Source organism: Pongo pygmaeus, chromosome 1, assembly GCF_028885625.2.
Source record: "Pongo pygmaeus isolate AG05252 chromosome 1, NHGRI_mPonPyg2-v2.0_pri, whole genome shotgun sequence".
Classification (NCBI taxonomy): Eukaryota; Metazoa; Chordata; class Mammalia; order Primates; family Hominidae; genus Pongo; species Pongo pygmaeus.
Window position 1 is genome coordinate 12,610,812 of NC_072373.2, and position 126,451 is coordinate 12,737,262.

Here is a 126,451-nt window from a genome sequence, read left to right on the forward strand (position 1 = left end):
ATAATGCTAATATCTGATATTGCTAATATCTGATATCTGATAATGCTAATATACCCTGTTATATTTTTCCATTAAATGTTTCTCCGAAAATTTTTTAAAGGTATTCTAGTATACTTATCCTTTTATATATACTTTGGAATCATTTTGTCAAATTTAAAAAACCACTCTGGGATTTTTCTTGAGACTGAATTAAATATGTAAATTAACTTGGGGTTGGCAAATAAGCATTTTACACATTAGCTTTCCTATCCAGGAACATAACAATCCACCTTCTCCACTCACTCAAAAATCTTTTGTTTTAATTTTCCATAAGGTTTTATAGTTTTATTCATGAAGATCTTCTTATAAGTTTAATTTACTCTCAGGTACTCTGTGTGTGTGTGTGTGTGTGTGTGTGTGTGTGTGTGTTGCTATTGGAAATTGGATCTTTTTCTGGTCAGCTTATTTTCCTACAGTTGTAGATAAATGTTGACAGCACATTATATATGTATCTGTGTGTGTATACTTGCGCTGCCTAGTTTCCTATATTCCATGCTAATTCCAGCTGTTTATAGAATGGAATCCGGCTTTTCTAGGTATATAATCATGTAACTAGGAAATACTGTTATTTTTGTCTCTTTCTTCCAATAACCCACATAAAACTAGACTGGCTTACTGGGTCTCGAAACCAGCCACAGCATAGAATTTCACTATAAAAAATACTAGTGGCTGGGCACAGTGGCTCACACCTGTAATCCTAGCACTTTGGGAGTTTGAGGCAGGCAGATCACTTGAGGTCAGGAGTTTGAGACCAGCCTGGCCAACATGGTGAAACTCCGTCTTTACTAAAAATACAAAAATTAGCCCAGTGTGGTGGTGGGCGCCTGTAATCCCAGCTTCTTGGGAGGCTGAGGCAGGACCATCTCTTGAACCCAAGAGGTGGAGGTTGCAGTGAGCCGAGATCACACCACTGGGGGACAAGAGTGAAACTCCATCTCAAAAAAAAAAAGAAAAGAAAAAAAGAAAGAAAGAAATACTAGTCACTCTCAAATAGAACTAAAAATAAATTGAAATTTTCACATAAGTCTTTTAAGAATACCTTAGGAAGAATCCAAACATAAAACAAAAATCTTTTTTTCTATTTCCTGTCCATTTAGTATGTAATATTATCTCACACAGGGAGTTGCCCTTCTCTCCAACTTCCTCCCAAAACTCTTTCTGTCCCAAATTTCCCTTCAAAACCATCTCACATAGAACCAAGTCGTTTGTCCCTTATCTCCTCCCCAAAACTGTCCTGGATAATTCTTTGCTACCATATTTATATGATAAATATGCTTGTTTCACATGTTGGCTTTCCCAGTTCTCTACTTCATCATTGCCCTCATCAATAAGAAGTATCCCCAGTGGCAAATAGTCAATAGAAGCTAACTTAGAATGTGGTGAGGATGAGAGAAGAAAGGGATTCAGGCTACCCATACCTAAATTTAATGTATTTATTAAACAATGACTTTGAATGATTCTCATTAGCCAAGAATATCTAAATATTGTTAAGTCCTGTAGTTCTCTAAATAACCTTTGAAGGCATTATTTTATGGCATTTTTATGACACATGGAAGCTTTCATTAACCAATTTTTAGATAACTGCATATAATTTTCCATTTTAAAAAGTGTCAAAACTGATAATTCCATAAGGCAACTGGGGAAACCCCTGAATGCCCTCTGGGGTCAGGAAAATGCTTTGGTGCCACCTGCCGGTTTCCAAAGATGTTTCAGGAACTTGCTCCTGTTGACTTCCAAATCTTTTTTTTTTTTTTTTTTAATTCCTAGCTCCCTCCCAGCACATTTCAAAATAACCAGAAAAAATAATTATAAATTTTTTGGTAGCAAGAGCGCAAGTGCTCCAGCTTATAAAAATGCAAATAAATTTGTTTGGGATGCAATATGACGAAACACATACTTCTCAATCATTTAACTAGTCAAATTTTTTTTAGCATATTGCCAAAATGTAGATTTCATATGTTGACTTTACATTGCTAATTACATACTTCCTATTTCTTTTCTCATTATTTTTCTTTATTTATTTTTACTTTTTGAGACTCCCTCTGGTGCCCAGGCTGGAGTTCAGTGGTGCAATTTCAGCTCACTTCAACCTCCGCCTCCCAGGCTCAATTGATCCTCCCATTTTCAGCCTCCCAGGTAGGTGCGTGCTACCACGCCCGGCTAATTTTTGTGCTCATTGTAGAGGTGGAGTTTCCCCATGTTGCTCAGACTGGTCTTGAATTCCTGGGCTCAAGCGATATGCCAGCCTTGGCCTCTCAACCTGCTGGGTTTACAAGCGTGAGCCACTGAGCCCAGCAACAGATATATTTTCAAGTGGATGGTATCCCATCAGTTGTGATATATGATGTAAATACTCTACTAATAATAAAACTTTGAAGTTTCTGAAAATTTTACTTTTATTATAGTTAGAATAATTCCAAGTTATTCCTATAATAATTCTACACTTATTCACTTGCATTCTCATACATATTTCTTGAACAGGAAGGAGATACAGATACAGCTTATGCAAATTTACATTCATTCATTCATTCAGTCAATAAATATGTATTGTTAACCACGTTCCAGGTACTTTATTTGGTAGTTAGGATTTAGTAGTAAACACAAGAAAGTCTTCAACATCATCCTTAGATCGTGATCTCTGCAGATCACAAATCATACAAAATAAATTTGCTTAAAAATGTGGGAACCTGCCTTTCAAAACCTGCCATTTAGCACTACTGTGGCATAACCTATAAACCTAAACATAGACCCTCATGATTTATGCATTTAAGTTTGTGGGAAATAGGTCTCTTGTCCCATGTCCTGAAAGTAAAAGACAACCCTGTCTGAATACCCTGAATATCCGTGGATTGTACTGTTTCCAGACGCTGCTTAAGAGCATAGGGAGAATTTGTTTTTTTGTTCGTTTTTTGTTTCGTTTTATTTTTGAGATGGAGTTTCACTCTTGTTGCCCAGGCTGGAGTGCAAATGGCGCAATCTCAGCTCACTGCAACCTCCACCTCCCGGTTCAAGAGATTCTCCTGCCTCAGCCTCCGTAGTAGCTGGGATTACAGGCACGCGCCACCACGCCCGGCCAATTTTTTTTAGTAGAGTCAGGATTAGTATTATTAGTAGAGACAGGGTTTCACCATGTTGGCCAGGCTGGTCTCAAACTCCTGACATCAGGTGATCCGCCCGCCTCAGCCTCCAAAGTGCTGAATTACAGGCAAGAGCCACCGCACCTGGCCGGGACCCGACCAGGATGCTGAATACAGAAATGCTTAGGTAAGAGAAAAGAAAAGTTAATTTGTCACACTCTTCCTTTCAAACTACATGAACATATTTTTGCATTATAAAGTATTATATCTAAGTAGTTCCAAACATGTAATTTCTTATTTCCTTTTTTCCCCCCAATTTATGGTTCTGGATATACTCAGGAATTACTGTAGAATTCTCAACAATCAGATACGGTTGCTGAGGAACATTTAACAATATTAAACAATTCACATGACTCTGAAATTTGAAAATAGGTAGATACAGACATAACATGAACAAAGGGTGATACCAATTCTTTACACTGGCAACTAGGTGGACATTGAATGATATGCTTGTGAGTAATTTACTTTTATGAACAATTTCATTAAGTAATATTTACCAAAAAAACAAATACAACTTTAGACTTATTTAAATAATTTTACTTAAAATTTCATCACTAATTAAACCCCGTCTCTACTGAAAATACAAAAATTAGCTGGGTGTGGTGGTGGGCACCTGTAATCCCAGCTACTTGGGAAGTTGAGGCGGAGAATTGCTTGAAGTGGGAGGCAGAGGTTGCAGTGAACTGACATCGCACCACTACACTCCAGCCTGGGAGACAGAGCAAGACTCCATCTCAAAACAAAACAAAAATGTTGTCACTAATTATACTTCGTATCTTATAAGAAAGGTAAATCTTTTGAAAAAAGTGAAAAAGATTTAATGTATTGCTTTTAATTTAATTGTATTTTTATTAAAACATTCATACTTCATATGTTTTGAATATAATTAAATTTTATTTTTAATCCTTTTTGATTATTTCTGATAGAACACAATTACATGAAAATCTTGATTAAACAGCATACATGGTAATTTTGCTGAAATGAAGGTAAATTTTCATGGGCTAAATATATAGGAAATGTATTAACTGTAAGTGTCTTTATTACTCATCCAAAATAATAAGCCAATCAATAGGACACCCAGACAGGTATGATAATAATTAAATGCAATCAGATTTTGCTGATTTTCATCTATATAAAAACATTTTTATTTTGCCATTATAAATGTTTACTCACCAATATTGAGAGTTATAGCATATCCTAGTTAATAATGTGTTAAGTTAATTTATAACTTTTAAATATTTACACCTACAGCAGTGAGTCCATCTGTACTCTTTCTCAGGCTCCATAAATCTTAGGGATGGGCTTTATGCCAACGTGCTGAAGCCAGTATTATAGTGAGGGAATACAAGAAATAAATAGGTAAACAAACAGAGAAATCAGGTCATTTCAAGTAGTGATAATGGCTATGAAGAAAATACCAGCTTGGTACATCTGACGGACAGAAAGGATCCCTTGTGATTGGAGTGGAGTAAATGCCAAGATCAATCCTATCTGGGATGACCTCAATTTTTTCAAGACTTCTCATTCAGATCTCAGCTTAAATTCAAGTTTCACCTTAAAGTTAGGTCTCAAATTAAATTCAGGTCTCAGTTTAAAGGTCACCAAGAACTCAAACTAACGACACCTTCTAATCATTCCTATCATATGGCTTTGTATTATTGTCATCAAGCACTTATCACATTACCTGGTTGTTTTCGGTTTATCTGTTGGTGTCTTGCCTCTCTGCTGGAATGCAAGTTGCACAAGAGCAAAGACCTCAGTCTCTTTTTTTTTTTTTTTTTTTTTGAGACGGAGTCTCACTTTGTCGCCCATGCTGGAGTGCAGTGGCGCGATCTCGGCTCACTGCAAGCTCCGCCTCCCGAGTTCACGCCATTCTCCTGCCTCAGCCTCCCGAGTAGCCAGTAGCTGGGACTACAGGCGTCTTCCACCATGCCCGGCTAATTTTTTGGTATTTTTAGTAGAGACAGGGTTTCACCGAAAGACCTCGGTCTCTTGTTCACCCCCATACCCTCGGCCTGTCATAAGTACACATGGAATGAATCAAGGTATCTGTACTCTGCAGTAAAAGGGGCAGTGGCGTAGGAGAGGGAGAATATCCTTTTAAAAAACTCATTCAAATCATTCTTACAAATTTGCTTTTTTTAAGGTAGAGTCCGTGCCATAACAGTGATTGAAATGAGGAATAGAATTGACCACTCTACTGTGAGAACTCCCTCACCAGTCAGAACAAAAGAATGTATGGTTAAAATGTCCTCTCTGAAAACAATGTTTTTCCTTATATCAAGAAATACATGTCAATTATGGCTAAAATTATGGATTTAATAATTGTAAATAGCAAAAGCCATGAAAAGGATTATTAGGTAGGAGAATTGCAGAGCTACCTATGATCTATAACTGGTATTTTAAATTCAAAAACAAGAGAAATTAAGTTTGCTCTGGTCCTCAGTTGAATAATCTGTGAGACAGGCACATAATTAGAAAGTTCGAGGACATAATAATCAGAACAAATCCAAATAATTCTTTTAAACTGGATAAAAATATATAATTCAAGATTATTACATTTTTTAAAAACCAAAGCTTTTTTTAAAAAAAAAAATACATTTATGAACATCTGACTTGTTTTCCTTTTCACTTTCCAAAGTAAAATTCGGCATGGCACTATACACCATCACAGCTGACACAGAAAGGACTGAGTCAAATCTTTGTAGCACTTTTTAAAGTTTCAGTTTGATAAAGCTTTTAAAAAATATATAGGGTATTTTTTAAGCAAAAAAAGCAAATTATCTTATCGATAAAACAGACCTGGTGTTCATTTCTTATAAAGTACAGAAAGCTGATTGCTTCTGTAAAGGTAAAATTCCTGTGACACATTAGAAAGAAAAAAAAAATTCCTTTGAGAGATATGTTCGTAAGAATGAAATAGGTACTACTAGAATTTTCATGTTATTCTCTGCAAGGCACTCAACACACATGAAAAGAAGATTCTTAACGGTCAGTAGAAATACTAATAACTGAAGAAAATATTTGGTTGTTTTAAATGCTTTTAAAGCAAACCAACAACAAAAGACTATTTGTAAATGGGAGAGAATCTGCATGAAGTATAGAAAACCAGGGCCTCCAAATTTGTAGCTGTGTTTCCGACATTCTCCAGGGAAGACGGTTACAGAAAGACTTGACCCCCTGGCCCGGCAGAGCTCTTCAGAGAAATTAATGCATCCAGAAAAGACAGAGCAACCGATCTCACTCCTTTGTCTGGAAGACGTCAGTTCATCCTAGTTCTAGCGCATACCAGTGTTTTGGAAACAGATTAGGTATATTCATACATAAGGATACTCTTCCGCAACACTAGTTGCAGTGACTCCAAGAAGACCAGTGGTTGCGGGAATCTTCGCAAACCGGCAAGAGACAACTTTTAGGGGCGATGGAAACTGTGATTTTGACTGGGGAGGTCATTACACCTATACATGTATTTGCTAAAAGTCATCAAACTCTTCCACTGACGCAGGTGCAACCATTGTTTGTAAATTATACCTCAACAGGATTCGATTAATTTATTTATTGGGACAGTCTCGCTCTGTGGAGTGCAGTGGTGCGATCTTGGCTCACTGCAACCTCTGACTCCCGGGTTCCAGCGATTCTTCTGCCTCAGCTTTCCTAGTAGCTGGGATTACAGGCACCCGCCACCACGTCCGGCTAATTCTTTTATTTTTAGTAGAGACGGGGTTTCGCTATGTTGGCCAGGCTGGTCCTGAACTCCTGACCTCAGGTGATCAGCCCGCCTCAGCTTCCCAAAGTGCTGGGATTACAGACCGCGCCTGACTAGGATTCGTTTTGAAAGAAAAAAATATATATGCCATGTATCCCTCGGGAATAGAAACAAAGAGGAGTGACAAGATCTCTCCCCAGCTCTGGGGCGGTGGAGTCCAGCATTTATAGATCGGTTTGCACTAGGAGCAGAAGCTCATCTCATGACAAACTCGGCCTCTTCCCACTTTGTAAAGTAACAAGCTCAGAGAGATGAAATAATTTGGTGGCGTTAACCCGGCCGACAGGCGCCAGCGCCAGGATTTGAACCCAAACCACGTGACTTCACAACCCGTAGCTTTCAGCGCTACGCGGTGCTGCTGGCACCTAGTAAAGGCTGGATCACTATACACTGAATGAATGATTTCGGCTACGGATCCTTAAAGCCCACAGAAGGCCCATCCAGATACCGAAAGCTTCAGACACAAGCCGCAGGGCAGACCGCTAGACCTGAGCTACTGAGGCGAAGCTCAGCCTTGAGCCTGAGTCCGGCGGGCTGAGGGGCGGGCTTTCGTCTCAGGAGGCGGAGCTGTCTCGTCGCATTCCCGACAAGCTTGAACCTCTTCACTTGCCGTAGTGCCTGCAGCCGGAAGCTGCTCTACAGCATGCTTTAGGTTTCCGGGTGAGGGTTGGGCTCCTTGGTACCATGTGGGAACTGCTGTGAAGAGTTGTTGCCTTCCAAGATATACCCAAATTCCCAGTTCCGGGTAAGGAGGAGCACAGAGCCGCTTGCTGTGGCTGCGGATGGGGGCGGCATGTCGAGGGAGGGCAAGAATTTTCCGGATATCTGCGGAATCAGGGTTGAAGGAAAGCCTTGGCGCGGTCGCCGGTACTGTAATTAGTTGTTAACGCTGTTGCCATCGTCTTTGCATCTCCGGGGTCCACATATCTCAGGACAGCCGCGTTGTGTGTCCATGACGGCGCTGAGTGCAGAGGAAAATTGTTTGTTTACGAGGCGCCTTATAGTTTCGTAGAAACTTCTCAAAGTGGTTACGTTTTTTTAGCCCGTGTCATTAAAACTCCGCTGGCGTGAAAGATGACGTCCTTAGCCCAGCAGCTGCAACGACTCGCCCTCCCTCAAAGTGATGCCAGCCTCTTATCTAGAGATGAAGTTGCCTCTTTGTTGTTTGACCCTAAGGAAGCGGCCACAATCGACAGGGACACCGCCTTTGCCATTGGTGAGCCATCTTTTAACTTAGAAAAGCTCTTTGAAGCGTTTGTTTTCTGGATGTTACTGTTTTTTTTTTTTTTTCCTTGTTTTCTCTTTTGTCCCGTCCTCTTCCTTAGCAGTTTCTGCATGTTGATGTATGTTTTTAAGGGAAAGAGAACATAACAGCCAGGTGTTTGGTGCTTGAAATGTTTATGAGTAGAGGTGTCTGGATTTCACAGATGAAAACACAAAATTAGAGAGGTCAACTAATATGTCAAAAAGAAGAACAGCTAAAAGGGGGTTGGAGGCAGTGACTGGGGTGACGGAGAAGTCCTCTCAGAGGACTAGCCTAGTTACTGTAGGGGAGATCCAAAAAAAAAAATAAATAAGTTCCCTGCCACGAAGTAGTTTCTGTTCTAGTAGATGAGATAGGATTTACTCCATATGTTGAAAACTAGAAATCAGTGTTTGGGACTGTATTATAAATTATATGTACTTAAAGAATTCAGAGACTTCTTAGGGGTAAGTAAAACTGTAAAAGAGGGGTGGGATGAATTTGCTTACGAAGAATTGTTAAATAAACTGGCCTTTTTTGAAATTTAGGATGCACTGGCCTGGAAGAGTTGCTTGGAATTGATTCTTCCTTTGAGCAGTTTGAAGCACCGTTGTTCAGTCAGCTAGCAAAAACCTTGGAGCGAAGTGTTCAGACCAAAGCAGTAAACAAACAGTTGGATGAAAACATTTCATTATTCCTTATTCACTTGTCGCCTTACTTCCTACTTAAGCCGGCACAGAAGTGTCTGGAGTGGTTGATTCACAGGTAGCTAATAGAATTACAGAAATAACTATGGGCTAATCACTTTGGTCTTTTAAAAAATTAAGTAGTTGAGAACTTATCAAGTTAAAAGCTGAAAAATTAGGTATATTAAGAGATTGATACAATGTCCATTGTGTGAGATAAGCGTGCTCTTCTGCCTTTAAATTCTTTTTTGTTGATAGTGAAAAGTAGAACTACTGGTGATTTTGAGTAAATGGTCTAACCTCATTAGTTTTTTTTTTTTTTTTTTTTGAGATAGAGTCTTGCTGTGTCACTCAGGCTGGAGTGCAATATCGAAATCTTGGCTCACTGAAACCTCTGCCTCCCAGGTTCAAGCGATTCTCCCACCTCAGCCTCCCAAGTAGCTGAGATTACAGGCACCTGCCATAATGCCTGGATGAGTTTTGTGTTTTTGTAGAGATGGAGTTTCACCGTGTTAGCTAGGCTGGTCTTGAACCGCTGACCTCAGGTGATCCACCCGCCTCAGCCTCCCAAAGTACTGGGATTGCAGGCGTGAGCCACCTCGCCCAGCCTAACCTCGTTAGTTCTGAAGAGCCCATGTTACTTTGCCATTACAGCTTGTTCCTGCACACTTGAGGCAATGAGTACTAAGCTTCTTTCTTGGCAAAATAACAAGATGATTGGGGAAGCAGGCAATGTTATCCTCTGAAATACCATTACTTGAGAAAAACAATGATAGCTAATGTATTTTTGAGCATTTATACACCAGGCCCTGGTAAGCACTTTATCTGCATTATCTCATTTAATTCTCACAGCATTCCTCTGGTGAGATTATTTGTATTATCCTTGTTTTACAGTTGAGAAAACTGAGGCTTAGAGGGATTAAGTTTCTTGAGTCACACAGCTAGTAAGTGGCAGAGCTAGGATACAACTGAAGTTTATTTCCAAGGTCTGATCTTTTATCTGCTTTGGGAATTGTCTCAGTAAGTTTGCTTAGTTTATTTTCTCACATTTTGGTGTCACATCACAGCATACACATTTTTGTCTTATTTATTCTCCCAATATGTATGTCTTTTTTTTTTTTTTTTTTTTTGAGACAGTCTCACACTGTCGCCCAGGCTGGAGTACAGTGGCACGATCTCATCTCACTGCAACCTCCACCTCCCAGGTTCAAGCAATTCTCCTGCCTCAGCCTCCCAAGTAGCTGGGATTACAGGCGCATACCACCACGCCCAGCTAATTTTTTGTATTTTTTTTTAGTAAAGATGGGGTTTCACCACGTTGGCCAGGCTGGTCTCAAACTCCTGACCTCGTGATCCACCCGTCTTAGCCTCCCAAAGTGCTGGTGTGAGCCACCACAACAGCCACCACAGCCACCACACACGGCTGTCTTTTTTATTTTTATTTTGTTTTTTGAGTGTCAGGATTTCACTCACCCAGGCTGGAGTGCAGTGGTGTGATCGTGGCCCACTTGACATCCAGGGCTCAAATGATCCTCCGATCTCAGCCACCCAAGTAGCTGGGATTACAGGCATGCACCACCATGCCCAGCTAGTTTTTTTTTTTTTTTTTTTTTTTTTCATTTTTTGTAGAGACAGTGTCTCACTTTGTTGCCCAGGCTGGTCTGGAACTCCTGGCCTCAAGCGATCCTCCTGCCTCGTCGGCCTCCCAAAGTGCTGGGGTTACAGGCATGAGCCCCACCACATCCAGTCCAACTTACATGTTTTAAAAGTAGATTTCTATTCCATTAATTGGAGACATGGCTTCAAGGCCAGCCTGGCCAGCATGGTAAAACCTGTCTCTGTGAAAAATAGAAAAATTAGCTGGGTGCAGTGGCGAGCACTTGTAATTCTAGCTACTTGGGAGGCTGAGGCAGGAGAATTGCTTGAATCCAGGAGACAGATTTTGCAGTGAGCTGAGATCGCTGCAAAATCCAGCCTGGGTAACAGAGGGAGACTCAGTACCAAAAAAAAAAAACAAAAAATGGAGACATGGGGATAAACTAATTTTTTTTCAAGAAGCAAGTGAGTCATCAAGAAAACATAATTTTAACTTGGGTCTTCTGATTGTCAGAACATTAGGGCAGTCAGACAAAAAAGAATATTTAAAAGTCTGTAATATTTCCATCTGTTTTCTAGCACCTAATTTTACCCCCAAATAGATCATTAATGTAAGGAATACTTTTTGCATTTGATTTTTCATTTTATGTCTTCAGATAACTTATTTATTTATTCAGCAAATACTAAGTTCAGTACATAGATAAGTAGGTTGCCGTTGATTACTGTTTTGAAATAAATGCCATAATAAAGGATTAAGCACAGTTTTGTGGACATAGTTCTGCCTGGAATAGTTGAAGAAAGCTTCATGGAAAAAGTAACTGCTAAAACCGTATGTCAAACTAATAGGCTGGGTTCAGTGGCTCACGCCTGTAATCCCAGCACTTTGGGAGGCTGAGGCAGGCCAATCACTTGAGATCAGGAGTTTGAGACGAGCCTGACCAACATGGTAAATCCCTGTCTCTACTAGAAATACAAAAAAAATTAGCTGGGTGTGGTGGTGTGCACCTGTAATTCCAGCTACTTGGGAGGCTGGGGCATGAGAATCGCTTGAACTTGGGAGGTGAAGGTTGCAGTGAGCTGAGATCACACCACTGCACTCCGGCCTGGGTGACCAAGTAGACTCTGTCTGAAAAAAAAAAAAAAAAAATCTAATAAAAGGCAATGTATGGTACTGTTTAAAAAAAGTACATGATGTAAAAGGATAGGAGAGTTTTCACAGAAGAGGAATCAGTTGGCAGAATTAGAAAAAGCATCTTAACCAGGCGTGGTGGCTCACACCTGTAGTCCTAGCCCTTTGGGAGGCTGAGGCAGGTAGATTGCCTGAGCTCAGGAGTTGGAGACCAGCCTGGGCAACATGGTGAAACCCCATCTCTACTAAAGTAAAAAAAAACAATTAACCGGGCATAGTGGTATGCGCTTGTAGTCCCAGCTACTTGGGAGGCGGAGGCAGGAGAATCCCTTAAACTCGGAGGTGGAGGTTGCAGTGAGCCGAGATTGTGCCACTGCACTCCAGTCTGGGCAACAGCAAGACTCCCTCTCAAAAAAAAAAAAAAAAAAAAAAAAAGTTGACAGACCAGCCTGGGCAACATAGGGAGACCTAGTCTCTACATAGAAATAAAAAATTAGCCAGCTGTGATGGTGCTCACCTGTGGTCCCAGCTACTCAGGAGACCTAGGTGGGAGGATCATTTGAGCCTGGGAGGTCGAGGCTGCAGTGAGCCGTGATCGTGCCACTGCACTCCAGCCTGGGTGGCAGAGCAAGACTCTATTTCAAAAAATTACATAAAAATTTTAAAGCTGAGAGAAAGTTAATGGGATGTATATTTTGATGTGGAATATTCAAAGATATTGCATAGGAATTGGCTGGACCATGTTGAGGGATATGTGAATGCAAAATTGAGGACTTTTTAAATGCTCTGTATCTTGCTTATAATTATGTGATTTTTACTGCTACTCGTTCTAGATTGTTTTAGCTCATTAATAATACAGTTTGGGCATGTGAGGAAATAGGTGCTTATTATTAAGTTTTGTGTTCAGTTGGACTGTTTGCTTTTTTTCCCCAGGTTCCATATACATCTCTATAATCAAGATAGCCTCATTGCTTGTGTTCTGCCATACCACGAGACGAGAATATTTGTGCGAGTCATACAGCTTCTAAAAATTAATAATTCAAAGCACAAATGGTTCTGGTTGTTGCCGGTTAAGGTATAATTGCTGAATGACACATGTCTGTAATCATTACAGATCTTGATTAAGGGATTTAATTAGGAAAAAATAAGTCAGTGCTCCTGGGGATAGTCCAGATAACTACCTCCATCATTTTTATTTCCTGACTTCCAATTGAAACTATTATTAATGTTAATAATATTTTGCTTTTATTTAGTATCTGACATCAGGCTAGGCAATGTACATTATATTATCTTGGATTATCACAAAACTTCATTTTTACAGATGAGGACAAGGCTTACTTGCCAAAGTTCACATAACTATAAAGTGGCAGAGTTGAGATTTGAACCCAAATCTGATTCCAGAGTCTGTGCCTTTGTATCGTACCATGCCGTTTGGCATTTTAAATTTGGAACTGAGAACTTAAAGTTGAAGGTGAAGAAAGGCAGAAAATACTTACAAAAATTAAAAGGATAAGGATAACTTCAGGGGTTTCAAGAATTTATTAAAGTTGTGAGGAAGATGCTAGGAGTTAATTTACAGACTAATAAAAGGATGCTTGTAAAACAGGAAGGGTCTGGGTAAGAGAAGACAGCATGCTATTGTAGGAAAACCAACTGACTAACCATTAGCACTTTGTTTGCAACATATGGTGGAGGAAAGTAGATGTATGTTGTTAGCAGGAATTTGACTGCATGTTGAGCATGGTGATCCAGGGTAGGACAGGAGGCAAATGGGGATGAAAGTAAGCTAACAGATCACGGGGCTGTACGCATTAGGCTGATGATGGTAGTGGGGTCAGTGTTCAGAATTAGTAAGACAGGAGTAATGACGACTTTTTAATTAGAAGGAGAATTTAAGAATCTGAACGTAAAGCACTTGAACTAAAGAACGCTGGAGAAGGCCAGCCTTTGATAAAGCTCATAAACTGCTCTTCCCAACATTCACTCTGCCCATAGCATCAAAATTATTCTTCCTCTAATCTACCCTGGACCTTGCTGCTCCCTAGGCACTCTTATTCCAGGTAGCCAAACTCCACTCACCTACTAAAGTTCACTTAAAATTCTCCTTTCATTAATTTTATCAGTATGGAGCATCTATTACATACCATGTACAATGCTAGATGGTGGGAATAGTGGTATAAGTTGTGCGGGTTCCTAGTCTATTTCTGTTCTTAGTGTTATTGTAAAGCAATGATAGAAGCGTATCATATTGGCTTAGAAACCAAATCAAACCAGTAAAATTACTAAGAATCTAGAGAATCCAGATTTTGATAAATACCTTTCAAAATGTGACATATGATAAGCAAACATTTTTCACTAAATACCTCTGCCCTCATTGCTGACCTTCTCTTTTGAATTTCTAAGTTTACATGATTTGATGTGTTAATTTCATCACCACCACCAGTTATAAGGAGAGATTATATTTTTTATTTATGAATTGGAGCAGTATGAAGACATTACTAGGGTAAATGCTTTAAAATAAGGATCAGTTGATGAATGTCGCTAATGGTTTGTTCTTTCCATCAATAACAGCAATCTGGAGTGCCGTTAGCTAAAGGAACTTTGATTACCCACTGCTACAAAGATCTTGGATTCATGGATTTCATTTGCAGTTTGGTGACAAAATCTGTGAAGGTGAGCAGTCTGTTTTTTCATGAGTATATAATTTTATGAAAAGATTGCTTGCTTTGAATGAAGAAAACATACCAAAGCATTCCCTAATAACAATGGTACTTTGGATAAATTTATTTTGTTAAATGGTCTGGTGTTTTGAAGCAGGAGCAGTTTGAGAGTCTGTATTTTTTTTTTTTTTAAGAATCAGTCTTTTATCACCAAAGGTGTTTTTCTACAAAAATAAATGTCTATTCCTTGCCAGATTCTAGTTACAGTGACTATTCGAAGAGAGTGTCTAGAAATGTCAGGAATATTCAACCTGGGAAAGCTGTTTAAAAAATTTTAAGGCTAGGTGCGGTGGCTCACGCCTGTAATCCCAACACTTTGGGAGGCCAAGGCAGATGGATCACTTGAAGTCAGGAGTTTGAGACCAGCCTGGCCAACATGGTGAAACACCGTCTCTACTAAAAATACTAAAATAAACTGGGCATGGTGGGGCATGCCTGTAATTCCAGCTACTCGGGAGGCTGAGGCAGAAGAATTCCTTGAACCTGGGAGGCGGAGGTTGCAGTGACCCAAGATCGTGCCACTGTACTGCAACCTGGGCGACAGAGACTCCATCTCAAAAAAAAAAAAATAAATTTTAAAAAATAAAAACGTTAGGAATATCATTAGGCAGTTAATTCTTGTCACATTGTGTATTTATTCATTGTTGCATATGGTAATTCAGGAGAGCTGTAAATATTTATTTGGCCTTTCACTTTTTTTTTTTTTTTTTTTGGAGACATGGTCTTTCTCTGTTGCCCAGGCTAAAGTACAGTGGTGCCATCGTAGTTCACTGAAATCTCAGCCTTGAACTCCTGGCCTCAAGCAATCCTTCTACCTCCCTTTCACTGTTAAATGTGTTTTGTTTGTGTTCCTTGTTTCAGGTTTTTGCTGAGTACCCGGGCAGCTCAGCTCAGTTGAGGGTGCTCTTGGCTTTCTATGCTTCTACCATAGTGTCGGCGCTGGTAGCTGCAGAGGATGTATCAGACAATATCATCGCCAAACTATTTCCCTATATCCAGAAGGTTGGCACTGCTGATGTGTTAAGTAGATTATTTTGTACTTAAAGGAATTTTCTTGCTTTCAAAGTTTTTTTAGATTTAAGTGTTTTTAAATTGACGATTTATTTCAGATGATAGATGAGATTTAGCCCTTAGGTTGAAAATATGACACTTTTTTATTAGAAATTCACTGGACTGGGACCTTAATTAGGACTCTTAAGAATAAATATTGGCTGTCTGATCCTGCTGCCATCTCCTAGATTGATTTCCATAGCAGTCTTTGTACCTCACTGGAAGGAGGACGGAGCAGACAGTCTCTTCGAGGCGTAAGCAGCCTCAGTATTCTTTGTGCACTGGCTCCTGCCTCTCAGCGTTTCTCCTTCCCAAGTGCCTTGTTGCCTGCTGCCTTCCCAGGTGCCCTGTGGAGGTACTGCTTTCACTTCCCACCAGTGTCCCAACTTGTTACCTTTCATCAGACTTGTTTCTTCCATTAGTGATCTGATTGAGGTCTCCCTCCCATAAGTAGGATTTTATGTATAAAAGAAGAGCTTACTGGCTCCTGTTAGGACATGCAGTAGATGTTTGAGTTGGGAAATTTTCTGAGATCCTTTGTCTCGTCCAACAGACTTGTCTCATCTCTGTATCCATTCTGAAAAAGGGGTCAACTCCTTTATTGTTTATGTCTGAAGAGTGAGTAACTATGCATTAGGTTGTATTAATTTCTATGACATTTCTAATTTGTCAGATTAACATTTAAAGTAGCAGAAAATAATATGGTTTATCATTTTTCCTTATATTTAAAAAATATTTAGGGATTGAAATCATCTTTACCAGATTACAGAGCTGCAACATACATGATAGTATGTCAGATTTCTGTGAAAGTGACCATGGAAGATACCTTTGTGAATTCATTGGCATCACAGATCATCAAAACATTGACCAAGATTCCCTCTTTGATCAAGGATGGATTAAGTTGCTTGATAGTGCTCCTGCAGAGACAGAAGCCAGAGAGCCTTGGGAAAAAGTATGTACAATTGAGTTGAGAAATGGTGCTAGTCAGAGGTGAATAAAATTATTTTGAAAAATTTTTTTGTAAGATAAGTGATTATATATTTTTTTATATTGTCACTCATTGTCTAACTTGTAAAGTCAACGCGATATGTACTTTTGCTTCTTCAAAGGCCATTCCTTCACTTATGTAATGTTCCTGATCTTATTACAATACTTCATGGGATTTCTGAAACTTACGATGTCAGTCCTCTTCTGCGTTACATGCTTCCCCATCTGGTTGTCTCCATCATTCATCATGTTACAGGTATGTGGTTTTATGTTTTTGTCCAGAAATTTTCTAAGATTTGATCTTAAAATAATAACCGTATCCTGGTTAACAGCTTTAAAATATTTAAAATTTCTGTTTTCTAGTTGTTCTTCTGTAACTTGTCTGTTTCTTAAGTGAGAAACATCTGGGGTGGGGAGCAGGTTGGTTGAAGAGAGATCCTTGTTAATTGAGTAATTTCTTAGAATTCTACTTTTTTTAGATCTGTGTTCTTAAATACTTAAATAGTCTCTACATGAAAAAGACTGGAATAATTTTAAAATTTATTGCAGAGTAAACCTTCACCTTCTCATTTAGGTATTTAATGAACTTTAGTGATTCATTTACAATGAATATCTCATCCAGTTGCCAAAAAAGTTTTTTCCCTAGAGTAATTAAAAATATAAGACCGAGAAAATTTTTATACATAAAAATCCAAATTATGAAACAAAGCAAAAAGTAATAATTAGAGGGCCGGGTGGCTCAAACCTATAATCCTAGCACTTTGAGAAACTGAGATGGGCAGATCATGGCAAAACCCTATCTCTACAAAAATATACAAAAATTAACCGGGCATGGTGACATGCAACTGTGGTCCCAGCTGCTCAGGAGACTGAAGTGGGAGGATCACCTGAGCCAAGGGAGTTCGAGGCTGCAGGGAGCTATGTTTGCGCCACTGCAGTTCAGCCTGGGCGACAGAGTGAGACCCTATCTCAAAAATAATAATAATAATAATTAGAAAGTGATTGTTTGCATTATGTCTTTTAATAAATACAGAAAGACTAGGAAGAAACACTTGGTTCTGTTGCTACTTGGAGAATACTAAGAAAGACTTCTCTAAACTTACGTCAGTCTACTGGAAAATGAGGTTTTCATAACCAAATCTTGGTTTAAACATGCATTTTAGAAAAGTGACTAGCAAAATGAAAATGTATTCTTCCTGTTCTGAAGGTAATGAGTAATGTCCCAGTCTTTGAAAGCAAGAGCTAAGATCAGATTCATATGTTTATTATAAATCTGAAATAGATGACAGCTCTTGGTTCAGTAAGGGGGTAGGTACTGAGATAAAAGTTTAGCCTGTTTTCAGAGATAGTTGATTGGGACCATCACAATTAATTTGTAGTGTGACCTGGGGAAAGACTAATTTTGGACTTTTGTTTTATTATTATTATAAGCATGATAGTACTTGTTAAAAATAGAGAATTTTAGATAAAAGAAAAATGAAGGTAATCTATACAAAAAAGCTTTGAAAAATATAAATGACTAAATAAGTGGAATGCACTTCTGGAAATAGATAACAAGCTGGATATCAGTGTGTGTGTTTTATTCTGAGAAAGATTTTCTGCTATAAGTGAATTTAATAATGTTAGCTTACAAAATAAATTTTTCCCAACACAATTTTAATTTTTACATATTAAGGAGAAGAAACTGAAGGAATGGATGGTCAAATCTACAAGAGACACTTAGAAGCTATACTTACAAAAATATCACTGAAGAACAACTTAGACCATTTGTTGGCTAGGTAAGCTACTATTTTTGACATGCTTTTGATTTACGTTTTTGTGACTCAGTATAATTTTCAAGATTGGTTAGAAATTTCCCAGTATTCCTTTTTAATGTATATCTTGTTTTGTCTGTATCGTTTCATTAACTATAAGTACTTAATCCAGTGACTGGCAGCATTAAAAGCAAAAGTAATTTTTCTTGCATGTCTTTAGTGCTTATAGATGAAAATGGAAAGTTAGTGATTAAGCCAAATTTGGGTAATAACTAAATGCAGTTTGTGGCCGTTTGAAGTTTTCTCTTAGTAAATGGACCATAATATCTGAAATAACACATCACAATTAAAATGCAGTAAATGTCATTTAGAAACAATATTGAAGGTAAGCATAGAGTAAGGATTATTTCTTTAAAGATAATTCAGTCTTTTTTTTTTTTTTTTTCTCTTAATGGGCAACTCGATACAGTGAAAAGATGTAGTCACTGCAGTCAGACATAGGTGTAAATTCTGCCCTTACCACTTCCAGGACTATAGTAAGTTTTGGAGGTTAGACTGAATGTAGCTTTGCCATTTTGTAGCATCAAGAGAGTACCTATGTGTTGGTGTGCATCATTCATGCCTGTTTGCTCAGAGGGTTGGTTTGTGAATTAAAGGAGAGTATACACATGTAGTAATGTTGAGAACATAGGCTCTAGAATCAGACTGGGGCTTAAAATGTGAAACCCCACTCTGTGGCACAGAAGGGCTCACTGAATGTTGCCTTTTATTGCTGTTCTCATGAGCAAATTGGAAGACTTACACCCTAGTTTCTTTTCCTTTTTTTTTTTTTTTAAGATGGAGTTTCGCTCTTATTGCCCAGGCTGGAGTGCAATGGCACAATCTTGGCTCACTGCAACCTCTGCCTCCCAGGTTCAAGCGATTCTCCTGCCTCAGCCTCCCTAGTAGCTGGGATTACAGGCATGTGCCACCACGCCCAGATAATTTTGTGTTTTTAGTAGAGACGAGGTTTCTCCATGTTGGTCAGGCTGATCTCGAACTCCTGACCTCAGGTGATCCGCCCACCTCGGCCTCCCAAAGTGCTTGGATTACAGGCGTGAGCCACCACCGTTTTAAATAGCAATGTAGCCTTGCTATGTTGTTCAGACAGGTCTCGAACTCCTGACCTTAAGCAGTCCTCCCGCCCCAGCCTCCGAAAGTGCTGGGATTGTAATGCCAGTGGCGTGAACCACTACACCAGGCCCCTAGTTTCTTTATCTGTAAAATAAGTATTAAACTGTACCTTGTATAGGTATGACAATTAGAGATAATATTTCTGAAGCACTTAGAATATAGTAGGTACTCAATAAATAGTAACTCTTATGTATGCTGATATTTCTGTTTTTTTTACAGCCTTCTATTTGAAGAGTATATTTCATATAGTTCACAGGAAGAAATGGATTCTAATAAAGTGTCTTTGCTTAATGAACAATTTCTTCCACTCATTAGGCTTTTAGAAAGCAAGTAAGTTATGTGTGTATGTTTATGCTCTTCTAAAGTACTTCCTGTTCTATAAAGATATGATTCACAAGTCACATCTTAATATACTGAATTGTACAGAGACTGTCCTTTTTAAATTTTTTCTTCAAGAAGGGGCAAGTATCGGAATCAAAAATATTTGAAATATAAGAGGAAATAGTGGTTGTGTGGGGGCTATGGAGAGTATAATTTTTTATAGAGAGACTATTTTGTTATTGGAGTAGTCATAGTAACAAACTTGACCGATATCATTTGGTTTTACCTACAACATTTGTTAAAATTTAAGTCACAGTCTCAGTAATTTTTAAAATTCTTTCCTTTATATATGTATGGTGTATGAGATTAATAAATTTATTAAGAATAATGAATTCACTCTTTAATTGCTTCCCAGATACCCCAGAACATTAGATGTGGTATTAGAGGAACACTTAAAGGAAATTGCAGATCTGAAAAAACAAGAGCTTTTCCATCAGTTTGTTTCTCTTTCTACAAGTGGAGGAAAGTATCAGGTATGTTGTTCTCCAAAGGAATTATGACAATTTGGGGTACATTTGTATGGTTATGTGAAGAGCTCCAGAAGGAAATTTGCCACTTTTTTCCCTTGTGTGGAAAATTTTACAGAGATGACCTTATACAGTTTGCCTAGTTGCCTGAAGTACGGCTCTGAGGCAGGAATAGAATAATTGGAGAAAGGTACAATAAGTTGTACGTAACTATGAACGTGATACTTATTTCAGGAAAAGTATTGTTTGAGAATTTTGTATGGGATATTCATTAAGAATCATCAAAGGACGGCCTCATGTAGGTTTCTAGCGTTCTCTGTCTTTCATCTAGGTCTATGCTTTCCGGTGTACCAGCCACAAATGGCTGTTTATATTATTGATTAGCAAGGGGGCGATGGGTTCTATTTCATGATCACATTAAAACTTGAGAAATTTTCTGGTGATTCAAGCCTACAGCTTTATACTACAGGTTAGACATTTAAGCAGGAGTTCTTATATTTAGCCTTAAAAACAGATAATTATGAAGAGAAATATGATTGTTTTAGTATTTCTTTTCCATAATTAGACTTTCATTTTTAATGGTGTTGCATTTGTAAATCTTAGGTTGATAGATAGACTTCCTTTTTAGTCTAATTGCATAAGTGAACTAAGTTGTCACTAATTTGAGTGTCACTATTTGTTGTATCATGTAGATGAATTGCATTCTGTCTTCCAGAAGGTGCTAAAACAGTGATTTGTCTTAGGTGATTTACCAGATATGCATACAAAATACAAAATTACTTTGTAGAATTACTTGACTAAATTAAACCTACACATAGACACAAATATACATGAAATCATACCATTAACAATACAAATTTTTTTCATCTATTGCAACTCATATGATGTTCTAGAAACAAAGATTTTGCGTTTTTTTGTTTGTTTTCTGTAGTTAGATGGTTGTTACTGAAAACGTTGGGCAATTTGGGGTGGTTTTCTCTGGGTTTTATTCTTGATCATAGACTGTTCAGATTAAGTGAAATCATTTGATAATTATGTTGAACCCTGTAGTTTTTAGCAGATTCTGATACTTCTTTGATGCTCAGCCTGAATCATCCACTTGCTCCTGTGAGAATTCTGGCCATGAATCATTTGAAAAAGATCATGAAAACATCAAAGGTTTGTTTCAGATCGCTTTTGTGTATGATTTTTTTTTCTTACGATGAGCAGTGTAATTCTGAATAAGAAATTGAAGTTACCACCTAGAATTGATAGTGGATAATGATACAGATGAGTTGAATAAACCTCATGAGAGTACCTTAGACTAATATTTAGGACTGTATGCCAGTTGTCCCCATTTTAACAATAACCTAATAACAACTGCTTTTATGTTTCCACATTGACAGTTATTTGTTTATCTTTAGTGTTTTTCAAACTGGAATTTGTAGATTAATTCACATAGGTTCATTAATTATCTGAGAATTTTTTTAGTTTTGAAATTTGATTTTGGGCCGGTCACAGCAGCTCATGCCTATAATCCCAGCACTCTGTGAGAAGGATCACTTGAGCCCAAATGTTCGAGACCAACCTGGGCAACACAGGGAGACCCCCTTCTCTATAAAAAAGTTTAAAAAACAAAAAATTAACCAAGTTTGGTGGCACATGGTTTGGTCCCAGCTACTTGAGAGGCTGAGGTAGGAGGGATCTCTTGGGCGTGAGAGGTTGAGGCTGCAGCGAGCTATGATCACGCCACTGCTCTCCAGCCTGGGTGACAGGGCAAGACTCTGTTTCAAAAAAAAACCAATAAATTTGATTTTGATAGTCTTAATTTTAGATGAAGACATATTTTGGGACATTTGAATGATAACTTTTGGACACTGTTCCATGATTTTGGTGCCTGCAGTTTCATTTTGTCTTTAAAATGTTAGTGGCTTCAAATATGTATTGAGGCTGACTTTATTTGTAAATAATTTGGTCTAATTTGCATTTATACCAAAGGCATTGGTATGAAGACTTGGTAATGATGCGCATAGAATAGTAGTTTCCAAACTTTTGTCATTCAAGCAGTCCCTGTACAATTGTTGCTAAATTATAAATTACCACTGATAGTAGTATTATTTTCTCAAAATTTTTCTTTGTTTCAGATGGACTCATTATTTTTTTACATAGCCTTCAAATTGTGGGTGTGAGGTGCTAATTGTATATACATTTTACTATAGTTACTATAATTAAAATAGGAATGCTCCATCTGTGTCATATCTAAAATTATGCACCATGATTTGCATATTTCAGAAATTTCTGGAACAGAGTAAAGCGGTAATGGAGTTTAGTTGCCTTGTAGCACATGGCAGTGTAAACGTGCCAAACTCTAGAACTTGTGTCATAGCAATTAGAAGCAGATTCATATTACAAGTAAAATCATATGATCAGTAAAATTTAATTTCAGCTAATTACAACTAATCACACTAAATTCATCTTCATTTGAATTTTATTGGTTTTATAGAGTTTTTAGTATTTCCCTTGTAGATTTAAAAAAAAATTTTTGTTTTGTGTCATCTATATTTTAAGAAGGAGTTATACTTAATTTTAAGTTGATATATAAACAATAAACAACATTTAGATCTTTGAGAATGTTTCTTTAAAAGTGGCTGATGTAATATTCAGGTTTGAGAAATGTTGCTTTATTTGATCTGGCATGAATTCTGCTTTTGTAAACTGCCAATAGGTTTATTTTGTTGATGTGTTAAATAAATTCATTGAATAATAGTCTTTGCTGTGATAGGAGGATTTCAGTGATAAATTCTTCTAGAATAAAGGGGAGTCCTGGAATCTTCTGTTTCTGAAGTTATTCTCATCCTTCCTTCTTTTACTGCCTTTCTCTCCTGTTCTCTGGGTTTGGTTAGTTTTTCAGTGAAGGGCCGGCCCTACATACATTCAGCTTACAGGCTTGAGTATTGTAATTGCAGTTGATGTCCTCCTTTGCATACCATGTTTCATTTTCTTTTCTCCATTGATGACAGGACATAGGTTTTATTCTAAACTCCAGGTTCAGATATATGGCTGCTTATTAGCTCTTGAGGATTTTTTTAAATGATGGAGTCTTGCTATGTTATCCAGGCTGGCCTCAAACTCCTGGGCTTAAGCAATCCTCCCACCTCAGCCTCCAGAGTAGCTGGGATTATAGACATGCACCACTGTGCCTAACTTAATTTTTGTGAATTCTATGAATTTTCATTTTTCTCCCAAAGAGTGACCTATGTTTTTTATATTATTTAGTTGCCTGCCACATATAGATAGGGATATATTCAGGTTGATTAGCAGTCCTAGTTTTCTTTTTCTGTGAATGAATATACATTGTTTTCTTTTATTTGTTATATTTAAAAAATGATCTCTATTTTTGGCAGATTGGCTTTGTAGTACATGTCCTTATCCTTGTAAAAATTTAGATAATACTAGCTAGCTTTTAACAGTACTATGTGTAAAGCACTGTGCTACAGACTGACATGTATTTTTTAATCTTCTAACAACCCTTGGAGGTAGGTATTACTTATTAGCAAACCTGTTTTATAGGTGAGAATAGTGAGATCCAGAAAGGTTAAGTGACTTAAGTTACACAACTAATAAGTGGTAGAGCTAGGATTTAAATTAGACATTCTTATTCTTTAGTCTATACCCCGTCAATATCTGGGCTCTCACTTTAATAAGATGAACTCCTTAATTACAAAAACTATATTTGGAGTATACCATATTTACTATATTTACTATATTTTCACTGAAAACTTGGAAAGGATTTGTACCAAATAATTATTAATCTCAAAAGGCCCTTTAGCAATTATCTAGTTCTAGTGTGTTTCAGTCCTCATCCAGAGCAGAGCCTGTGTTAGACTGTTATTCTGGAGTGTTTTTCACAAAACCATACTTCCTTTCTAGTGCAAAGCCTTAAGAGATTTTTGGCAACAGCTAAATTAATGTTTTTCTTTTATTGCTCAGGAGGGTGTTGATGAATCTTTCATAAAAGAAGCTGTTTTAGCCCGATTAGGTGATGATAATATAGATGTTGTTTTGTCGGCTATAAGTGCTTTTGAGGTGAGTGAATTTGTCATTTGTTGAGGTATACAATTTTGTAAATTTTCTTGCCCTTCTCACTTGATTTCTCTGCTTGAGACTAGAATATTTTTGGAAATTATTTTTCCATGGGAAATTTGTTCTCTGGAGAGCACAGGCATAAGTCTGGTTAGGATAAACTCATAGGAATTCACAATTTGATATATTAAATATATATGGAAGTTGTTCAAACAGGAAAAATGTTTTGTGAATTTTTATATTGCTTTTAACATATTTTTATCAATAGCAAATGCCTTGGGACCCATGAAAATTGTCTTATGAATGCCACTTTTGAGAAATAGATCTTAAAACTTTTAAGTTGTACTAGGATTCCTGGGAGAAATTCCTTATAATTCATTCTTTTTAAAATTTGCATTTTAAAAGCACCATACATGTTTGAAGCAAGTACAAATCTACTCATGGATATTTTTTTCCCTTTAGATTTTCAAAGAACACTTCAGTTCAGAAGTGACGATTTCAAATCTTCTGAATCTCTTTCAAAGAGCAGAACTTTCAAAGAATAGAGAATGGTATGTATTCATTTCTCCTCATACTATTTTGAATTGATGAAGTTCTCATATCAAGTTCTTTCTATTTCTTCTTTTTTTTTAAAGGCTTTGATTACATGACCCTTTTGTTGTGGTAGTAGAACATATCTTAATGTAATACTCTCTTTCATTATACAGTTAATTAATTTGTGTTTGTGTGTGTTCATTATACTGTTCTCTGTGTTTGGAATTTCTCTTAATAAAATGCAAAAGGGAGTATATAATGTATGATACTGCATTCTGGGAAGTAAGATGGGAAGGACTTTCTAATTTGCTACTTTATGTAATTTTTACTTTATAATTAACAAATACCAATGTATTAAACAAATTAAAAAATAAGTTCAGAGACACATGATACCATCTGTGATAAGTTTTTAATGAGCTCTGTTTATTTCATTTTTGGCACCAAAGCTTTTTGCAAGGAAAAGTAAGTAAGCTCCATAGAGGATGAGAGTGTGTCTTACGTGTTTTTGTATCTACCGTATGGGTAGATATCTATCATGTAAGATGTACTTGGTTCATTTTTTTTGAGTGCCTGAGTGAACCTGATTTCCAGTAGAGTTGAGACATCTAGTGTGATATGTCTTATGTTATAGTTAACCTCTAGTGATTTATCTAAGAAAAATTATTATTATTTTTTTTTAAGATTAGACAGGATGAGCAGATTAAAAGTATTTTTGGCCAGGCACAGTGGCTCATGCCTGTAATCCCAGCACTTGTACAAAAAATAAATAAATAAAAATATTGTCACAGATAACTCTGTTATTGGCATGGATTTTAAGTGGTGTCTTAGTGTGTCTGAATAATAGTTTTGGTCAGGAGACCAGGATATTGTCAGTTAAGCTGGAGTAATGTAGTGATGAATTTTTGCCCAATTGAAGCCTTCCAATGTGTCTTTCAACCAAGTGTGCTTGCATGTCTTTTAGGTACAAGGTACTTAAGATAGCCACTGACATACTAATTAAAGAAGAGATACTGAGTGAAAATGATCAGTTGTCAAATCAGGTGGTTGTACGTTTGCTGCCATTTATGGTTATCAATAATGATGATATGGAATCTGCTGAGATGAAAATTGCTATATATTTATCAAAATCAGGAATCTGCTCTCTGCACCCTCTATTAAGAGGCTGGGAAGAAGGTAAAAAATTTAGTTGTTTTTTAGAAAAAGTGAACAGATAACACAAAAGAAAACAAGGAAAATTTAAAATTTATTGTTTGTCATGCTATATGCCAGTAAGGTCTTTTAAAATTTTTGCCAAGATAAAAAGTGTACAGTGAAAAGGAAGCCAACTCATAGATACACAAATTCAGAATTGGATACAAGGAAAAATAATAAGCAAACCTTCATAAACAATAGTAAAATGTTTGCCTGAATTCTTCATGTGATTCTTTGAGTGTTGGTGACATAAGAGCTCTCTGCATTCGATTTTACTTTACAGCTCTTGAAAATGTGATTAAAAGCACAAAGCCAGGAAAACTAATTGGTGTAGCAAATCAGAAGATGATTGAGTTGCTGGCTGATAATATAAATTTAGGAGATCCTTCTTCAATGTTAAAGATGGTAAGTATGCTTTGAAAGTCCACCTCCTGGATTTCCTTCTCATACTCTTATTAAATTCTCAGCTTTTGCTTTACTAGATTTTTCTTTAAAAAAATTTTTTTTTCATTCTTGAGTACTTGGTTTTACTTTAAACGTTACAGTGTTGTTTAATATATTCTGTGCAATGTTTGAAATCTTTAACATTTTATATATTTTTTCAATGTGGATCCATATCACACTCATAAGAATAATATATCCTTTTACCACCATTTTCTCTCATTCCCATTTAAAATATTAGTCTTTTTGTTGTTGTTGTTAAAATAGCAAAATATAATCACAAAGAGGAGAAAATTATCTTTGCCTTATTAAATAAACCTTTGTAAAGGATTAGATGTGTGATTTAAATACATTAACCAGTTGGCAAGTGCAATTATGTTCATTACAGTTTCTGAAATTATTCTTATAATTACTTAGAAATAAGTACTTAGTACTTTATAAAGGCTTTCTATTTGTCATCTCACTTTAAATGTAAAATAATACCTAGATAGATCTGAGTTGAAAAAATTGTTTTATGAAAATCAAGAGCAACTAGTAATAGAGTGTGTTTATTTTTCAAGGTGGAGGATTTAATAAGCATGGGTGAGGAGGAGTCCTTTAACCTGAAGCAGAAAGTAACGTTTCATGTGATCCTGTCTGTGCTCGTCTCCTGTTGTTCATCTTTAAAAGAAACCCACTTTCCATTTGCGATAAGAGTCTTCAGTTTGTTGCAGAAAAAAATAAAGAAGCTTGAAAGTGTCATTACTGCAGTGGTAAGGAAAGCAGAATCTCCAGAAAGTGGGATGTTGAATAAAACAACAGCCTGGCCTATTAGTCACAGCAAAACTGAAAATCAGAGGCGAGATGTTAAGTCTGCGGATACTAGCTGGATGAAGTGTGAAGCAGTCTTGGGTAGCAGTGAGATAGTCAACTAGGCACTCCCTTGCTTTTGCAGAAAGTTTAGTTGAATTATAAAATTTCAGGGTTGCAATATTTTGTATCTGATGCCTGACTCTCCTCTCTTTTATTGTCTTTATTGGATAATTACCCAAGCTACACCTAACTACCTCTAGTGATGAAGAATTCACTTGGTGTGTTAGTGCTTGAACAAAATACCATTTCATTTGTTTACTAAAAATAGATCTTTTAGGCTTTAAACAATTTTAATATTACATAGATGTGTATCCCTCCAGCCTACTAGTGTCTTTCATAGTATTACTAAGGGACATGTTTCAGCTGTTTACATTTGACATGTTTTGAGGTAGCAAGACTGTTTTTTTTAATATCTGCTATATGTAAGGATTTTGTTTTTATTTGTCCTCCAAATTTTAGAGGGCTTCTCATTATAGGATTTACTAAATGAATTATATCTTTTTCACATTTACGTGTACCCGCAGGATTTTATAAGTTCTGATGGTGGCCATTGTTAGCTAAAATGTGTAAACTTTAAAAAGAGTAAAATCTTCACATTTTGAAAAGTAGCCCAGATAGGCCCTTCTTAACTTCTATTTTTGGTGTCTTTTGTGAAATATGATGACCTGAACTATACTGATTCTCAGTGTTGAAAGTATGGACAAATAGAATGTTTTATTATACATATGTAGATAACAGGTTATTTTATATTGCTTTACTTTTAATGCCTTTCTCGAGGCCATGAGCATGTTTTTGCCTGTAGCAGCACATTGAGTTAATCAAATCCCTCACAGGAGACGTTACGTTGTAAATCTGGCTTTGGATTATTTTCCTTCGAAGTTATTACTCTGTACTGGTTGTACAGAGTCACATTTGTCATTTTCTTACACCTGTTCTGCATTCTTCTGGCATTTACAGTATAATTTCTAAACACCTAACATTTTGCTACTTGTTTAAAATCATCTGCAGGTTTGGAGATTTTTGCCATGTACCTTATTCAGATTAGTGGTAAAACGGTGAAATGAAAGAATTCCCTTTAACTATGTCTTGGCAGTCCAACTGTTTATCTTCCTGTTCTGAAATACACCTATTTTGGCCAGGCACGGTGGCTCACGCCTATAATCCCAGCACTTTGGGAGGCCGAGGTGGGCAGATCACCTGAGGACAGGAGTTCGAGACCAACCTGGCCAAAATGGTGAAACCTAATCTCTACTAAAGATACAAAAATTAGCCAGGCATGATGGCGGGCGCCTGTAATCCTTCCTACTCGGGAGGCTGAAGCAGGAGAATTGCTTGAACCTGGGAAGCGGAGGTTGCAGTGAGCTGAGATTGTGCCACTGCATTCCAGCCTGGGCGACACAGCAAGACTCCGTCTCAAAAAAAAAAAAAAAAAAGAAATATGCCTATTTATTCCTACCCTTTATTGGATAAACAGTTCATATGAATAAAGTTTGTTTTTAGAGATAATGTTTCAAAGTAAGACATAGATAAAATTTAACCTTGTGAATAGTGATAAACCTCTTTAAACATCCGACCAAAGCAGTTCTGTTAATCCTTTCCCCACCAAAATGCACACATAAACAAAACTTTTGCATATTATGGAGAGGAATTCATATAACCCATGTTCAGAACCCTTAGTTTGTACTAGTTTTTGTTTCCTTTAACATTTCAGGAAATTCCCTCAGAATGGCACATTGAACTGATGTTAGACAGAGGGATCCCAGTGGAGCTGTGGGCACATTATGTAGAAGAGCTCAACAGCACTCAGAGGGTGGCCGTGGAGGACTCGGTTTTTCTTGTATTTTCCTTGAAAAATTTTGTATATGCACTGAAAGCTCCTGAATCTTTTCCTAAAGGTAAGATACAAGCTGTGAATCTTTTAAATGTGATAGTCTGCAAAACTGAATGATTGACTCCACAATGACTGTTTGTCTTGAATAAAAAGCTCCCGGCATGTTCATGTAGGGTCTAGCATCATTTATCTTTCCATGTCCTTGTAGGTGATATATGGTGGAATCCTGAACAACTGAAAGAAGACAGCAGGGACTATCTGCACTTGCTCATTGGGCTGTTTGAGATGATGCTCAATGGTGCCGATGCTGTTCATTTCAGAGTTCTGATGAAACTTTTCATAAAGGTACAAGGCTTCTCCTTTTCAGGCGTACTCTACCCTTAAAGAAGATATGGCTGGCCTGCAATCCCAGCACTTTGGGAGGCCGAGGCGGGCGGATCACTTGAGGTCAGGAGTTTGACACCAGCCTGGCCAACATAGTGAAACTCCATTTCTACTGAAAATATAAAAATTAGCCAGGCATGGTGGCGGGGCCTGTAATCCCAGCCACTTGGGAGGCAGAGGCAGGAGAATTCGCTTGAACCCAGGAGGCAGAGGTTGCAGTGAGCCGAGATCACACCACCGCACTCCAGCTTGGGTGACAGAGTGAGACTCTGTCTCAAAAAAAAAAAGATGGGCTGGGCACGGTGGCTCACGCCTATAATCCCAGCACTTTGGGAGGCTGAGGTGGGCAGATCACGAGGTCAGGAGATCGAGACCATCCTGGCTAACATGGTGAAACCCCGTCTCTACGAAAAATACAAAAAAAAATTAGCCGGGTGTGGTGGCGGGCGCCTGAAGTCTCAGCTACTCGGGAGGCTGAGGCAGGAGAATGGCATAAACCTGGGAGGCGGAGCTTGCAGTGAGCAGAGATCGCTCCACTGCACTCCAGCCTGGGCAACAGAGCGAGATTCCGTCTCAAAAAAATAAATAAATAAATAAAAAGATACTGTGGGTTATTTGGGTTATGACAGTTTATAATGTAAACGAAAGTAGACTTGTAAACAGTGAAGAGTATATAATAGTAAGCACAGGCCCTGTAAAAGAATACAATCACAATACTCATCAGTAGGTTGAATAGAAACTAACATTGCTACACTCCTACTAATATGTTAGGCCCATTACTGTATTTAAAAATAACAACAGCCCAGTCTTTTTGATTGGTTAATACCATTTAAAAATGTGAATACTGATGTTCAGAGAGGTTATTTAGCACACGTGAAGTTACTCAGGAAATTTCATCCCCAGCACCAGTGACCTCCACGTTGCCAGGCCCAGTGGTCAGTTCCTGTTCTTGCCTGACTTGTTCTCTCTACAGCATTTGACATGGAGTTGGCATTGCTCAGCACATTGTTGAAGTATTTTCTTAATTAGGCGTCCCAGATACCGCTCCTGTCTTGGTTCTGTGTTTTCAAGTGCAAAGTTATAGTGAAGCTTCTGAATATCACTCTTCATTGACATCTTCCCAGTTCATTAAAACATGGAATATGGAATAATTTGAAATGATTAGACAAAGCAAAACTTTGCCTTAAATTATTTGTTTATTTATAATTGTACACTAATGAAAAGAGGATTTCGAACCAGCTTATTTGAGTAAGAATTAAAAGTTTGCTTTTTTTTTTTAATTAGGTACATCTAGAAGATGTTTTTCAGTTATTCAAGTTCTGTTCTGTTTTATGGACCTATGGTTCTAGCCTTTCAAACCCATTAAACTGCAATATGAAAACAGTGCTGCAGACTCAAGCTCTTTATGTGGGCTGTGCAATGCTCTCTTCTCAGAAGACACAGTGTAAACACCAACTGGCGTCCATATCTTCTCCAGGTATTAAAAGTAGCATTGTTATGTTTTGTCATGACCAACTGTTCATGCTTTCTCTATATGGTTTATGTAGTTTGGAAAATTATAACTTAAAAAAAAACAGCAGAGGGCAGGCGTGCTGGCTCACGCCTGTAATCCCAGCACTTTGGGAGGCCGAAGCAGGCAGATCATGAGGTCAGGAGATCGAGACCATCCTGGGCAACATGGTGAAGCCCTGTCTCTACTAAAAATACAAAAATTAGCTGGGCGTGGTAGCGTGTGCCTGTAATCCCGGCTACTTGGGAGGCTGAGGCTGGAGAATCGCTTGAACCAGGGAGTCAGAGATTGCAGTGAGCCGAGATCGTGCCACTGCACTCCAGCCTGGTGGCACAGTGAGACTCCACCTCAAAAAAAAAAAAAAAAAAAAAATCTATAAAGGCCAGGTGAGGTGGCTCACATCTATAGTCTCAGCACTTTGGGAGGCTAAGGCAGGAGGCTCACTTGAGGCCAAGAGTTCAAGACCAGCTTGGACAACGTGATGAAATCCTGCCTTTACAAAAAATTCAAAAATTAGCTGGGTGTGGTGGTGCTTGCCTGTAGTCCCAGCTACTCAGGTGCCTGAGGTAGGAAGATGGCTTGTGCCTGGGAGGTCAAGGCTGCAGTGAGCTGTGATTGCACCACCGCACTCCAAACTGGGCAACAGAGCCAGACCCTGTCTCAAAAAAAAAAAAAAAAAAAAAAACAAAAACTATACATCTATACATATTTCTGTTTACTTCTAATTTCTGGTTACATCTAAGTATTGCTTTTAAGTTACTGGCACTTGCAAAATCTCACCAAACAAAAAGTTTAATAATAGAAATGACAGGTGATTATATGAGTTCTTAATAATCAGCTATTCATTTTCTGAGCTGTAGCAGCAATGGGTTAGATGTAGAAGTCAGATCATCATAATACAATTTAATAATGAACTAACAAAAACAAAACTCTCATGCATTTATCTCTTTTATCAGGCATAAATCATATTCAGGTTCGGCATTCTCTAATGAAATAACTGAAAGTTAAGTTTTTTTATAATGTAGAATTGCAAATTTTGCAAAAGATGCAGAATTTCATGAAACAATGAATGCAATATTGAAAAGTGGTTTGACTTACAGAGCTATTGACATGAGGGGATGTGGCAGAATTAGAGAAGAGTGGTTGAAGATGAAAAAATTGATTAGCATAATGGACATGATTGATGCTTCAAACTGGAATGTTATTAATATCAGAGGCATAGGAGTGGCCCTGGGGAAATTTGAAGATGTCCTTTTTTTTGTTTTTTTGTTTTTTTAATTCCAAAATTACTCTTTGTAAATGTTCTATGAAAGCAAAGTGATGATCGTGTACTTTCCCCTGAACAATTCCTCAGTGTTTATTTTTTTAGTTCTTTGAAAGAGCACATAATTACATTTGTAACCAAATTTTGTTGCATATAAAGTAAAGTAGATATGTAATTTCAAGTTTTATATCTAAAATAAAATTTCCATAAAAGTAGTTTTTTATTCACTTACAAAATTTCAGTCTTTATTTTAGGTGAGTTTACTGTTAAGGTTTTTCTAGTTGTATTTGGATAAAAACAACTCCCTATACATTTTTTAACTTTAACTTTTCAATTAATATGGACATCTTTCCATATTAATAAATGGAAAAATTTATGTTTTTACAACTGCCTGCAGAGTATTCCATTGTATGGAGATAGCAATTTATTAAAATAGTTATTTTCTGCTAAACTGGTGGGTTTTCAAAAAGGTACATATATTTTATTTAGAGATAACTATTTCAGTTTTCCAATTTGGTATTAAATGTTTACTGTCCTTTGGCAATGGCCTCTGAGTCATATATGTCATTTTGACTGTAAATAGCAAGATGGAAGAACTTCACTTTTCCACTGGTATTGCCCTTTGTGGGATGCTTGTGTGGAAGAATTTGGGCTTTGTGAAAAAGATATATTGCAGCTGCAGGGGGCTGGGAGGGTCTTTTTTTCCGTGGGGACACTGAATAAACAGTTGTATGCCTGCATTTTCACTGCAGCCCATCACATGAAGTCAGGTGTGGAATTTTCCACTTGTGTCATCTTGGTGCTCCGAAAATTTGAGATTTTGGATTTTTTGGATCAAGGTTGCTCAACCTGTATGAACTTCTTAGGCAGGTTTGAAAGCTTGTCAAGCTTTATCTTAGTATTTCAGAAATGGAAAGTATAATGGATAATTTCTAGCAAAATATAAATGACTGTAGTTTGCTGTAGTAGATATGAAATAAAGCTTAAATAACGAATTACTGTAAAAGGAATTTAGATATCTCTTTGTTCCAAAGACATCTTTTTAAAAACCCTAGCGCAGTTGGTCTCACAGATGCATTCTTACTAGATCTTTGAAGCAGATTTTTTCAGTGTTGTTGAACTGGGCAGGGCATAGAGAAGGGAAGCTTCCAGAGTCTTTGTTTAAAACTGGCATAACACTGAAAATTGAGAAAGCCTACAGACAAAAACTATAGGCCATGTTGCTTTGAATAATAATATGTAAGAATCCTAAATAAAATATTTGCAAATAGGCTCTAGCAGCATATTTATAAAAATCGTTTACCTAGCTAGAGTTCATGCCCAGAATATAAAATTGGTTCAGTAAAAGGAACTATGTTAATATAATTGACTGTATCAGTGAAGGACAAAACCCATAAAATGTCCAAAGATTTGAAAAGGCATTAACCAAAAATCAGTAATCCTGATTGACAGCAGAATAGGAGTAACATGATCAAAAATTCCTCAAATCTAAAGCTAGCATTTTCACTTCATAATTGGGAAAACAAAGGCATTCCTGCTGAAATCATCACTCTCATTGAACATGATTCTAGAAGTGCTAGCCGGCAGAAATAGACAAGTTTCAAATACTTATGGAATGTATGAACATAATAAAGCCAAAATCAAAGATCTGTGAGATGGTTATGTGGATTGTTAAATGGGACATCTGGCTATCCATTTGGAAACATTAGAAAGTTTGACTCCAACCTCATTCCTTAGATAGAAATTTCATGTGAACTAAAGATTAAACATAAACTTAGCTCTGACATTAGAAGAAAGCATGAGGTACATATGATCTCTCCATCTAACTATAGAGATAGATACTTTCTAATTTCACTTAGAATGAGGAGGGCCTTTTTAAGCACCAGAAAAAAAGTAGAAGAAAAATTTGACTGTAACATTTCTCTATCAAAAAGTAAAATCAAAATACCAGTCTGGGACCAAATATTTGTAGAGTACGATGCACAGGTGGGTAATTTCCTGTGCACGCTTGTACAAGGCTGTATGCACAGCGGTGTTGGTTGCAGCATTGTTTTGATGACAAAAGAATAGAAACAACCTAAACTTTACCAGTAAGGTACCGGTTTTTAAAATATGGAAAATACATTGGAGTATACTTTACAATTAAAAAAGAGTGATTTGGCCGGGCACACCTATAATCCCAGCACTTTGGGAGGCCGAGGTGGGCGGATCACCTGAGGTTGGGAGTTCGAGACCAGCCTGACCAACATGGAGAAACCCCATCTCTACTAAAAATACAAAATTAGCTGGACATGGTGGCGCATGCCTGTAATCCCAGCTACTTTGGGAGGCTGAGGCAGGAGAATCGCTTGAATCCGGGAGGTAGAGGTTGCAGTGAGCTGAGATCATGCCATTGCACTCCAGCCTGGGCAACAAGAGGAAAACTCCATCTGAAAAAAAAAAAGAATGACGTAATTTGGATATGTATGTACTTATGGAAAACACTCCCAAGAGTTTAGATGTGCCTGTAATCCCAGCACTTTGGGAGGCCGAGGTGGGTGGATCACTTGAGGTCAGGAGTTCGAGACCAGCCTGGCCAACATGGTGAAACCCAGTCTCTACTAACAATACCAAAATTAGCCAGGCGTGTGGCATGCACCTGTAATCCCAGCTGCTCGAGAGGCTGAGGCAGGAGAATTGCTTGAACCCAGGAGACGGAGGTTGCAGTGAGCCGAGATTGCACCATTGCACAACGTCCAGCTCAGATGTGATAGTAGTTGGTGTAGAACAGGGTTTATAATATGCTCTTATTTGTGTATTTTCAAAAGAATGCACCAGGTAACATATGCCTAACCTTTCTCTGTAATGCTAAATATTCAAACAGTGAACAGTCTTCAGAGAAGGAGTTTGAATTCGAAGGGAAACTTTTTATCAAGTACCTTTGGTACTATGTAAATTTTGTACTGTTTCAGTTTTTAAAATTGTTTCTTAAATTTTTTTTTTCCTTTGATTTTAGTGGTGACATCTTTACTCATTAACCTGGGAAGCCCCATAAAAGAAGTTCGTAGGGCTGCCATTCAGTGTCTCCAGGCCCTCAGTGGAGTGGCGTCCCCGTTTTATCTGATAATAGATCATTTGATTTCTAAAGCGGAGGAGATCACTTCAGATGCTGCCTATGTTATTCAGGTAAGCTCGTTAGCAAAGAAGATTGAGTGTGTTCATGCCTGTGTGTACTCGAGCAGTTTTCTCCATTCTCAACATTTCACTGTGTAGGGATTTTGATGGACTAAGTCATTGGATTTAGGAACTGATAGGTCAATATCTGTACATCTGTCTCCCCCTACTTTTTAAAAGATAGCAATGTCATATTTCAATTTTGCTCTTTTCATTGGATAAAGGATTAGTGTATAGCTTTTCATAGTAAGCCAACTGTGTGTTTTTAATAACCTTTCTTATTAAGGTTTTAAGGAGAAATGCAAAATTATAAACAATGTCACATCATTTGGGTAAGAATCTTCCATAATTAATATATTTAGCCTTTGTAGTTTCTTAACCCTTTTTTGTCTAATTTTCTTTTTGGTATCTTAGGATTTGGCTACTTTATTTGAGGAACTACAGGGAGAAAAGAAACTGAAATCTCATCAGAAGTTGTCTGAAACTTTGAAAAACTTACTTAGTTGTGTATATAGTTGCCCATCTTATATAGCAAAATATTTGATGAAAGTACTTCAGGGAGTCAACGGTGAGGTATGTGCCATTTAAGTGGATTGTACATTCCTGCGATGTTACTAAAGAATTGTAACTGCTTGTGGGTAAGGAAGACAATTGTAAGAGTTGCATGTGTGCACTCAGAAGAGATAAATGTAATATTAATTTGAGAGGGGGATGAGTTGAGGTAGAGAAAAACGGATAAAAGATACAAAGACAAGTACCGGTGAGTTTCTTTTTATTTTAAAATTAAATGTGTTGTCCTTGTCTAATCATTAAGTTTATTTTAAATGAACTTAACAGTCTCGTGTCTCATGGGGCTGCACTGCTGAAAGCAGCTGTTGGTTCATCTCTGTTTTTCAAGTGAAAATTCTATACAAAGGAATATATTCGGACACAAGTCTGTGAGAATTCCAAAATCATTTGCTCGTTTATTATATATATTTAGAGCTTTCATTATGTTCTCAAAGAAGCTTGCGTTACAGAAGAAAGCAGTTGTGAAACACTTGTTGATGTGATGGCATGTGCTGACCAACAAAAAAAAGGTTCTTTCATCCCAGTGTTACAGAAATGTCTGTGTGCTTCATCAGTCCTATACTGACTGTAGGCTTAGAGAACTAAAATGAGTCAAATGGATTGAAGACCATTTGATTACACTTTCTTGGTAGAAACAAACAGGTTGCATTCAGCCCTTAGTTGTCCCTGGTATAGTTTAAATTAGTAATTGACAAATTTCTTGGGTAAAGGACCAGATAGGAAATATTTTATGCTTTCGGGGCCACACAGTCTCTGTTGCAGCTACTCATCTCTGCCACAGACAGGGTGTAAACAAATGAGCATGGCTGTGTTTCAGTAAATAAAATTTACAAGAACAGGTGGTCTGTTGAATTTGACCTGGAAGCCATAATTTGTTGGCCCCTAGTTTAGCAGTTAAAGATTCACATACATAATTTGAATTAATATTAATTATACCAAGTTGGAAACATTGAAGGACGCATACAGTGTTTTAGGGAATGTTAAACTTTATTTTTATTCTCTAAAGTTTTAGTTTGTGTTTTCTGTTCTCAAGTCTTGAGGGATGCTCACAGATTATCTTTCTGCTCGTCTCTGAAGGGTTTAGCACTTTTGAGCATTACACATGAACTATCAGAAAGGACCTGAGTGCCTTAGTGTGAATTAATAGCTGTCTCCATGTCTAAGAAGTTACCGTCATTGGGTTTTTTCCTCCAGGCTAAACTCCTATCTTACAGCAGGCTTTGAGTGTCTCTGTAGGGTGAGCAAAAACATGTAAATATACATAACTATTTACTAATAGTCTTTTGATCTTTAGATGGTGCTTTCTCAGCTATTGCCTATGGCTGAACAACTGCTAGAAAAGATCCAGAAGGAGCCCACAGCTGTGCTGAAAGATGAGGCCGTTGTTTTGCATCTCACTCTGGGAAAGTATAATGAATTTTCAGCTTCCCTTTTAAATAAGGATCCGAAGAGTCTAGATGTATTTATAAAAGCTGTGCACACAACAAAGGAACTTTACGCAGGAATGCCAACCATTCAGATCACAGCCCTTGAAAAGGTCAGTGATTTCTTTCAGAAACTAAGGCATAGCATGTTCAAGCATTTAAAGGTAGAAGGCAACAGGAACAGAGTTTAAAAAAAAAAATTTAATATTTTATTTGGAGAAGATAGTTACAGGTAGACTAGACATGTTTTAAAGGAATATGATGTATTTGACCCATTTTTGAAAACTGAATGTTGTACATGGGTCATTAAAAAGAATTGCATTTTAACTGACAAAATTAAATGGGAAACAATTTTGTATTTTGAGAGAGGTTGATATAAAAATTATTTGTGGAGTTTAAACTTGTTCACTGAACTCAGTTGCCTTTTTTCTGCCCCCTCTAGATTACAAAACCATTTTTTGCAGCCATATCAGATGAAAAAGTTCAGCAGAAGCTTTTAAGCATGTTGTTTGATTTATTGGTGAACTGTAAAAACTCACATTGTGCTCAGACTGTCAGCAGTGTTTTTAAAGGGGTAAGCTGCAAACTTCTTGTAATTTTTTTATCAATGTTTATAGTCTCTTCCAAGGGACACCATGTTTAAGAGTCCTGCATTTTATAGTGCTTATAAGAGGTCAGATGTTACCATTAACAAAAATGATGGAAAAGTAAATCATAGAGAGGCATAAAATAAAAAATTTTAAATCTTTACCATTATTTTATTTTATGAAGTATTTGTTGATAATTTTAACCAGATAGGATGTGTAGGAATATGTGTGTGTGTGATCTTACTCATATTAGACGGAATCTACCTATTCCTTTATGCAAGGAATAGGAATGAGTCAGTGGCTCAGTATTGAACTGGGTAACATTATTCTACTTAATTTAAATAGTTGTTTAATGACATATAATGGAATTGAAATTCTGCTTGTTGGTTTTTTATGTATATTGAAACCTAGTTATTCTGTTTTTTGAATATAGAATAAAGTTCTAGTATCTAGATTCAGCAGTTCTCGGAATTTTAACATATTTACTTAATCTTTTTTCCTTCTTTTTCTTTGCTGAAATATTTTAAAGTAAATCTCAAAATGTCATGTGCTTTCATCCCTCTGTACTTCAGTGTGCATCTTTTGAAAAGTGGATACGACTACAATGCCATTAGAAGTAAAATAATAATAATAATAATTCCTTGGTATTATCTAATACCTAGTTCATAATCATATTTCCATGGTTATTGCAAAAGTATTTTTTATAGTTGTTTTCTTTGAATCAGAATCCAAAGATGTAGTCGTGATGTTAGAACCTTATAAAAAGAGATATCTGGATCCCACCCCATATCTAAAGAATCTCTGGGGCAGCGAGTCTGTTTTTGTGCATGTGTGTATATGTCTTATTCCTTCCCAGCTGATTAGAATATACATATCTGATCCGGCACTTGGAAACAATTGGTATGGATGATTCTGTATTGCGTTACTGGTTTTCCACTCTAAGGGATGAACATGAAATTGAGTGACTGGACTGGAGAAGTGATACCGTATCCTAATCAAGACAAGTGCAGGGCTGTAACTTGAGACTCCCAAGATAAATTATATAGAAAGCAAGTGCATGGTAGTAGGAGAGCTTAGTTAAAATGAAAATCTGAAGTTGAATTTATGTTGGCTAGTGCTTTTGGTATATACTCTGCCCTACTTTGCTTTCTTCTCATTCTGGTTTTTCAACAACTCTGTAACAAGGTAGTAGCATCCAGTGCTGGGGGGGGTTCAGATGCATATCCAGTAAGTCATTCCTCCCTCTTAATTGAATAAATCCTTCCTAGGGGTTAACATTTATTGCTCTAATTTTATCCCAATGGATTATATCATCAACTCTTTTTCCTTCAATATTTCAGATTTCCGTTAATGCTGAACAAGTCCGAATAGAACTGGAGCCACCAGATAAAGCTAAACCCTTGGGCACAGTTCAGCAAAAAAGAAGGCAAAAAATGCAGCAGAAGTAAGAGCTACAAATGCATTGAGTACATGCTGTTGTTCCCCTGACTCTGAATGTTATGAAATCATTGGAACTTTTTGATACCCATCAATTTGCTATAATCAGGCACAATGGTTTTTACTTAGCACATGATAGAGTTTGCTTTTCCAACTTTTTGTCTTCTCCATTTTCCAGAAAATCACAAGATCTAGAATCTGTTCAGGAAGTTGGAGGTTCCTACTGGCAAAGAGTAACTCTCATCCTGGAATTACTGCAGCACAAAAAGAAGCTCAAAAGTCCTCAGATATTGGTGCCAACTCTTTTTAACTTGCTATCAAGGTAATGACACTTGGCTTTGATCTGTGAGAGAATAGGACTCTAATTCTTGCCCATCTTATCTAACATTCTCTTTTCAACATACTCTTCTCTTGTTTAGTTAGTCTGTAAAATAAGACAAGTACTACAAGTGAAATTAAAAGATTGGTTTTAGGTATCCATTGCCAGTGTCCCAAACTGACCTTAGTGTCCTGTGTCACGTAGTAAATGACCACTCACTCTACAGCCTACTTTCCTCTGAACTTTTCAGTAGCATGCCTGGGACATCATTACTTGTATTTCAAGATACAGTGTTGAATTTATATAGATATAGATATGTGTATATATAGTGTTTGCTATCTAAATATATTTTCATATATATAGATGTATATATTCTATATATGTAGATTTGTGTGTGTGTAAATTGAGTGTGAATTGTAGCGTGTGCTTTCTTGTGAAAGGCAAAGTAATTCTGAAGGTTGTCCTGTAAGATTCCAAATAGGTTAATGGAAAGTGCAATAGAGAGGAAGTGGAATTTGACATAGCGCCTGTCTATATGAGAGAAATTAGAGTTAGAAATCTTATGTCTTATTTCTCGACTTCATGTTTAATGATAGTATTTTAGTTATTCCTTATTGAATATGAGTTCTGGACAACGGCCATTAGTGTAACAATGAATTGTACAACTTTTACATTTCCCATCATTTCTCTTTTGGGTGTCCTGAAGGTGTTTAGAACCCTTGCCACAAGAGCAGGGAAATATGGAATACACCAAACAATTAATTCTTAGTTGTCTGCTCAACATCTGCCAAAAACTCTCTCCAGATGGTGGCAAAATACCCAAAGGTAGGTACTTTTTGGAAGGAAAGATTAGAAAAATTATCTACTTTGAGTGTGAGTGTACCTGCCACTTAGGGTTTTTGTCTTTCTCACCACTGTAGATATTTTAGATGAGGAGAAGTTCAATGTGGAGTTGATAGTTCAGTGCATCCGCCTTTCGGAGATGCCGCAGACCCATCACCATGCCCTTTTACTTTTGGGCACTGTTGCTGGAATATTTCCGGTAAGCGTTAATGATATAAGATTTTAGCAGATATTTCAGATATTTTTCTTCCACAGAAATGCATTGGCACCTATTGATTTTAAATTTAATCAATTAGGCTTTGGAATCTTCCAGCACTGGTGAGACTCTCAGCCCTGCCTCTTCATAGCTGGGACTGTATGAGCCAATTGATCTTGCTAAGCTTTGGTTTCCCTTTTTATCAAGTGGGAATAATAACCTTCTTCACTGGATTGTTGGGGGAATTCAGTTGGATAATTTGTGGTTAGTACTTAGCGTAATACCTGGCACACTATCTATCTAATAAAACAGTGGATATTGGTGTTAATTGGGAAAAGTTAATATCTCATTTATCCTCAAGTAATCCTCAAAATAACCTTTAACCAGTGACTTAAGAAAATTAATTTGATCATAAACTATATCATTTAAAGAAATCATGTCCCTTTTATGAAAAACATCATTTAAACATTTGTAAAGAGATTGAAGCTATTTTCATATTGAGGATTTGGGTCAGAGCTCCTTAACCTGGGGTTCTCATATATATATGGGATTTTTTTTTTCTTGTAAGAGAGTCTGTGCTTCTCAAAGGGGTTGATAATCCAGAAACAGTTAAGAATCATTAATATTTTTTCTGTTTTGATAGAAATATAGTTCAGATGCCATAAAATTCACCCATTTAAAGTATACAATTAAGTGATTTTAGTATATTCACGAAATTTGTGTGATCACCACCACGATCTACTTGAAGAGTATTTTCATCACCCCAGAAAAGAAACTCTACACCCATTAACAGTCACTCTTCCTCTCCCTCCTCCCTGTCACTGCCACTGTCACCACCAGCACCACCAGCACCACCATGACCACCAGCCTGCTCCTGGCCACTAGTAATCCATTTTCCGTCTCTATCAATCTGCCTATGCTGAACATGTCATATAAACTGAGTCATACAATATGTGGCCCTCTGTGTTTCTTTTGCTTAGCATAATGTTTTGTTGTTGTTGTTGTTGTTGTTTGAGACGGAGTCTTGCTCTGTTGCCCAGGCTGGAGTGCAGTGGCGCGATCTCAGCTCACTGCAAGCTCCGCCTCTCAGGTTCATGCCATTCTCCTGCCCCAGCCTCCCGAGTAGCTGGGACTACAGGCACCTACCACCACGCCCGGCTAATTTTTTTGTATTTTTAGTAGAGACGGGGTTTCACCGTGTTAGCCAGGATGGTCTCGATCTCCTGACCTCGTGATCCACCCGCCTTGGCCTCCCAAAGTGCTGGAATTACAGGCGTGAGCCACCGCACCCGGCTGCTTAGCATAATGTTTTTGAGGTTCATTCATGTTGAAGCTTGAATCCGTATTCCTTTTATGACTGAATAATATTGTCGTATGCGTATGCCACATTGTGTTTATCTGTTCATCGATTGATGGACATTTGGGTTGTTTCTACTTTGGGGCTATTATAAATTATGTTGCTATGAATATTCTAGACAGGGTTTTGTGTGGACATGTTTTCTTATCTCCTGGGTATATATACCTAGGAGTGGAATTGTTGGGTCACACGGAATTTTATGTTTAACTTTGGAGTAACTTGCAAGACTATTTTCCATAGTGGCCACACCATTTTGCTTCCACCAGTAGCCTGTAAAGATCTCAATTTCTTCACATCCTTGCCAGTACTTGTTACTGTCTTTTTTATCACCATTCTAGTGGGTGTGAAGTAGTATTTGTGCTTATATTCTTTTCGTATGAATTTTTTCTTTGAAGAAATGTCTTTTCAAATCCTTCGCCTGTTTTTTAATCAGGTTATTTCTCTTTTTGTCGGTGAGTTGTAATGAATCATTGAAATGGAAAATGTTAGCCTGAGCAGGAATATCACTTGTGGCCAGGAGTTCAAGACCAGCCTGAGTAACATAGCGAGACCCCATCCTTACAAAAAAGAAAAGGAAAAAAAATTAGCTGGGCAGGGTAGCATGCACCTGTAGTCCTAGCTACTCAGGAGGCTGAGGTGGAAGGATTGCTTGAGCTTAGGAGTCCAAGGTTTCAGTGAACTGTGATCACACAACTGCACTGCATCCCAGCCTGAATGACAGGGTGAGACTCTGTCTCTTAAAAAATAAATTAGTAGAAATTAATAGAAATAGAAAATGTTGATAGTTGTGTTTTCTTTCAGGATAAAGTTTTACACAATATCATGTCTATTTTTACATTTATGGGAGCCAATGTCATGCGCCTAGATGATACTTACAGTTTTCAAGTTATTAACAAGACAGTGAAAATGGTTATTCCCGCACTTATTCAGGTAAGCTCTCTTTATACCATCGTGGGGTTTCTTTTTTTAATTGAAAAATTTTGCATATAAATGACATTAAAAGCCCTTTTTTTTAGTTTTTTTGGTTTTTTTTTATATCCTCAACAATTGTATAAAAAGCCTTTCTGAAATGCTCAAGTACATTGCCCTTAAGTTTTAGAACATTGAAGCTAAGAAGCAGTCTTGGCAATGTCTTTCCCAATAATATAAACAAACGTGTTATAGCTGGTTCTGCTGTGCTGTGAGTGTGTAACTGTAAGTGTCTTAACATCATTCGGGTGGAGTAAATTTACATCCACCATCTATTTCAGGACATTGCATCAGTTTGATGATACCTTCTTACATGTTGATGAGGCTAGGAACTTTTAGAGCTACAGTGACAAACTTGTTAGCATGCAGTCTAGCAAATGTTTACCAAGCATTCTCTAAGAGCTAAACTTGGAGACAGGTGAGATGTTCCCAGTGAGGAATGAACAATTCAAAAGTTAAAAGTAGCCTCAAGAATAAAAGAGCTTGGTCATCTACTTGAGTTTTCTATGTACCCTTCACTTGTTAATTAATGTCTTTTCTCATGCTATTGACCATCTCAGGGATGACCATATTCAGCACCTTCTTTTAACCTTAGTATTAGATTGGTGTTCTCAGTGTCCACCAAGTTGGCAAGTATAGGATATATACCTAAAAAGAAAAATAATAATATGCATTCATATGATCAGTGCTGGTCGAATAAGTAAATGCTAAAGAGTTCAGAATAGGGGAAAGTCTATATGGGCCAGGATGACCAGAAAGTTCTATGAGAAATAGAATTTGTACCGGTATGAAAGAAGGATAGGATTTGTTCAGTGATGGCAGAGCCAATAGTATGAGAAAAGGCATGATCTAGGAATGTGCACAGCATGTTTGAAGAATGTAATGGTGATTGATTGATGGAGAGCAGAGAGTTGAGACAGGTAGATTGTTGGTTTATTCATTCATTCAAGTGTTTTCTGTCATTCTTTCTGTCATTTATTCAACAACTATATTTGGATCACCAGTACCTGGAGTAAAATGGTTCAAACTTTATTCTGAAAACAGCAGGAAGTTGTTGGCCTTTTCTGTGCTCTGCTTATCTTCATTCTTCTTGAGGCACAACCCAAATCCTGCGTGATTTGTGCAGCCTTCTCAGGCAGTCTAAGCAGACTTGCTGTCAGTGTCACGTATTTGGCATCTGCCATTACTGCCTGCTGTTATCTTTTCACATATGTATTCTGTTTCTTTTGTTTGTTTGAGACAGAGTTTTGCTCTTGTTGCCCAGGCTAGAGTGCAATGGCTTGATCTCGGGTCACTGCAACCTCCGCCTCCTGGTTTCAAGTGATTCTCCTGCCTCAGCCTCCTGAGTAGCTGGGACTACAGGCATGCACCACCACGCCCGGCTAATTTTGTATTTTTAGTAGAGATGGGTTTAACCATGTTGGCCTGGCTGGTCTTGAACTCCTGACCTTAGGTGATCTGCCCACCTTGGCCTCCCAAAGTGTTGGGATTACAGGTGTGAGCCACTGCACCCAGCCATGTATCCTGTTTCATACAGAAAATAAATCTCCTTTGGGACAGGGCTCACATCCTACGCTTTGTATTCCCCTCGGGGCTAAATAGCGCTTGGGACGTGACAGGTACTTACTGAACATTTATTATTAGGCCTTTGATTATTAAAACCCTTGTGGCTGAGTGTGGTGGCGTGCACCTGTAACACCAGCACTTTGGGAAGCTGAGGTGGGATTATTTGAGGCCAGGAGTTTGAGAACAGCCTGGTCAACATAGCAAAACCCCGTCTCTACAAAAATTTTTAAAAAGTACTGGTGGGGTCCTGGGATGTCCCAGCTTCTTCAGAGGCTGGGGCAGGAGGATCTCTTTGAGCTCAGGAGATCCAGGCTGCGGTGAGATATGATCACACCACTGCACTTCAGCCTGGGCCCCAGAGAAAGACCCTGTCTCTAAAAAAATAAATAAAATTCTTCCGGCAATTTCTGGGGGCCCATCTAAAAGCCTTATCTTGTTCACCTAAACTTGTTTTGTGGACAATTACTTGCACCTACTCATTGTCTCTGCTTGCTGTTTTGTAGTCTGATAGTGGAGATTCTATAGAAGTTTCAAGAAATGTTGAAGAGATCGTGGTAAAAGTCATTGGTGTATTTGTGGATGCACTGCCACACGTCCCGGAGCACAGGCGCCTGCCCATCCTTGTTCAACTTGTTGATACACTGGGTGCAGAGAAATTCCTCTGGATTCTCCTCATCTTGCTTTTTGAACAGTATGTCACAAAAACAGTGCTGGCGGCTGCCTATGGCGAAAAGGTCAGAACCTAGGGTGGGAAGATAAGGAAAATGGTGATTTCTCACAATTTTATGATATTGTCCAGTTTAAACATGGGGCTGATGATGCCTAATGTGTGTTGTTTAGAACCTTTTTGCTCAGAACCTTTTTCAAAAAGGTTTTTGGCATTTTAAAAAATTGCATTCAGAGCCCATAGCACTCTGAATATCCTCAGTTGCAGCAAAACATCTTCTGAGGGCGAATTAACTTTTCTGAGAAACAGATCTGGTGCCACACAAGTGGTCCTGTTTTAAGCCCAGCAGAGTATGGCTGAAGAGTAATGAAACAGTGTCTCTTCAAAGTGGTTTTGAAGGCAGTTTGTGGGGAAATAGAGGAGCGTCCGTGTCCCTGAAGTCAGTAAGACACAAACACAGGTGATTGTTTGGATAAAGCCCTGTTTTGATAAGTCAAGGACCGTTTTTAAATGACTTCTTAGACATGGAATCTGGGAGTAGATCTCGACCTACTCTAAATAAAGTAGTGTACTCTGTTCTGCTAGAAATCCTAACGCACATTATCTTGAAATTATGCCTTCACAATTCCTAAGTACAGATCTGTTACCTTTTTCTTTTTCTACACAGGATGCTATTTTAGAAGCAGACACTGAATTTTGGTTTTCAGTCTGTTGTGAGTTTAGTGTTCAGCATCAGATACAAAGCTTGATGAATATCCTCCAGTACTTACTAAAGCTGCCAGAGGAAAAAGAAGGTAAGCGTAGATTGAGTGTCACTTACTGTTCAATCTGAAAGCTAAAGAGAAACAGAAGAGAATGCAGGTTATCCTTAGTACATCTTCAGAAGGATTTTTAAAGTAAGCTAATCATTTTAATTTGATTGTGTAGTTTCTTGAATCCTTATGGAAAATAGTCGGGATTCCATTTGCCATTCCTCACACATTGTCTTTTATACCTCTGTGCCCTGCACTGACGTCTTGGCTGTGGAATGTTGCTGGTATCCAGGATGAGTTAGGTTCAAATGACAGTAAATGATCAGGACCTCATTAGCTGTCTCTCGGCTTCTCATTAAAATATCTGAAGACATTTACATGAAAAGAAAAAAAGTAGGTACCACAGGAGTGGCAGCAAAATATTAAAATTGTACCATACAGCAGAGCCTTGAAGAAAATCCCACTAACCGCAGGACCACTGAGGCTGGCTTGGGAAAGGGTTGATGAAGCCAGGTGTGATGGTGTCAGCCTGTGGTCCCAGCTACCCAGGAGAATGAGACAGGAGGATCACTTTAGCTTGGTTCAAGACCAGCCTGAGCAACATAGTAAGACCCCGTCTCTAAAAAAAACTTTTTTTCATTAAGAAAGGGTTGACGTGTTGATAGTTCTTATTAGTTCTCTACAGTTTGAAGCAGAACAACAAGGCACATTAGAAAGAAGGTACTCTAAGAGCTCCGCAGAGACTGTTTTCTGTGTGGCCAGCCATTGGCCCTGTCATCCCTGTTTGGCGAGGCAGTAACTTGTCCCATCCTGCAGTCAGCTCAGGTTTGACAGGGACAGACGAGGGAGGTCCCTGGAGAGTATGTGGTGTATGTGGTATATGTGGTGATGTGGGTAAGGAAGTGGCTTAGCAGTAAGTCATTCTGTAGGATAGTGGTTTTTAACACTGCACTGCCAACCCATTTACATTAGATACATTGAATAAAGAAATCTACATCTGCAGTTGGAAGTTCAAAGACTCCTTCCGTGATATGGTCTTCTTCCATATGATTGTCCAGTTTCCCTGTTTTGTTTTTTGTCTTAAACACTCGCTTCTCAGGGCCATTGGGTACTTTCTTGGCAAATACACTCACGTTTTTCACTAATTTAGAAGAGGAGAAACTGGATGTAATAGATGAACAGATTTCTCTGTGAAAATGTTATCCCATTAACCATCCTTTACTCGAAAGGTTATATCTGTTAATTCTGTATGAAGGATTCGGGTGAAAATGAGTAAGGTCACTTGTTTCGTTGCTTTTTCAGAAACCATTCCCAAAGCAGTGTCATTTAATAAGAGTGAATCACAAGAAGAAATGCTACAGGTTTTTAATGTAGAGACTCACACTAGCAAGCAACTGCGGCATTTTAAATTTTTGTCAGTGTCCTTCATGTCTCAGTTCCTGTCTTCCAATAATTTTCTGAAAAAGGTAATGTGTTCTTTAAATGTGTTTATAAAAAGGTATTCTGCTGTCTCCAAGGAACTGTTTTCAACCAGTAGAAGTAGCTTGGTAAATGGCTCATGAAAATGTGAGGCATGCCTTTAAAGATAATAGAAAAAGAAAATACGTTTCACCATGAAAAGCTGTTCGTCATGATCTACTGAGATTGAACATAATGTAAACTGTGTAACTCAGTGGTTTCATTCTTAAGTGTTGTGCACCCACCAGAAGTTTATGAACCTGTACACCAAAAAAATCTACAAGAATCTTTATAATATTCATAACATTCTTCACGGTAGCACAAAACTGGTAACAACTCCAGTGTCTACCAACAGAGTAGATAAATTGCCTGTATTTTATTTTATTTTTTGAGACAGGTCTCACTCTGTGTCCCAGGCTGAAGTGCAGTAGAGCGATCATGGCTCACTGCAACCTGGAACTCCTGGGCTCAAGCAATCCTCTTGCCTCAGCCTCCCAAGCAGCTGGGACTACAGGCGTGTACCACCTACGTCTGGCTAATTTTAAAACTTTTTTTGTAGAGACGGGGTCTCGCTATATTACCCAGGCTGATGTCAAATTCCTGGCCTCAAGCGATCCTCCCAACTCGAGTTCCCATAGTGCTGGGATTACAGGCATGGGCCACCATGCCCAGCCTTTCTTTACCTGGATATAGTGAGTTCTGCATGTATGATTTGTGTACCTCTCTGTTTGTGTATTAAACTTATTTAAACAATGAGAGAAAAGGAAGGAAAGAAAGGAATATGACCAGGAATGCAAAAATGGTTTGACATTAGAGTACTGTAAAGTTCATTGAGTCCTATAATGCGTTAACAGATGAAGAAGGGAAACCATATGATCATTTTACATTTTATAGTGAAATAATTCACCAGATTCAATACTCATTCACAACTTAAGAGAAAAAAATCCTCGCTCATGCCTGTAATCCCAGCACTTTGGGAGGCCGAGGCGGGTGGATCACGAGGTCAGGAGATTGAGACCATCCTGGCTAACATGGTCTCTACTAAAAAATACAAAAATTAGCCAGGAGTAGTGGCGGGCGCCTGTAGTCCCAGCTACTCGGGAGGCTGAGGAAGGAGAATGGCATGAACCCGGGATGTGGAGCTTGCAGTCAGCCAAGATCGAGCCACTGCACTCCAGCCAACCTGGGCGACAGAGTGAGACTCTGTCTCAAAAAATAAAAAAAGAAAAAAAAGGAAAAAATCCTCTCAGCAGTGCAGGATAGATGGGAATTACTTTGGCCTAATAAAGGTGACAATCTGAAGCTTGTGGTTTATATCATACCTAAAGATGAACTATTAATGGTGTGCCTGCTACAGTCAGGGACAAGAATCTTCTCTGTCATTGTTTCTATTCAGGAAAATAAATGAAGTGTAAGAATCAGGAAAGAAGAGAATCAGCAGTTAGAACTAATAATGAGTTCAGTAAGCTTGCTTAAGAGAGATCAGCGTAGACACTATCTGGAGATCAGTGTAGGTTGTGATCTGTATCAAGCAGGCTGGCTGAACTAATTAGTCTCGCACACTGTTATATAATATTATTATTCCTCAAATTAGAAAACAGAGTAAAAAAAAAGATTTCCTGTATAATAAAAACATAAACTTATAAGGTACCAAGAATAAGCCTGACAAAAATATGTGCACAAATATTATGGAAGAAATGTGCAAGATATGAAGGGACACAGAAGAAAACTTGGAAGAAATGGAAAGAGAGAGACTGTGTTTACACATAAGAAGCCTCACTATTTAAAGGTGGCAGATCTGCCCAGATTAGTCTAGAAACTCAGTGTGCTTTTTCAATTATATAATTTTAAGAAATGATATTGATACATTGATACCAAACTGTAAGGGGCAAGGACAGTGCTATGGTGCAGGAGTAATCAGATGGATCAATGTGACTGAACAGTAGGCCCAGAAACACATGCGGGCGTAGGTAACAGGTGCAGCAGGTGATTTTACAAAGCAGTTGGGGGAGAGAATGGTCCAAGTGCTGGCCTTGGCATGATTTGTTTTCCATTTGGGGAAAAGTCTGATGTCACACCTTGTAGAAAAGACATTAGTCAGAGTAAAACTTCATTGTAAAAAACAACAGTTCAAATGTTTAGAAGAAAATCAAGGAGAACATGATTGTGACTGGAGGATAGGAAAGAATTTCTTTAAAATTTTGATTCAATAGAAAGCCACAGCCTGAGAGAGAAGATTATTGCTCTGCATAAATCAAAAAGCCTCAGTTTCCATTAGAACAACTGGCAAAGAATATGAATTCACTGAAGAGGAATTACAGATGGCCAGTTAATGTACAATGTCATTTAGCCTCCAATAAGCAAGAAATGTGATTAAATGTGATACCCATCAAATTGGCAAAACTGTTGAAGTTGTTAGTACTAGGGATTGGGTATGTAGTGGCAGACAGTGTGATTGTTCCAACCACCTTAGAAAGCAATTGGCAGGATTCCATGAGGTTGAAAGTTCCAGTAATTCCTGTGATCTGGTCATTCCCTTCCTTAGGCATATATGCTGTAAAAACTTGCCAAGATGCTCAAAGGGACATAAAAATGTTCTTCTCTAGCATTATTAGTAAAAGGGGAAAAAATGGACATAAACTAAACATCTAACAACAGAGGCAAATGGATAGATAAGTTGTATTTATAGAGGAATATCATATGCAGTTAAAATGAAGGAACTAGAACATAAGTCACCATGCATAGATCTCAAAAATATGTTTCCAGAAAAACATGTTGTTCCATGATACGTACTGTTTGAAACATTTGGAAGCAGATTTGGGATGATGGTTGTGTTTGTGGGGCTTGGGGTAGAGGGAGAATAGGACCAAGGAGCAGTACTTGGGGGATTCCAGCTGAATCTGTAATGTTTAACTTCTCAACAAAGGATATGTGAGCTCACCAGATCAGCACGTCATAGAATTCGGTAGTGGTAATTGAGTGTTGATTGCTGTATTTTTCTGAACCATTGTAGTACTTTTTAGATACTACCAGTAGAATGTAATTAAAATAAATTAAGAGAAATAGAGTTACTACAGTATAATGAGGATGATATGAACCTGATTAAATTGTAATGTCAGAAAACAGTTGCTGTGGAAGGTTTGAGTGAATGGTCCGAGTTTCATTGAACTGACTTGAAATGACTTTTATTATTGACTTCCATACTGTTCTAATGACATCTTCTTTAAAAATTAGGTAGTTGAGAGTGGTGGTCCTGAGATTTTAAAAGGCTTTGAAGAGAGGTATGTTTCCTTTTCTTTTTTTACTTTTTATTTGGAAATGACTTCAAACTTATAGAAAACCTGGAAAAATAGTACAGAAAATTCATATACTCTTTACAACCAGGTTCACCATTTGATAATGCTTTCTGCCACATTTGCCTTAGCATTCTCCCTATGTAGGGTTTTTTCTCTGAGCCATTTGAAAGTAAATCATAAGAATAAGAGATGTTCTTATAAAACCACAGTACATTGATCAAATTCTGAAAATTTAACATTGATCCAATCCAGTGATGTAATCTACAGTTCATACTCCAGTCTCCCTAATTATCCCAACACTGTCCTTTACACCGCATGTGTTTCTGCATCATGATTCATGTCAAGTTTGTGTATCGTATTGAGTTGCCATATCTGTTTAGTGTCTTAATCTGGCTCTGATTTCTATGGGCTCATGAATTCTTTATTCCGTGGATTCTAATCCATATGCTGCCATTATATATTTGGGTAAGGAATTTTCCTTTCTCTCCACGTCCTCGGGGGTTGCCTCCTGGCCTTGCTGTGTACCTCCTTTTCAAATGCATGGCGTTCCCAGGGCCACTGTCCTGCCCCGTCCACTGGAAAGTGCCTGCCCTGCAGCCGGGATTGTGAGCTGCTGAGTTCCAGTCCTGTGGGCCAACTTGTAGCGCTATGTGTAGGGCTTTCGTTTTTGGAGCTGATTTTGTCTGAGCCCCCTTCTCCCCTCCTCTGCTGTGCGGTGTCAACTTCTATCTCCACTCTTCCCTCTAGCTCCCCCCTCAGGCTGGCAGCAGTGGGGGGATCTCCAGTGGCAGTTGTGTTGGATTTGGTGTGTTTTTCTAATTACAGGTTATTTGAAGTTTGTAGTCTTTTTTTTTGTCTCCTAATAATGTGAAAGAAGTGGGTTCTATGTTCATTTGTATTAATATTTTTCTTTATACAAATGGTGTATGGTGTGTGTGCGTGTGTGTGTGCCTGTGTGTGTGTGCACACACACCTGCCATTAACCTAGGGCCATAACTCCCTGAACACCCCACTTGGACAGCCCAGTGCGACCCACTGAGCATAAGCTAGATATGAGTGAGTTCCTTAAACGCTTTCAGCATCTGTTGCTTATTTAGCACCTCACAGAGTCTCAGCGAGGACGATGCTTCTGCACAGAAGCGCCTAGTTACTTCTTGATGATCTCTGTCTATGGCAATAATCCCTCATTTCCTTTCTTTCCAAGTAGTTTTTGAAATAATTTAGTACGGAATTATTTAATTGGTCTTTCTACTTGAAACATTTAGCATAAGGTAGACATGAACAAGTTCTCTGAGTGCCTTCAGCTGCCGTTTGCTGAGCGAGGCTCCGTGTTTCAGGTTGCTGGAGACCGTTCTCGGCTATATCAATGCAGTTGCACAGTCCCTGGAAAGGAACGCAGACAAACTCACCGTGAAGTTCTGGCGCGCACTCCTTAGTAAAGCTTACGACCTGTTAGATAAGGTAGGTTTTCATTTCTGCCTGGAATTACTGTTTTGTTGCTGTTTTTTAAATTATTGTGAAATTATTTAAAGTTTTTAAGAATAAACTTAGCAATTCCTTTTATGAATATAATGAAGCTCAGATTTTTCTTAGAAAACAATCTCTTGATGACTAGAAATAGATTTGTCTGGAAAAAATTGTTTCCTTACCAGTTATGAGAACATGTACCTCATATATTTTAATAATTAAGTCATGTAATATATAATGTTCTGCTTTATTCAAGTGGAATAAAATAAAAATATGAAGTATATTACATACATATCACTGGGCTTGAAATTAGGATTGCTGATTCAAATCTAGCTAAATGATTTAGCTTCATGCCTTTGGCACTACCTCCTGACATCAAGCTTTTGTTTTGTTTGATAATGCGTGGTTAGTCATGCCTACCTGAAAGGTTATTTTAAGAATTAAATAAGAAAATGTGTGTGGAAGTGCCTGGTGCCTGGAGGTGTGCAGTGGACAGCAGTCTGTCTTAATTGAAGTTGATTTTTTTTTTAATTTGTTTTTCTTTTCATGTTAAATATAAAATTTCTCTTTAGGTCAATGCCTTGCTGCCCACAGAGACATTCATTCCTGTGATCAGAGGGCTGGTGGGCAATCCCCTGCCGTCTGTTCGCCGGAAAGCACTGGACCTTTTGAATAACAAGCTACAGCAAAATATATCCTGGAAGAAGACAATAGTGAGTAAAGACCCAGGACACACCCATTTACTGTACTTTGCTTTATCAAAGAGCTGCATTTAACTCCCTTCAATTTCTCTAGTGGTACAATTTCAAATTGAAGTATATTATTATCTGAATATAATACCATGACATGTTTTAAAATGTGATGTTAATTCTAATGGGAATATATGTGTGTTGTAAGAGCTCTTAGAATGGAATTTCAGCCTAGTGGAATTCTTGCTTACTACAGAGCTTACGTGGCCTTAGTCTTAGCATAATTCTAAGTCACTTTTACTCCAAATCAGTGGGTGCTTTGTATAAGTGAAAAACTGGTTAGAGCACACATATTGCTTAGCATGACTGTGTGACTCAGGACCCCCGAGTCTGATTTCCATTTAGACAATCTCAAGCTGTGACAATGGGAAAATGGACAAACGTTTTTTGCAGCTTTAATGATTTGGGGATTCTGGCTCTCCCCTTCAGGTTACCCGTTTCCTAAAACTGGTTCCAGACCTTTTGGGCATTGTGCAGCATAAGAAAAAGGAAGGGGAAGAAGAACAAGCAATCAACAGACAGACAGCGTTGTATACCTTAAAGCTTTTATGCAAGAATTTTGGTGCAGAAAATCCAGATCCTTTTGTCCCAGTGCTGAGCACTGCTGTGAAACTGATTGCTCCAGAGAGAAAGGAGGAGAAGAATGTCCTGGGAAGCGCGCTGCTGTGCGTAGCAGAGGTGACCTCCACCCTGGAGGCGCTGGCCATCCCCCAGCTTCCCAGGTATGCGGCCGGAGACTTGGAACAGGAGCTGTTACCACCTGGCACACGTTGAAAAATAACACTTTGGTGACTTTTTTCTTTTTCCTCTGAGTAGACGTTGCATAAAATTGGATTTGTTAAAGAATTGATCTTGCAGGGTGTGGTGGCTCCCGGCTGTGATCCCAGCACTTTGGGAGGCCAAGGCAGGGAAATCGTTTGAGCCCAGGAGTTTGAGGCTGCAGTGAGCTATGACTGCACCACTGCACTGTAGCCTGGGCAACAGAGTGAGACCCTGTCTCTTAAAAAAAAATAATAAAAATAATCTTCAAACAGAAAGACATAGCCTTCCTATTTATCTTCAGATGCACTGCTTTGCAATGTTAATCGTCCCCCATTCTTCCTTCCTTTTGTCTAGTATAGTCAAAAAGCAGTGGGTGAAGATTCTTGGCAGAGGGGCCCACCCAGTTAGGCAAGGCCAAAGTTGCCTTCTGCTGCCAAATTTGGAAGTTAGAAGCTCCTGGCTGTAGTAGTTCTTACTGTACAGCCAGTGTGTTCCTTAACCTGTTAGAGCTTTGCTGTCTATAAAACAGAGACAGTATCTACCTCATAGGATTTCTGTAGGGCAGTGCTTGCAAGGAGTTTTGCATAGGGCCTGACACATAGTTAAGTGTTCAATTAATGAAAGACATTGTTATCTTTTAAATTACTGTTGTGTCCATACTGTTAGCACTGGGAGATTTCTTGTGCTTAGCCACATAAAATGCGTAGACAGAGCTTTTTAGGCTATGAAGCAGATAGCGATGTAATAGGCACAGTTTGTTGGTTTTTTCCATAATGCCCTCTACTCCATTCCCTAGCCTCTGTTTCTGCTTCAAGTTCTTCTAAAGCTCTTACTCTGTTTCTAGCCTGATGCCATCATTGCTGACAACAATGAAGAACACCAGCGAGCTGGTCTCCAGCGAGGTCTACCTGCTCAGTGCCTTGGCCGCTCTGCAGAAGGTTGTGGAGACTCTCCCGCACTTCATCAGCCCCTATCTGGAAGGCATTCTCTCCCAGGTGAGCCACGATAGCCACCATGGCCACGACACGCTACGCGAGGTGGCTGGGGAAAGTAAAATATCACGAATGTAGTGATTTTGTTTTTTCTTTAAGGGTTAGTTTCTGTTTGACAGAAAGGAGTCTTATTTCTGAAGAGATGTACTTGCTTTTATTAAATGTGTACTTTTTCTCTTCCATCATCCTTGCCACTTAATCTTGAAATTGATATGGGGGTCACTTTTTAGCGAGATGCTTCTCTTCTTTAATTGTGCGGAATGTATTCTGGCTTTTTTTTCTTCTGTGAGATCTTTGAAGTTGGGCTGGTAGAGCCGCCTTTTATTACTTGTGGAAATTGGTGGGCCCTGTTTCTACTGTGAGAGGTTTAATCCTAAGGCATCTTGCAAAGCAGAATTTTTGTATTGCACGTCAGCGGTTTCCTGTCAACACACTAGGGGCCAGTGAAAATGCTCAAGAATGTTGAGCCCTGGCTGTTCCATTGTGTTGATCATTTGCCATTTACAAGGTTAGGAGCCTTCATTACCATGGGGCAAATGATTAAACCGCTTCACTTACACCACAGCCAGGGCTTAAAAGTAGCCTTCTCACAGAAAGGGGCCTGTGCTCTGAGGAGCTTTCTCAGTTTTTTAGCAACTTGACTCTTGCCATGGTCCCTTGCATTCCTGTCCTCTAAGAAAATCATCTGTCTGTGTGCTCTGTGTGCGTCTCTGTCTACCATCGGCCTTCGTCCCTGATCGCAAGTTGGGCAAGAGGTGTCTGCCCAGTTTCATCCACTGACGTTTAGGGCTGACTTTAAAAGGAACTCTGTGTGTAGTTAAAAAGTGCTAAGCATATTTTCCAAACACTAGTACGTCATCATGAAGCCTCTCTGTAAGTGTGTGTTTGTCAGTGAGGATCTGCAGTGGCCCTGATACTTTTTTTATATTTCTGTAGGTGATTCATTTGGAGAAAATCACTAGTGAAATGGGTTCTGCCTCACAGGCTAATATCCGTCTCACATCTCTTAAAAAGACACTGGCTACCACACTTGCACCCCGAGTCCTGTTGCCCGCCGTCAAAAAAACTTACAAGCAGATTGAGAAGAACTGGAAGGTTAGATCATATTGGGTATTAAGACTTTGGAGAAGGGAGAGGTGGTACTGAAATGTGTAAACTTTGACTTAAAGAGAATATGTTTATTTAATTTTTAAAAATACACACTGCTGAACTCTAGGAATCATTTGAAAATGGCACATCTCTTTACTGTGTTATTGGTAGAATCACATGGGTCCGTTTATGAGCATCTTGCAAGAGCATATTGGGGTGATGAAGAAGGAAGAGCTCACCTCCCATCAGTCTCAGCTAACTGCCTTTTTCCTGGAGGCCCTAGACTTCCGAGCCCAGCACTCTGAGGTAAGCTCAGGTTCACTCATCCAAATCCTAAAGCCGTTATCCACCTATAGAAGAGTCCGAGAACAATCTAGCTGTGTAACAGTGGTACTTGCCAAAATAATTTACAGTCAGATATCAGCACTCTAATAAATGGGCTCTTCTGTTTTCAGAACGATCTGGAGGAAGTTGGAAAAACAGAAAATTGTATCGTTGACTGTCTAGTAGCCATGGTTGTCAAACTTTCCGAGGTCACATTCAGGCCCCTGTTCTTCAAGGTGATGCTTTCTTCCTCTTCCTCTCTTTTGTGCTCAGATTTAAGTGACAAGATGTCAAAGAAACTAATACTATCTTATCCTTTTAGCTGTTTGATTGGGCTAAAACAGAAGATGCCCCAAAGGACAGATTGTTGACATTTTACAACTTGGCAGATTGCATTGCTGAAAAGCTGAAAGGGCTTTTTACTCTGTTTGCCGGCCACTTAGTGAAGCCTTTTGCTGACACCTTGAACCAGGTGAACATCTCCAAAACAGGTGGGTAGTTGCTTCAGTTCAGCTGTCACCCTTGCCCTGTGTGCCTTATACAAGGTACCAGTTAAGACACAACCTAGTGCTTGGAAGCAAGATTTTAGAGGTTCTTAAGTGCTAAGCTAAGGAGGGTGAATTTTTTACTTCATTGTTGTCAGACAGTGAAGTGTTGTTTTAGCATGATGAACAAATGTTATAAGTCACCTCACTTGGGAGAAAGAATAAAGTAAATGGCCATTACTGTCAGTTACCGGAAGTAACTTTAAAACATAAAAATTAAGATTAGTTTATTCTCTAATGCTAATATGTGACCCACTTGACAGTTGAGGGAATTTAACTTGCCAGAGTGAGTGTTAGAATCTTAACTCTAAAAGAAGGAATCGTTCTTCGAGAGACCATCCATTGTGTTCTGCCTTCATCCTGATTATGATTTCTAGATCATTTTAGACTCTTCCGATTATAGTTATTTTAATAGTGATTCCAGTGTAAACATTGGAGATTAAATGGTTAAGTTCAGTGTTTTTTCATTTTTACTCTTCCCACGTCTACAGATGAAGCATTTTTTGACTCTGAAAATGACCCTGAGAAGTGCTGCTTGCTGTTGCAGTTTATTTTGAACTGTTTATACAAAATCTTCCTTTTTGATACCCAGCATTTTATAAGTAAAGAGAGAGCAGAAGCCTTGATGATGCCTCTGGTGGATCAGGTAACCAAACAGAATCATCTTTCGTTGCTGAGGAAGCCATCACTGTTCAAGCTTGGCAGGTTTTAGATCTGCTCAAATGACAGCTTGCTAGGATTTTTCTTTGTAAGGTTGTTTTTTTTGGTCTTTTTAATGAAATGTTTTATTTGAAAATTGTTTTTTCAAAGATATAACTTCATTGTGGAATTTGAGTTGTTTTGTTTTGTTGCTTTGAGACAAGGTCTTGCTCTGTCACCCAGGCTGGAGTACAGTGGTGCAATCTCAGCTCACTGCAACCTCCACCTCCCGGGTTCAAGCAATTCTTGTGCCTCAACCTACCGAATAGCTGGGATCACAGGCGCCCGCCTCCACACCTGGCTAATTTTTGTATTTTTAGTAGGGATGGGGTTTTGCCATGTTGGCCAGGCTGGTCTCGAACTCCTGACCTAAAGTGATCCGCCCACCTTGGCTTCCCAAACTGCTGGGATTACAGGCGTGAGCCACCATGCCTGGCCCTGAGTTATTTTTTATTTTTTAAACTGCTCAAAAGACAGACATGATATAAGGTGTCATGGGTAATGTATTCATTTTTGTTTTAACTGGGCCTCACTGAGAACGCGTCAGAGCATGGCTGCCCTCTGGAGGAAAGAGCTCCTCTAAGATGTTCTGCTGGAGAGAAAGGGGCGATGATAAAGGGTATGAGATTCCATTTGAGTTCGAGAAGGCAATACATTTGCCCTAGAGAATATTAGAATAATGCCTGGGTTTTGAACCTGCTAATATCATGAAAGATAGTAAAATATTTATATGTTGGGTATTTTTTCAAACAGAAGAAAGAAATGAGACTTGTTCGAAGTCTTTGTCTTATTCTTCCTAGCTGGAAAACAGGCTTGGGGGAGAAGAGAAATTCCAGGAACGGGTGACAAAGCACCTGATACCATGCATCGCACAGTTTTCAGTGGCCATGGCGGATGACTCTCTTTGGAAACCACTGAACTACCAGATTCTGCTAAAGACGAGAGACTCCTCACCTAAGGTTAGGAACTGGGTGACAAGTACTGAAACTGCATCTTTTCACTGCATAGCCTAAACAGCCTGCAGGTGGTCACAGATGTAGGCCCCTGGTAAACTGGCAGGGAAGAACATTGCTATTTGTCATCCAGTACTAGAGGTCTGGTCTTTTGTATTAGGCAGAAATTTGTGCCTAAGAAAATTTTGTTTTTTACTTACAGGCTATTTGTAAAGAATAGCAATGCCCTATCCCCACCCCAGTGGTGCGCTGGGCAGAAGTACTTAAATACTTTGTAAATGCTTTTAAATAACAAAGACTTGAAGTAATTCCTTGTTTTTTAAGTGCCATTGAAATGTCATTGTTCTCCAGAGAGAAATGCATTGAATTTATCCACAGAATAGTCTTTTGAGTTACGCAATACATTCTGTTGTTTATAGATACTAGGCTCATGATCTTGTTGAGTAAGTGGTGGCAGTGGAAATAAAACATGGGTAGGTTGAGTGGAAGTCAAAATTCCACACCCAAGTTTTAGCAATGAGTCACCATTTCTCAAACTAATGATTGTATTAGAACTTTACTGGCTATAACAGACCAAAGCAGAATTTTATTAATAGGATTTATTAGTTCAAATTCTTTATTAGGATATGCTAACAATGAGACTATTTTGATGCACCCCCACATTTTAAACCATAGGTTTTTATACAAGTAGCAGCATCAAATTTATTGTAATATTTTACTTTGCACAAATAAAGGAAATCCTGATTGAATCTAGGTAGTTACAGATGGTTTTTCTAATAATTCACTTTGTACTATCCAGGTATTCTTTAATTAAAATATCCAAAATTAGAAGACCAGTAGGGCTTTTGTTTGAAAAGTTAACAATACCCAACTACTGCTTGCTTTCCTTATCATAGACAAGGCATGTGAGGAACACCTAGATGTTTTTAAAGCCCCAAAACTAGGATATTGTGACACAGAATGTTTTTTATTCAGTGCTGAGATGGGAGTTTATCCCAAGCGAGTGTCCTGGCCCCTCATACAACTATAGTGGTGACCAGTCAGAGGCTGTGGGTGAGGAGACCTGCCAGAGGTGGCTGGAGGCACTTCATTGCCAGCATGGCGGGCTGGCGAGCTCCAGTGAAGTAAAATCTGGCGACACACTTGAGTTTGCATGCGGTATTTTATTTTATTGGTTTTTTTTTAAAGGAAGAGATTATAAAAAGACATTTCACATTAAAGATTTGCAGTCGTGGGACACAGTTTGGAAAACACTGATTTATAAGGTTGCGCATATTACAAACAGCTCCCAAATGGTGAAACTGGTATTCTAAGATGAAAGCTGAATGAACATAATGAAGTGAATAAACGCAAGTGAACTAATGTTTAAAAAGTTAGAGCTTGTCTCAAGTCAGTACAGCTCTTCAGATAATAAATACAGTAACACTACTTTTTATTTCTTTGCTCTTTTATCCCTTTCAGGTTCGATTTGCGGCTTTGATTACTGTGTTAGCACTGGCTGAAAAACTAAAGGAGAATTATATTGTCTTGCTACCAGAATCCATTCCTTTCTTAGCAGAGTTGATGGAAGGTAATTCCTAAACTATTCCCAACTATTAATTAAGGAATAATTCAGTAAAATTCTGTGAAAATGTGCCCAATGATAATGCAGATTTGGATATAACGTGACTAGCAGTTGATCCAGTCCTCATACAGGCGGCTCCAGTCTCAAATACAGGCAGGCTCGAGCTCCTGTTTTGAGTTGGGTGGAGGGAGCGAGTTGCGAAGTGACCACCTCCTGATCATTTGAGAGTCCATTTACAGTAATCTTCACTATCTTTACTTTTGTTGTGTTTTGTGATCATACAAGCAGATTACAGTAGTGTTTTTAATTAACCTCATACATTTATATGATTGAAGTTTTGGTCCCCAGATGAGAGGTTATTGTATGGAAATGCCTAGTGGCATTAAGGATGCAGTAGGATGTCCACTTTTAGTAGCAACCGACGTTCATTCACTACTCCATGTTAGGTGCTTTACATGGATTATCTCACTTAAAAATCACAACATTTTATCTCTGTTTTACAAAGGAAGGAAACTAGAGGCTTAAAAGGTTTCAGTTATTTGACAAAGATCACAAGCTAGTGAGTGTGACATGGGGAGCTGTGACAGTTCTAGAACATAGAGTCTTAGGCACAGGAAATAACAGTAAATGTTATTATTAAGGGAGGGGTGGTGGAGCAAGTAGATCAGTCCTTTACTGATTCATTGCTTATCTAAGCTACAAAAGTACGTTCTCCTTTGTTTCTTAGCTCTTGGAGGGGGGAAGTGTGAGCTACTAAAGGGGTGGCATCCCTAGGAAGTTTGAGTTTTGGGGATTCTTATTCAGCTTCCAGTGCAAGCCTGTGGGCAAGAAATGAAGGCGGAAGGAGCGGTGTGGAGGAAGGCGGTCCATGGCTCCTCCTGCTTCGTTAATGTGCTTCATTTCACTCTTTTGATTGAATGATTGCCAGAAAATGCAAGGCATTAAGAATTAAACTAATGAGAACCGAGGCAGGCGGAATGACTCAGATTTTAATTTTGATTTTTTTTTTTTTTTAGATGAATGTGAAGAAGTAGAACATCAGTGCCAAAAGACTATTCAGCAACTGGAAACTGTCCTGGGAGAGCCACTCCAGAGCTATTTCTAAGACTTTCTGTGGTGTTTCATACTCTACTCAGAGTTCAGACTGATTTTTCATATTTTTATTTTTGGGTGTTGGGTGCCATGTTACTTTTGGTGCCTTAATACACCTACTTGGATTACTTACAAATGTTTTATCACTTCTTTACAAAATCCCCACCTGGTTTGTGCTGCCACATAAGCCTCTCCTGCCTATTGTATAGAGCTGCAGAAAGAGTAAATGATACATGGTATTTTTATATAGACTGCTGTGTTTGTTTAAACATTTATTATTCTCTTCTTGATTGAAGGTAATAATATTAGACTTGTTAATTTTAGCACCCAAAGCTGATGCCTCATTTGCACTATAAGCCTTAACTCTTCTGTACAGCAATATCTTATATACATGGTATCCATGTTGCAGATTTCACTCAAAGTTGCTCTGTTTCAAGAAAATGAAGTTATTTAGCAATCAACAGAAATACTTTTGACTGTAAAGCCTACTTTTCATTTTGGGTAAGCGAACTTCAGCCTTCATTTCTTTGTTGTGCCTATAAAGAGAAGTGGTTCTGGAATGCTTTTTTTTAACCCAGGCACAGTGTAACTGTCACCTTTATCCTTTGTTCTTTTGGGAAACGGGAGTGATGAAGGCAATATGCTGCTTCTAAAACAGCTCACACCTGGCTGCTCACACAGAGGGCCCAGAAACACTGGGTGGCATGAGGAAGCTCCTCCAGGATTAAGAATGAACCCAGTTCCATTGGTGGTTAATTAAGAATTACTTGTCTAAGAAAGTAAGTATCAGTAGATTTTTTTCAATGCTTTGAAGTGCCCTAATCTCTAGTACTGGGTCATGGTGAAGTTGGAAAGTGAGGGCTCAAATAAAATTAAATCTGCCACCTTTTTAAAGGCATCTAAGAACAATCCCGTAGAATGTTCGCATTGAGTTTAAAAGCCTTTGAAACTAATATAGAAGTTTAACGCAGAAATGTGGCAAGCAAAAAGCCAACCTGCAGTTTAGAGACAGAGCCTGCTAGTATAGAAGTGCGCATTTCTAAGAAATGTCTCAGTAAAATTCATTAATAAATACTAATAGCTTTTTAAATCTTTTTCCTCCACATAAAATGAAAATGAACTTAAGACTTAAAAGGACTGATATGAGTGGGCTATTTTTTTCCTAAATGCCTCACAGTCTCCAACAGCTCAGTTAAGCACTCTGATGGTCTTTATGAAGAAAAATAACTCTGGGGGATTCTCGAGTCTTCTTGCCTTCTACAGCTTTCCCTGTGGCAACCCCCAACCCCCAACCAGTGTCTTTGAGCTTGGTGAGACTCTGCATAAATTAACATGAAAAGCTGGAAAAGAATTAAGGGCTAGCGATTTCTACACTGAGTACTTTTTAAAAAATAAGATTGACAATGGTATTCTTTTCAGTATATGGATAGAAATAATATCTATCTTAACTAAAATCTGTTCTGAAAATATTCCTAAATCCTGGCAGAGTTCTGCCCCAGTCTAATGTGATAAAATGATCCTCACTCACTGAGCTTTTTTCCCTCCCCACTCCCAAACCTTTGAAATTTCCTGTAACAAGATCTGACCTGTAAAGATCCCATATACATGGAACTTCTGCCAACTCCCCTCAAATAACAGAAAAATCACAGAAATGGAACCATTTAACTTGCTGATACAGGTTTGATTTTAATCACATAAAGTGGAAGAGTGCTTTGATCTCAGTTGCTAATGATGATGGACTAATCTTTAGAAGAACGGAGGCCTTGAGTGGTGATTTCATGGGAACAAAACAGATTTCTGCATTACCTCTGCCTGCTTTGTGGGTCCCTTAGTTGGCATACACTTTCTGATAGTGCCTGCCTTATGAATCCCTGAAGCCTAATCCTGACCTTACTTTTTTGCCCATAAATATCTTTCAAATTGAATGCATCTTGCCCCTTCCTGAAACTTTCTGTAGGTGTCTGTGTAGACTCTGATTCGCCCTAAGTTCAAATACACAGAAATCAGCTGCCTTGGGCTTGACATCAAGTTAATTTCAGCACCATGTATTTGTTTTGCTTTGGTTTTTTGCCTTAATTTCTGTGCTCAGATGTCATGCCAATTACTTGGTAAAGCTTGCAGCTAATAGAGCCACATGTTTATTACGATAAAGAAAATGATGTAAGTCAACATCAGTCCTCAATGATGGGATATGATAGAGCACTGGTTATGAGAGTGATCACTGGGGAAGGAGTTGTGTCGTCTATAAATTAGTGTCTTCGGGTGATTTAATATCTGCATAACTAATCCCAGAGGACCCCTTAGGAGTTGATGTAATGCCTGTAGAAAAAGCAGTGCGCAGCGATAGAGCACAGAAGAGTCGAAGCTCAAGAGAACAGGGAACATACTGGTTTGTTTCACCAAGTATATATCCTAGCTCCTTGCACAGTTTTACCAAAAAAAATCTGTGCTCAATACATGTTAGCTACTGTATTATAGAAGGGATACTCCATAAATACTTGTCGAATGGGATTCTTGAAGAGTCAGCCAGAGTAGGAGAGACGGCAGAGTGGCTTTAACTGGCTATAAGTGTTGCTGCCCCCAGTTTCCCCATTCAGTGCTAGACACTGCCATACTTCATGGCAAGGACTGAGAACACCCAGCAGGACCTAACGGTGCACAAGCTCATTTTAACAGTATAAACAATAGAATGACAGTGAGATGCGTTTCAGCAAGGCCAGTATCACAGAAGCCATTCTGTATTTCGGTTTTTGTAGCAGCTGTGTAGGTAGGCTACCAGCTCCTTACTTCCAGTAAGTGGATGTCTCCATTAATTTCCAGCGTGTCAATACTGCTGAGCTCTTTAAATCTGTGTTTGTACTCCAGGCTGTGTACGCCATTTACTGCAACCTTGAATTCTCTAACATCACAATAAATTATCATCTGAAAGGAAAGGAAACATGCCATTAGTGGTTCCCCTTAGTTTAAAATTTTGTGTTTGTCACATACTAACAGGGTGTCAGAGTAAACCATTTGATTTCTTTATACATAGAAAAGTTCCAGCCTGCTGCTGCTGACTTCCTTCTGTGACTTCCAAGACCCTAATCTAACTATAGTGTCCCTGGTGGTGGCACTGTCTGCCTCATCCCACCCAGGGAAGTGACTCGGACATGTTTGGAGCCTCACACCATCCCCAGGGCCTGCAGCCCTCCTTTCCTCAACACAGCCCCTCTCCCTCAGCCGCATCCTGCCCCTTGCTCCTGGAAAGCCAGAGTACTGCCCCTCCTCGCCGATGCTGGGGACTCCCCTAAAGCAGGAAAACTCCTAATATGGTTGCTTTAGTTCCCTGAGATGCTGTTTCCAGCTAGTAGCCTGGAACCAAGGGACTTGGATCCTGATTTTTCTGCCTCAAACTCTAGGACCATGAACAAACCAGAAAATTAATATGAAATTTCAGCAGCTTAAGGCACTTGCTAGGGTTTTTACAGCTGCTTGGTGATCCTGATTCCATAAGCTCAGCACATCTTGGCCTCAGTGTGTTTGTCCAAAGCCGTCAAAGCTGGGTATCCTGTAAGTCAGAAGTGGTGCACATTCTGGCAAATTCATTCAGATCCATCGGCCGTGTTCGCCCTTCACAGTCAGCTATGCTCAAGACTCAAACAACGAAAAACCACAAAACTTACTAGCCTTTTACATCACCTTTACACCTAAACTTCATACTTCTGGTGCCACGCTGCCAGTGCCAGGCAGGGTTTCCACCCACTCTGAGAAGGCCACTGGGAGGCCCTGCACTGAGCTCTCCCTGTGCTCCTCGCCCCCATGAAGGCTTCAGAAGAAAGAGGGGCAGCTCAGCCTTGCTGCTAACCCGGCCCCACCCTCAGAGGCCAGAGTGAAGCACAAAACCTGAATCTGCAAAGCAGCAAGTTGAGGGTTTTCATTCTTTTGATAGGAGCAGTGGAAAGGACTGTCAAGGAAAATCAGGAAGGGGAGGAAATTTTAGCCCAAGTCCTGCACTCTGATAACAGAGCTGACCAAGATGAAGCTTCTGTGGCTACAGAGGATTGGGGAAATAGGTGTAACCTGAGATTCTATCCCCACAAGAATGGTGGGAATCCCAGTTCCAACCAGGTAGAAGGGACCCCGGATATATTTAACAAAATATCAAGAAAACACAAAACACACAGCCTGATGCTATAGCTCAGAAGGAAAACCAAGTTGGCAGCAGAGGGTGTCAATTAGTTACCTGTACCGTATCAGAGCAAGTGCAAAGCCAGTGAATTACAAGCAAGTGGCAAAAAAATGACATGCTTCCGGGTAAGCAGACTACTACAAATGAAAAGAAGGCACATCCTTTGCAAGACCCCCAGCCTAGAAGAAAACACAGAACAACAGAATCGCTCACAACCATCTGATGCTGGGAGGAACATGGATTTCATCCAGAGGAAGAGCCCACAGATGAAATTACAACACTGAATGAGATTGTTTTTAAAACACTGTAGATACAACTAAAGTGTATTTGAAACAGCAAGAAGATTTAAAATGAAAGTAATGGCATAATGGAAAGACCTGAGATAATCTCAATGCAAGCATATTTAAAAGGCAAGAGATGGAAGCCCCCGGAAAGGACCTATCAGTACAGAAAATCGTCAACAGTGATCAACACAAGGATAATTACTGCTCCTGAATTAGAAAATTAAATGGAAAAGACGATTGTTCAAAAGCATATAACATTCATCTATTCATTCCTTCAGCCAGCCATCCTTTTCACTGTCTCTGCAAAAAAATGCCTGGAATGTGGTTCACCTAATCCTAATGGTATGGTTTGAATTACGAAGTTGGAGATATTTTCATCTTAGTATTTTTCAGCATTATTTGAATGTATCATTATTGTCCTTTTTATATTAATATAGCAGATCCAAACTTGGGGCCCAGATAGGTCAAAAACAAGTTACATCATTGGTTTCCTGTCACCCACCACAAGGCTCAACTTCCTTCTAGAGCGCTCACCTCTGTTTCCCTCCAGTGAACCCCAAGTCACCCTTTATGCCTTGACCCTTGCCAAGCCAACAACCCTGTGCTGCCCTTCCCACCTCTAAGGACTTGTTCAAATCATGCCCTAAATCTAGAAAAGCCAACCTTCAGCCTTCCACATCCTTCCCAGCTTTCTGAATTCCAAACCAATATCCACAACTTCCAGGGAACCTTCCATGATTAGCCCACATCTGTCTACACTCCACATACCAGGGCACTGCATTAGACTGGAACTTAGGGACAAATACGAATGTCACATTGCTATCTATTCCGCCTGATATTCATGCTTTTAGTAACGGGTTTTGATGAGTCCTCAAGAACCCACATGGTCCAGACAATGTGGCAGTTTAAAATGCTGTAGAATTATAACCTAAACCAATGACCCTAAGTGACTGTGTGAGGCAGTGGTACCTGAGCTGGTGATTGAGGCTGGCCAACCACCCAGCATCTGCATCACAAGGAGATTATTCTCTGCTCAGCATCCCAGAAACATATTTTGGGAAAGGTATGTGTTACAATATTCACCTATCTGGGGACTCAGGACTACATGCCTTTTAGTTCCAAGGGACTGATGTATTTTTCTTTAAATACATACAAACAAGACTAACTCCTTAGGAGAAAGGACTGCCACCTGAAACCATCTACCCTGATGGGGGATGATGGCCAGGGCAAGCAAGCAGTTTTAGGGTCTCCACGTCCTCAAGTCCACTTATACGATTAAATGTGTGACTCCAGTCCTGACACAAGCTTCCTTGTGTTAAATTCCTTTCAATATGGGGCTACGCAGGAATTTTAATATGATGACAAATGTCAATTCCAATGCACATAATTTGACACTCTACTGGCTTTGCCATTTATACTGATTGCCCACATTATAAAAAGGGGCAAATTACAATCTCCAAGTAAACAAAAAACATACACAACCTCCACATATTGAGTTAGGACTTGATTTAAATGGACCACTTATCCCACCCCTGCTCCAAGGATTCTTGTTGCTATCCCATTTTCAAAAACTGTAACCTCACCTCAAAGTACATCCCACGACTAAATGGGAAAGAGGTAATATTTCTCTCTTCTTCTCCCCAGGACTCCTGAAGAAAAGAATTTCTTACAAATGCTTTAATATTCAGGCGTGGGTTCAAGTGTAGAGCAATATCCTTTGATTTTCCTGCTAGTAGGTCAACATTAAAGCTTTTGAGAAAGAAAGAAAAAAAAAAAACCTTAATTAACCAAGTAGGACAGAGTAGTGGCAGTTTCAGCAATGTTAATGACCAGACTTGAACTATGATTCTAACGCTATGAAACACGCGTATCCACACGGTCATGGGAATGCAGGTGAAGTTGAAATTGTAAACTCAGCATTCCACTAATTCGTTACTTGCAAAATAAAAATACGAAAAAAAAACCCTTTAAAATCAGCGTTGAGGCTGAGATGTGGTTGGACAGAAATGGAAGGTTTAACGCTAAACTGAATGACTACTTCAGGCTGCAGGAGCCTGGGATCCTCTCAAGCAGGTATTCTCTTCATCAGCTACCCGTGGTTCCTTCCTTCTTGAAAGTATGCCACTTTCTAGGAAATAGCTCTAATTTCAAGCTTTCAGAAGGCTGGACATCTGTGGAAAAAGTTGTTAAAGCAGAAATTTTCTAAATCACATGACAAGAGGGGCCCTAAAAAATGTTGCCTGGGCCGGGCGTGGTGGCTCACACCTGTAATCCCAGCATTGGGAGGGCGAAGTGGGCAGATCACTTGAGGTCAGGAGTTCGAGACCAGCCTGGCCAACATGGTGAAACCCTGCCTCTACTAAAAATACAAAAATTCAAAAAGTAGCTGGGCATGGTGACGCGCCTGTAATCCCAGCTACTTCAGAGGCTGAGGTAGGAGAATGGCTTGAACACCCAGGAAGCGGAGGTTGTGGTGTGCTGGGATTGCAACACTGCACTCCAGCCTGGGTGACACAGTGAGGCTCCATCTCAAAAAAAAAAAAAAAAAAAGAAAAGATGTTGCCTGATCTTACGGGGCTGCCCTGGAGTTCTACAAGGCAAGGATAGGCCTCGTGGACAAAAATGCTACTCTCTTGTCTGGCCAGAAAAAGCCGAGGTCAGAACACTGGGCTTTATTTAGTCTTGGCTCTGCTGCCAACTGGCTGTTAGCAATCTAACGTCCTCCTGCTTGAATCATCTCACCTTGGAAATGATTCTGACACTAGCCCTACTTCTAGCTCACAAGACCGTTCACAGGTGGAAGGCGGTAACAGGCACAGAAGTATCTGCACTGCGACTGGTACCCAAGGATACTGACCTTTTGGCATTTGCATTCACTTCTCCTTTAATGACGACAGTTCGTCCAGGGCCCATGGGGGTGTTCAACCTTGCAGCGAATGGCAGGCTCTGAAAAGAAGCCACAGTCAGGACCAAGAGGCCTGCAGAAAGCGGTCTCCAGGGAAAACTCGTGTCCAGAGAACACTACAGAATGTTTCAGAGCCATGACCCTGTAAATCCCAGGAGGGGAGACACAGTCTGCCTTGGTCCCAGCTGGGTCCCCTGCAGCAGCACCGTCTCTGGCTCGAGACAAACACTCACTGATTACATTTTAGATGACGAAATGAATGACAGGATGGGACCCAATGCCCTCTGTATGAGTGAAACACCTCAGGAAGGCCCCCTGTGCCTGGGGTCTGAGGCAGTACTGTGTTCTGCCTGAAGGGGAAGCAGCCAAGCCGGGAGGTGCTGAGGAAATACACAGGAATGGCTCAGAGGCAGGCCTGGTTGACTCGAATCTGTCCAGGGACCGCACACAAATGCAGAGGGGGCTGCTTTGGGTTTCTATTCTGGGTACAGGTTACTCGTAACAGCTCATTACAACTTAATTTTTATATACAGTTAAGTAAATTTGGGGCTCTTCAAACCTTTGACAAATAGTTCATAGGTGGTATTTTGGTGCAAGTCAAAGTGTGATTGACAGTCGAATCTTTGCTCTTGGTGTAGACAGTTCTGGGTACGATTTTAGAAATGTCTCCTTCTCTATTACTAGGCTGTAGGGAAACAGTTCTACAGTAAGGAATGGAATGAATGAAGCTGCCCTCCACAGTTTAAACTGTTCATTTTCTATGCAACGTTATAAAATATTCCACATGAAATAAGCCAGGCAAAAATACTCACAAGCTGGGGCGCGCCAGACTTTGGAACCTATTGGAAAAGAAACAAAACATAAGAATGTTAGAAGGAGAAGAATTATAGTTTATAATCTGAAGTCTTGGTTGTGCTGAGCTGAGCCTGGCCGGAGCCTGGCCGGAGCCTGGGATGTTCCTGCTCCACTCTGGTGTGACCTCCAGGCAGCCGGTGCTTTATGACGGGATGGTATGGTGTTGTGAAGGGCTACACAGGTTGAGAAGAGAGTCTGATATCCCTGTTCATCTGAGTCCTTCATCCTCCACCATAAATTAATAATTTTTCATAAAACTATATGACATTTTTTTAAGAGACAGGGTCTTACTCTGTCATCCACACTGGGATGCAGTGGCTCAATCATGGCTCACTGCAGCCTCAACCTCCTGGGTTCAAGTCATCCTCCTACTTCAGCCACCCAAAGGTGGGATCACAGCCATGCGCCACCATGGCCAGATAATTTTTTAATTTTTTGTAGAGATGGGGTTCTCCCTATGTGGCCCAGGCTGATCTCAAACCTAGGCTCAAGCAATCCTCCCACCTCAACCAAAGCGCTGGGACTACAGGCCTGAGCCTCCACCTTCACCCAGCACTACATGAACTTCAAACGCGTCTTAGTTGTCCTTTCCAGGGTGCCCCCAGAATGCGGAGATTCTATTCAGTCTGTGAGGTGTGAACGTGCCAGTCGGTAAGACCTCACTTTCTCCATTAATAACAGCGCGTTTTTAAATTGCAATTATTCTCCCAGGCGTTGAAGATACACATGGAAGTTCATTTGCCAGTGCACTGGCTGATGTTCAATATTTAGAGATACCCCAGAACAGTACTATTCAGCAGTTAAGAGTGAGACAGTCCTTTTTACTTAAGAACAGTGAGTGGCAGTTACATAAACTGACAGGTGAATCATCAGCAAAAACTTATTGCGTGACTGGCACCACAAGTATGTATCTCAATTTTCAAATGGTTACTTGCGTTCTAAAAGCATAATTTTCAAAAACCCAGCCTTCTTGCCATTTCATTAACATGACAGCTAAAACAACATTTTTAAACCAGTGGCTCATTAAAAGATTTAATATTTACATTTTCTCTACTTATCTCTGTCAGTTCCAGACCAGATGCTTGGGTACTTTGTAAATCCTGAGAAAAGATAATAAAGATTAATTTGTAACATCCAGTAGAAAATATTTTCTATATATAACCTGTTTGACATATAAAAAATTATAAATGGTACTAAAAATATGCTTGAAAACTATGATCCAAAAATACACTTGACACTGGGGTCCTTTCCGCCCCCCATCAGATTGGCAAACATTCCAGAGAATAAGATGTAATGTCAACAAGAAGATGGGAGGATGGCTGTTGAGAGTGCAAATTGTTTTTACCCTTGTGAAGGGTGAGTTAGTATCTATCAAAATTTTCAATGCAAAGACAGTCACGTGTTGCTTAACGAAGGGGATATGTTCTGAGAAATGTGTCCTTACATGACTTTTGTCATCGTGCAAACATCACAGAAGATTACTTAACAACCTTAGATGGTACTGCCGACTACACACCTAGGCTGTAGGGTGTGGCCTATAGCTCCTGGACAGTGAATCTGTACAGCATGCACTGTACCGAATACTGTAGGCAACCAGAGCAGAATGGTAAGTATTTGTGCATATAAACTTATCTAAACATAGAAAAGGTATGGTAAAAATACAGTATATGACAATCTTATGGGACCACGGTTGTATATGCGGTTCATCATTGACTGAACGGTCCTTATGCAACACGACTCTGCTCTTTGACTCAGACACTCCCAGCCTAGGAACCTGTCTTACAGAAATACTCCATTTTACGCCCATGCAAAGGAAATAGCTGCTACCCAGCTAAAAACAGTGTGTGTTTTATTAAAACCACACTAGATTTGAGATCCTACAGACAATGAAGCCCTGGCTGATAAACAGCCTTCTGCTAGTGTGAGCAGTTCACCTCCAAAAAATTAATACTACAGTCAGGGAGATACGTCCTTTTTATGTCAATAGAAGTGTTATTTGAAGATTTTTTCTACCATCTCATCAGAAACCATCCTTATAAAAGACCCCAAGCTGTGGAAGGTCACTCACCGAGCTGAAGCTAAAACCAATTGAGTGAATATTCACTGTGCCATAAATGCCCAGAGTGTCTATTTTCTCTGGGCCGATCCTGTGGCCATAGAGCAGAGTATGTTTTCCATTTACAGCCACCTAGAGAGATACAGAAGACAGAGCCCCCCACCACCACCAAAAAAAAAACAGTTAATAAATTAACTTATTATCCAAATTTAAATGTTTCCTTGTGTCCAATTTTATACCCGTTCCCACAGGTCTCCACACACATCTGACCAAATGGTAACCGAAAGCACCCAAAACACTAGCAGTGCTTCCGAACTTCTTTTGAGTTCCTGATTTGATTAAGCACTAGGAACTGTCTCTCCACAGACAAACATGCAGTCATAAATATATGTGCGTGTGCTTGTGTGCACCTCTACATACATGCGAGACATCTGGGTTCAAAGGTCACCAGGAAGCCCAGGCACAGGTGCCCTGGAGATTGTGAACTCAGGTTAAAGATCTGGCTGCGAGCTCCCCACAACACTGTCCCTGGAGACCTCCCATGTGGCAGACACTCAAAATCTGTTGTATTTGCTAAATAAAACAAATTCATATGGACAAGTTACCCAACATATTTGAATTCGGTTTTCTTATTCTGAAGTAGGAACAATCTCTACCTCAACAGACTACAGTAAGATGACGAGAAAGTAGCTTCTGCAGGTCCTCAGCACTCTACGAGGCTCCTCCTCCCTCCCTCTCAAATGCCAGGTACCACGTTAGGTTATAGGCAGAAAACGCAAGCAGCATACAATATAGTCTGACTCACGGAGCTTAAAATCCCATTGTGGAGGCAAAATAAACACATAAAGCCAAAGCACAACTGTTAAAAACTGTTAAAAAGAATGATACAGACACGGGCTCGAAAGGCCAGAGAAGGGAGAAGTGAATGGAGTTTGGGAGATTCAGAAAGATTTTCGGGCGGGAGCAGTATCCCAAAGATCAGAAAGGATCTGCGCCAGAGGCATGCGAGTCTTCTCTCGCGTTGGTACAAACCTCTACTGTGGGAAAGCTCCACAGGCCGGAGGGCCAGCAGGTGTAAGAGCCTCTGGGACCAAATTCAACCATACACATACGCGCTAGGTATAACACACTCCATGAAGCCAGAGATGGAACTGACATCAAGGATTTCTAGGATCTCCTCTGGGTCTAAAATCTCATGATCCTACAGAACTATCTTGTAGCAAGACTTTTGAATTTACAAAACCCTTCTGATTTCTACGCTGGGATTGCCCTTGTTAGCTCTTTGGGTGGTGGCGGTTATATTATAACTTACCCTCCCATCATGAATATAATACTGTGTCAATTCGGAACTCAGCCCTGCTAGGAGAAATAGGATCTAATAAAAAGATCTGGTCACAGTGGACCATATTTCTGCATGGCAACAACGGGCTGGAGAGTAGTGGTGCCACACCTCACATTTAGGTGCCTTCCTGGTCCTTTTATGTGGAAAGACTACAAAGCCAAACAAACTGTATCTCAGGTGTAGGAAATACAAGGCTGGGCTCACAAATGTGAAAAGCGCCCCTGTGCACTCCTGCTCACTAATGAGGACTCAACCTGTCCCTCTCCAAAACCTACCTGGAATTTGTCCTTCAGCACCATAATCATGATCTCAAAAGACTTTTCTCTTTTGAAAGGCATGTCATAGGTGATCTCTTCCCGTCCCCATTTTTCATTTATCAAAGTATTGCAAACAATGCAGCCGGCCCTTTTGAAACGAGGATTGAAATGAAAGGCCACATCGGCTCGAGGTTTCACGCTGCTGCCATTCTGCAGATCCACCTGGAATCTATGTGAGGGAAGACACAGGGGCCCCATGAGTGCTCAGAAAGGAAAGCCACCAGTAAAGGCCCAGCAGGCACTACACTCCAGGCCCAGTGATAAGGGACTGACCAATCCCTCCTCGTTCATTCACTATGAGGCCTAAAGAGCTGGCTGCCTAATCTTTTCCATCTTCCTCAGTAACACAGCCCCTGAGTTTGAACTGGGTCTGAATCTGCCCAGAATAAAAACCTACCTTTCCCAGCCTCCCTTGCAGCTAGGCCTGCCTGTGCAGCTAAAGCTCTGCTGATAAGATGGAAGTGAAGTGCTCAGGGAAGACTACTGGAAACTGCCTTAAAAATCAGCAAGCACTTGCCTTTTGTCCATCTCTGTTTCCCCGAAAACACCACATGCACCCATCCAGCTACCCAAACCACAGAGGTGAGGGCTGGAAATCTAGCTGCCAAGGAAAACGGGAAAGGGGACCTTACCTCACCCTCAAGATAGCAGAGTGGTGAGCTGGAAGGAGTCTACTTCTCTAACGACTTGAAGGAGTTAACTGAAAAGGCCCGGGCTGTCTCCTTGAGACTTAATTTTCACATCTTACTTAAACCACTGCTCTTCAGGTGTTAGGTACACAGAGCTGAGCCCAACACTAATGATACCACAGCTTGTATCCAAAGCAAGTATTCAGTAAAACCATCTGAACTAGATCTGTGATGCTGTGGGAATGTCAGACTAAAACTAGACTGTCCCTGTCATCTGACCACAATTCCTTTCTTTAATGACATATCTAATTCTTCTTTTTCTTTTTTTTTTTGGTCACTCAGGCTGTAGTGCAGTGGCTCGATCACAGCTCACTGCAACCTCAAACTCCTGGCTCAAGGGATCCTCCTACCTCAGCCCCCTGAGTAGCTGGAACTACAGGTGCACACCACCACGCCCAATTAATTTTTAATTTTTTTTTTTTTTTTTTTTTTTTACCGATGGGGGGCGGGGGGGTCTCACTATGTTGCCCAGGCTGGTCTCGAACTCCTGGACTCAATCCTCCCGCCTTGGCCTCCCAAAGTGCTGGAAAAGTAAGTGTAAGTCACCACATCCAGCTGATGGTTCTAATTTTTTATACTGAAATCAGACTTAAACAATGAAATAAATCCCAATAACCTTTATTTAGTCATTCATTCCAATCTCCTCAGCACCTTGGCCAGGGCTGCTGATGAAAGCTAATCGGGCCTCAAAGTATCAAATGGTCTTTCCCACCTTACTCTTTGTTATCATTCCACAATCACAAAAAGACAGCTTATTCATGCTCCTTCCTTTAGCACAATGATTTTACCTGTCCGCATCACTAGGAACATGCCCACGTATTACAATCAAAGTCCCGGGATCCAGCTGATCAGGAATGGTGCCAACATACGGGATTACCTAAGAAAAAAAATTTAACAAATGTACGTTTACATAAAATTACTTACTAAGCAATTACAACCCAAACTCATTATTGATAGAGAAAAACTACACTTTTTAAGGCTGCACATAAATCTGCTCAGAATCCAGCATTTTCCAAGTCATCTTTCCTATTCAAACAGCTATAAAAAGGAACCGCAGCCGGGTGCGGTGGCTCACGCCTGTAATCCCAGCACTTTGGGAGGCCGAGGCGGGCGGATCACGAGGTCAGGAGATCGAGACCATCCTGGCTAACACGGTGAAACCCCGTCTCTACTAAAAATACAAAAATTAGCCGGGTGTGGTTGTGGGCGCCTACAGTCCCAGCTACTCGGGAGGCTGAGGCAGGAGAATGGCGCAAACCCAGGAGCCGGAGCTTGCAGTGAGCCGAGATTGCACCACTATGCTCCAGCCTGGGCGACAGAGCGAGGCTCCGTCTCAAAAAAAAAAAAAAAAGGAACTGCATGCCGCATGGCCGGGATATCTGCAATAGCTGCAAACCACCATGAGTTCTTTGGAAAGAGACACAAGGTAAATACTATTCACAGTATTTTGTATTTGGCTGAGAGTTTGTGAAGCAAAACTTCTGCTTAATATGATAATTCTAATAGAAAAAAAAACTTGTTGCAATGCCACGTCTACTCATTCCTTTTCCTACTATTCCACTGCTGATCCCAACAGAAGGTTCGAGGCCACACTAGGCCCAAAGTCAATGCTGATGGAGACAATGACAAGCACTCACTGCCTCTGAAGGAAGCTCCAAGTTAAGCCACGCCCCCACACCTGGGATTCCAGGGCCTGCTCTTCTCTGCTGGACTCCCAGACTGCAACCCAGACTGCACTGTTAGAAACCAGAGAACTGCATGATCGTGAGGATGAGTGGGTGCCTGTGGGTCTTCAAGACACGGCATCCACCTGCCTTGGACCAGTCCAGTCTGCAGGCGTGGGCTCTGACAGTTGGCCCCACCCAGTATTCAGGTCTCAACCTGTACCCTCACTGCCCAGAACCCAGCCCTTTTTTTCTGGGACCTGCCACACTGCCAGATCTTGTCATTCCCCTTCCCCAGAGATGACTACACTGTCCTCCCAGTCCACTGGCTGGGGACCTGTGCTGTGTGGCTGCCTCTCCTGCATCACAACCATCTGCCTCCATCTGGAGCATCTGACCAGGATGTACAGCCCACACACCGTTAAGCGTCACACCAAGCTCACCCAAATTATGATGTGCATGGTAAAACCTACCCAAGGTACTTCTGATTGTCAAGAAATAAGAAATAAAATAAGACGGGCCGCAGAAAAGTGGTTATAAATTGGTGGCTCCTAAACTGAAAACTTGAGGCACAGCCTCCTCTGTGGAGCCTTCTTCAAGCTCCCTGGGCTGCTGAGTCAGCCCCTCTCAGAGGGTTCATGATAGCACTTTGGATTGTTTGTTTGCATGTAGCTTTGTCTAGACTGTGAGCTGCATGGGGCTGAACTGGCTCATCACCTTTACCTCCCTAGGACAGAGGTCAAGAGACGATCGGTAATTGCATGGTGAATGAATGAACTCTCACCTGTCTGGAAAGTGGGCTCTGGCAGGCCTCACACATACAGAGGAGAGGCAACAAAGCAGCTGCTGAACCGCAAGCTGAGCCCACAAGCTCCCTGTTGCCTTAGGCAATAAGATGAGAAATTATGGAAGCCAATTATCTATCTGTTGTCATGGCAATTGCTAGGAGCAGGGTGGAGGCACATGACACCAGAAAACAAAAAATACAACAGACAGTGTAGACTGGGGCTACAGCTGCACATCAGAGTAGCTGATTTTGTGTGTAGAGAATGGGGAAGGACCTACATCCCTACATTGATCTTTTGGGTCACAGCTGGTTCCAAGAATATATAGCAGCATGTTTCATAGCATTAATCTCTTAATAAAATGAGAAGTTTTTATAACATCAAATTTCATCTTAAAATTATCTTTATGCAGAATATTTAATAACACAAAAGTGAGAAAGTAATCTATAAAGCCATATATAGTATGATCTCAACTAAATAAATAAACATTAAAAAGAAAACCTTGCTAACACATACTGTATCCTGTATCAAAATATCCTATATACCCCATAAATAGATATACCTACTACATACTCAAAAAAATTAAAAATTAAAAAAAGAAAAAGAAAAACACTGAAGAAATCAGACAAAAATGATAACAATAGTTTTCATGGGGGATGATGGGATTTTAATTTTTTTCTTCATATATTTTCATACTTTGCAGATGTCTATAATAAACATTGATATTTTTATAACCAGAAAAATATTTTTAATTATATGTTTCATTTTAGCATTGGAAAGAGCTTTTTGAGACAAAACGATCTATTCCCATCACCTTTTTTTTTTTTGAGACAGAGTCTCACTCTATCTCCCAGGCTAGAGTGCAGTGGCGTGATCTCAGCTCACTGCAACCTCCGCCTCCCGGGTTCAAGCGATTCTCCTGCCTCAGCCATCCAAGTAGCTGGGATTACAGGAACATGCCACCATGCCCAGCTAATTTTTTGTATTTTTAGAGAGGCGGGATTTTGCCATGTTGGCCGGGCTGGTCTGGAACTCCTGGGCTCAAAGTGATCCTCCCAAAGTGCTGGGGTTGCTTTGGGAGGTAATGAGCTTTGGGAGAAGCTACCACACCCGGCCCCCATCACTTCTAATACCTTGTTCACAACTGTTTATAGGTTGTTCCAGTTTGAGAAACAACTATGCTAAGAACGGTGGCCACTTGCTGCTTTAGTTTTCTGGGTTCATCATGCCTTCTACTTCAGAAAAGATCCTGCATTACTTCAGTAATACTCTTTTTTTTTTTTTTTTTTTTAACTATGAGACACAGTGCCCTGCTGCTGACTCATTTAACCCAGGACTACCTGGCTTCTGTGAAAATGGAGGACATTCATTATTTTCTAGGCTACTCCAAACTACTTTGGTGATTCACAGATCATTATTAATTTACATTAAAAAAATTAAAATACAGATCTGATCACACTGGAGACAATACCACAAGCTTACACCACAGTCAGGTTTGGTGTTATTTGCCAAAACACCCTTGCTGATTCATATTGCTTTGCCTTTTTGATGATTAAATGCAAGGCTCTCTATTAGGCAGACTGCAGCTTGAAAGAAGCGTAAGAGTCAGACACCCAGGAAACATAACAGACACCCAGGAAACATAGAGTGAAAATGTGATACTCTATTTGGCTGTTGAAAATTGGTATCCCCTTCCCTATCTGAAAATCTCCTACCTTATGAACATTAGACCTCATCTAGACTGCAACAAAGTAAGAGCAGGTGACAAAACTGCCAATTAGAACTTCCAGCTCAGCTTTTAAGTAAGAACCAGTGACAATAAGAAGCCACAATGATGCAGTATTCACTCTGGCAAGGGGGCAGCAGCTGTATCTGGGGTTGGAGAAAGCTATATCCGGGGTCACAGGCAGCTACATCTGGCGTCAGGGGCAGCTATATCCAGGGTCAGAGGGAGCTGCATCCAGGGTCAGAGGGAGCTACATCTGGGATCAGAGACAGCAGTGGCATTGGTAGAGTAGCAGAGACACAGTATCATCTGTGTCCAGTGGTGACAACAGATGCCTCTTCATGGGAACAGTCCTACAGCATGCTTGTATATCTGTGGCTACCTATTCTCCAAGCCCGGTTCTTCATCCTGCTAGAGATTCTGAGAACTCTGCACTATCATTTAGCAAATTCCTTTTCTGCTTAAAGAGCTGGCTTATGTTGCTTGTAACTACAAACCCCGACCAATTCAACATCTTTAAAAAAAAAAATGGGGGTCGGGTGCAGTGGCTCACATCTGTAATCCCAGCATTTTGGGAGGCGAAGGTGGGCAGATCACTTGAGGTTGGGAGTTGAAGACCAGCCTGACCAACATGGAGAAACCCCATCTCTACTAAAAACACAACATTAGCCGGGCATGGTGGCACATGACTGTAATCCCAGCTACTCAGGAGGCTGAGGCAGGAGAATCGCTTGAACCCAGGAGGCGGAGGTTGCAATGAGCCGAGATCGGGCCATTGCACTCCAGCCTGGGCAACAAGAGCAAAATTCAGTCTCAAAAAAAAAAAAAAAGGGTGGGGGAGCAGTAAAGAAGAGTCAAAGAAATGCTTCAGGAAAATGGGATAAGGAATTCTAACTGAGGTAGCCAAAGACAGTTTATGAAGAAGGTACGATTTCAGTTGCCACTTCAGGTAGAAATGGCAGTTTACAAAAGCAGAGAGGCGGGAAAAGACAAGACCCATCTTCTCTCAGCACGTAGTCAGGGAGTTGTTAAAGAAAGGTACAGCCAGGGTCAGATTTTAGAGTGACATACGAAAGAAGCGTTTAGGAACAACAGTCCAGTGGGGGTGAAATAAGCCAGAGGTCAGGAGGTCATCTGGGTGACTGACTGCTGCCATAGGCCTGGTGTGAAGCAATAAGGACACGTTCCAGGTTGGTGGCAATGGCCCTGGAAGAGCAGAGAAGTCCAAGAGATGTTTCAAAGGAAACTGTCTACATAAGGCCACTAAATACATGACAAAGCTGGGGGGAAAACAGGTTTTTTTTGTTTTTTTCCTTGAGATGGAGTTTCACTTTTGTTGCCCAGGCTGGAGTACAATGGCGTGATCTTGGCTCACTGCATTCTCCGCCTCCCGGGTTCAAGCGATTCTCCTGCCTCAGACTCCTGAATAGCTGGGATTACAGGCGCCCGCCACCATGCCCAGCTAATTTTTTTTTGTATTTTTAGTAGAGATGGGGTTTTACCAAGTTGGCCAGGCTGGTCTCGAGCTCCTGACCGCAGGTGATCCACCCACCTTGGCCTCCCAAAGTGCTGGGATTATAGGTGTGAGCCACCGCACCTGGCCTGGGAGACCGGTTTCAGGAGGAAGATGATGAGTTTAGTTTGTAACACTTGGTGTGAAGCGTTGGCAGAATATCTAAGAGCAAATCTAAGGGCAAATCTGCTAAGAAGACTTGGAGACTCAGAACCACACGCTAGGTGAATGGCCAGAGCACACATTTAAAAGTCAGGGTAAAGATCATTTGTAAAGATATCAAAGTAGATAAAGAAATTGAAAAGCAGGACAGGTCAGGCAGCAAAGGCTCGGTGGTTTCTAAAATTAGGAGGTATGCAGAAAAGAGTTAACATTGGCAGGCCTGACTGCTGTCCTGGAAAGGCCTCCTTACAAGGCAGGCCCCTGGCTGGTGTCTAGGAACTTGGGATTTCAGAAGGACACCCACCAACCTAACTGATAACGGGGATTTCCTGTACCTGAACTGTTCATGCAAATAATATGGTTATACTAAACACCTGCTTTCCTTCTGGGAGACTAGAATTTTTTGATATGTGTGAGGGTGCTTATGTGACCAGCCTCCAGTAAAATCCCTAGGCACTGAGTCTCTGATGAGCTTCCCTGGCAGTCAGCATTTCACAAGTGTTGTCACGACTCATTGCTGGAGGATGTAAGCACATCCTATGTGACTCCAGTGGGAGGAGACCTTGGAACTTGCACTGGGTTTCCCCTGGAATTCACCCTAGGTGCCTTTCCCTTTGCAATTTTGCTCTACATCCTTTCACTGCAATAAATCATAGCCACAAGTACAACTCTATGCTGGTGAGTCATCAAAACTGGGTATGACCTTGGGGACCTCAACATGGGGTGAGAAGAGAAAGGAGAGAGAAGAATCAGTCAGGCCAGGGCAATAATACCAAGGGAGTCAAGAGATTTATAAATTTCAATAAGAGGAAAACTGTCAATATCTTTAACATTGAAAAAGCTAAGAAGGATCCAAGCAAATAAAGATAATAAAATGGGGCTGGGCGCGGTGGTTCATGCCTGTAATCCCAGCACTTCGGGAGGCTGAGATGGGTGGATCACAAGGTCAGGAGATCGAGACCATCCTGGCTAACATGGTGAAACCCCGTCTCTACTAAAAATACAAAAAAATTAGCCAGGCGTGGGTGGCGGGCACCTGTAGTCCCAGCTACTCCGGAGGCTGAGGCGGAGAATGGTATGAACCTGGAAGGTGGAGCTTGCAGTAAGCCAAGATCATGCCACTGCACTCCAGCCTGGGCGACAGAGCAAGACTCTGTCTCAAAAATAAATGAATAAATAAATTAAATAAATAAGTAAAGAAAATGGATCATACCCTCTGACCTAGTGATTCCACTTTTACAGATTTATCCTACAGAAATACTTAGCACAGGCACACCAAGATGCACACACAAGGATGTACACTATAGCACCGGATATAATCGCAAAAAGACACAGCCCTTAACAAGGGACTGCTTACATAAGTTTTACTGCTAATTATGCAGCTGTTAAAATAAATGAGGAAGTTCTAAATAAAATGACATTTCCAAAATAGGTCAAATAGAAAAAGCAGGGTAGAAAACAGTTTATACAGTAAAATGCATGCATGTAAAGAGATAGGATATATAAAAGGTGATATACACCACACACACACTTTTGGATATTCATAACTATCTCAGGAAGGATATATTTTTAAAAACCAGTAAAAAGTGATTGCCCTTGGGGAGTAAAACTAAGTACCAGGGTAGAAGGAAAATGCATGTTTCACTGAAACTCTTAAATACTGTTTGAATTTTTAAAAAGTGCTTTGCACATATTATCTTTAAATTTTTTTAAAAAAGGGAAAAGCCACTGGTTTGGACATAAATGTAGTTTAAAATTTTGAAGACAGACTATCTTCCAACTACTGGGTGCTAGGAAACAAGGGAGGAGGCAAAAGTTAAACAGCAGAAGGATCCTGCTGCAGAAAACTGCAAGAGGAAAGCTGGTTTGGGAAGGAAGATGCAAGTTTGGTTTTGAACTCCTCGTCTTGAAGGGCTGACTGAGCAACTGAGAGTTGGATGTTCACATTAGGTGAAAGGCTGGAACTGGATACATACGGAAAAAAAATATCTATGAGTGATCGGTAAAGACATAAAAGAAAGAGACATTAAAGACAAAATTTCACTAGTAAAACCAAGAAAGAAATTAAGAGAGTGAAAAATCAGAGGGCAGAGCCTTAGCAAGGAAATCCACTCTCACTCTGGAAGGCAGGCAGCAAAAAAAGAAGAAAAACAGCACAAAGGCTGGAAGGGACCTCACAGGTTACAAAAGACTTGACTGTGTTGTGTTTTAAGACTAAATTGTAAGGTAAAAAGGGAGGTACTTAGAATACTAAGGAGAAAAGGATAAACATGGAAGCAAGGTTCCTAAGAAAACTGGGTACCAAGTAGGATTCATGTTGACAAGCGGCTTATTAACTTGGAGTAACAACCAATTCTGTTTCATTTCTAAATAATTTCTTAACCAGCTAGCATTTAAGCATATCTTAAGAACTCTATAAACAACAGCAAAAATAAAATATATAGGTAGATAATGAACTGCCAAACAAGAAATTTCACTGACAGCATTCCTAGTATGAAGTAAAGATACTGTCTTCCAAATTATTCATTCAAATTGAATAGACCGAAATGGAAGCAGCCGGGCGCAGTGGCTCATGCCTGTAATCCTAGCACTTTGGGAGGCCGAGGCAGGCGGATTGCCTGAGCTCAGGAGTTCGAGACCAGCCTGGCCAACATAGTGAAACCCCATCTCTACTAAAATACAAAAGAACAATTAGCTGGGCGTGGCAGCGTGCGCCTGTAATCCCAGCTACTCGGGAGGCTGAGGCAGGAGAATTGCTAGAACCCAGGAGGCAGAGGTGGCAGTGAGCCGAGATCGCACCACTGCACTCCAGCCTGGGCAACCAGAGCATGCCTCCGTCTCTTAAAAAAAAAAAATAAAAGAAAGAAAAAAAAACAGAAAAGGAAGCTTGACTTTTCTTTTTTTCTTTCTTTTTTTTTTTTTTTTTTTTTTTGAGATGAAGTATCGCTCTGTCACCCAGGCTGCAGTGCAGTTGTGCAATCTTGGCTCATTACAACCTCCACCTCCCAGGTTCAAGCGATTCTCCTGCCTCAACCTCCCATGTAGCTGGGATTACAGGCTCCCGCCACCATGCCCAGCTAATTTTTGTATTTTTAGTAGAGACAGGGTTTCACTATGTTAGTCAGGCTGGTCTCGAAGTCCTGACCTCAGGTGATCCTCCCGCCTCGGCCTCCCAATGTGCTGGGATTACAGGCATGAGCCACAGCGCCCGGCCTCTGACTTTTTATTTTTATTTTTGAGCATGGTTCTTGCTCTATCACCCAGAATGGAGCACAGTGTCAAACTCACAGCTCACTGCAGCCTCAACCTCCTGAGCTCAAGCAATCTTCCCACCTCAGCCTTCCTTGTAGCTGGGACTACAGACATGCGCCACAATCCCCAGTTAATTTTTGTATTTTTATAGAGAGACAAGGTCTCACTATGTTGCTCAAGCTGGTCTTGAACTGCTGGGCTCAAGTGATCCACTAGCCTTGGCCTCCCACAGTGCTGGAATTACAGGCATGAGCCTCTGGACTCAGCCTTAAAGCCTGACTTTTTTAAGTCCTGGAATTCTATCAGTTGAACTAGTGAAAGAAATATACTAAATAGGGAAAAAAATACATAGGCCAGTTACAATATTTACTTCATCTTTTCCAAGAAAACTTAATGTGGACAGTTGGTCTAACACCAATGTGGACCAAAATATTAGAAATAGGCCAGGCGCGTTGGCTCATGCCTGTAATCCCAACACTTTGGGAGGCCGAGGCGGGAGGAGTGCTTGACCAGACTGAGAAACATGGCAAAACTCTGTCTCTACCAAAAAAAATACAAAAATTAGCCAGGCATGGTGGTGCATGCCTGTAGTCCCAGCTGTTTGCGAGGCTGAGCCCAGGAGGTGGAGGTTGCAGTGGGGTAAGATTGCACCACTCCACTCCAGCCTAGGTGACAGAGCGAGCCTCTGTCTTGAAAAAAAAAGAAAAAAAAATTAGAAACATTAATGAAATAAAAAATAAAAAGTGGCGCTGTGTTTATAATGCCTAATAAAGAATACAACAGACAATAAATATTTACTCATTGTACCGATCAGTAACAAAATAACCATGATTCAAGAAAACAGGTTTGTGTTTTTTTTGTTTTTTTTTTTGAGACAGAGTCTCGCTCTGTTGCTAGGCTGGAGTGCAGTGGCACCATCTCGGCTCACTGCAACCTCCACCTTCCAGGTTCAAGCGATTCTCCTGCCTCAGCCTCCTGAGTAGCTGGGATTACAGGAGGCCGCCATCACACCTGGATAATTTTTGTATTTTTTAGGTAAAGACGGGGTTTCACCATCTTGGCCAGGCTGGTCTTGAACTCCTGACCTCATGAGCCACCTGCCTCGGCCTCCCAAAGTGCTGGGATTACAGGCGTGAGCCACCACGCCCAGCTGAAAACAGTTTTCCTAAGTCTAGCTTATAAAATATACCAATTAATTAACTTTAAATAACTAAGTTGGCCAGGCACGGTGCCTCACGCCTGTAATCCCAGCACTTTTGGAGGCCAGGATGGGCAGATCACCTGCGGTCAGGAGTTTGAGACCAGCCTGGCCAACATGGTGAAACCCCATATCTACTAAATTAGCTGGGCCTGGTAGCACGTGCCCATAGTCCCAGCTACTCAGGAGGCTGAGGCACTAGAATTGCTTGAACCCGGGAAGCAGAAATTGCGGTGAGCCAAGATTGCGTCATTTCATTGCAGCCTGGGCGACCAGAGGGAAACTATGTCTCAAAAAAATTTTTAAAAAAATTAATTGAATAAATAAAATAACTAAGTTATTTACAGCCTTTTTTTTTGGAAAATCAAAAGGGCAACTAGCTACAAATGAGAGAAATACTATATTTTACAGTAGTGAAATGTAAAGACAGAGCAAAATGTTTTTGCCATTCAGTTCAGTCTTTCTACCTCTAACCTTTCCTACTCTTTTGTGAGAACTGATAATAAAACAGAGAAATTTAAAAAGAAAGAAAAAAAGCTATTTGCCAAAAATATCTCTCTTGGAAATGCATTATCCTCAGAACAGCATCCAGGCCATGCCACAAGACCGAAGGCGTTTTCTGCTCTAGAGCAGAACGACTTTTCCAGATCCCCTTCCTCAAGAAATGAAGTCTACTTATTTTTGTTTCACTTCAATAGTTGAGAGTACTGACCCCAGAAACTACAGGAATCATCAGAATGCTAGAATCAAGATATGCAGGAATTTTACCTATAAAATTATCTTCTTTTCTGTGTGAACAGCAGAAATGAACAGTGTAACCTTTATCCATTCTCCCAGCTTGAGCCAAGATGATACTTCAGACACCCCTGGCAGGCAGCCTAGTTTGTTGTTTTTTTAAGATCTTTGCAGGAAATCGGTTTACAACCTTGAGATGTTTTTAACTCTAACGTGCACAAAGTCATCTTAAATGTCTCATTAGCTTCCATTTCAGGAAGTCATCTTTTTTAAACTTACTACCACTGAAAGGCTATTTCTCCTAAAACTGACTTTGCTTGATACAGCAGCGATACCTCATTCTTACACAATGACATTAAAACTTAGGGAAAAAGGAATTACAGCTATAAAGTAAATGACAAAAACTTGAACCCCCACACACTAACAAAACTGGTTTAGGGCCTTATTTCAAGGATTCTCACCCTTCCTTTTGCCCAAGAATCTTCTAGGGGGTTTACTAAAAAAAGTGGCTGTCCTTTCTCAGACCTCAATTCAGGATTCAGCTTCAGATAAGTGGAAACTAGACATTCCTAAAGATTCTCACCACTACATAAAACTAAAACAAGCTCTTTACTGCTCAGGATTACAGGGCAATTTCCAGCAATTACAGTCATTCAGGGATTCTAGGACCTGCCTGAACTGCACGAGACCCTTACTACTTCTCACTCTCCATCTCCCCATTGGCTTTTGACATTTTCCCTGCTCAAGTGCCAAGCAGTATTTGAAAGGCTGAGGGAAAGATCGAGACATTAACTTCTCATGGACAGCTCTAATTAAAAAAGAAAATGAAAAACTTGTAGAGTAAGAAATCCATTTTCCCTTAAAAACTACAATTTATGATTAGCTGAGCCTCCTCCCATCACCAAAAGTTGGCATTCCCTCCACTCTACTCAAACGTTCCCTGTTCATAACACGTCATATTATCGTTGTGACTTCTTCCTCCACTAGAGGACAAGAGCTGTTTTGTAATCAGCACCCACTACCATCTCTATTACATAGTAGGTGCTTTAAATATGTTCACTGGCTTTTATTCTTGCCCTTTCTCCCAATGGATAATTAATATTCTATTGGATCTGTCCAGGCATAGGTAAAAAGTTATCTTATAGAAATCAGTTACCGGGTTATAGATGATATTCTGTAGGTTGTTTAAGGACAACATCATTCTTTTCCAGCTTCTTGTTGATTGGAGTCTCTTCTGTGTATGACCTAAGATTTTAGGCAAGTTTCATTTAAAGGTTACCTGGATTGAAACTGAGGCACTGGCCCTGTTGTAAAGTAAAAATAGAGGAAAAGAAAAGTAAGCATGTAGCATTTTTCTTCATATCCTATTTTAAAATTTAAATTATATATTACTTTACTGATATTTACCAAATAATAGAATGTTATTACAATCAAAGATCTGCCTCCCATTCTTACCAGTGTGCTCATATACTAAATAATTTTGGATTGTGAGTGTAGGAAATATTGACTTAAAAAATACATCGGGATAGCATTAGGAGATATACCTAATGTTAAGTGACAAGTTAATGGGTGCAGCACACCAACATGACACATGTATACATATGTAACAAACCTGCACGTTGTGCACATGTACCCTAAAACTTAAAGTATAATAAAAAAAAATACATCAGTAGAAAATTTCTAACGTGGAATGTATTATTAAAAATACTAAAATAGGCCAGGCATGGTGGCTCACGCCTGTAATCCCAGCACTTTGGGAGGCCAAGGCGGGTGGATCATCTGAGGTCAGGAGTTCGAGACCAGCCTGACCAATATGGTGAAATCCCATCTCTACTAAAAATACAAAAATTAGCCAGACGTGGTGGCATGCACCTGTAGTCCCAGCTACTCAGGAGGCTGAGACAGGAGAAGTGCTTGAACACGGGAGGCGGAGGTTGAAGTGAGCCGAGATTGTGCCACTGCACTCCAGCCTGGGCAACAGAACGAGACTCCATCTCCAAAAAAAAAAAAAAAAAAAAAAAATTAATTAATTAATGGCAAATACTAATCAAACAGTCCTGTATAATTATGAGGTATTCATTTAACTTTTCATTTCCATAAAATGAGAATAATTACAGTATTCACATCATTGGTTTGTTCTGAGGATTGAGTTAATAAAATAGCGAAAGAGTAAGCGCTGTGTTAGCTATTATTATTGTGAATAAAAAGAATTGCTCTTCCTCCTCCAATTTAAACTAATCAAAGTAGGGAAAAATCCAATACTTTTAATACTATTAAGATACAGTTTTCTCTGTTGCTTAAAAAAAAAAAATCACAGGGCAGGGGAGTGTTGGAAAGCATCAGCCACATTTTTTAAGATAAAAGCACCCATGGACACTACACTACATTTAATAGCTCCAGGAAAAACTCGGCTTTAAGCAGAACTAAAGGGTAAATGAAACTAGAGCTTCCTGTATTTTACTTCCAGCAATTCTGTCATTATACTGCACACCAACAATACACACCGATCAAATCTATTATTTTTTCTTTATTAAGAAAAAAAACTGTATCCCTCTTGGTTTACCATCGAAATATAGCCCCAGTCTATGTCATTCACTTAATTCGTCAAAACCTCAAAAGTCTGGCTCCGTGACTCAATTCAGGAAGCGAGAACAAGAGCAAAAAGAATGGATGCTGAGTTGCCATACACATGTATAATAACCAGCGAGTGACCCAATTTAAGCCATCGGCTTGCATTAAATCACGCAACCCCCGAAGTATCCCCAGGGACAGGTCCCGCCAGCATGAACACTTCGTATACATCACAAGAAGCCATCACTTAAGTTTCACGTAAGGTCAAAGGAAGTCACATGACTTGCGCTTTGCAATGTTTAATACTGCAGTCAAATGACTCGGCATCCTAAAGAGCGTGTTAGAGGCAGGGAAAGCAATGGAGGTCACTCCACTGTCACTACAAATTCCGGGAAGGAAACTTCCCCAGATTCCTCCACTTGGAGGTGGCGCTCGGCCTCAGGCTAGGAGGGAACAGGTGAGAAAGCAGCCCAGGTGGGGTGGATTTGCAGCTAGGAGACACCCCAGAGCAAACAGCCTGACCCCAGCCAGGGATGTCCAAGAAAGACGGCGATTCCTGATAATCCCTTATGCCCCGGAGCGCCTCGCCTGCAGAGGCAGCGTCCCCGCAACCCAGCCCCAGCTCTGCCGCGGTGAGGACCTGCGGGTCGGGGTGGACTGGACACTGTCCCACCCATCAAATTGTGATTTGGGAGCCGTGACATCCGAATGCCATCCTCCACTGGAGAGACCCTCAGAGCAGCCACGCCCCTAGCGACTGTCCCGCCACCCGAGGCCGGGGGTCGCGCGACTCACCCAAAAGACTGGTGTTTCAGGCGCTCCACGGAGCAGGCTGTTTGTCAGCCGCTAGGTGCCGTCAGGGTTCCCGGCTCTGGCGTCCGTGGGCGGCTACGGGAAGCGACAGGAGTCAGTCCTGGTTCACTTCCCGGCTCCCGCGCCTTACTGCTGTGGTTTCCCCACCCTCCCCGCGCCCCGCCTTCTGTGTATGGGGCGTCCCTGGCGGCTCTGCTGGATTTTGGACAGGGACCCGCCGCTGATCGCCACCCAGCTCGGCCTCCTGCACAGCCTCTGGAGCCTTGGACCGCGACTGGCTTGCTGTGGGACGAGCACAGAGGGATAAGGACAAAGAATGTGTCCTGGGTGGATCTGGCTGCCTTTGCCCCGAAGGCGGAGTGGGGTGGGAGGTGGCAGGAAAATGGGAAGGAAAGAAGAGAAAGGCTTTGTCTTCCGCAGCAAGTGGGCCGACGTCCACCTGGCTGTTCCAGGCCTCCAGGTCTAGGAGGGAGGGCGCTCGGGGCTGGGACTTTTCAGGACCAGGGTGGTCACCGCACAGGCCCCGCCTGCCTGGACCCAGCGCTGGCCTTCCCGGGGCGCCCAGGTCCAGGGGGTCAACGCCAGGGTTTTCTCAGCTTCCTCGTCTGCCTCGGATCGGAGTCCAGACAGTGCCAGAAGAGACTTGGAGGCGCTGCTTTTTGACAGTACACACCTCTGGATGTAGGTGAAACGGTGGGGGAAGGGTTCAGTACGCTGGACTGTGCCCAGCCCAAGCTCCCCATCCGTTAGTGATAACTTGGACTCGCAGCCACTCCGCGTCACTCGCCAGTTATCCTGCGTGTGGGTGTTTTCTCCAAATTGGACACTTAGGGAACAGTTTAAGCAGTATGGAGCACAATTCTGTGCGTATTAGATGCTCGTAAATACCCAACTTATCAGGGCCCTACACTGACTCATAGTTTGACCTATTGGCTGTAAACACACCAGCCAGAAATACAAATAAAGTTAAACAAAGTCATGTCAGCCACTTGGAATGGCTGGCTGCTTACTGTTTGTTTTGTGTTAGGGACCTTAAAGTTCTCATCTTCTCTACTTGGCTTTTATCCACATTTGTTTGGAAAGATATATTTTAGTGTCACTAGCGTGGGCTTTCTCCTCCCTGGCTTTTGTTTTCATTATTTTTCATTTTAATTGAGGAATTCATTACAAGTCCCATAACTGGGAACTCATGTTCTGATTCACTGTTGCTTTTCTCTCCTCCTCACCCATTTTCCAAGTCTGATGCACTTCCCAAGATCCAATTTGAATAGGTGAATTTACCCTTGACATAGACTGCCTTGGATTTATAGTTATCTTTTGGTGTGTGTTGTGTGTTTTATCTACCCAACTCGACTGTAGTTTGAGAAAAGGAACTTGTCTTATACAGTCCCCAGTGCATACTGTAATGCTTTGCATAAAATAGGTATCAGTGTTAGGTTGAAATGTTAGATTATTGATAAAGTCAGGAGCAATTGAATATCTTCACAATTCTGCCTGAGTCTCCCCCGCCCTGCCACTTTGAGACAGGGTTTCCCTCAAGTGATCCTCCCACCTCAGCCCCAGGAGTAGCTGGGACTACAAACGCACACCACTATGCCCAGCTAATTAAAAAAATTTTTTTTGTAGAGACAGGGTCCACTGTGTTGCCCAGGCTGGTCTCAAACTCCTGGGCTCACAATATCTTCCTGCCTTGGCCTCCCACAATGCTGAAATTACAGGCATGAGACACCAAGCTTGGCCCTGAGTCAACCTCGTGCTTCTTTACAAAGCTAAAATAAGTTGAAGTAAGTACACATAAATGCTGTGTTTCTTTTGTAAGTCATATTTAGGTGCAAATGGGGCTGAGTAAAAGGGCCAGAGAGCAGAGTTAACAAAGAAAATCTGAATTAAAATGTTCATAAATCCTAACAACTTACTCCTAGAAATATCTCCCTCATTTGGCACTGTTGTTCAATTAGCCCAGTGTGTTATTTTAAATAAGCAAATATTCACTGAATGCCTATCATGGCCAGGCACAGCAGTAAAGAATACTAGCAAGCAAAGGACCTCATGGGCCCTTCTAGATAGAGTCCCACATCTCTTACATTATTACTGCAGTACCCTAATTGGTCTCCCTATTTTTGCCCTTGCCCCTCTGCAATTTAGTCTCAACACAACAGCCAGAGAAATCATGACAAAACATAATTCAGATCATGTTAATCCCTTACTGAACAACCTACCTTTTTTTTTTTTTTTTTGAGGCAGTCTCACACTGTTGCCCAGGTTGGAGTGGAGTACAGTGTTACATTCTCAGCTCACTGCAGCCTCTGCCTACCGTGTTCAAGTGATTCATGTGCCTCAGCCTCCTGAGTAGCTGGGACTACAGGTGCACGCCACCGTGCCCAGCTAACTTTTGTATTTTTAGTAGAGATGAGGTTTCACCATGTCGCCCAGGCTAGTCTTGAACTCCTGACCTCAAGTGATCCGCCCGCCTCGGCCTCCTGTAACCTGGGATTACAGGTGTGAGCCACCGCATCCGGCCAACCGTCTACTAATTTTTGCTCATTCTTTGAGTAAAGATCCAGTTCTTACACGAGCACTTCCTCATCTGCCTGAATCCTCACACACTGTGACTTTATCTCCTACTACTTTCCTTCTCACTTTTTCTGCAGCAGCCACAGCGACTTTGCTATTCTCCTAGCAGGCCTGTCACACTCCCATCCTAAAATCTTTACTCAATATTTCCTTTTCCCTTTTTAAGTCTACTCAAATGTCAGTTCTCAGTGGGGTCCTTCCTGACCACCAGTATTTAAAATTGCAAACACTCTCCCAAAACACACTCATACACACTCCCTATCAACACTTCCTTGCTTTATTTCTGGCTAACATTTGTCATGCTAATATACTATATAAGGTACCTTTTTATTTTATGTTACTTCACCCATCATAAGACTATAAACTCCATGAGGGCAAGGAGTTTTGATGGTTCTTGTTTCAAGGAAGCTTATACTCTAGTTGAGGACACATACGGTGATGTGTTTTAGAGAAGATTAAATTGGGAGCACCTGAGTGGCAACCTTAGTTGGGTGACAAGGAAAGTCTCTCAGAGGAGTCAAAGTTTAAGCTGCTGGTGAGTGAAAGAAAGGAAACAGCCATATGAAGATGGTGGGGAAGAGCATTCCAGCCTTAGTGAGCAGCTACTGCAAAGTCCCGGAGGGTCTTGAGAATGCATTAAATGTGTTCAGGAAACAAAGGCCACCAACCAGCATGGCTGAAGCATGAGGAGAGAATGATATGAAGTCATGGGATTGGATGGCACCACCTAGGAGAGTGGAGGGAGAAAATCACCTCGGACAGCCCTGGGGAGATAAGACAATGCCAATAAATGAGACTGAGAAGGGACAACCAGGGGAATTTGCTGAGAGTGCTGTCACAGATGCCAAAGAAAGAGGAACAGCCTGTGTGCCAAGTGTGCTGAGACCAAGGAGGACGGAAGTAAGCAATGGGCTTAGGAACGTGGATGTCATTGCTGACTCTGACTCTGAAGTGTGTTGAGAAATGGGAGGTGAAAAACTGGTGGAAACCATGACTATAAAGATTTCAAAAAGGTTTGCTGTGAGGAGGAAAGGAGAAGCAGCATTATAGCTGAGGAAGGAGTGGAGCAAGGGCAGATTCAGGTTTTCTCTTGTTTTTTTGTTTTGTTTTGTTTTGTTTTGTTTTTTTAAGAGAAGATACTACACTGGTGACTTTTAGACTTTTTTTTTTCAAGTGACCTGCCATAAGAATTTCATTTCCACTGAGACTTACTACATACGTACTTAAAATTACGAAAACAAAAATTTTGACCAGGCACAGTGGCTCACTCCTGTAATCCCAGCACTTTGGGAAGCCGAGGCAGGTGGATCACTTGAGGTCAGGAGTTTGAGACCAGTCTGGCCAACATGGTGAAACCCTGTTCTTACTAAAAATACAAAAATTAGCTGTGCCTTGTGGCGCATGCCTGTAATTTCAGCTACTCGGGAGGCTGAAGCATGAGAATCGCTTGAACCCAGAATGCCGAGGTTGCAGTGAGCTGAGATTGTACCACTGTACTCCAGCCTGGACAACAGAGTGAAACTGTGTCTAAAAAAAAAAAAAAAAATTTGTACAAAACAATACTCCTGTTATGTATAAAACAATCTACTTTTTTCATTTAAAAAAAATGCTGCTTATAGTCCACTAAAATGTTTGCAAGCCCCACTAACGGGCTGTGACCTGAAGTTTGAAGAACACTGGGTAGTATGTTGGTGTTAGCTCATACTGGCTTGTGACAGCCATTTTTGTACATAACTTCCATGTTGATACCTTGAAGTTATCCAGGGCAACTGCTATAACTTAGGACCTTTTTCTCCCAAAGAACAAGATCTTAAACATTTACCAGTACGCTACTGACTTTACTCATGTGAATGATCAGTGGAGTGGAGAAACTGATCATGCAGGAGAGGGGATGGTGTTCCCAATAAAAGTTGCGAAAACCAGTTTCAGAACAATAGAGTAGATATTGCAAATTATTTGCCACAACTGCCTGAGAGTTATGCAGATAAAAGGATCACTTCTGGTAGGATCAATTTCTTTTTCATCTATATTGTCCTCTTTCCTTGCCCAAGAAGCCACATTTATATGGTATCATATAGCCACACATTTAGAAATAGTCTCTTTTTTTTGAGACAGTGTCTCGCTTTATCACCCAGGCTGGAGTGTTGTGGTACAATCATGGCTTGCTGCAGCCGTGACCTCCTGGGCTCAAGTGATCCTCCCACCTCAGCCTCCCAAGTAGCTGGGACTACAAGGCACACCACCATGCCTGACTACTTTTTTTTTTTTTTTTTGGTAGTGATGGGGTCCCACTGTGTTGCCCAGGCTGGTCTTGAACTCCTGGGCTCAAGCAGTCCTCCTGCCTCAACCTCCTAAAGTGCTAGGATTACAGGCATGAGCCACCATACCCAGGCAAAATTAAGTCTTACAAGCAAAATGTTAAATTATGTATATATAGCCCACATTTTTTTAAAAACTAGTAAAAAAAATCATGATTTTAGACATGAATTGTAAGCTCTTGCTACTTAGCAGGGTTAACTGATTAAACAGAAATAGATGCCATATTCTATCGATGTGAACCATATTGTTTCAAGCTAAAGAATACTCTGGCAGTTATTTTGCTTATTATTTTGTTGCTGTGTTATTTTTGTTAACATAATTTTAAAATTTTTGGACCCCCTCTCCAACCATCCATGAAATGGCGGTGCTAAGTGCTGGGAAAATGTGCCCCAACTCAATAATTTTGGAATACAAGTTAGATATGATAAAACAGTATCAAGAACTTTAAAGAACTGCCTTGGTATGCTGTGAATTCAGAAACCAGAACTCTGTCACAGAACCTGTGACAATAATGATAAAAAAAAATATGAAAGCAAAAATTTGCCACAATGGATTATACATTTGTGAGCACTGAGAACACATACCCTGCTATTCTCATGAGAAAATTAATCAAAATATGTAGGTTTTAAATTATGCGACATCTTCAGGAATGCATTCTTTACAAAACCACAACACTCACATCCTTATACATACATCTGCTTCCCCAGGAAATGTCATGGACAGTGTCTTCTACCTCTTCCGATTATCTTCCCCAATCTAAAGGAATTCATTTCTCCTTTGAATCCTCTTGCTTTGACCTAATCTCCCCTACACCCCAATACTAGCCCCATCCATGAGCACCAAACTCTTTTTTTTTCACCCTCCAGACCCCCTATGATCAGATTCACCAGGCTTACCTCTGAAGTTCTACAGGATCATTTCCCAAATCCAGTCTTTTCAGGTGGGAGAAACAAGCTTCTAGAACTATGGTTTTGTCATAAAATGAAAGAATCTTAGTGATGAGAAGGATCTTAGGAGGAGTATAAATTAATTCATCTCAATAGCTCAAAGGATGAGATAGCCTATTTTGTGAAATACATTTTTTGAATGGCTTACAGACTATGATGTTAGTACTAAAAAACGCTGAATTATTTGATATGAGGAAAATGTATCTGAAATTAGGTAAAATGTAAAGGCAAAATGATACTAAAAATGTATAAATAGTATATATGGGCTGGGCACGGTGGCTCATGCCTGTAATCCCAGCACTTTAGGAGGCCGAGGCAGATGGATCACGAGGTCAGGAGTTCGAGACCAGCCTGGCCAACATAGTGAAACCCTGTCTCTACTAAAAATACAAAAATTAGCCAGGAGTGGTGGCGGGCGCCTGTAGTCCCAGCTACTCTGGAGGCTGAGACAGGAGAATCGCTTGAACCTGGGAGGCAGAGATTGCAGTGAGCCAAGACTGCGCCACTGCCCTCCAGCCTAGGTGACAGAGCAAGCTCCGTTCAAAAAATAAAAAGTAAAAAAAGTGCATATGTATATGCTGTATATATCCAGTAACAGACAGTAATTTACATACACATATTTAGCAAAGTGCAAAAGAATGATGTTTAATGTAGTGTTCATTGTTATCTTTTCTCTTGCAAAATTACTGAGATTCATTAAAAGGCTTCCCTCAGCAAGGCAGTCTCAATATTTAACCAACCCTTCTTGCGCATAGCTAATCTCTTCCAGCTTGTGTTTACACAGTTCATTATAAAGCAACAAGTGAAACCTCAGGAATTTCTATGGCACGTTAGAGCAAGCAAAAAAATTGAGGTGATTTTTTTAAATTAAAAAAAAGCTGTTGAATCCAACCACGTACTCTTCCAAAAATATTTTATCTGGGAGTATTTTAAAACCTACACAAGAGGACGTCCTCTTTCGGCTTTGGAGTCCCCTCCCTCTGTCTCTGTACGGGGGAGCGTCTTCCTTCAGCCTTCTCTTTTCTTTCTTGCCTATTAAACTCTCTGCTCCTTAAAACCAAAACCAAAAACAAACAAAAAAACACACAAAAGTAGAGAGATGGTGTGATAAATACCTGTGCTTTCATCGCCCAGCTCCAGCAATTATCAACGTGGCCAATCTTGTTTCACCTACACCTCACCCACCTCCTCCCCACCACTGGTTCATTTTGAAGCAAATCTCAGACTTCATTTAATCTGTAAAAGCTTCAAAACTAACTGTTAGATTTAAAGGTTTAATAAGATCTAGCTGGGCTTAATTTTTTGGCCAGAAGATTTTACAGGTGATACGTAGTTCCAATTGCTACTCATCAGGAGACAGAAAATATCTGGTTGTTTTTCTTTTTATGACATTGAAACCAGTCAGTGGTTTCAGATGTTGTTAGCCTGATCCATCTGTTACGAAGTTCCCATCAGTGTTTGATCAGATGATTTTAGCATCTAGGTATTGATGGTCATTGCCTAGATACGTTATTTCATTAGGAATTGAAAATGGTGATATTTCAATTCTATCATTTCTCCTGCATTTATTAGTAAGAATTCTTTTTCTCCTTTCTTTCTTTTTCTTTCTTTTCTTTTCTTTCTTTCTTTCCTTCTTTCTTTCTTTTTCTTTCTCTTTCTCTTTCTTTCTCTTTCTTTCCTTTCTCTTTCTTTCTCTTTCCTTTCTCTTTCTTTCTTCCTTTCTTTCCTTTCTCTCTCTCTCTTTCTCTCTCTCTCTCTTTCTTTCTTTCTTTTTTCGACAGGGTCTCACTCTGTCACCCAGGCTGGAGTGCAGTGGTGCGATCTTGGCTCACTGCAACCTGTGCCTCCCAGGCTCAAGCGATCCTCCCACCTCAGCCTCTCGAGTAGCTGGGACTACAGGTGCATGCCACCATGCCCGGCTAATTTTTGTATTTTTGTTAGAGATGTGGTTTTGCCATGTTGCCCACGCTGGTCCTGAACTCCGGAGCTCAAGCCATCTGCCTTCCTCAGCCTCCCACAGTGCTGGGATTACAGGCCTGAGCCATTGCGCCTGACCTAAGAATTATTTTATTAGGAAATAGTGCTTGATAAATAATGCTTCTTTTTGCATATTTGCCACAGTGTATCTTTAGATAGATTCCTAGAAGCTGCATTTTTTGTGTCAAAGGTTAAATGCCATGTAATTTTGCTAGGTGTGAGTCCAAGCACTTCTTGAGAATTCATTTAAGTTCTGTCTCTGCTGTACCATAGGGGAAGGTCCGGGCTGTTCTGATGGGAAAGGGGTATTGGGGGTGAGGCCCAAGAGGCTGTAGTGGGAAACCTCTCACCTGAAATGAAAGGAGAATCCAAATTAAGGGAGCGTGTGGGATCAGGAGCCACATGAAAAGCCAAAGGCCAGGAGCCAGGAAGGAAATCTAGGGAATTTCAAATAGGGCCAAGAGCAGATACGGAAGCTTCCATCCAGGAACATAAATGTGGGAAAAATGAATACAAAAACAGGCTTGGAACAAATTGGGGAGGGTCCAAGTTCATTACCCCAAACAGCAGCTGCTCTTTTACATGATTTTTCTTGGCTGGCTGGAACATAAGACAAAGGCACAGGGCTGTTTGCACGGTTTGCACATGTTTCTGTCACACGAAGGGCAGCTAACTGAAGGAGGATGTGGTAGCTGAAACCCAGTCTGTACTTTAGCCACTGCCCCTTCACCCCCAAAAGGATAGGAGTGAAGGGATGAAGACCACCTTTTTCTAATTTGCACAAAGATGCATTTGGCCTAACAAAATGGGCAAGAATTATCCCAAATCTCCTTCCACTTTTGCAGTTATATTCATATTTTTCTTTATAATTTAGCTATACCATGGCACTTTTAAACTCGATCTGTACTAGGAAGATGAGTCTAAATGTTATGGTCCTTTGCATTTTGATCCATAAGCAAACAGTTGTTGTTTATTTTAGAAAAATGGTTTCCAGGTGTAATTGCCAACTGCTGAAACCTTAGAGTTATGTGAGGTGAGGCATGTTGATACTTTAGTTTATTTGGAGATTGGGGAAGCAGGAAAAACAGCAAACCATTGTAGTACCTGGAAGTGATATGGATCTTTGTGTTTAAGACAGGGAACTGAAGCCTGGCTCTACCACACATACTTGAAACATTTCTGCTTACATAACCGCTAATCGAACTTTGAAAAACTATATAACTTTTCACACTTTTTACAAGGATGTTTAGGTTTAATTAGTTGAAAATGGTATACATTCTAGAATATTGTAAATATGACATTTTGAATAAAAACTGTTACACCACTCTTTTAAATGTATTAAATGGGGCCGGATGCAGTGGCTCACACCTGTAATCCCAGCACTGTGGGAGGCTGAGGCAGGAAGATGGCTTGAGGCCAGGAGTTTGAAACCAGCTGGACAACATAGTGAGATCCCATCTCTACAGAAAATTTTAAAATTAATGTATTAAATGAAATATTAGCACCAAAGTGATTTGATATTCACCATCATCCAATGGAAAAAAAGAAAAACACCGCCAAGCTTTTCTTTAAAAGAAAACCCCAAGGACAACCAGCAGAAGGATTTTACATCCTCATTTTACATTGCTCCTTTCTCTCTTGAAAATGTATTTCCATCCCATTTCCCCCAAAGAATTTTATCTAGTATAATATATTTTTAACGCTTAAAAGCCTTTCGTTGATCATTCATTATGTTTCTGCAACAAAAATATGAATATAAATTAATATTTCTGTGGTCTTCAATTCCGGTGGTCTTAAGGCTTTAAATGTTCAAGATTCTTTCAATTTAGTTATTTTGACAAGTCTTTTTATTGTTACCATGATCCATACACAATCAAAATAAATAAATTTTATCATTTTGTAAATCACTGTTAAAAAAATTTTATTGGAAATTATCATTTTAATGAGAGAGGGTATTTCAGAGCCTTTGTTAAAGGAGGCTCTGCAGGCATCAGCTTGAATTTCCTTTACTTGGGAAGATGGGTTTTTTATATGCCTCAGGGCACTGCATAATATTAAAATAAAGGATGGGCTGGTGCAGTGGCTCACACCTGTAATCCCAGCAATTTGGGAAGCTGAGGTGGAAAATTGCTTGAGCCCAGGAGTTTGAGACCAGCCTGGGCAATACAGTGAGACCACCATCTCTACAAAAAAGAAAATAACCAACTGGGTGTGGTGATGCACGCCTGTAGTCCCAGCCATTCAGGAAGCTGAGGCGGAAGAATCACTTGAGCCGGGAGGCTGCAGTGAGCTGTCATCAGCCACTGAACTTCAGCCCAGGCAACAGAGTGAGATGCTGTCTCAAAAAATATATATATACTATATATATACACACACACATGCACACACATATATATACACACACACACACACATCTTATATATACACATCATATATATGTATTTGCATATATATACACATATATAGACACACCCATATATATAGACACACATATATGATGTATATATGTACACACACGTGTGTATATATACACATATACACACATATACACATACACATGTGTATATACACGCTATATATGTATACATAGCATATATGTATATATCATATATACATACATATATATGATGTGTGTGCATGCATATATAGGATATGTATATATAGAATATGTATGGGGATATATATATATATATATATATATGATGGGGGGGTGAAAGGTTTTGGTAAAGCAGGAGAAGGGCAATTATGAAATGAGAAATAGAAAAAGAGCCAGCTTAATGCCTTAATTGCAGGGACTTTCTGTCTCAAACCAATGTTCAGAAAAGAGTACAAATGGAGGTTGATGGTCCCCACCTGAAGACCCCAGGCAGGGTCCTCACCTACCCCCAGGGTTGTGCATACCCCAACTGGAAGACCACTGGCCCATGTAATATTAGGTGAGATCCTTTATCTAGAAATGGAGAGTAATAAAACCCACCTTGCAGAGTTGTGAGGACTAAACAAGAGAATCTCTGTCCACTGCCTGCTTGTATTATGCTGTGTAAACACAGGGTAAATGGGCATTGCTGTCTGAGTTGGGCATTTATTGTTATTGCTGTTCTTATTGGTGGTAAACATGTTATGAATAATTAAGATAAGGGATGAAGAATATTTGTTGCAAGTTCTCAATGTACCTTTATTCTAACGGTGGAGTTGTAATTGTTTTCTTGTCTGTCTCTATCCCTGGACTTGTTGGCTCCTTGGGTTGGGACTGTCAGAGTTGTCATTGTATTCCCAGAAGTTAACAGAGGGCCTGACCACAGGAAGTGCTCAGTAAATGTTTGTTGACTGAATTAATGTGATTTCTCCTATTAGTGTCTATTTAACATTAAAATGAGAAATAGCAGTCATCTAAAAGAGGTAGAAGCCACTAGACCAAACCTATCCCTCCAGAAAAATATTCCCCTTTTGACTGATCTGGTTCTTTTCAGAGACCCATACTAAGAGAAAGAAGCAGTTCTTGCCACTTATTTCTCTTTGTCAAAGGAAAATGGGTTTCATAATTGTTTTTGTTTGCACTACTGCCAACATGGGCCATTGCAAAACTGAGGCTGAGTGTTTACATAGACATAAGGTATACTTTAGCCTTGGGAGCACTACAAAGACATGTTGTTGTCTTGATAAAAAGAAAGAAAGGGCCAGGTACAGTGGCTCATGCCTGTAATCCCAGCACTTTGGGAGGCCTAGGAAAGCGGATCAGGAGGTCAAGAGATCAAGACCATCCTGGCCAACATGGTGAAACCCCCCTCTCTAGAAAAATACAAAAATTAGCTGGCGTGGTGGCACACGCCTGTAGTCTCAGCTACTTGGGAGGCTGAGGCAGGAGAATTACTTGAACCCGGGAGGCGGAGGTTGCAGTGAGCCAAGATCGCACCACTGCACTCCAGCCTGGCGACAGAGACAGACTCCATCAAAAAAAGAAGAAGAAAGGAAGGAAAAGAAAGAAAGAAAGAGAGACAGAGAGAGAAAGAAAAGGAAAAAAAGGAAGAAAAGAAAAGGCTGGGCATGGTGGCTCATGCCTGTAGTCCCAGATACTCAGAAGGCTGAGGCAGGAGGATTACTTGTGCCGGGGAGGTAGAGGCTGCAGTGAACTATGATGATGTCACTGCACTTCAGCCTGGATGACAGAGCAAGACCCTATCTCAAAAAAAAAAAAAAGAAAGAAAGAAAGAAAGAAAATTAGCAAGCAAAGGAAGAATTCTTTTTTAAAAGGTTGAGAGTTAATGCGCTAATGCATAACTATGCTTATCTTAAATGTAGTTAGTCAAGTTTTATTGAATCGAAACTGAAGCTGGTATGTTTCTGCATGTGTAAAATCTGGCTCCTAAAGAACTCCAGATTTCCTTCCAGTTCTAAAATTAAGTTTATGCGTCAATTTACGTTTATGCATAGCACATGCATGCCATAGTGGCCAGTTTTTACTGGATTGCCAGATTTTCTTTCTTTTTATTTTTGAGAAGAAGTCTTTAAAAAAAGTAAAAGAGAGAGAGAGATGAAGTCTTGCTCTGTCACCAGGCTGGAGGGCAGTGGCTCAGTCTCGGCTCACTGCAACCTCTATCTCCCAGATTCAAGCGATTCTCCTGCCTTAGGCTCCGGAGTAGCTGGGATTACATGTGCCCGCCACCACTCCCAGCTAATTTTTGTATTTTTAGTTGAGACGGGGTTGCACCACGTGGGTCAGGCTGGCCTCAAACTCCTGACCTCAAGTGATCCGCCTGCCTCGGCCTTCCAAAGTACTGGGATTACAGGCATGAGCCACTATGCCCGGCCAATTGCCAGATTTTCACCAGCTCTTTATTTAATACAAATACTGTTTTCTCAATGATGTAACTAATGGTGGCACATAAAAAGTCAGAAAAATATTTTCAGTTGATTGAAATGTTTATTTCATCACAAATTTTTCTTACGTTCAGCCTAATTTTTTCAGGTTATTATTTTCCTGTGGGTGCCTAATTTTTCCCTAGTTACAAATAAAAATCTATATAAGAGAAAAAGTTTCACTTTAGCCTCCGTTTCACTGGAGCTAATTTGATGGGTCTTGAAGAACAGTTGCGTGATAGTGAAAGGCTGATAGGACATTGTCTTCTGAGTTGAGCAAGTGCTTCTTGGTAGCAGAGATGAACTTGTAAATCTGCTTGATTAAGCAAGAAATCATCTTGGTTTGACAGCCACAAACACTCAGGAACCCTGTGCCCCACATGCGATGGAGCCCAACACGCAATGGGGCACAAGATTTTAATCTATGGAACAAATTCGTCAAAAACCATTAATATATGGTCGGGTGCAGTGGCTCACACCTGTAATCCCAGCACTTTGGGAGGCCGAGGCAAGTGGATCACTTGAGGTCAGGAGTTCAAGACCATCCTGGCCAACATGGTGAAACCCCATCTCATCTCTACTAAAAAAAAAAAAAAAAAAAATTAGCCAGGCATGGTGGCACGCGCTGGCAGTCCCAGCTACTCAGGAGGCTGAGGCAGGAGAATCGCTTGAACCCAGGAAGTGGAAGTTGCTGTGAGCTGAGATAGTGTCATTGCACTCCAAACTGGGTGACAGAGCAAGACTCCATCTCAAAAAAAACAAACAAAAAAAATTAATATACTCAGGGAAGATGTCAATGGGCCAGATTAGTCTGTGATTTAGCTGTTGGAAAAAGTTTTGTGGGACCCTTGAGGGTGCTTTTAGGAAAATGAGTCATGAAAAAAAATCACCCCAGTTAGCACAGGGGCTTGGCATTGGAGACCACCCTCTCTCTTGCCTCCTATTCTTCCTTATCCATCATTGAATGTTCAGCCAACACTTATTAACCTGCCCATTCTGTAGGCACTGGGGACAGGGGTGTACTAAGGGATCTAACCGCCACTCAGAATCAGAAACATTTAAGTTAGGAATATTGTCGAAACTCTGTCGCCATGGGTTCAGACCAAAGAGCTACCCCTCCTGGTGGAGATTCCCAACTATGCAAAGGACCTTCAGGGAGAAGAGGCTGAAGGAGTAAAGGATGTGCCATCCCCAAGTATGCCAGATGGGGGATATTGACTATTTTGAGTTGAAAACACTGAAGAAATTGTAGTTTCAGAAAGGGCGGGCTGACCTGTCTCTTCCTGCATGCAGTAAGTGATAAAGGTTGCTCTGGGAGGCGTGCCCTGTCCACACCAAAGCGAGAAAATACTCCTTATCGTAGAGGCTACAATGGACCAGAGTAAACATGTTTAACGAACTAACACTTATCTTTCACCTGTTTTACACACCCTTCCTCATATATGTCCTAGTGATTCTCCTAGAAAATTTACTGCCTGGCTAGATTTTCTTTGTCCTATCATTTCTTCTCCAATTTATTGCTCTTTTTCTAAAAATGTATAAAGCACCTTGCTTTGGCCACCTCTTCGGACTTTGCTCTTGTGCAGATTCCCACGTACCTATAAAAGCAATAAAATCTGTATATTTTTCTCTTGTTAATCTGCCTGGTGTCAATTTGATTTCTAGATCCAGCTGAAGAGCCCACTAAAGGGTGATCTCCAGCTGTGCTACAAGGCACTGGCCATAGATGATCAGGAAGCTGGGTTGTTTCTGGGAACAGAACCATCAGCTTTTGTAGGATCTGGAGTGAGGTTCTAAGCCCCCATTTGACTTTTCAGCACTTCAGGCGGTTAGTGTATTGGTTTAACCCTAGCAGTGATCAGGCGATTCTTGAGATCATGTATACAAAAGAGTAACTATGAAGCAAGACAGCCCCATTCCCTGTGAATATTCTTCAAGGAAAAATCCCAAAGATTTGAGAAACAAAATTGTGCATGAGCACCCCTGCAGTCATTTAAAGCTGGATTCATTTAGAAACTAAATGTGTTGAAAGAGGTGGAGGCAATGAACCTTATAACCTAATATAATCCCAAACCAAACGCCCAAATGTCTTCTTCCTTTCAACTTCTGCCAACCTTCGGTGACAAACTATAGGAAGGGGGACATAAAATGTAGTTTTATCCCAACAAAGATCAAAAAAGACAAAGATGGGCATTACGTAATGGTAAAGGGAGCAATTCAACAAGAAGAGCTAACTCTCCTAAATATATACGCACCCAATACAGGAGCACCCAGATTCATAAAACAAGTTTTTAGAGACCTACACAGAGACTTAAACTTCCACACAATAATAGTGGGAGACTTTAATACCTCACTGTCAATATTAGATAGATTAACGAGACAGAAAATGAACAAGGATATTCAAGACTTGAGCTCAGCTCTGGATCAAGTGGACCTTATCCACCTGAAAGCAACAGAATATATATTCTTCTCAGTGCCACATGGCACTTACTCTAAAATCGACCACATAATTGGAAATGAAACATTCCTCAGCAAATGCAAAAGAACTGAAATCATAACAGTCTCTCAGACCACAGCGCAATCAAATTAGAACTCAGGATTAAGAAACTCACTCAAAACCACATAACCACATGGAAATTGAACAACCTGCTCCTGAATGACTCCTGGGTAAATAATGAAATTAAGGTAGACATCAAGAAGTTCTTTGAAGCCAATGAGAACAAAGGCCTGCGGCCAGGCGTCAGGGTCCTTCTCTGTGTTAGTGCAGTGAGCTCTTGATTTCACTGCTTGGACATTTTCCTTGCTTATCTGTCTGTGTACCACAGACACAAAAAAACCGAAACTCCCCCAGCCACCTCCCCAGACCCTATCCCATGAAACTCACACTCTTCCTTCTAGGATGGCCCCTGCCCCACCACCCTGTGGCGAAGTAAAATGTTGCTTTAGAAGACAGAAGCTCCAAACCAGCTAATACTTCAAATCTGTGTACCATCCCATCTTCATTTGGGAATGTGTAGCTTTAAAGTTAAGATACAAGCCTGGGCGGGGCGCGGTGGCTCACGCCTGTAATCCCAGCACTTTGGGAGGCCAACGCAGGTGGATCACGAGGTCAGGAGATCGAGACCAACCTGGCTAACATGGTGAAACCCCGTCTCTACTAAAAATACAAAAAAAAAATTAGCTGGGCATGGTGGCGGGCGCTTGTAGTCCCAGCTACTCAGGAAGCTGAGGCAGGAGAATGGCGTGAACCCGGGAGGCGGAGCTTGCAGTGAGCGGAGATTGTGCTGCACTCCAGCCTGGGTGACTGAGCGAGAATCTGTCTCCAAAAAAAAAAAAAAAAAGATACAAGCCTGAGCAACATATTGAGACCCCTGTCTCTACAAAAATAAAAATAAAAATAAAAAATTACTCAGGGGTGGTGGCACGCACCTGTAGTCCCAGCTACTCGGGAGGCTAAGGCAGGAGGATCACTTAAGCCTGAGAGGTCAAGGCTGCAGTGAGCTAGGACTGCACCACTGCACTTCAGCATGGGTGACAGAGCAAGACCCTGTCTCTAAAAACAACAACAACAACAGAAACAAAACCTACATGCATTTGCTTGAGATCTTAGCCCTTTGGAGCTATTCAGGCAGAAATTAAAATTTTTGATTTTATAAGATTCCTAATATCTGTCTCTGCTAGAATACAAAGCTGCATGGCTCTTAAAATTAGTTAAGAAATCTGTCATCTTTAGGTAAACTAGTTTTGTCCCAAGCTAGTGCAATGTGTGTTCTACTCATTTATCACTTATTTTGGGCTGACCTACATTGGCAAGATTATACAATGCATGTGTATGCATAGGAAAATAACGACCTCATCCTAAAATATAGCACTGTGATAAGCAGCCTTCACAGCTAGGGAGGTATTTATTTAAGTATCTAGCACAGCAGAAGCACACTCTAGCTAATCTGTGAGGGAGGATATCATGTCCAAATGTTTAACATCATTTCTGGCTATTGAATCTAGTTTAGAATTCTTGGCTTTGCCAGCAGAGTACCCTGCCAAGAAATATAGCAAGCCCTAGCAAAACGCCTGGCTCCACTCTACCCACTAGTGTGGGCAGGAGGCTTCATGGCTTCCCTAAAAGGCCCTAGATTCCTCTTCCACCCTCATTCGTCTCTGCCAACCTTGAAATGTAATGTTTTATTTCATCAAACCAAAGTTCAGCGCTGGGCCTGAGGATCTGCCCAATTTACACCTTGATTTCTGTCTCGCTCATACTTGCTCCTGCCTTTTTTTTTTTTTTTTTTTTTGAGACGAAGTCTCGCTCTGTCACCAGGCTGGAGGGCAGTGGCGCAATCTCGGCTCACTGCAACCTCCACCTCCCGGGTTCAAGCAATTCTCCTGCCTCAGCCTCCCGAGTAGCTGGGATTACAGGCACCCACCACCACGCCTGGCTAATTTTTGTATTTTTAGTAGAGACGGGGTTTCACCATGTTGGCCAAGATGGTCTCGATCTCTTGACCTCTTGATCCGCCCGCCTTGGCCTCCCAAAGTGCTGGGATTACAGGCGTGAGCCACCACGCCCGGCCTGCTCCTGCCTTTAATTGAGCAAGGTGAGCTGTGGCCTCTCTGCTTATTAACATACTGCTGGCTTAGGGAATTTGGTCAGGAGCCACCAATGCAAAGACATTTAATTGCGATTGTACTTTCTTTTTTTTTTTTTTTGAGACAGGGTCTCACTCTGTCATCCAGGCTGGAGTGCATCCATCATGTCTCACTGCAGCCTCAACCTCCTGGGCTCAGAGGATCCTTCCACCTCAGCCTCCCAAGTAGCTGGGAACACAAGCATGCACCAACCTGCCCAGCTAATGATTTTTATTTTTTGTAGAGATGGGGCCTCCCCATGTTACCCATGCCAGTCTCGAACTCCTGGGCTCAAGCGATCCCCTGCCTCGGCTTCCCAAAGTGCTGGGATTACAGGCATAAGCCACCGCACCAGGCATTGCAATTTCACATTTACTTGGATATACAATTCCTGTTCTGCCCATGAAACCTGAGCGAGCCTTTAGACATTTCTAACAGTGCATAAATTACTTGTTTCATTCAGCTAGAAAATCCAAGGGCTGCTTTCCATTGCAATGGAGTTTTTGTAGTTATTTGCTGTTTTTAATAAAACCATTTTTACTATACATTTTTTAATACAAAGCCAATGCATATTTTCACTATAGAAACAATGTAGAAACAAAAGAAACACTATTGAGTATCAATAGTCCCTCTCATCCAGGGCAACCACAAAGAATGAACATCTTTATATGTCATTAAAAATATTGTACTTTTGGCTGGGCATGGTGGCTCACGCCTGTAATCCCAACACTTTGGGAGGGCAAGGCAGGCAGATCATAAGGTCAGGAGTTCGAGGCCAACCTGGCCAACACGGTGAAATTCCGTCTCTACTAAAAATACAAAAATTAGCCAGGAGTGGTGGTGGGTGCCTGTAATCCCAGCTACTTGGGAGGCTGAGGCAGGAGAATTGCTTGAACCCGGAAGGTGGAGGTTGCAGTGAGCTGAGATCGAGCCATAGCTCTCTGGCCTGGGTGACAGAGCAAGACTCTGTCTCAGAAAAAAAAAATGTGTATATTAAAAATATTGTACTTTTTCTGTAACATTATTTTTTTCTGTTTTTTTTTTTCTTTGAGACAGGGTCTTGCTCTGTCACCCAGGCTGGAGTGCAGTGGTGCGATCTCGGTTCACTGCAGCCTTGACCTCCTGGGCTCAAGCCTCCCAAAGCGCTGGAATTATAGGCATGAGCCACCATACCCGACCTGCAACATCATTTTTAATGTGTAGAATTCTGTGAATGAATCCAACTTGGGCAAATTTTTTTTTCTTTTCTTTTTTTTAATCAAGGAAGTGGAGACAAGATGTGAAGGGTGGCCTGCCTCTCCACACCTGTGGGTATTTCTAGTCGGGTGGGACGAGAGACTGAGAAAAGAAATAAAACACAGAGACAAAGTATAGAGAAACAACAGTGGGCCCAGGGGACCGGCGCTCAGCATACCAAGGACCTGCATCAGCACCGGTCTCTGAGTTCCCTCGGTTTTTATTGGTTATTATCTTCGTTATTTCAGCAAAAAGAAATGTAGTAGGAGAGCAGGGTGATAATAAGGAGAAGGTCAGCAACAAACATGTGAGCAATAGAATCTATGTCATAATTCGGTTCAAGGGAAGGTACTATGACTGGACGTGCATGTAAGCCAAATTTATGTTTCTCTCCACCCAAACATCTCAGCGGAGTAAAGAATAACAAGGCAGCGTTACTGCAAACATGTCTCGCCTCCCACCATAAGGCAGTTTTTCTCCTATCTCAGAATTGAACAAATGTACAATCGGGTTTTATACCGAGGCATTCAGTTCCCAGGGGCAGGCAGGAGACAGTGGCCTTCCTCTATCTCAACTGCAAGAGGCTTTCCTCTTTTACTAATCCACCTCAGCACAGACCCTTTACAGGTGTTGGGCTGGGGTACGGTCAGGTCTTTCTCATCCCACGAGGCCATATTTCAGACTATCACATGGGGAGAAACCTTGGACAATACCCTGCTTTCAAGGGCAGAGGTCCCTGAGGCTTTCCACAGTGCACTGTGCCCCTGGTTTATTGAGACTAGAGAATGGCGATGACTTTTACCAAGTACACTGCTTGTAAACATTTTGTTAACAAGGCACATCCTGCACAGCCCTAGATCCCTTAAACCTTGATTTCATACAACATATGTTTTTGTGAGCTCCAGGTCGGGTCAAAGTAGTTGAGTCAAAGTGGCTGGGGCAAAGCTACAAATTAACAACATCTCAGCAAAGCAATTGTTTAAAGTACAGGTCTTTTTCAAAATGGAGTCTCTTATGTCTTCCCTTTCTACATAGACACAGTAACAGTCTGATCTCTCTTTCTTTTCCCTACAAAGATGGGCATCGTTTTTTTTAAAGAACATCATCTTTTCTAGTAACCTAGGTCTTACAAATATTTACTCTGAACTTTTCAATTCTTGTATTGTAGGAGTAGTCTGGTTTTAGAAAAATCATGTAATCATGGCGGTATTTCAAGGTCCCTCAAAGCATGTCGAAATGCCTTCCACAAAAGTACTACATACACCTTTAGTTGGTGAAGCTGTGGGTGAAAGATATGTGGCTTGTTCTTTAAAATTTATATGTTTCAACAGCTCATTTGTAGCTGCATCAATAAGGTAGCTTATATAGCTATTTATTTTATTTTATTTTTTTGAGATTGTGAGATGGAGTTTTGCTCTTGTTGCCCAGGCTGGAGTGCAGTGGTGCTATCTCAGCTCACTGCAACCTCCACCTCCTGGGTTCAAGTGATTCTCCTGCCTCAGCCTCCCGAGTACCTGGGATTACAGGAATGCACCATCACGCCTGGCTAATTTTTTGCATTTTTAGTAGAGACGGAGGTTCACCATGTTGGCCAGGCTGGTCTCGAACTGCTGACCTCAGGTAATTCACCCACCTCAGCCTCCCAAAGTGCTGGGATTACAGGCATGAGCCACCGTGCCCAGCCTATATAATTGTTTTAAAGAAACAACTGTTTTCCTGTAATCCCAGCACTTTGGGAGGCAGAGGTGGGTGGATTACCTGAGGTCAGGAGTTTGAGACCAGCCTGACCAACATGGACAAAACCCGGCAACAAGAGCAAAACTCTGTCTCAAACAAACAAGCAAAACAACAAACAAACACTGTTTTCTTCAAAACAATAGTATGAAATCAAGTAGCTGTTTAAGAACTTTTAGTATTTCAGACCATGGAACAAACATCTCAGACCACGACCATGGGCAGTTCTAGCGTCCCTGTCATTCCAACACGCTCCTGTTGTGCTTGGCATTTTGCGATGCTCTCTCTAGGCTTTTGCTGAGTGCTATGGGAGTGTGGGGCCTGGGACAGAGACTAGCCCTTGGGGAGATGGCCCAGGCCTCCCAGGGGAGGGGGAAACCCCAGTCAAAACATAACATTCCTGTGACCTGGAGATTCTGCCATAAAGCAATCTAAAGTGACCTCCGGAAAGAGGAGGTGGGTGTGTGGAAGGATGTGAGCTGGGGAAGCAGCCTGCCTTCTCCGTGGGAAGCCAGCATTCACTGCTCAGCTTTTTTTCTTCCCCAAAGCTCCAAAGGCTGAGCTTGTTTGTTTGCTTTTCTCAATCTGCCACCTACGTTGCACCCACAATCCTCTGTGGAATGCAGTCGGTCCAGGGCTCCCTCCAGCTTTCTGCCCATCCCACACTCCCACCCAAGCCCCGCACCCCCACCCCGCAAGCATACAGATCCTCATCTTTTTATTTCTTCCTCCTTCCCTCCCTCTCTCCCTCCATTCCCTCCCTCTGTCCCCCTTCTTTCTTCTTCCTTTCCTCCCCTCCTACCTTCTTTCCTTCCTCTCTTTCTTTCTTTCTTCTTTTTCTGTTTTTCTTTTCTTTTTTCTTTTTCTCTCTTTTCTTTCTCTTTCTTCTTTCTTTCTCTTTCTTTCCTTTCTTTCTTTCTTTCTTTCTCTTTCTTTCTTTCTTTCTTTCTTTCTTTTCTTTCTTTCTTTCTTTCCTTCTTTCTTTTTTCACTCAACTCACTCTAGGGAAACAGACAGGAAAAATAACAAGCAAAGGTGAAATTATAAACATTCCAGAAGTCTTACAATGTCCTCATGACTGTCATTTCCAAACGTGTGCTCTTCACACACATTTGCCAGACTCCCGGGTTAGAATCCTGGTTTCACCACCTGCTAGTAACAGGGCCTTAGGCAAGCAACTTACTCTTTCTGTGCCTCAGTTTTCCCACCTCTAAAGTGGGGATAAGAAGAGGACTTACCTCATAAAGGTAAGGTCTAAATGAGTTAACACATGGAACATATGTAAAAATGTGCAGTAACTCCCACGGGAGAACATTAACTATTATTGCTTTTAAAATTCTGGAAATCCCACAGCCTTTTTGGTTTGAATATGACTTTTACTCCTGAGGAACCAAGTAGAACAATAGATAGGAATTACTTAAGTGCCATAGTGCTTGGATCTCAGAGATACCCCGGAATATCTTCCATAGTAACAGAAAGTCAAGGTAGGTTCTACCTTGACCTAACATTACTCTTTTTCTTTTCTTTTTGAGACTGGGTCTTGCTCTGTCACCCAGGCTGGATTGCAGGGGCATGGTCAGAGCTCACTGCAGCCTCAACCTCCTGGGCTCAAGTGATCCTCCCACATCAGCCACCCAACCCAAGTAGCTGGGACTACAGGCCCATGCCCCCATGCCTGGCTAATTTTTATTGTAAAGACAGGATTTCACTGTATTGCCCAGGCTGGTCTTGAACTCCTGAATTCAAAGATCTTTCTGACTCAGCCTCCCAAAGCGCTGGAATTACAGGTGTGTTCCAGGACGCCCCGCCTCATTTTTGCTGTATTTTATCTAGGTCTTTTCCGGTGAAATTTGATACCTTAAGAGAAAACCACCCAAAGGGGTGGCAGGCAGTGGAAACATAGTTTTTGACTCAAATCATACAACATAGGTAATTGTTATCCCAACCAATTACGGGGATTTAGCAGGGACATTTAAGCTAGCTCTAGAAATGGACACTAGATTGCTCAGGTGAAAGGAGTCTTACATTTTAAAGACTCATGGCACTTAACCTCTCTAGATGTTTTGCAAAAGTATTTCTTCATCCCTGTGCCAATTGTTCTATCTTGTAATATGGAGAATAAAAAAATACAACTTCACATGAGTAGGTCTCTGAATTAATTTTTTTTTTTTTTTTTTTTTTTTTTTGAGACAGAGTCTTGCCCTGTCGCCCAAGCTGGAGTGCAATGGCACAATCTCGGCTCACTGCAACTTCCACCTCCCGGGTTCAAGCGATTCTCCTGCCTCAGCCTCCCGAGTAGCTGGGATTACAGGTGCCCGCCACCATGCCCAGCTAATTTTTGTATTTTTAGTAGAGATGGGGTTTCACCATGTTGACCAGGCTGGTCTTGAACTCTTGACCTCAGGTGATCCACTCGCCTCAGCCTCCCAAAGTGTTGGGATTACAGGTGTGAGCCACTGTGCCTGGCCAAATTACTTTGACTAAAAGAAAAATATTAGACAAATTAAACAAACAGAGTTTAATTGAGCAAGGAATGATTCATGAATTGGGCAGCCCCTGAAACAGAATAGGTTCACAGTGGCTCCAGCACAGCCACGCGGTGGAAGATTTATGGACAGAAAAGGGAAAGTGACAGACAGAAAATGGAAGCGAGGTACAGAAATGGCTGGATTGGTTAGAGCTCAGCATTTGCCTTATTTTAACCTGGTTTGAACAGTTGCCTCCCTTTGATTGACCAAAACTTAGTGACTGGCCCAAGAGTAGGTTATAGTCTGTTTACACATCCAGTTAGGTTACAGTTCACTATGTACAGAGAAACCTTTAGGCTGAACTTAAAATATGTAAGGGGGTAGCTTTAGGCTAAACTTAATTTAACAGTTTATTTATTTATTTGAGATGGAGTCTCACTCTGTCTTCCAGGCTGGAGTGCAGTGGCACAATCTCGGCTCACTGCAACCTCTGCCTCCTGTGTTCATGCAATCCTCCTGTCCCAGCCTCCTGAGTAGTTGGGATTACAGGTGCGCTGCCACCATGCCCAGCTAATTTTCATTTTTTTAGTAGAGACGGGATTTCACCATTTTGGTCAGGCTGGTCTCGAACTCCTGACCTCAGGTGATCCACTCGCTTCGGCCTCCCAAGGTGCTGGGATTATGGTTATGAGCCACTGCGCCCAGCCATAACAGTTTATTATGTAACAATTTATCAGTAGTGCTGTCTCAAAAACATTATTGACATACAGCTACATAGAGCTACTACTCAGGTCTTGACTTAAACAGGGCTAAGGATATTCTTGCCTTCATTCAACCTTATTAAGTCCTTTTTTTTTCTTAAATTTTATTTCCTTTCTTCTCCTTCCTTTTTTTTTCTTTCTTTTTTTTTTTTTTTATAAACAGGGTCTCGCTCTCTTGCTCAGGCTGGGGTCCTGGGTTTAAGCTATCCTCTTGCCTCAGCCTCTCGAGTAGCTGGGACTACAGTTGCATGCCTAGCTTATATTTTTATTTTTGGTAGAAATGGGATCCCACGTTGTTGCTCAGGCTGGTCTCGAACTCCTGGCCTCAAGTGATCCTCCTGCCTCAGCCTTGGCTTCCCAAGGTGCTGGGATTATAGGCATGAACCACAGGGCCTGGCTGTAAACTCCTTTTTTCTGATGAAAGTATCTCCACTGTAGATACTTGGAGGTATAACTTTGAATATTCCCTTGGTAATTCTCTGACCTATGGCCTTCATAATTTTATTTTGTTTTAATTTTTATTTATCTATTTTTTGAAGATAGAGTCTTGCTCTGTCACCGAGGCTAGAGTGCAATGGTGCGATATCCACTCACTGCAACCTCCACCTCCTGGGTTCAAGTGATTCTGCTGCCTCAACCTCCTGAGTAGCTGGGATTACAGATATGCACCACCATGCCCAGTTAATTTTTGTATTTTTTAGTAGAGTCAGGGTTTTGCCTTGTTGGCCAGGCTAGTCTCAAATTCCTGGCCTCAAGTGATCCACCTGCCTTGGCTGCCCAAAGTGCTGGGATTACAAGTGTGAGCCACCGCACCAGGCCAGGCCTTCATAATTTTATAAAATGTATTCTATAGGATTGACATTTCAGAAAAGTATTCTGGATTCAGTGAAACCGTTGACAAACCTTTTTTTTTTTTTTGAGATGGATTCTCACTCTGTCGCTCAGGCTGGAGTGCAGTGGTGTGATCTCAGCTCAGTGCAACCTTCACCTTCCGGATTCAAGCAATTCTCCTGTCTCAGCCTCCTGAGTAGCTGGGATTACAGGCACTTGCCATCATGCCCGGCTAATGTTTGTATTTTTGTGGAGACGAGGTTTCACCATGTTGGCCAGGCTGGTCTTGAATTCCTGACCTCAGGTGATCCACCCGCCTCAGCCTCCCAAAGTGCCGGGACTACAGGCGTGAGCCACCGTGCCCGAGCTGACAAGCATTTTTGAACAACCTCTTTGTTGGCCATGATAGGGAAACTTGGCCAAGTAAGCTTGATATGGCACTTAATGGGAGCCATGGGCCTGAGAGGGCAGGCGGTGCTGGCATGGGCTGCCCTGGACTGAAGGCCATGCTGTTCTCCCAAGTGGATGCTGGGCACACTGGACAGACGATCGGACCACGTGGGACTAATTCCTAGGGGCCTGAGGGCACGGTGCTCCCTCTCTAACATTATCTGTTGAACAAGTGAACAAATTTTTGAAACTTTTGGAAACTTTCGGAAACTTTCCAGTCAATCTGCCCACCTTTGAAATCTTTCTAATTAAATATTTAAGTGTTAACTTGGAGCAAAACATCATCTCCACAGTTACCTTGCTTGTTAAGAGCTCACTTGTCTTTGCCAAGAACAGGTAAAACAATGTCTGTTATGAATTTTCCTGTTGCATGGTGTGTAAAAAAGGACTTTCTGTTTTCATGAAAGAAAGTACAAATAGATCCATCAAGGACCTGAACAGAGTTTTGCTTCTAGCTACTGAGAGCGTGTTTGACTTGGACTGAATTTTTAAACTGTGTTTAAATTGAATTTTAAATGGAGGTGTAAAATCGTAATTAGGCTACAGTGACAATGAGGCCTCGTCACTGTGGCTTGAGTAAAGCCATGATGCATATTTTCAGGACAAACATATATCATATCCCTGGAAATAGTAAAAAAATAAGTTTCCTTCATAGTTATTTTATTTGGCAGGGGGTGAGCAAGTTGAAGAGTCAAGGAAGCTTTTAAAATTTGGATTTAGGGTTTTTTTTTTTTTCGGGGGGGCGGGTGGGGGAACAGAGTCTTGCTCCGTCAACCAGGCTGGAGTACAGTGGCACAATCATATTTTGCTACAGCCTCTAACTCCTGAGTTCGAGGGATCCTCCCGCTTCAGCCATCCAAGTAGCAGGGAATGCAGGAATATGCCACCATGCCTGGGTATTTTTTAAATTTTTTTGTATGGATAAAGTCTCGCTATGTTGCCCAGGCTGGTCTCGAACTCCTGGGCTCAAGTGACTATCCTACCTCAACTTCCCAAAGTGCTGGGATTGCAGGTGTGAGCCATCGTGTCCCGACTGAATCTGTTTTACTTACAGCTTTTTTTTTTTAAAACATTTTCTTATTTTCTGACCTTAACTGGATACCTTAACTGGAAATGATTTTTTTAAAAATTATCAGCCAGGCGTGGTGGCTCTTGCCTGTAATCCCAGCATTTTGGGAGGCCGAGGCAGGCAGATAACATGAGGTCAGGAGATCGAGACCATCCTGGCTAACAGTGAAACCCCATCTCTACTAAAAATACAAAAAATTAGCCCGGCGTGGTGGCAGGCATCTGTAATCCCAGCTGCTCGGGAGGTTGAGGCAGGAGAATCACTTGAACCCAAGAGGCGGAGCTTGCAGTGAGCTGAGATGGCACCACTGCACTCCAGCCTGGGCGACAGAGCGAGACTCCATCTCAAAAATAAATAAATAAAAATAAATAATAAAAATAAAAATTATCAAATTGGGTACATCCAAAATGCAACAATTACACATATGACAATTCACAAAGTATAATTTACTGGGATGTATCAAGGAAGTTAAGTGGGGTCATAACTTGATTTCACTTTGATTTCGGATCACTCTTAGCAGATGTATGAAAGATGACCTGTGATGGGGGATACAGTGCTGTGGGAAGCTACATCTGGATACCAGTTACAATTATGGCCATAGTGCAGCTGAGACAAGATGGGGCCGTGGACTGGTCGGGGAGGAAGGGGCTGAGAGGGGATCCACAAGACGGGTGGTCAACGGGATGTGGTCAGGGAAAGGAGGGCAATGCGAACATGAAATTCCCGGTTTCTTACCGGAGTCAGTGGGCACTCTTCACTGAGACAGTAATTTAGGGAGAGAGAGATACTGGGGAGAAAATGAGGCCTGCCATTTGAGATGTACTGTTGTTGAAGCATCTGGGACCTCTTAAAAGCAGCATAAGAGGCTGTCAGAGGTAGGAAATAAAATTGCTTTTGGCTGGGTGCAGTGTGGCTCACACCTGTAATCCCAGCACTTTAGGAAGCCGAGGCAGGAGGATGGCTTAAGCCCAGGAATTCGAGACCAGCCTGAGCAATATAGCAAGACCTCATCTCTAAAAAAAAAATCACTTATGGGCAGCATCTAGCTGGTAATTTAAGCCACAGAGATGAAATATGAGAAGGGAGGGGAAGGAAAAATGCAATGTTGAGGGCTACCAACATTTAAGCAGAAAAATGAGAAAGAGGGGCCAAAAAGGAGACAAGAAGAACCCAGGTGAGGTGGCTCACACCTGTAATCCCAGAACTTTGGGCGTCTGAGGTGGGTGGATCACTTGAGGCCAGGAGCTCGAGACCAACCTGGACAACATAGCAAGACCCCCATCTCTACAAAATCTGCAAATATTAACTAGGCATGGTGGTGTGCGCCTGTAGTCCCAGCTACTCGAGAGGCCGAGGTGGGAGGATCTCTTGAACCCAGGAGGTCAAGGCTGCAGTGAGCTATGATCACACCACTGCACTCCAGCCTGGGTGACAGAGAGACCAGAAAAAAAGGGAGACAAGAAGAGAAAAACAGAGAAGTAGAAAAGAACCGTGAGGGATTGTAGTCTCAGGAGCCAAGGCAGAGATGAGTTTTGTTTGGTTTTATTTTTTTGAGGCAGGATCTCACTCTGTTGCCCGGACTGGAGTGCAGTGGCATGATCATGGCTCACTGCAGCCTCGACCTCCCAGGCTCAAGCGATCCTCCCACCTCAGCCTCCAGAGTAGCTGGGACTGCAGGTGTATCACCACCCCCAGTTAATTTTTTAATTTTTTATTTTTTTGTAAAGATAGGGTCTCCCTATTTTGCCCAGGCTGCTCTTGACCTCCTGGGCTCAAGGAATCCTCTTGCCTTGGCCTCCCAAAGTGCTGGGATTATAGGCGTGGGCCACTGAGCCCAGCCTGCTTTGTTTTGTTTTTTAAGAGACAGAGTCTCCCTATGTTGCCCAAGCTGGAGAGAAGTGGCATTTATTCACAGACACGATCAAGGCTCACTACAGCTGGAACGCAAGTGATTCTCCCACCTCAGCCACCTAAGTAGCTGGGACTACAGGTGCACACCACCATGCTGTGGGATGACCATTAATGTTAAATGAAGCAGAAAGAGGCCGGGCATGGTGGCTCACACCTGTAATCCCAGCACTTTGGGTGGATCACTTGAGGCCAGGAGTTCGAGACCAGCCTGACCAACATGGCGAAACCACATCTCTACCAAAAATACAAAAATTAGCTGGGCGTGGTGGTGCACGCCTGTAGTCCCAGCTACTCGGGAGGCTGAGGCAGGAGAATCACTTGAACCTGGGAGGTGGAGGTTGCAGTGAGCTGAGATCGCACCACTATGCTTCGGCCTGAGTGACAGAGCAAGGCCCTATGTCAGAAAAAAAAAAAAAAGAGAAAAGAAAAATGAAAGAAACTGAAAGAAAATTTTCCTGGCTCCTCACTTCCAGATGCAGACACAGGTCCCCCAGCACCCTTCGAGTCCCCTCCCACCAGAAGTGGCTTCCCGAGAGTCCTGGGGGCCATTGCTACAGTGTTTCTCTCCCACAGATACTAAGGCTTCCTTGGGGATAGGCGTTTCTCCCAGAGCAAGGCAGAGCCTCTTCCAGCCACACAGCTGTGACTTCCTGACTCAGCCATTTGTGGTCCTTCTCTGTGGCCACCTGAGCAGTCAGGGTGCCAAATCTTCACAGTGATTTGTGACAGCAAGGGAGCATGGTTCCCTCCTCTTTGAGTCACAGTTTGTTAGTAGTGTGCTATTTGTTGGAAGGATCTCAAGGTTTGGGGCATCCACAGGGGAAGATTCAAGAAACATCCACTACGCTGTGCTGGAAATCTCCGCTTCTTTCCAGCGAGTCCGTCTTGGTTGAATAGTTACCTCTGCCTCACTCCTTTGCTCAGAATGTGCTGTCTCCTGGGAGGCCCCTGCAAATATGATTTCTGTGGGAAGACTTTCCCATGGGCTGGGCATGTCCAGTTCCACCCAGCAGTAGCCCTGGCCTGGGTTCAGTCTCAGCAGCTCCTCAGCTCCATGTGACCATTCTCTGGCATGCTATTTCGTGTTATTTTGTGACCAGTGGATGCTGGAGGCCGTGCATGGAGCAAGCTAAGCTTCTACATACAGATTGAAGCTGGTATGGGCAGGGTGTGGCTGCGGGAATTAGAAGGTAATTCACCACCTCTGCTAGTCCCTTTCACTTGAGGCAGACAGCAGGTCACAGACTCCAATGGGAAAAAGAGTTTGAGAAGAAAGAACAGACAGCTACTTTTTTTTTTTTTTTTTTTTTTTTTTAGATGGAGTCTCAGTCTGTCGACCAGGCTGGAGTGTAGTGGCGAGATCTCAGCTCACTGCAACCTCCACCTCCTGGGTTCAAGTGATTCTCCTGCCTCAGCCTCCTGAGTAGCTGGGATTACAGACACACGCCACCACGCCCGGCTAATTTTTGTATTTTTAGTAGAGACAGGATTTCGCCACGTTGGGCAGGCTGGTCTCGAACTCCTGACATCAGGTGATCCACCCGCCTCAGCCTCCATGCTAGGATTACAGGTGTGAGTCACCACGCCCGGCTTCAGATAGCTCTTTCAAAAACCTTGGCTGTGAAGGAAAGGAGAAAGATGATAAGTTGCTGCAGAAAACCATAAAATTTAGGAATTTGGGATCCTTTTTTTTAGACATGGGAGAAATCTGAATAGAAGGCAACTCATTATAATTTAAATTTTGTCTCCAATTCACACTCCCTTCTGTCTATGGGGTCTGGTTGGTTCTCTTTTGTTGTTATGCATGGAGTCCACACAAAACATATGATGATTTTCTATGACATGTACAAATCCGACAACTACAGCCCCAGTGACTTCAGCCTCTGCAGTGTTTTGTCCATCCCGGGAGTGGGAGGGGCCTCGAGGCAGCAGGTGGAGGAGGGTGGAGGTGGTGTGGGTGGAGGAGGGTGGAGGTGGTGTGGGTGGAGGGTGGAGGGAGGCGGGGTGGGTGGAGGATGGGATTTGCTGCAGGGCCCAGCGCCCCAGATGCTCTAAGAGGTGCAGGATCTTCAGCTCCTAGTCAAGTTGCGAAGAGAGCCGAGGAAAGCAGGGCTCCAGAAGGCTTTGGGTTATTTTAGCTGTCACTAACAGAATGGAATTGCCAGTTGCCTAGCTGGGCTCACAAGAGCACAGTCCTCACTGGTTACAATACCTGCTTCTTCCTCACCTCCCCAGTTCCCTCCTTCTCCCCATCTCCCACTTAGAAATAGACTTCTATTTCTAAGCTCAGAGCCGCTATTTTCTTCCTTCCTTCCTTCCTGTTTCTAAGCTCAGAGCTGCTGTTTCTTTCCTTCCTTCCTTCCTCCCTCCCTCCCTCCTTCCGTCCTTCCTTCCTTTCTTCCTTCCTTCTTTCCTTCCTTTTTTTGAGACAGGGTCTTTCTCTGTCACCCAGGCTGGAGTGCAGTAGTGTGATTATAGTTTACTGCAGCCTTGAACTCCTGGGCTCAAGTGATCTTCCAGCCTCAGCCTCCCGAGTAGCTGGGACCACAGGCACGTGCTGCTGTACCCAGCTAATTTTTAAAAATAGAAATGGGGTTTCGTTATCCTGCCAAGGTTTGAGAGCTGCTGTTTCTATTATACCTTCCTTTTCACTGTGGGGGAAGCTTTGTCTTTTTTCAGGCCTTTTTTTTCCCCCAATTAGGTTATAATTCATGTAACATGCAATTCACTATTTTAACCATTTTCAGTTGTACCATCCAGTGGCTTTTAGTTCATTCACAATGTTGTGCAACCAGCACCGGTATCGAATTCCACGACATGTTTTGCTTTGATCTCTTAAGCCCAGGACATGGATGGAAGGGGGTGGACCTCATCAAAAGAAACCAACGCTGCCAGGGTGCCAGAGGAATTCATGGTTTGCTAAACAAATACCCTCATTTTGCGTTTTCCATTGATAATGTGTTTTCCTCTTCGATGGCCATAAAACGGTAAAGAAAGGTTGTGCTTTACTGAGAGTCTTTCCACTTGTTTATTCATTCATTCTATTTCATTCATTCAGCATCGTTAGCATCTCTTCTAGGCCAGGTACTCAGTTACTGCTGATGATCCAGAGGCGAAGCAGAACCCAGGGCCCCTGTCCTCTGGGGTATGCAGCCTCGCAGGGACGACAAGTAGGAATCAAACAATTACCATTGTGGCGAGAGCTGTGGGAGTGGGTCATAGGAAGACAACTGCGGCTGAGGATCGGTTGCAATATCCCGGAGAAAGTGGTATTGAGTGTGGGAGGATTAGCCCGGGAAGGACACTGTGCCCCATGAGTGTGACTGGGGCGGGAGGACACATGGGTGTAGACAAGGGCAGAGGGGACGGCACATGGTGACACCTTGAGCAGGGAAAAAAAAATGGCCATGGGGACTTGGAATTCCAGGGTGGCTAAAGCCTCAGCAGCTGTGGGAGAGGAGAGCAAGATGATGCGAGGTGTTGGGACAGGAGGCAAGTCCTGCAGGGCCTTGCAGGCTGTGTCGATGATCTGGGGCTTCGTCTTCAAGATGGGAATCCGGCCAGGCACGGTGGCTCACGCCTCTAATCCCAGCACTTTGGGAGGCTGAGGTGGGTGGATCACCTGAGGTCAGGAGTTCATGAACAGCCTAGCCAACATAGTGAAACCCCATCTCTACTAAAAATACAAAATTAGCCGGGCGTGGCGGTGCACGCCTGTAATCCCAGCTGCTCAGGAGGCTGAGGCAGGAGAATCACTTGAACCTGGGAGGTGGAGTTTGCGGTGAGCCAAAATTTTGCCCTTGCACTCCAGCCAGTAGTATGTGTATATATATGTACACATATATATGTACACACATATATATGTACACGTATATATGTACACACATATATGTACACGTATATATGTACACACATATATATGTACACGTATATATGTACACACATATATATGTACACGTATATATGTACACACATATATGTACACGTATATATGTACACACACATATATGTATACGTATATATGTACACACACGTACACGTATATATGTACATATATGTACACACGTATATATGTACACACATATATGTACACACGTATATATGTACACACATATATGTACACACGTATACATGTACACACGTATATATGTACACACGTATACATGCACACACATATATGTACACACACATGTACACATATACATGTACACACACACATGTACACATATACATGTACACACATACATGTACACACATATGTACACACATACATGTACACACATATGTACACACATATGTACACACATATATATGTACACACATATATATGTACACACATATATGTACACACATATGTACACATATATATGTACACACATATGTACACATATATATGTACACACATATATATGTGTGTGTGTATATATAAGAATCCCTCGAAATGGGTTCAGGCTGAAGATGAAAGGATTCACCAACTCTATAGAGAACAGCCAGGAGGTCATTATAGGGTGAGAAAGGGTGGCTGCTTAGGTTAGGATGGTGGCTGTGAGGTGGGAGAGGAGGGAAGGATTTAAGAGATACTAGGCAGGTAGAATAGACAGGGAAGGAGAGGGAGGTTTTAAGGATGACTTAAACAACTAGGTGGATGGTAAGATGGGAACTCTGGTGAGAAACAAGTTTGGAAAGAAAGATCATGGGTTCAGCTTAGGGCAGGTTGAGTTTGGGGTGCCTGTGAGCCTCCATGTGGAGACATCAAGTCCATAGCTAGGGATGTCTGGCAAGTCAGAGGACAAGCATAGGTCAGAGATGTAAAATGAGGAGAGGTGAAAAGTAATAGTGAAATCACCTTTAACAACATCTGAAACACTTTACTGGATTTTTTTCTTTTTTTGAGACAGGGTCTTTCTTGCTCTCTTCCTTAGGCTGGAGTGCAATGGTGTGATCACGGTTCACTGCAGTCTTGACCTCCTGGGCTCAAGCGATCCTCCCACTTCAGCCTCCTGAATAGCTGGCACCACAGGCACACCCCACCATGCCAGGCTAATTTTTTTTTTTTTTTTTTTTTTTTTGGTAGAGAAGGGTCTCCATAGGTCGGCCAGGCTGGTCTTTATCTCCTGAGCTCAATGGATCTTCCTGCCTTGGCCTTCCAAAGCGCTGAGATTAGGGTATGCATCACTGTGCCCAGCCTTGGATTGTCAGTGACCTGTCTTTCCTCCTAGTTCAGTGATTCTCAACTTTGTTCCACCCATTTCTAGACCACATGTGCACTGCTCTCTCCGGTGACTTCCCTGATTGTCCGCAGTGATTCTCCCTCATCTACAGGCTCTTGAGGATAGAAATGTGTTGCTTATCTTTGCATCCCCAGCATCCAGGACCCATTTTAGAAACCCACTGGGTACTCAGATGACTGATGACTGACCAAGAGTACACATGAATCAATGATCGTGTTGAAATCTACATAAAATAACTCATCGGAGACAGTGATCGACATAACCTTTAATTTTGTAGCACCCATTATTAGAGTTTAAAATAATCTGTACTTATGTAGAAGCAAAACATAAAATCATATAGGTGATAACATGAAGGCAGCTTAAAAAGTACAGCATAAAGATGTATAAACAGTGTCACAAAGGTTTAGGAGGAGCTCACGAGCATCACCTTCGTCAGCTGAGGAACATCCTCCATGAAGCTTCGGGGACCTGCCTCAGGGGAAGATTCAGGGGTCACTGGGCTGTTACACAAATAGAAGAGCATGGCTCAGTTCAGGATGTCCGGGGAAGCTACCCTCTTGTACATTTGCAAAAGCGCTGATAAGCTCAATCATTTCATTTCAAGTGGCCCTGTGCATTGCTTTGATCTCTTCAACGGTGGAGCTGATTTCTAGGAGGCATCCCCAGCTAAACACAGCCACTAGACCCATGCCTCACAGCCCCTGCAGCCACAGGAAGAAAGAAAACAGGCTCTCCCTCACCTTGGTTCTTCTGGTCTAGGTGGTGAGCACCCCGAGGGGCAGCATCCACCAGCCCAGGGGTGCCAGCAGGCCCAGAGTGTGGCCCAGCATCTCAGCCACGATCCTCTGTAAACACAGGGAAAGGAAGCAAGACTTGCCCTCGTCCATTTACAACCAAGTGCACAGCGTTCAGAAGGTAAGGATCAGAGAAGAAATGGAGGTGAATGTTGCTACTGCCTTGGGCTCATGTAGATAAGCTGTGTTTCAGTTCAAAGAGTAGAAATGGTTTTAGCATTATTAGGACCAAAGTGTCATTAAGGATGAAAGGCCAGGCCGGATGTGGTGGCTCATGCCTATAATCCCAGCATTTTGGAAGGCCGAGATGGGTGGATCACCTGAAGTTGGGAGTTCGAGACCAGCCTGGCCAATATGGTGAAACCCTGTCTCTACTAAAAATTAGCCAGGCTTGGTGGCAAACACCTGTAATCCCAGCTACTCGGGAGGCTGACGCATGAGAATTGCTTGAACCTGACAGGCAGAGGTTGCAGTGAGCCGAGATGGCGCCACTGCACTCCAGCCTGGGTGACAGAGCGAGACTCTGTCTCAAAACAAAAACAAAAACAAAAAAACCAGGGTGAAACACAAGCCAACAAATTGCTTCTACCTAGTCAGGGAAAAAGGAAGCCTGTGGCAGGGAGAGGAAGGCCGTCGGCATACGGAGGAAATCTGATTTGATAAATGAGTGCATGGCTCGAAAATAAGCGACATGAAGTAATGACATGGACCCAAAGGAGAAGAAAATTATAAAACAAGGAGAGCAGAAGCGGAAAGAGATGTGATAAGAAGGACAGTCTCCTCAAAACTAGATAAAACATTTACTCATCTAAAAGAGAAAGGAAGGGGGAAGAAAATCTCCTAGACGTTACTTATTAATATTTGTACTTAAAAGAACATATTTTTGCATTGCATATTATAGAGGAAGGGGCAAGGATAGTGCTCTGGGTCAATATTTGCTGTAACTATGAACTTTGTCCTTTAACATTACAGCTACCTTTGGTCACAACCACTTCCTTGGATGCTAAATTGAAAGGGAAAGAGACCAAAAGTCCACAGAGGGCTAAGCCTAAATCTACAGGAAGAAAGCATCCTGCTGAGTGTTAAAAATAATTCCCAGAGTATGGAACTGTTATTGGAGCTGGCTGGTCACACATTGGATCCGAATGACAGGGTGAAGTAGCGATGGACACATCCAGGCAACGGGGACACTAATCTCAATTATGGTGGCCTCGTTCTGCTTATATGTGCGCATTTGTAAAACAGCCTCACTCTTCCTATCTTCTAGTGGGGCTACTTGCAAGGCTTTTAGCATACAACCAAGAATTATTTTTTATTTTTATTTATTTATTTTTGAGACGGAGTCTCGCTCTGTAGCCCAGGCTGGAGTGCAGTGGCACGATTTCAGCTTACTGCAACTTCCGCCTCCCGGGTCCCGGTTCAGGCAATTCTCCTGCCTCAGTCTCCCGAGTAACTGGGATTACAAGAATGTGCCACCATGCCCAGCTAAGTTTTGTATTTTTAGTAGATCTGGAGTTTCACCATGTTGGCCAGGCTGGTCTTGAACTCCTGACCTCGTGATCTGCCCGCCCCGGCCTCCCAAAGCACTGGGATTACAGGCGAACCACCGCGCCTGGCCAAGAATTAATATTAATAAAAGACTGGTCCTGGGCTGGTTTTAGGATGTCAGCTCAGCCAGAAAGGATGTGTATAGATGTTATATTCCAGCAGGGGGCAGTACCACATAAAAATTACTATTAAGGAAAATCCAAGTCTGCTACCACATATTTTCCATGTTGTTGAATAATAATTATTTAGTGCCATAAAAATAGGTGACTTGTTCATACAATTGATCTTTTGAGTACTGGTGGGAAATCCCAGCACCACATAAGCCCTAACAATGTAAAACTTTACCATTTTAAAAGTCACGTGCCTTCTTTGAGTCTCCCTCCTGTGTGAGTCCTCCTGTGTGTGGATGTGTGGGGGAGTGTGGCTTTCCTTTCTCTGTGTGTAGTAATTTGCTATTGCAACCAAGGAAATGCATATTACATAGAACCTCATCAACTACCATTACAGATGAAAGTTTTGTTTAAGAGAATATACCCTAGATTTTTCTCTTTTAAAAATAGAGACAGAATTCTCACTGTGTTGCCCAGGCCGGTCTCAAACTCCTGATCTTAAGTGACCCTCCCACCCTCAGTCTCCCAAAGTGCTGAGATTACAGGCATGAGCCACCACACCCAGCCCTGTAATTTAGCTAAAGATATTTCATTCTAGGCTGGGAATGGTGGCTCCCGCCTGTAATCCCAGCACTTTGGGAGGCTAAGATGGGAGGATCACTTGAGGCCAGGAGTTTGAGATCAGCTTGGACAGCATAGCTAAACCCCATCTCTACCAAAAAAAAAAAAAAAAAAAAAAATTGCTGGGCGTGCTTGTATAGGACTTCAGTTTCCATTACTTGGGAGGCTGAGGCAGGAGGATTCCTTGCACCCAGGAGGTTGAGGCTGCAGTGAGCTATAATTTTGCCACTGCACTCCAGCCTGGGCAACAGAGCAAGACCCTGCCTCAAAAAATAATTAGAAAAAATAAAAAATAGATTTCTAATAGCAAAAGAACCTCATCATTAGCAGTTAAGTTTATAATATGCCCAATTTAACATGGATCCCTATGGACAGAAGTAAAAGTATTAATAAACTTAAATGTTAACAATTATTTGATCAATTAGTTATAATATCCTACCTTTCCACTCTCTCCTTTGTAAAGTATCAGCATGCTTATGCTATTACAGTACTTATTTGCTATAAATTAACTTTAAATAAAATGATTTTGCATTGTTACACGATTGATACTCGTATTTCAGTTGGGATTTACTGTTTGATATTTTTGTATGCAACATAGATATAAATCATACTACACTTAGTCAAAGTCTGGACTCTGAAGGAACTTTAAAAATCTTTTGATTAAATTTCTCTTTGTTGATGGTATGCTCCTACTCATCAAAAATTTTCATAAAATAAACTCCAGTCATTACAGATGTCAACATGTGCAAGAAACAGTACAGTCAAATTATAACAGCAAATTTATATCAACTCTTTTTTTTTTTTTTTTTTTTTTGAGATGGAGTTCCACTCTGTCTCGCCCAGGCTGGAGTGCAGTGGCGTGATCTCGGCTCACTGCTGCCTCCCGCATTCAAGTGATTCTCCTGTCTCAGCCTCCCCAGTAGCTGGGACTATAGGTGTGCACCACCATACCCAGCTAACTTTGTATTTTTAGTAGAGATAGGTTTTCACTATGTTGGCCAGGTTGGTCTCGAACTCCTGACCTCAGGTGATCCACCCGCCTTGGCTTCCCAAAGTGCTGGGATCACAGGCGTAAGCCCCCGTGCCCAGCCAACTCTCCTATTAAAAAAAAAAAAAAGAAAAAGAAAGAAAAGGAAATTTTTCCACCCTGGAACTTCCCCATGCAATTATAATAGGAATTAAAACAGAACTATAAGGATGTTCAAAGCTTTCCTAGCCATGCTAGCAATGAGATGATGATAAATCCAGTGTTAGACGTGACTAGCAATCAGGACTCTGGAAATAATGATACCAAAATGAGAGACAAGTGGGAGGTACACTGTGGTCCTACATTTTTCTTGCTATTCCTATTATTCCTGAATTTAAAGATAAAGGCGCACACTCAACTCTGCCCGTATCTTATCTGCCTGAACCCTGCAAATCAGCAAATGTCATCTTGCTTGACATTTTTGATCCATCTCAAGGAAGGAAAGTTTCACTGACACTTATGAACAATAGCTGTGTCTAGGATAAGATGGTACGTTCAGTTTACAATCAGTTTTGAGACTGCACTTTTGTGGTTGGAATTTTGGAAACATGCCCCCTAGAAGCTGTGCTCACTAAATTTTCCAAATTTTAAATTTAGAATTTAAGAACATTTTACCATTTTTATTTATGTTTGCTGCTGTGGCCCCTTCGGAGGCAGTTAGAAGCCCACGTCTTGGGCTGCTGTCCCAGGCCACCGAGAGTGGCCCTGTGGCTTTCAGTAGAGCAGGGCTTCCTCTGAGCGGAGGACTTGAGTGAAGTCTAGGAAAGGATGGGGGCGGGAAGGAGGGCGGGCAGGGGGTGGGGGCGGGTGCTATTTCTGTTTTGGTTTTTTGAGACGGAGTCTCAGTCTGTCACCCAGGCTGGAGTGCAGTGGCACGATCTCGGCTCACTGCAACCTCCGCCTTCCCGGTTCAAGCAGTTCCCTGTCTCAGCCTCCCCAGTAGCTGGGACTATAGGCACCCGCTATCACGCCCAGCTAATTTTTGTATTTTTAGTAGAGACGGGGTTTCACCATCTTGGCCAGGCTGGTCTTGAACTCCTGACCTCGTGATCCACCCGCCTCGGCCTCCCAAAGTGTTGGGATTACAGGCGTGAGCCACCGTGCCCGGCCGCAGGTGCTATTTCAATGTCCTTCTTCCCCAGGGTGCCCTTTCTTCTTGCCAGGCCTCTGCCTTTTATCAGTCTGAGGTGGAGGAGTCTCTTGAAATAAGAGAAACCTTCCCATCCCCCTCCACCGGGATGAAGGCTTGGGGTGGGGGTGGAGGTCCCACCTGTTCTTCCATCTTTTCTGTCTCTGTC

The 126,451-nt window shown here is 41.1% G+C and overlaps 2 protein-coding genes across 14 annotated transcripts; one reads left to right on the forward strand and one right to left on the reverse strand.

The window, feature by feature from the left end:
- The first annotated feature begins 7,546 nt into the window (after positions 1 to 7,546).
- Positions 7,547 to 61,274, forward strand: HEATR1 (HEAT repeat containing 1). The gene is made up of 45 exons (XM_054476536.2): positions 7,547 to 7,687; positions 7,985 to 8,158; positions 8,734 to 8,950; positions 12,530 to 12,671; positions 14,168 to 14,269; positions 15,178 to 15,318; positions 16,107 to 16,318; positions 16,476 to 16,609; positions 18,029 to 18,131; positions 19,500 to 19,610; positions 20,017 to 20,134; positions 21,179 to 21,286; positions 24,098 to 24,193; positions 24,653 to 24,741; positions 25,686 to 25,897; positions 26,199 to 26,320; positions 26,917 to 27,108; positions 28,920 to 29,103; positions 29,248 to 29,384; positions 30,708 to 30,900; positions 35,193 to 35,362; positions 35,765 to 35,923; positions 37,215 to 37,457; positions 37,787 to 37,918; positions 39,272 to 39,375; positions 39,547 to 39,690; positions 40,394 to 40,512; positions 40,608 to 40,729; positions 42,885 to 43,013; positions 45,122 to 45,352; positions 45,953 to 46,079; positions 47,340 to 47,503; positions 50,730 to 50,776; positions 52,129 to 52,252; positions 52,831 to 52,971; positions 53,437 to 53,729; positions 54,614 to 54,764; positions 55,698 to 55,856; positions 56,022 to 56,156; positions 56,306 to 56,410; positions 56,497 to 56,665; positions 57,211 to 57,365; positions 58,219 to 58,377; positions 59,833 to 59,941; positions 60,952 to 61,274. The coding sequence occupies exons 2-45, from the start codon at positions 8,017 to 8,019 to the stop codon at positions 61,038 to 61,040; spliced, it is 6,435 nt and encodes a 2,144-aa protein (XP_054332511.1). The 5' UTR covers positions 7,547 to 7,687; positions 7,985 to 8,016; the 3' UTR covers positions 61,041 to 61,274.
- Positions 59,520 to 93,916, reverse strand: LGALS8 (galectin 8). Of its 13 annotated transcripts, XM_054476549.2 has the most exons (13): positions 93,852 to 93,877; positions 93,649 to 93,711; positions 88,045 to 88,137; positions 85,835 to 85,982; positions 74,432 to 74,520; positions 72,913 to 73,123; positions 71,308 to 71,427; positions 70,283 to 70,339; positions 69,197 to 69,223; positions 68,944 to 69,069; positions 68,337 to 68,425; positions 67,063 to 67,228; positions 59,520 to 63,949 (listed from the first exon to the last, which is right to left on the reverse strand). In XM_054476549.2, exons 4-13 carry the CDS (start codon positions 85,877 to 85,879, stop codon positions 63,800 to 63,802), a joined length of 1,080 nt encoding a protein of 359 aa, XP_054332524.1. In that variant the 5' UTR covers positions 85,880 to 85,982; positions 88,045 to 88,137; positions 93,649 to 93,711; positions 93,852 to 93,877; the 3' UTR covers positions 59,520 to 63,799. The 13 variants fall into 13 exon arrangements, with proteins under 13 accessions (XP_054332524.1, XP_054332514.1, XP_054332551.1 ...); XM_054476539.2 differs by lacking the exon at positions 93,649 to 93,711 and having other exon boundaries at positions 93,852 to 93,879; XM_054476576.2 differs by lacking the exon at positions 93,852 to 93,877 and having other exon boundaries at positions 93,635 to 93,711.
- Between the last annotated feature and the right edge of the window lie 32,535 nt (positions 93,917 to 126,451).

Coding starts and splice junctions, on each gene's coding strand:
- LGALS8 (XM_054476539.2), bottom strand. CDS start 85,879: ATGATGTTGTCCTTAAACAACCTACAGAATATCATCTATAACCCG. Junction 69,224..70,282: donor CAGAGATAAGTAGAGAAAAT/GTAAATATTAAA, acceptor CTTTTCCAATAG/GTTCCAAAGTCTGGCGCGCC. Junction 63,950..67,062: donor GTCGTGGGATGTACTTTGAG/GTGAGGTTACAG, acceptor CTTTCCTTTCAG/ATGATAATTTATTGTGATGT.
- HEATR1 (XM_054476536.2), top strand. CDS start 8,017: ATGACGTCCTTAGCCCAGCAGCTGCAACGACTCGCCCTCCCTCAAAGT. Junction 43,014..45,121: donor TTATTCCCGCACTTATTCAG/GTAAGCTCTCTT, acceptor GCTGTTTTGTAG/TCTGATAGTGGAGATTCTAT. Junction 59,942..60,951: donor CTTAGCAGAGTTGATGGAAG/GTAATTCCTAAA, acceptor TTTTTTTTTTAG/ATGAATGTGAAGAAGTAGAA.